At 34.6% G+C, this 144,179-nt stretch overlaps 2 protein-coding genes across 8 annotated transcripts; one reads left to right on the top strand and one right to left on the bottom strand.

Annotated features, from left to right (window-relative positions):
* Window positions 1-30,605: 30,605 nt before the first annotated feature.
* LOC145664198 (uncharacterized) lies at window positions 30,606-70,547 on the top strand. Of its 3 annotated transcripts, none has more exons than XM_081730638.1 (6): window positions 30,606-31,128; window positions 33,844-34,008; window positions 45,178-45,277; window positions 53,532-53,681; window positions 55,317-55,449; window positions 70,039-70,547. In XM_081730638.1, the coding sequence occupies exons 1-6, from the start codon at window positions 30,746-30,748 to the stop codon at window positions 70,098-70,100; spliced, it is 993 nt and encodes a 330-aa protein (XP_081586764.1). In that variant the 5' UTR covers window positions 30,606-30,745; the 3' UTR covers window positions 70,101-70,547. The 3 variants fall into 3 exon arrangements, with proteins under 3 accessions (XP_081586764.1, XP_081586763.1, XP_081586765.1); XM_081730637.1 differs by having other exon boundaries at window positions 30,608-31,128; window positions 55,314-55,449; XM_081730639.1 differs by having other exon boundaries at window positions 30,609-31,128; window positions 55,314-55,449; window positions 64,874-70,547.
* A 13,770-nt stretch (window positions 70,548-84,317) lies between these two features.
* On the bottom strand, window positions 84,318-127,235 carry Naa80 (N-alpha-acetyltransferase 80). Of its 5 annotated transcripts, none has more exons than XM_081730633.1 (6): window positions 127,110-127,235; window positions 116,328-116,444; window positions 111,066-111,208; window positions 105,361-105,436; window positions 103,618-103,738; window positions 84,318-94,472 (listed from the first exon to the last, which is right to left on the bottom strand). In XM_081730633.1, exons 1-6 carry the CDS (start codon window positions 127,127-127,129, stop codon window positions 94,155-94,157), a joined length of 795 nt encoding a protein of 264 aa, XP_081586759.1. In that variant the 5' UTR covers window positions 127,130-127,235; the 3' UTR covers window positions 84,318-94,154. The 5 variants fall into 5 exon arrangements, with proteins under 5 accessions (XP_081586759.1, XP_081586761.1, XP_081586760.1 ...); XM_081730635.1 differs by having other exon boundaries at window positions 127,123-127,216; XM_081730634.1 differs by having other exon boundaries at window positions 116,328-116,441; window positions 127,110-127,176.
* Between the last annotated feature and the right edge of the window lie 16,944 nt (window positions 127,236-144,179).

Here is a 144,179-nt window from a genome sequence, read left to right as displayed (position 1 = left end):
AGAATCTTACTTTTAAGTCTCTCCCACAATTGATATTACTTGGAATTGAAATCAATCAAGAATGAGAGGCAAATATACCCTAGCCCCGAAAAATTGAATTCTACAATAACTTGTAAAACAGAATTCCTAACTATTTGCTGATGAAGATTTGTAATTATCTCAGCTGCTCCGAGTTAAAACGAGATGATTGGAAACCTAGTCATTTGAGATTTTACCATTCATTCCCGCTTCACCCACTTACGGAGGGAGATCGGAAGGATAATTTTCTCACAATTAGATTTTCTCTTTAGCATTATGTCACTTACACTTTAATAATCTTTTTCTCCGTTGGATTATTCTCTAGGCGTGGAATGATAAATACCCTCTGTGATTTCCTATACGAGTTTTATCCTGTTCATTTATCTCCAACCGTTTTCATATTAGTGGTACTGGACGTTTTATCTGATACAGGCATCATGTCTCGGCTTTCCCCATGGCTTTCCTATTTCAGTTTTGGTTTGATTCATACCTTTTTCATATTGGTGGTACTGGACGTTTATCTGATACAGGTACCATATCTTGGCTGCCATTTTGAATACGGTGACCGATATGAAAAATCTTTTGCCACATCACTTTTTAGTTTTTAAAGATCTATCGAACGAAGTGTCACTCGGCCCATGTTTCCATTTAAAATTTTAAATTTGGACCACGGGCTCCCTTAAAGAGCGGCCCTGGGGGCACCCCGACATCATCATTCGATTTGTACCATGGTATTTTCTAATTAAGTTTTTGCTGAGTTCAATTATGTTTAACCGTTTTCGAAATATTTCTGTGGAAAGATTAAAATGGGCCACCCTTTATATATATATATATATATATATATCAGCGTTTTTTATATAATTTACATTTTTTCTTCCAAATTGTGTTGCAATCTGTGATTTGAATCGTATTTCCTGTTCTATAATGAGTAAATACAGATCCATAAAAGAAGTCAAATAAATCTGAAAGCACATGTGTTTTGAATTTCTTTTGTGAATTTATTATTATTATTATTATTATTATTATTATTATTATTATTATTATTATTATTATTATTATTATTATTATTATTATTATTTTCTCGACTACAAAGAATAAGAACTCCGTTCGTCAATACTAAACTAGTAGCGAACATGACTTCGAATTGGAAATACTAGATCTATGTACTTAATTTCGGGGAGAGGCTATAGGGGAACTTTAGAGTTTACTGCTTTCCTTTGCATTCTCATCTCATTGTTGGACATGTTTTATATTTTATTATACTATTTATCAAGTTTAGCGACATGAGAGTTTTACCACAGTTGCAAATTCAACAAATTGGCTGAGAAAAACAACGCATTGGCTGTTCTTTCTACATTCACACACACAAAGAGAGAGTGAGAATGAAAGTCCGTTTGGGATTTTTTTAAAGAGGTTTGTGGCGTCTTGCGAAGAGAAATCTTGCAAATACTTTTTGTTGGTTTTTACAAGGGGCGTAAATGGACATCCGATATATCCAGTCGGCATATCAATGCTTCAAATGAAAAGCGAAAATAACAGAGAGAGGAAAACGAGTGTATTTTTCTATATTGTTGGCGCTGAAACAAGCCCCATTCATCCTACACCATATATTGGATAGGTCCAATATAATTTTGTCTTCTCTACAGCTAATATGCATTTTCTTCAAGGGACATCTTTTTATTACACACTCAGAAACAAGGCTAGGATGATCCGAAACCCGAGAAGGTCTGGGAGATGACATACTATAAAAAAATTAAAAAAAAACGACAAAGGGAAGAAAAGACAGAGTGGAAAACTGTTTTCACCCCAAAGTCGAGGATTTTTTTTTTTTGGTAGCAACCGACCGCGACCCTTCAAAGAAAATGTTCTTTAAATAATACTGTAGTAATATATTTTCAGTTCGCTCCTTATTTTAACTTCTGTCATAAAATGAAAGATGGAAAGATACATCGGAATTTGAAATACATTTTTCAATTTGTATTGCATTTTCATGTTTTTGCATCGCAAACTGCAATGGGATACCGCCTTTAAAAAACGTTGATATATACGTATATACTATTCAATTTGGCAATAGTGAAAGTTATAAGAAAAGAACGTTCTACTATGATTTAATTAAGGTAAAAGCAAATAATACCACGATTTTCTGTTTCTTCGACATTAATTCACGTTGCATCATGTTTATTGTTCTTTATCAACAAAGATTATGCTATATCTATTTCAATGTATTATATAATATGATAAAACACATAACTTACAGAATTACAGTAACAGCTCATTAAAAATTCTAAGAAGGGAAATATTTAATTTAAAATTCCGCCATTGTTTCGTTTCGGCTAAAATAGACGGATCATTTAAGCAGGTGTATTATTTTCAGGGTTGATATGTTTAAAACAAAATGTTTAAAACAAGTGTTTAAAACATGTTTAAAACGAGGGCTGTTGTTTTATTCAGTTTGTTTTAAACGTTTTAAACAAAATGTTTTAAACGTGTGTTTTTTTTTCGATGGTGGTTGAACATGTTTAAAACAACTAAAATATCAGATTGAGTAAGTTAATTTGTTTCTTTCTTTTTTTCTCACTTCCTTTTGTCAAATTTCTGTGATAGATTTGTCCAATAAACAAATGGAATATTCTTGTTGAATGTAATAAGCAAGAGACTAATATAGCGAAGCCTACCTAAGTTAGTGATTAGTAATCAAAGAGTGATTGACTAATACAATATAATTAGTAAGATATGTTTAAAGTACAAGGATCATGACAACAAATTGACTACAATAATATAAAATCCATTCATAAAATAAGATTACAAAATATATTGAAAGATGTAAGTCAAAGCAAGAAAGGGTAAACGAACAATAGGATAGGCTTATATAACTAAATTGACAATTAAATTGAAGTTTAGCGCCCTGTTCAGCACTGCCCTTTCCTTTTCTTTATGTCAGTATGAGTGACGATGATATATACATAAACTCCTATTCTAGTTTTATATACGTTTACATAAATATTCATAAACATAGCCGCATGAAGGGGGGCAGGGAGGCCGGTGCCCCCTGCTTCACGAAAATTTGTATTATAGCAACAACTTAAATTTCTTAAGGGGCCGCGGTGGCTCAGTGGTTGAGCGTTCATCTCTGGTGTTTGGGGTCCCAGGTTCGATCCCAGCTCGCACCAAGTGAACTTTGTGGTGGACAAACACCGTGTGCGTGGGTTTCCTTGGGGTTCTCCCGTTTCCTCCTATTTTCATCATTTCACTCATTTCAAATCATCACCGTTTCCTTTAGCCTAACCGGCACTACCGTGGGACGTAGAACTCAAAGATTTCATTTTAAATTTCTTAATGTTTTCTAAAAAAAAAAAAAGTAATATAGCAACCAGGAAGATGTCCTCTAGAAAATTTTCTTCGGGCGCCGATGTTCTTAAGTACACAGTACATTTACAAATTTGGTAGAATTGCCAGAATTTTAGGTCTATTGGAGGCCGTACTCATGCCGAAAAGATGTCTAACTTCCTTCTTTCTTTCTTTTACAACAGCTTGCTTCATTAATTTTGAATAGTTATTTAAAAGAATGTTACACAAACAATGTTTCCTATCAATTTTTCACTGTCGTGGTGGCATGGATTTACAATAATATTATACAATCAAGTATGTTATTGTCTCTGCTTATCCCTAATACACTTAAGCGATGCAAGACTAATTTCTGATTATTATTTGAAATTAACTTGTTTTCATATTCTTTAGATATTAACACCTGCATAATTGCAAATAGATGTTTGCATACTCTTACAATAAAATCTGACGGTACCGACAATTTGCTTCGATTTACCTTAGTGGAACATTCATCTTTTGATTCCTCTTTATGCATCAAAATATCATTACACGCATCACAGTTAAGTTTGTAGGCTGTCTTAACACATATGTACAGCCACATACGTACAGAAATGCAGAATCATCTAATGTAACACTGTTCAAATAGTCTTTGTTTAGAATCTCAAGAAACAGACTATTAATATAATCTTTACTGTTTACAAATTCGTAATGATCATCCAATATTTCGCTTGAGAATGGAACGCTTTGGAAATCGGAAACTCTTTACATATTTTCCTCCTTAATTGTTTTAGTGTAATTAGGTTGATACCCAGGCATAATACATTTATCTGGCATTCTGTCCTCTAATTCCCATAAATGTGACATTTTACAGCATTTAAATACCAACGCCTTTTACTGACAGCGTGCGATTGTCACCATTTACCGAAAGGCAAATGTTCCAGCCGATAGGACGTTCGCGCTGCGTTGCCAAGTTTCTATGGCGGGGCCTTCCTAGAGATAGCTATGATACAATACAATATGTAGAATGTTTTAAGATTGTAGAGTCAATGGACGGAAGTCTGGTTGTCAATCATTAGGGCAAGAGTAGCCTCTAGGGGGCGCTTGCCTCCTTGCCCCTCTCTCGCTTCGCCACTCTCACTATCTACTAGCAACAATAATAAGAGAGAGAGAGACTATCCTGGCGATACAAATAGTTGATATTGGAATGATCCCAAAAAATTCCTTCATATTGGAAGTATTTCATGGAAGCTTATGTCAATGAAATACATAAAAAAATAACTCGTGGTGATCATTCTTTCAATATTTTTTCTTTCTCTTCTATTACTTTTTCTATCCTACCCTATTTTCTTGTTATTCTATTCTCTTTTTTTTGTGTGTGAGTCTTGAATAACCTCCCAAAAATTTTAGAGGAAGGAGATGCACCGTAGCAACCCCGAAATCAATGCCTCTGAATGTCACTCTTTTGTTAAGACTACTGAGTACTAGAACGCCAGGACGATAATAAATATTGACCATAATCTTTCTGAACGATAACCAATCGAGTATTTATAATTTTGTTATTACCATATGCACATTTCTCAATAGTCATCAGTGATCAATTTAAGCTTAGAACAAGAAAAATAGAACAAAATCTTTCCAAACAATAAAAATAAAAATAAATAAATGAAATAAAATAAAGAAACAACGTCATTTACTATTATTATATAACGATACGATAATAATGATGTTATCAATGATCAGAGGCGCAATATCATAATGATGTAATCAATCTGTACCTGTTTTATGAATATGATCAGAGGCGCAATAAGTGAGCAGGAATATTCACACTTTTTCAAACAGACACTCCCTTTTTTCTGGGTACATGAAACGTTTTGTATGGTTTGCAGTGTTTCTATCCTGCAGTAACGCTGTGTCTAAGAGTTGATAACCATCCCTTATAGAGAAATGTTGTACAAATCACATCCTCAAACCACTTATGCCAGTTGAATTGTGGTATGCCAGAATGATAGATAAAAATATACTATTACTTTCAAAATTACAAAAAAACATTTTGTATATGTGTGTTTTTTTAAGTATTGTATAAATTACACTTGAACAGAGCACCTCACCGTAAATTTATCTCGAACAATTTTATAACTAACGTTTATTTATAATATACATATATGCATGTAATTTTTTATGGATACAAAACATATACTAATTTCTTTGAGATTAGAGTAGCTAAGATAATAAATAAATAATTAAAGAATTGACAGCAATATAATAACTAAACGGCAAAGCACATTTTTTACTCTAGTCAGGAGGTACGAGTTTTTATAGAAACCATTACATCACAAATACCCTTCTTATTGAATGCAACAACCTCTTCATAATAATCAACTAACTATCTTCATGGCAACCTAATCAGCAAACTTTTTCTTTTTCAATATATATTCCTGCTCACTTATTGCGCCTCTGATCATATTCATAAAACAGGTACAGATTGATTACATCATTACGATATTGCCTATTATCATTGATAACATCATTATTATCGTATCGTTATAAGTATCATTTTTTAAAATTTTTTTATTATTATTATTATAATTTTAATAAAGCCAGTAAGGTAGTTTCGTGTGAATACATACATGAAAATGACGCTGAAATATTGGTGAACTCTTCAACCTCGACGACATATTCGTGGGTATAATATGTGTGTTTATCAAGTTTTTTCATGTAATTCTAATTCTTGCAGTTGAGATCAATCACATAGGCCTATTAGTCTATAACTCACTTAACCTGTCCCCATCGCCTTCCTCAAAAGATTAAAATATAAATTCCATGATAAATTTCCTTTAAAAAAAAAACATTGGTCGAATGTGGTATAACTTCATCTGATAATTTCAAATATCATAGTTTATTATACTAGAAATAGGACGACAATGAAGTAGTGCTTTCTTCCCAGTTTTAAATAACATATTTTTCTGAAATTAAGTGCTGTCCTTGCTTAGTCGGGAAAGATTTTACTGAGTTGATGGTTATTTTTTTTTTCCGGTCCGGTTTTATCCGCATTACAATAGACTAAAACACAATTCGTCTAACTAAATAGCTTTATGTCCTATTGAACCCGGTGTTTCAATGCAGCATTCACAAAAGCTCTCCATTGACTTGTCCTTAGCCAAATGGATCCTGTTTCTTATTTTTGCGATAGCCATCTTCAGATGTCCTCCTATCTACTCCTATGTCTTCCTAATGGTCGTTTTCCAATTGGTCTTCCAGTTAATACTTTGAAAGCGTTCCTACTTTCTTTCATCCAGGCAATATGATTTGACCACCTGAGCCTCCTATACTTGATAACCCTAACAACGTTTGGTAAACAATGTAAATTATGTACTTCCTTGTTATGAAGTTTCCGCCATTCCCATTTCTGTTCCTGTTGGGTAATGTGTTTCTTTTCAGGATTTTGTTTTGAAATACTTTTAGTCTGCGTTCTTCGTATCGTCTAAACTTTGCAAACATAATGTACTACAATTATTAGCATAAATTATAGAGAAACATATTTTTAAATGGAAACTAGTAATGCATAATCTGTTACTGTTCTAAAGGAAGATATATCTAAATAAAATGTAACAAAAGAGTTATTATGAATTTGCTTCTATTTCATTTTTTCATTTTAAATACGCCATGGAAAATCTATTGTATTTTGAAAAGGCAATGGATAATTGAAATATGAGAATCGAACAAGTGTCTACAGCTTTTGGTCCGAGATAGATGCCTCTCTGTCTATTTTAAGATGCAACAAATATGCAACTATAAGAGAAAAATTTTTAAAAAATCGTTTAATGTTTAAACAAAAACAGACTATCAATGTCTCATGAAGCCAATATGTTAGTTGGCGAAACTGTAACACGTATGTAGTTTTTTATGTGAATATATTGTTTTCCTCAGCAAATAGTGTGTTTTTGTTTAAGTATATACAAAGCAAAGCTTCTACTAATGGAAAATATTACGTTTAATGTTATGAGTTATTATAGTAGTTTCTTATTAATATACTGTACTTTCTAACTTGCGTCATTAATTACCTTTCAGATAATGTGTGTGATGTCTTATTTACATGGGAAGGTTACTTACTTCACGGTGTTCCTGGGAAACATTTTTTTGAGAGGTAGTTACATCAAATATATATAAATTGCTTTGGTACAGTAATTATATATCATCACTGTGTCTAACCAATATGTACAGAAAGAACAATAGAATCATAAAAACGTTTGCTGCTTGTATTTGGCACTATTTATTATTTGGTACTATTTATTATTTGTGTTACATATACCTTATGGTCTCCTAGCGGACTATTTTTGCAAAAGTAAAAAGAAATTAATTTTTCTTTATATTGGTTACTACTATTGCCTACCATACAAGACAAATTTAAGTACTCTCTTAAAGTTTTACAAAAACCACACTACGTTATGGTGTTCAGAAAGTGTCACTTTGGTAAGCACTATCTTCATTGCTATTATACAATTGTCCATTTCGTGTTGCCATTTTTAAATCCATATAGGGTTTAGGTTGACGATATCCACTATTTTTTAACATACTTGCTAAAAGTAGGAGGTTATCAATTCGACTTGTTGCATGACTTATAGATAACTGCAACAATTTTTCCCAATAATTTTTTATTTGAAATTAATATCCTTTCCTTGTGGTCCCACGTACTCTTCATAAAGGTCTAACAAGAGTCTTTGAAGCTAGAAAAGAAAAATCTTCAATGGCTGAGAGTTTTCATTCCATAATTGTTTCTATCATTGCGCATAAATTAGAGAAAGGTGCCGTAATTTTGATGAATCATTATGGTTTAAATTGTATTCTTTTTGTTTGCATTTAACAAGCACTTTCTATTTTCTTCGGTAGTTTTACACAACCTATATGTGTGGTAAGCAATACTTAAATGATGGTGGGACCGCTGTGGCTCAGTTGTAGAGCGTTCACATCTGGTGCATGGGGTTCCGGGTTAGATCCCTGCCCCCGCCAAGTGAATTTTGTGGTGGACAAACACCGTGTGCATGGTTTTTCTCGGGGTTCTCCCGTTTCCTCCCACTTTCTTCATTCCACCATTTCATTCATTACTCATCACCGTCTACTTTAGCCTAACCGGCATAATCGTGGCACGTAAAACTCAAACATTTCATTTAATTTAAATGATGGTTATTTATTTTCGATTTGGGCTGTGTAATTACGTGATACACATATATCAGATTAGTAATATTATTTTCACGAACCTATGTAGTTTCTAATATAAAACAATCAAATGTATGTACTAGAATTACATAATATAAACATAATGGTTATCAACATCAAACTTAGTTACTAAAAGTATACGATACCTTTGTAGTTAGTAGTTAATTATCGTGTTATCTTTCAGAAGTAAAGAACAAAGGGTACTCGCACAAACCTATTGTTTAATTATCACCTATCTATCACCAGACTAATAAAAAACCAATAAAAGCGGTAATGGTAATTACGTACATTATTATGTATACTTCTTTCTCTTACAGATTTTATGCTGATGGCCGAAGAGATGATATACATCTCAACAAAAAGGGAATACAAGTACTACTGAACATTGTTCTACCATAGAAAAGAATATTGCCTACTCGAATAAAGAATTCATTATAAATTTTACTGAACCAGGTTATATGTGATTTTAATATTTGGTGAACGTAGTTGTAGTAGTAACTCGGTTGAAAATATTCCAGCAGGGGTAACAACGGGAAGGGGATCATCGCCTTGCCTTGGAACAAAACCCGTTGCAAAGAAATTACCAACAGTAGTGAAATTTCTTCCCCAGCTGTAATGTAGACCGAGGGCGGTGAGGGCGTTGTGAAAACAAAAATAATACAAAAGCACTGATCGCCCGAAAAAATCCCATCAAGTGCTTTTCAATTAGGAGTGTACTCTTGATAAAAATAATTAATGATATTCGATTAAATGAATGTGTGAAATAATATGAATGCAATAAAGCCTGTTTCTGATTTTTTTTCTCGTTTTACATTAAAAAATGTTTCATATTCAAAGTAGCATAATGTGGATTAGATGATTTACATTTGACTGTTATATGTTTAACGCCTGATATAGGAAAATTATTACTCTCCCTTTTCATTTACAAATTTATAAATTATTTAAGTTTCTGGTAAGTATTTTTATAAGCCTACTCATTTGTCAAAATCATGGAGTGGGTATGTACATGGTAACTCACGTTACGTAATGACGTATATTTTGAAGAATACTAACCACAAATAAACTTAAAAGCTCTGCTTTTTCTTTTTTTAAAAAAGTGTCATATTTATACAGATAATTACCAAATATCGTAATTTTATATGATATAGCAAACCTAGGAGGAAAGAAAATACTACAGTAATTCACGTTACAAATGTTTTCCCAACATTCAGAACCTGTGATTTTTCAGTCCATTTTCTTTTGTCCTGGTATAGATATGTGCATGAAATAGCTATGTAAGATAGGAACACACACAATTTAATTATGACAAAAATATTAAATTTCTGTTTACATTTTATGACTACTTTTTTTGTGGAATATGCACAGAGTCGGGTAACTCATGTTACGGTAACTCACGTCACATTTGTCAACGGTCTTTTATTATTAAGTATAAGCAATATGCATTTATAATAACTTGAAATAAGCACAGTTTAATTAAGTTGAACATTGAACTTTACTTTCAGAAAAGGTTTCATCCGTAATATGAACTTCTACTTGGGATACCGACAGAAAAAAATCAGACCTATGTAATAATAAATAAAGCTTGTATAATACAATCAACATTAAAACTTAGTAGATCAAAGGTAACCTACGGAAAAAATAAGAAAATAGTGATTCTCTGAAAAAAAATTAATGATGCCAGCTATATACAACTATATTTCTATCAAAAGAACAACTTGACTAAAAATTATAACTATATTTCTTTCATAAATTTTTGTCCCTCTTTCCGTGGAAATGCCTGAGTAATTATAGTACTGATAATTTTACGAATATTCGTCTATTATGGATGTTGTATTTTATTACTAAAAAATCATATAGCATGTTAAGAAACGATATGGTTTTGACTGTTCATACATACATACATATGTTAAATCTAAAATGTTTAGCTTTGTTATTAATTGCCAATATCCAAGTAATTAGATGTTAAAAGTGCGTTTTTATATTATGTGATGTCCATATCTGTCTTCACTATGGAGTTAGGAATCCGGAGTTTCGATATTAATGTTGTCCAGGAGCTGACACCTTTCTCCCTTCTTCTTTTACTTTCGGACACTAATCGCTCTTATCCTGCCTCTAGCACTATCTCTTATCCTTTACTTTCATTTCCTGTCAACTTCATGACGCTTATTTACATTGCAATAGGACGTAATATTTAGGTAAAATTTCAGTAATAATAATAATAATAATAATAATAATAATAATAATAATAATAATAATAATAATAATAATAATAATAATAATAATAATAATAATAATAATGGTATTTTTTTTAAGTTGGCCAAAAATTAGGCAAAATTTACAAATAAGTCGGTATTTCGGGAGGTTGTCTGGACCTCCATAATACACCTCTGAAAACATCAAATTTTAAACCAAATCGTTCCACTCAAGTTTCATGTATAAAGAATTTTACTTTACGTTTTGAGGAAGCTAACTGTAATAAAAATAACTGAATATCGCTGAACAGTCAGGCATCTAATAAACTAACTTTGAGTATATGAAGAAATAATTATAACAGTTTTTCTAACCATAGTAAACAGACCATAATAAACTCAATGAGCTCCGAAATTCAAAGTAACAAAAAGCCTATAAGATTCAATCTACAAAGCAACTGTTACTTAAAGAATACACACACACTAAATCTTTAATGAAGATAAAAAGAGAAATGTTAACCACACTTTTCGTCTCGTCTCGATTTCCATCTTCAAAGCTAGACGATAATTTGAGTTTGTCTTGTCCCGTCTCAAATCTAAAATGTTAACTCTCGTCTCAATTTTGTTTGTTTTGTTTCAAAAATGAGTTGAGAAATTCCTCTGATCGTGAGCAACACTAATCAAATACGAAACATTGTTGCCAAATTTTACATTTCTAGTTGTAATGTTATGCACTGAGCGATAATACCTAAGCTCCTAACTTTTAATCTTCTATGAGATAATAATAATAATAATAATAATAATAATAATAATAATAATAATAATAATAATAATAATAATAATAATAATAATAATAATAACTTTATTATTATTATTATTATTATTATTATTATTATTATTATTATTATTATTATTATTATTATTATTATTATTATTATTATTATTATTATTATTATTATTATTATAATTATAATTCCTGAATATTTTATAGTTCAAGTATTGAAACATCCGAGTATTCAATATTAGAAGAAAATAAAGCGAGCGTCATCCCCGATCAATCGCCATCAAAAATTTCAAAAGTAATAAAAGATTACTGGTTTTTCGTGGATCCGATTTTATTCGACTACCTTCAGATTACTGGTGTAGCTCCTTGACGACTTAACAACGATTACTATGCAGCAGTTAATTTGTATTTAGTTTGTTTACGAGTATAATATACGCGCCGTATTTGATTCAAAATAAAGTTGTTTTGTATTTTGTTGCGAAAAAATATGTAATGTTGATAACTTAGTGAATACAGTGATATAATGCCCTCCGAGTGAATTACATATTCCTGTCTTTTTCAAATCAACCTGACATATTAACAAGCTACTGTTTTTAATGCAAAGAAACGGCTCTCTATTTAGGCGAGTCGGAAGAAGTAACGCTTTAGATGAGTGTTAAGAGTTGGTTTTCTAATCTGGCGGCCCGGGTTCGATTACCGCATTCGCCGTTTATCATTTTTAAAATGTTTCAATTACAAGGCATAGCTCCAGTTCGATGCTGCTAAAAGAAAGATAATCTCCCGTGGAGAAATTCAGTGATGATGTAATCCTTAAAATAAAGGAAGGAAATTTAATGGAGAAAACGAGCTACAGAGTTAATTCTGTTAATGGTTATATATTTGATATTAAACGTTCATTTCGTGCATTTTCAAAATTGTTCTTTATTGACACTATATTCTCCTCTTTTCTCTCTGTGTCTCAATGGGTAAAATATCACAAATTTTATACAAATCATGAGCCCTCTCTTACATTTGCAAGTTTACGGGAAATAGGCTTAATTTAATATGGATAAGTTCTCCAACTCGTTTTAGTGTTATCGAATTTTGCATTTTTAATATTTACAAATAAATTACCAATACAAAATAAATTATCATTTTCAAAAATGATTTAATGAAATCAACAATTTCTTCTTTCGAAGTAGTATTACGTATGAATCAGTATCGCCGAAACCTAGAAGCTCACGCACTGTTAGACCACCAAAATTTTAATTGGTGGTTGGGTTCTTCACCTGAATGATCAATCCATATTTTTAATTGATTTGCAGGTGGGACTATTGTTAATAGTTTCAAAACTCAGCGCTAAGCTTTGAGTTAGTTAAAAAAAAAATTAACATACCATATGTACCGCATAATCCATCCGTATATTATTTGATACGAGGATATGTATAATTACTTGAACTAAGTAAACTTGTTTATATAATCGTCATTTGTGTTAATTAGAAGATTAACTAAGTCCCTCGACTGTTATTTTTTCATCAGCGCCTCTGACAGTATTTGTGCAGGCCAAAACGTATATTGTGTAATGTGGGTTGCCTATCTTGCAGGCGACAGTTCAGCATTCCTACTATGGGTTCCCACATTTTACACCAACTTGCACTGATGGTATCAAACCATGCTCAAAATATATTAGAGGTTGATTCGGGCTGCTTCTATGGTGGAAAATAGAACTCTAACAAATAACAAAATTAATTTAAATTCGAATAATTTCGACACGCTTTTCCCTATAAATTTAAAGGGCGAAATACATTGTTTCGTGATTCCTATAAGGCCCTTTGAGCAAAGTATATTCATGTTTTGTTTCAATGTCGTAAACCAAGCGATTCCTAGATATGTTTTTTTTTATTTTCGAATTTTCAAGAAGAGCTTCAAAATTCGACGGAATTTGAACTTGATTTTCTGGACAAAGTTACTTATGGATATGGGTACCTTTTGCATAAATATCACAGCAATCGGTGTAAGAGCAGTTTTAAGACCCTTATCCGACTATACCTTTTTCTATTGTGAATCGCTCAAACACTGCTCTGTCAGATATAAAATTAAAAAGTGCTGGTCGTGGACCAAAATAACGATGAATTTCAAGTGTTATGGTTTAAGTGTTATGTTATTCCCTTCATTAACCTCTCGTTAAGCTGAAGGATTATGATAACTTATACATGAAATTAAGACTATTGAGTTTCGTTAAACAGGATTAAACTACTAAAGACTTTCAAATCAACCTAATACAATACTCAAAACTTCTAAATAGTAGGATACATTTACACCTACTGTTTGTAATCGAGGAATAAAATCAAATAAAGAGCCTGTGCCAGAGTCTGTACAAAAAAAAAAAAAAAAAAAACATTGATACACGGAGAAAAATGCATAATCCAGTCGGCATATAAATGCTGTTTTTACCACGTTACGCGCGTCACCACATTAAGTAATGTTGTTTCATCACTAGTACGATCTACACCACCGTCCAGCGAAAATTTTGTATTGTGGGACCACCATTTCGAATCTAGAATTAACGCCATACCCATTCCGACGGTGGTAACTTAGGTATATAATGTTGTTCCTACCTCCCTACGAGTGTCCAATCTTGGTTCTTTCTAAATCTGTGACTCCCTACCTTACGAGAGTAATAGTTTTTAACACGAAATCAATCATGTGAATAAAATTATCCAATCACAGCGAGTCTAGTTCGACGCCGAACTCCAGACTTGGCATGGTGTTCCCACCTGCTGTAATTTTATACATGAAATTACATTACTTAAGGAGCGCACCCGCGTAAATACGATGTATCCACACGGAAATCCTAGTCCTTTTTTTCTCAGTGTACCTGTTCCTTACTTTTTTCTGCTATGAGGATGAAGGTCCAAGTCGGTCTGAATAGAAGGTTTAGGGATGGTATAGAACCTATCCTTGGTATGCTGAATAGATTGCAAAAAAATTCTACATATTTTTTATAGTTCTCGCTCCATGAAAATAAATATTGACAGCAGAAATACTAGTAAATTAAACCATTTACGGTTTCGATAACCGATTACAGAAAAAAGTTTGTCGTTATCTATTATTAATATGGTTCAATAATGAGAAATATTCAAACTGGAAGTGGTTAATTTTAACCACTTCTGGTTTGAACATAAAGTTAATGGAGAATTTATAACCTGTTTCTGAGACGCTTAATCGATTGTGAAATACCTCATGGCGATATCTCTTACCTGCTTTGCTCTGAAACATAACGACAGACGAACGGACGGGCACAGTTGTTCTATAAGACTTCCTACCTGTACGCATAGCGTAGTTTGAAGGAATAAAAAATCAGGTTATAAATTTTGTCTCAATTTACAAAATGAAACGGGATGAGGACCTCTTTTTTATAATAGAATCGAGAGAAAGAACTTCAATAACCGAGACAAGGTGTGACTTTAAAATAAAACCAGGATAGGTAAGGAAACCTTATTTCTAGTCTTCATCAAAATTTTAAACGGCGTCTATTAAATACATTTCTCTTGTTTTGCTATGGTCAATAGTTACTATTAATATAGCGCTCATTATTCCATTGCTATAGTAATCAATCATTGTTCAGTGGAGCGGTAAATATGTTTACTACACCTGACTTACGCAAAATTCAATGAAAAATGTGTTCTAAAAATTATTCTAAAAAACTGACACAAAAAAGAAAAATAGTCACTGACCATCTGACAATTTGGAAAGATAGATGGCAACGACATACGAGAAATGACGTATGGGTTTTCACAGCGGGACAGTTGTCTGTTGATGTTATTTAGTTTTGTTTTCTGGTTTCGTGGAAGACAGGAACCGAGCCTGTGGGTTTCTGAAACTGTATAAGCAAACAAAGAGGCGTGTCTCCCGTTTGAGTGACCGCATGTTGCATGCAACCCAGCCAACTGGCACGTGTCAACTATTAAGGGCTGTGCTGGTGAAGTTGGTGAAAAAAAAAGGCGCGGAATAAAAAGAAGGAGGTTTCCAATTTTTGCCTCAATTCACATACCATAACGGACCTGTATTATTTGGCCTTTCTTTGATTTTTCATTCTTTTTTTCATCTTTTTCTTAAAGTAAAACCCGGTTACTGTGTCCCACGATTACGCTGGCTACGTTAAAGGAGACGGATATGAGAAATGTAGGACATGGAGGAATAAACAAATTGGGAGGAAGCGGGACAATTCAGAGAAAACGCACGCTCACATTATTTGTCCACCACAAAGTTCACTTGGCTTAGGCGGGTATCTAACCAAGGATCACATGCATTACGCTCTACCACTGAGCTGCTACTGCCTCTGTTATCATGTTTAAATTTAAATATTAATACATAATACTAATTAATACAAATATTAATTAGTAAACAATAATATTTAACAATAAGGCATGGCTAACTTACAATATAATATTGGTAGTTTGTTACGTAATCATTTTTTTCGGCACCATGATAATATTTTTAGATCAGTGACGGAAAGAGTTACTAACTTTTACTCATGTCCCCGAAGCTAGTGCTCATGTCCCCGAGTCGGGACGGGTCAGCTCGGGTCGGGTCAGGTCAACTCGGGTCGGGTCAGCTCGGGTCGGGTTGTCGGGTCGGGTCACTCGGGTCGGGTCGGGTCAGCTCGGTTCGGATTGTCGGGTCGGGTTATTCGGATCGGGTTGTCGGGTCGGGTCAGCTCGGGTCGGGTTATTCGGGTCGGGTTGTCGGGTCGGGTCAGTCGGGTCAGTTCACTTTGGTCAACTAAGTTTAGGTTGAGCTTAAACTCGGCTGGAGTCGAAAACTGCTGTTTTACATAGCTGCCTAATTAAAAATAGCAATTTTCAATTGATTTTATAGAAGCCATAAATGTATTTTGAACACTTGCAGCTAGTGTTTTTATGGTAAATGCTTATTTTTGTACTTGTGTGTACTTTTATTTTTAAATGTGGAAGATTGATTTTACCAATCGACTGTAATATTAATATCTACGCCAATATGGAGTCTGGATTTAAAACAAAACTAGAAGCTGTTTAAGCAAGGCCAAAAGAAAGATTGGATATGGACGACCAAGCCCAAGCAGGGCCGCGGTAGCTCAGTGGTAGAGAATTCATCTCTGGTGCATGGTGTCCATGGTTCGATCCCAGCTTGTGCTAAGTAGGCTTTGTGGTGGAGAAACGCCGTGTAATGGGTTTTCTCGGGGTTCTCCTGTTTCCTCCCACTTTCTTCATTCCACCATTTCATTCATTTCTCATGGTCACCATATCCCTTAGCCTCGAAGCAGAATCGAGAGACAAACTCAGGGATGTAGCCAAGGGGGGCCATCGGGTCCAGCCCCCCCCCAAATGGTCCCCCCCCAAATGACCAGCTTTAAAAACATCATAGTAAAATTATCTCGCTTCCTTCATTTAAAAGTAACAAAGTTATTGACAATTAATATTTTACGGTAAAATAGTATGGAGAAATATTGTTTTTCCATACCGATCGAAAAATAGGATACATTTTTGTGACAGCAGATTACACAATTTACTGCGATATATATTTGACAGTTTAAAAACAAACATTTTAACAAGGTATTATAAATACAGCCATAAAACAAAGGTACTAAACTGATTTGTAAGTACATTATATTTTTATATGCTTTAACAAGTATTTTAAAAGACATAGAGGATGGAAAATTTGGTGAGAAACAATGTTTTTATTCAGTTTGGATTTCATTCGCTCTCTCTTTTATTTCTACTCAGTGTAATAAAATAATTGTTTTTTTTAGTCACGAATAATAAATAAATATTTTTTTCAGGAAACTATAAAGAAATTAAGTGAAATTTCAAAGAAAATCAATCTTGTGTACATAGGTTCTGTATACAAGGTCTTAAATTTAAATATAAAGGTAACCAAGAAAAGTTTTGTTGCTTTTTCACCCACCACCTTCGAACATCGATACGTCACCTAACCTGGAAGATCAAAAATAGTCCCCATCAACATCGACGACCTTCTGAAAACGTTCTGGAAGGCACTGGAATCCATCGCGATAGAAGTTGGTGGGCCGTGAAACGAATAAGGTATCAGGTGCATTTGGGACTTTTACTGGGGATTTGAATTGGAGGCCTCTAAGGTGATTGTCCAAAGAATGGAACAGGTAATAATCGGACGGTGCAATACCCGGGGAATATAGTGGTTGCAATATTGTTTCCCATCCAAGGCGGAAAATGGTGTCCTGAGTCATCCTAGCCACGTGGGACTTAGCGTTGTCCCGTAAACGAGGACCCATTTGCAATTCAGAAGTGATGGCTCCAGAGTTTTGAGTTTTTGTTGAGCACAGCTCAACTGCTGACACTACACAGTTGCATTGATACTCTGACCAGCTGGTAGCAGTTCCCGATGCACGATGCACCAAACACACGTCGGACATTGGTATCAGTTATAAAAAGAAATAACCAAACCTCAAAAGTTGCATAGTAAAATGGCATATACAAATCCCCGCTTGATCTAGCTAGTGGTTAACATGTAAGACTTCGGTACACGTGGTCCGGGTTTAATTCCCAATGGGAGTGCATTTTGGTGTTCACCCAGTGTTGTGACCATAGTGCTCTCAAATGGATCGGGTCGGGTGAGGTCAACTCGGGTCGGGTTGTCGGGTCGGGTCAGCTCAGGTCGGGTTGTCGGGTCGGGTCAACTCGGGTCGGGTTGTCGGGTCTGGTTGTCAGGTAGGGTCAATCGGGTCAGCTCGGGTCGGGTTGTCGGGTAGGGTTATTCGGGTCGGGTTATCGGGTCGGGTCAGTCGGGTCAGGTCAATCAGGTCGGATCACGGTTCGGGTCAGTCGGGTCGGGTCAGTCAATTCGGGTCACGGGTCGGGTCGGGTCGGTCTTCAACCCGACCCGACCCGACCCGTTGAGAGCACTACCCGAAGCTTTCAAGCCAACAGATATACTCGGTGACAAACACGGTATGACTGAGTCTACGAAACATTGACACGCATATGCAAAGTATGTTTCAGGATTATTAATCCAAGGAGCATAATTTACAGTTATATTTTTCTCTCTTCTTACTATAATCATCTCTCTTGTTGTTATGGTTGTCAAAATATTACAATCTACTATAAATTGCAATGTATGTCAATCTATTAAGCGCTTGAGAATTTTTTTTTTTTTTTGGAAAAGGAAACTTTCCTTTTTTTCATGACGTAGAACTTTAATCGAACGTATGTATGCTAAAACTCAAGTCGAACAAGAGGGTTGACGTCAAATTTTCATAACTACGAATCAGAGATGAAAGAAAGAAAAACTACATGGCAAGATGCAATCTAGAATTTTATATAATTGCCGCTAGAGAGGGGTGTTCGTTTAGAGGTCATCCGCCCTTTACCCCGAATTTCAGGTTTTGGAGACATAGAAACCTTTGGCTGAGCAAAGTCCAACATAAAAAATTGGAAGTCCTTACACCGAATAAATACGGATTTTGATCAGTTATAATCCATTTCCATTGGCCGTAAGGAGCTATAGGCCTATATTGCTCTCTTGTATACTTTTTTGCCCAAGGATTAAAAAGGGCCTGCTTAACATTTGGTAATTGGGCTTGAACAACTTTACAGTTTTAATTATCTGTGTGGTCTCCGTATTTATTCGGTGTAAGGACCTCAAGCTTGTTTTGTTTAACTTTGCTTATCAAGAGAACAAGTTCATTGCTCTGCTTTCACGGAATATTTACACGTGTAACACTTTGCGTGCTGAAATTAATAATAATAATAATAATAATAATAATAATAATAATAATAATAATAATAATAATAATAATAATAATAATAATAATAATAATAATAATAATAGTAGTAGTAGTAGTGAATATCTACAATATATTATCATTATTCATACTTTATCTTATTTCTGACATAATACATAATTTTGTCCTCTTCAATCACAAGCCACTGTTGTGCTTATACGGTAAATTTGGTTTGTATATGCCCACACTCATGTCCAGTTCCATCTAAAGAAACTAGTATAAAACAATTTTGTTACCAAGCGTTATAGTAGTGTATGATTGAATTCCGGATATATGAAGGCCCATAAATATGCAAATGACATATGGGCCGTTAAAATTAGTAAAATATGCATTGGGCCGCGGAAAACTTTGCATTTGAATCAAATTTACTGGAATCCCAAGAGAACAGTTCGCAAATGTAGCATAGATTGTGTCTTAAGTTACTAATATACAGACCATGACAATAGTCTAAAAGACAAAGTTTGTGTTTGTCTCGTATCGAAAAAGTATCGTAAAAGTGGTGGTCTCTTAGGAAGTGTCGGAATAAAATAAACCGTAAAATAGACTACAAAAACAATTTGCAATCATAAGAATGACTAACTACTCACATTGTCGTTAATTTAAAGTTGTGAGTAATTCCCCGAAAGAATTCCTCAAAAGATCTTTTGTTTGTGTAATAATCAACACACAGGTTCCTCAATCTATGCTGCAGATCAACATAAACCTTTTTAGTTTTCTTGACGGGGTATTGTCCTCTTTCGCACTAGAAAATGGTAGAATGAACGGTGGAATTCTCTTTCTGTAGGCTTTGTATGAATTTCCATACCGTTGGGTGGTTATGTCCAACCAAATGGAAATACTTAAGATTCCACCCCTCACATAAGTTATTTGTGCGAGGATTGTTAGACAAAGTTGCCTCATCAGAAATCCAAACTTCCGGTGGAAATCTTGGTGGCAATCTCTTAATTCTTACATCAGAATTCTCAGAATTGAAATATTATTAGCAGTTCGAATTTTGAAACATAATGAATAAATCAAAAATTTATGCCGAAATCTTCATTTACCAAGTAAGAAACAAAATAGTTTAAAACCCGAGAGTTCAAATTATACTTTCTGCCTTTATGTCCTCCTGCCATTTCGTCCGCGTGCCATTTCGTTCTGCTACCATTAATTCCTGCCATTATGTACCCTGCCATTTTGCCCTTCTGCCATTCTGACCATTCCCCCTTGCTCTAGATCCATTGGATGTGCCTTGATATCGTCTCTTGGGAACTTCCTAGGAACTGCGTTTCTTGTTAAATTCAGCATGCAACATTTTTGAAAGCGTTAAGTCAACTTGATAATTATGTTGCATTTGTCTTCCGTACGGAAAGCTACGTTAATTAGTCAATGTCAAGTTTCTGTACAGTTGTGTGGCGGTGGGGTCTAAGTGGAAAATGGAAATGACTCTTTCGTGCCTAAAAATAACGCGTTACTTTGGAAGTTGGGTATGAGTTACTTTTTTGGGACAAGTAAAGCGTGACATTTTAAAGGAAAGTAAAGTAACTTGTAACGCATTACATTTTTTACAAGTAACTTACCCAAAACTGCCCAGAATCGATTGCAGAAAAATGTTTTTCGCTGTCTATTATAATTTTTGTTCTATAATGATAATTGATAAATAGTCAAACCAGTAATGCTGGGCTAACCTGTTTCTGTGAAGCTTAATCGATGGTGAAGTATCTCTTCCAGCGGCGTATCCAGGGGGGTGATCGGGGCGTCTTCTCCCACAGAAGAGGAAAGTTGCTTATTTTATATATAAATAAAACCCATCTCATAGTTTGGAGCTCTTAAAAGTAGCTATACAGTATTACAACACCCCCCAGAAGTCAGTCCTGGATCCAACCCTGACCTCCTTTCTATATCTCTTACCGGTGTTGCTCTGAAACATAACGGGAGACGAACGGACGGACAAAGTCGTTCTATAAAACTTCAGACCTTTATGCATAGGTCATAAATTGAGGTCATAAATTTTGTATGTCCACGGGTTGAGGACCTCCTTTCGATAATCGAAACCAGAGAAAAAAAAAACAACTTCAAAGTGAGACGAGGCGTGACTTGAAAAAAATACGAGGAGAGACAAGGAAACCTGATTTCTCCTGCATATCAAAATTTGAAATGGGGTCTATTACAGTACATTTCGCTATAGTCAATATTTACTGTACTATTAATATAGCGTTTATTATTCTATTCCTAAAGTATTCGATAAGCGTTCAGGGGAGACGATTATGAGTATTGTGTTACATTGCTCCTGTTTCGGGCAACGGGAAAGTCAATGAAAATTGTGTTGAAAAAAGGATTTTAAAAAGCTGACAGAAAGAAAGAAAAAGGAAAAGACTATCATATTCTTTCGTTCTTGATACAAGATTGACGGATGGGTTGTCACAGCGGGCGGGTTGTCGGTTGAGGTTATTTGAATGTTGTTTTGTGGTTTCAGGGAAGACAGCAACCGAGCCTGTGAATTTCTGAAAGTGTATAAAAGAGAGAGATATGGAGTGGCGTGTTTGGCGCGTGTCAATTATTACCTGTTGTGCAGCGGAAGTTGCTGTGAAACGAAAGGCGCAGAATGAAAAAGGAGGTTTGTAACTTTTGCCACTATTCACATACCATAATGGACCTGTTTTATTTGTCTTTTATTTTAAATTTTTCATTTTTTTTCATCTTTTTCTTACCGTGAAAAGCAATACAAGAGTATCATTGTGTTTTACTACGTATGTTTAAAAACAATGAGATAATATCTTTAGGTTTTTCCTCCAATGCTTCCCCTTACGCTTTGCGGCTGGTCTGTCGACCTCACTCATATATACTAGGGAGCGCCGTCGTATATTTCGCCCCGGGCGCTGATTTTCCATGGCACGACGCCATCCGGCGGTACAATCTCGTGTGATTCAGATCACATGTAGGTTAAAGTTTCATTTAACAGCACTGTTGAAGGTAAAGCTAAATTCAATTTATATGAACAAACGGGTGTCTCCTATTTAGAGTATTAGTCAGTGACTATGTGGTCTTTTGATTTATACAGGTTGAATCAAAACGACACCGAAAAATTTTGGGAGTTGATTCTTCACACCAAGAGAAGAAGAAAAGTATAGATCAACCTGGGTGCACAAATGCTTGTTTCGGAGTTATAAGCTGCCAGGGCTGCTATCGGGGCCATCGCTCGTCCCCACAAAAAGAAAGTGGTTTTCATATTTTATATATAAATAAAAACCATCCCAGAGTTTGGAGCTGTTTAAAAGTAACTCTAAGTAGCAGTATTACAACCTAACGCCCCTCTCTAGAAGTCCGTTCTGGATCTGCTCCTGGGCCTACTTCAGTCGGAACAAACCGTAACTTAAGAACATTGGAATATTTAAATTTTAAATTAAATAGAATAAATATGAATAAATGTTTTTTTCACTGCTTTTCCACTTGATTGATACTCCTTGATACCGAAAATGATTTTATATTTGAACTGAAGAGGAAAATTTGAGAGCCAGAGATAATTATGTGGTGTATGATTCTCCGGTCGTTTTTCATATTAACGAATGCGGACTGCTGAGTGTGGTTTCCTGTTTTGTTGCCTTCTGATAACTAAAGCAATGTGAAAAGCTGGATGCATGGCATGCGAGGTTAATAATGTCTGATATCGACCATATGTGAAGTCAACAAGAAAAGGAATAATAGAAAGACTGTAGTTTATGTTTTTGTAAGAGCATGATTAAAAATTGGAATATTTAAATTTTAAATTAAATTGAATAAATATGTGTAATAATAAATGTGTTTTTCTTTGTTTTTTTCGCTTGATTGATTCTTCTTGATACCGAAACTGATTTTATATTTGGAGTAAAGAGCAAAATTTGAGAGCCAGAGCTAATTATGTGGTGTATGATTTTCCGGTAGTTTTTCATTTTAACATATGCGAACTGCTGAAAGTGATTTGCTGTTTTGTTGCATTCTGATAACTAGAGCAAAGTAAAAAGCTGGATACTTGGCATGCGAGGTTAATAATGTCTGATATTGATTATATGTGAAGTCAACAAGAAATGGAATGATAGAAAGCCTGTAGTTTATGTTTTAATTAGAGGATGAGTAAAAATTGGAATATTTAAATTTAAAATTAAATTAAATAAATATGTGTAATAATAAATGTGTTTTTCTTTGCTTTCCCGTTTCATTGATTCTCCTTGATACCGAAAACGATTTTATATTTTGACTGAATAGCAAAATTTGAGAGCCAGAGTTAATTATGTGAGGTATGATTTTTCGGTCGTTTTTCATTTTAACGTATGCGGACTGCTTAGTGTGGTTTCCTGTTTTGTTGACTTCTGATAACTAAAGAAAATAAAAAGCTGGATACTTGGCATGCGAGGTTAATAATGTCTGATATTGACTATATGTGAAGTCAACAAGAAATGGATTAATAGAAAGATTGCAGTTATGTGTTTATTAGAGCATGATTAAAAATTGGAATATTTAAATTTTAAATTAAATTGAATAAATATGTGTAAAAATAAATGTGCTTTTCATTGCTTTTCCGTTTGATTGGTTCTCCTTGGTACCGAAAATGATATTATATTTTGACTGAAGAGCAAAATTTGAGAGCCAGAGCTAATTATGTGAGGTATGATTTTCCGGTCGTTTTCCATTTTAATGTATGCGGACTGCTGAGAATGGTTTCCTGTTTTGTTGCATTCTGATAACTAGAGCAAAGTAAAAAGCTGGATACTTGGCATGCGAGGTTAATAATGTCCGATATTGACTATATGTGAAGTCAACAAGAAATGGAATGATAGAAAGCCTGTAGTTTATGTTTAAATTAGAGTATGATCAAAAATTGGAATATTTAAATTATAAATAAAATTAAATAAACATGTGTATTAATAAATGTGTTTTTCTTTGCTTTTCCGCTTGATTCATTCTCCTTGATACCGAAAATGATATTATATTCTGACTGAAGAGCAAAATTTGAGAGCCAGAGCTAATTATGTGAGGTATGATTTTCCGGTCGTTTTCCATTTTAACGTATGCGAACTGCTGAGAGTGGTTTCCAGTTTTGTTTCCTTCTGATAACTAAAGCAATATGAAAAGCTGGATACTTGGCATGCGAGGTTAATAATGTCTGATATTGACTATATGTGAAGTCAACAAGAAATGGATTAATAGAAAGCCTGTAGTTATGTTTTCATTAGAGCATGATTAAAAATTGGATTATTTAAATTTGAAATTAAATTGAATAAATATGTGTAATAATAAATGTGTTTTTATTGCTTTTCCGCTTGATTGATTCTCCTTGATACCGAAAATGATATTATATTTTGACTGAAGAGCAAAATCTGAGAGCCAGAGCTAATTATGTGAGGTATGATTTTCCTTTCGTTTTCCATTTTAACGTATGCGGACTGCTGAGTGGGGTTGCCTGTTTTGTTGGCTTCTGGTAACAAAAGCAATGTGGAAAGCTGGATACTTAGCATACGAGGTTAATAATGTCTGATATTGACTATATGTGAAGTCAACAAGAAATTGATTAATAGAAAGCCTGTAGTTATGTTTTCATTAGAGCATGATTAAAAATAGGAATATTTAAATTTTAAATTAAATTGAATAAATGTGTGTAATAATAAATGTGTTTTTCTTTGCTTTTCCATTTGATTCATTCTCCTTGATACCGAAACTGATTTTATATTCGGACTGAAGAGAAAAATTTGATAGCCAGAGCTAATTATGTGAGGTATGATTTTTCGGTCGTTTTTCATTTTAACGTATGCTGAGAGTGGTATCCTGTTTTGTTGCATTCTGATAACTAGAGAAAAGTAAAAAGCTGGATACTTGGCATGCAAGGTTAATAATGTCCGATATTGACAATATGTGAAGTCAACAAGAAATGGAATGATAGAAAGCCTGTAGTTTATGTTTTAATTAGAGCATGATCAAAAATTAGAATATTTAAATTTTAAATTAAATTAAATAAATATGTGTAATAATAAATGTGTTTTTCATTGCTTTTCCGTTTGATTGATTCTCCTTGATACCGAAAATGATATTATATTTTGACTGAAGAGCAAAATCTGAGAGCCAGAGGTAATTATGTGAGGTATGATTTTCCGGTCGTTTTCCATTTTAACGTATGCGAACTGCTGAGTGTGGTTTTCTGTTTTGTTGGCTTCTGATAACAAAATCAATGTGAAAAGCTGGATACTTGGCATGCGAGGTTAATAATGTCTGATATTGACTATATGTGAAGTCAACATGAAATTGATTAATACAAAGCCTGTAGTTATGTGTTCATTAGAGCATGATTAAAAATAGGAATATTTAAATTTTAAATTAAATTGAATAAATGTGTGTAATAATAAATGTGTTTTTCTTTGCTTTTCCACTTGATTGATTCTCCTTCATACCGAAAGTGATTTTATATTTGGACTGAAGAGCAAAATTTGCGAGCCAGAGCTAATTATGTGAGGTATGATTTTTCGGTCGTTTTCCATTTTAACGTATGCGGACTGCTGAGTGTGGTTACCTGTTTTGTTGGCTTTTGATAACAAAAGCAATGTGAAAAGCTGGATACTTAGCGTGCGAGGTTAATAATGTCTGATATTGACTATATGTGAAGTCAACAAGAAATGGATTAATAGAAAGCCTGTAGTTATATTTTCATTACAGCGTGATTAAAAATTGGAATATTTAAATTTGAAATTAAATTGAATAAATATGTGTAATAGTAAATGTGTTTTTCATTGCTTTTCCGCTTGATTGATTCTCCTTGATACCGAAAATGATATTATATTTTGACTGAAGAGCAAAATTTGAGAGCCAGAGCTAATTATGTGAGGTATGATTTTCCGGTCGTTTTCCATTTTAACGTATGCGGACTGCTGAGTGGGGTTTCCTGTTTTGTTGGCTTCTGATAACAAAAGCAATGTGAAAAGCTGGATACTTGGCATGCGAGGTAAATAATGTCTGATATTGACTATATTTGAAGTCAACAAGAAATGGATTAATACAAAGCCTGTAGTTATGTTTTCATTAGAGCATGATTAAAAATTGGAATATTTAAATTTTAAATAAAATTGAATAAATATGTGTAATAATAAATTTGTTTTTCTTTGCTTTTCCGCTTGGTTTATTCTCCTTGATACCAAAACTGATTTTATATTTCGTCTGGAGAGGAAAATTTGAGAGCCAGAGCTAATTATGTGAGGTATGATTTTCCGTTCGTTTTTATTTTAACGTATGCGAACTGCTGAGAGTGGTTTCCTGTTTTGTTGCATTCTGATAACTAGAGCAAAATAAAAAACTGGATACTTGGCATGCGAGGTTAATAATGTCTGATATTGACTATATGTGAAGTCAACAAGAAATGGATTAATAGAAAGCCTGTAGTTATGTTTTCATTAGAGCATGATTAAAAATTGGATTATTTAAATTTGAAATTAAATTGAATAAATATGTGTAATAATAAATGTGTTTTTATTGCTTTTCCGCTTGATTGAATCTCCTTGATACCGAAAATGATATTATATTTTGACTGAAGAGCAAAATCTGAGAGCCAGAGCTAATTATGTGAGGTATGATTTTCCTTTCGTTTTCCATTTTAACGTATGCGGACTGCTGAGTGGGGTTGCCTGTTTTGTTGGCTTCTGGTAACAAAAGCAATGTGGAAAGCTGGATACTTAGCATACGAGGTTAATAATGTCTGATATTGACTATATGTGAAGTCAACAAGAAATTGATTAATAGAAAGCCTGTAGTTATGTTTTCATTAGAGCATGATTAAAAATAGGAATATTTAAATTTTAAATTAAATTGAATAAATGTGTGTAATAATAAATGTGTTTTTCTTTGCTTTTCCATTTGATTCATTCTCCTTGATACCGAAACTGATTTTATATTCGGACTGAAGAGAAAAATTTGATAGCCAGAGCTAATTATGTGAGGTATGATTTTTCGGTCGTTTTTCATTTTAACGTATGCTGAGAGTGGTATCCTGTTTTGTTGCATTCTGATAACTAGAGAAAAGTAAAAAGCTGGATACTTGGCATGCAAGGTTAATAATGTCCGATATTGACAATATGTGAAGTCAACAAGAAATGGAATGATAGAAAGCCTGTAGTTTATGTTTTAATTAGAGCATGATCAAAAATTAGAATATTTAAATTTTAAATTAAATTAAATAAATATGTGTAATAATAAATGTGTTTTTCATTGCTTTTCCGTTTGATTGATTCTCCTTGATACCGAAAATGATATTATATTTTGACTGAAGAGCAAAATCTGAGAGCCAGAGGTAATTATGTGAGGTATGATTTTCCGGTCGTTTTCCATTTTAACGTATGCGAACTGCTGAGTGTGGTTTTCTGTTTTGTTGGCTTCTGATAACAAAATCAATGTGAAAAGCTGGATACTTGGCATGCGAGGTTAATAATGTCTGATATTGACTATATGTGAAGTCAACATGAAATTGATTAATACAAAGCCTGTAGTTATGTGTTCATTAGAGCATGATTAAAAATAGGAATATTTAAATTTTAAATTAAATTGAATAAATGTGTGTAATAATAAATGTGTTTTTCTTTGCTTTTCCACTTGATTGATTCTCCTTCATACCGAAAGTGATTTTATATTTGGACTGAAGAGCAAAATTTGCGAGCCAGAGCTAATTATGTGAGGTATGATTTTTCGGTCGTTTTCCATTTTAACGTATGCGGACTGCTGAGTGTGGTTACCTGTTTTGTTGGCTTTTGATAACAAAAGCAATGTGAAAAGCTGGATACTTAGCATGCGAGGTTAATAATGTCTGATATTGACTATATGTGAAGTCAACAAGAAATGGATTAATAGAAAGCCTGTAGTTATATTTTCATTACAGCGTGATTAAAAATTGGAATATTTAAATTTGAAATTAAATTGAATAAATATGTGTAATAGTAAATGTGTTTTTCATTGCTTTTCCGCTTGATTGATTCTCCTTGATACCGAAAATGATATTATATTTTGACTGAAGAGCAAAATTTGAGAGCCAGAGCTAATTATGTGAGGTATGATTTTCCGGTCGTTTTCCATTTTAACGTATGCGGACTGCTGAGTGGGGTTTCCTGTTTTGTTGGCTTCTGATAACAAAAGCAATGTGAAAAGCTGGATACTTGGCATGCGAGGTAAATAATGTCTGATATTGACTATATTTGAAGTCAACAAGAAATGGATTAATACAAAGCCTGTAGTTATGTTTTCATTAGAGCATGATTAAAAATTGGAATATTTAAATTTGAAATTTAATTGAAGAAATATGTGTAATAATAAATGTGTTTTTCATTGCTTTTCCGCTTGATTGATTCTCCTTGATACCGAAAATGATATTATATTTTGACTGAAGAGCAAAATTTGAGAGCCAGAGCTAATTATGTGAGGTATGATTTTCCGGTCGTTTTCCTTTTTAACGTATGCGGACTGCTGAGTGGGGTTTCCTGTTTTGTTGGCTTCTGATAACAAAATCAATGTGAAAAGCTGGATAGTTGGCATGCGAGGTAAATGATGTCTGATATTGACTATATGTGAAGTCAACAAGAAATGGATTAATAGAAAGCCTGTAGTTATATTTTCATTACAGCATGATTAAAAATTGGAATATTTAAATTTGAAATAAAATTGAATAAATATGTGTAATAGTAAATGTGTTTTTCATTGCTTTTCCGCTTGATTGATTCTCCTTGATACCGAAAATGATATTATATTTTGACTGAAGAGCAAAATTTGAGAGCCAGAGCTAATTATGTGAGGTATGATTTTCCGGTCGTTTTCTATTTTAACGTATGCGGACTGCTGAGTGGGGTTTCCTGTTTTGTTGGTTTCTGATAACAAAATCAATGTGAAAAGCTGGATACTTGGCATGCGAGGTAAATGATGTCTGATATTGACTATATGTGAAGTCAACAAGAAATGGATTAATAGAAAGCCTGTAGTTATATTTTCATTACAGCATGATTAAAAATTGGAATATTTAAATTTGAAATTAAATTGAATAAATATGTGTAATAGTAAATGTGTTTTTCATTGCTTTTCCGCTTGATTGATTCTCCTTGATACCGAAAATGATATTATATTTTGACTGAAGAGCAAAATTTGAGAGCCAGAGCTAATTATGTGAGGTATGATTTTCCGGTCGTTTTCTATTTTAACGTATGCGGACTGCTGAGTGGGGTTTCCTGTTTTGTTGGTTTCTGATAACAAAATCAATGTGAAAAGCTGGATACTTGGCATGCGAGGTAAATGATGTCTGATATTGACTATATGTGAAGTCAACAAGAAATGGATTAATAGAAAGCCTGTAGTTATATTTTCATTACAGCATGATTAAAAATTGGAATATTTAAATTTGAAATTAAATTGAATAAATATGTGTAATAGTAAATGTGTTTTTCATTGCTTTTCCGCTTGATTGATTCTCCTTGATACCGAAACTGATTTTATATTTGGACTGAAGAGAAAAATTTGAGAGCCAGAGCTAATTATGTGAGGTATGATTTTCCGGTCGTTTTTCATTTTAACGTATGCTGAGAGTGGTATCCTGTTTTGTTGGCTTCCGATAACAAAGGCAATGTGAAAAGCTGGATACTTGGCATGCGAGGTAAATAATGTCTGATATTGACTATATTTGAAGTCAACAAGAAATGGATTAATACAAAGCCTGTAGTTATATTTTCATTACAGCATGATTAAAAATTGGATTATTTAAATTTGAAATTTAATTGAATAAATATGTGTAATAATAAATGTGTTTTTCATTGCTTTTCCGCTTGATTGATTCTCCTTGATCCCGAAACTGATTTTATATTTTGACTGAAGAGCAAAATTTGAGAGCCAGAGCTAATTATGTGAGGTATGATTTTCCGGTCGTTTTCCATTTTAACGTATGCGGACTGCTGAGTGGGGTTGCCTGTTTTGTTGGCTTCTGATAACAAAAGCAATGTGAAAAGCTGGATACTTAGTATGCGAGGTTAATAATGTCTGGTATTGACTATATTTGAAGTCAATAAGAAATGGCATAATAGAAAGATTAATAATTTGCATATATTAGACATATTTGTTGATGATATAAAAAAGGATTAAAATATAAATTAGTAATTTAGAATTGGTATTGAGTTCTAGAAATTGTTGGAGTATGTACTTTTTATTGTATGATGTGTTTGCTATCATCAGGATTGATAATAAGCTTATTAAAATAAGTATTAAACATTATTACGAAAGGGATGTTTGAGATTTGAGTATTTAGTTTTTGATCACTGCCACCCTGCTTTTGTTTTCAACAACATGTTTGTATCTTCCCTTCGGTTAAAATGTAAACAAAGCGTACGTGGGTTCTTCGTAGACACCCTAATCTGTGATAACTTTTGAGTGATTTATTGTGATGATCTTTCATTTGATTTAGTGCTCAAAAAGATGGATGATTTACATATAAAACCAAAACCAACTTTAGAATTAGTTGACAAAGACTCATCTCAAGTATCACCGACATGGAAGATCTTACATTTATTTTTCTATGGTATGATCATAATCAGTGGAGTTGGAACGGGAATAGAATTCGGATCAGTCTATGATACTTTCGGATACAATTGTTTTCTGTATAGTAGCGTGGTATTTAAACATGAAGCGAAAAAGAAAGACAATATTACACGCTTTTTCTATGAATTGGATTCGCTGTATTGGGGTAGTACAAGCACTTGCCAGTTCTGTGAATTTACTCCGGTTACTACAGCAATATTTGCCTGTTTCTTTGGAGCATTTTTCTTAATGTGTGCTAGAGGTGGAACTACGGTGCATGGGTGAGTAAATAATGTATAATAAATGTTTTAAAACTAAGATGTTTCATGTTAAGATTTACTGTTAACTATCGAGGGCAATGCATAGGAACGTAAAATTTCGAAAATAATCTACTCTGTAATAAAAGTTACGCTGTTAACTTTACAATACCCGCTCCAGCTGGTATACTCACTCAAAAACGAGAAATTGCGCTCTATTAATTTTATGACAATGGACCAAAACTTCCCTAAGGACAATTGCAGAAGTGGTCCAGCAATTTTTTCTAATATATATATATAAAGAATTTCGGCAGTTTCTGGTCATATTGGTTTAGTTTAGTTTGTTTAAGTTAGATTATGTGGCATTACTCGAGCAGACAGTTCTACGGGTACCAAATTATCACACATTTATTGCATTTTAAGGTTTCTTTTTGCAGAACTGCACTAAATGAGGAGCTAGTGGATAAACCACGAACAAACTTGTGCAAGATGGTCACTAAAAAACACGAATGCTCTCTAACCGAGTCAAGGCAGGAATGCAGCAGGCGGTCCCAAGCGGAGCGAGCTGGTGCGTCCGTAGGGAGCAGGCGCGTCAGTGACGGGGGTATAACAAACGAGGATAGGAGTAAAATACATATAATACTCGCAATAATTTTCACCTTCAAAAACACTTAAATAATCGTAATAACTCTTACCTTCAAAATGGCTTCACTGGTTTCCCGGGTACAAATGCTCCGCTGCGAGGAGAAATTCGTCTGTTTTGAATTTTTACTTGTTTTCCATACTTTGCATAGTTGATTTTAGGTTTCAACATACTATGACGCTGCAAAAACTTTATAATAATGACGCTCTTTATCACACAATTCTTCGTAATAAAATCGTATGTTTGCATTATATCCATCGCGAACGTCCATTGCTAACATGAGCAGAACATTCCCGCCGTTTATTTCCACCTTCTTCGCATTATTGTATTCTTCCACCTTCCGCTTCAGTAAATAGATAAAGTTAGAATATGTTCACTGTTATTCAAAATGTACTTGAATATAATATCTAATGACAAAAATAACGGAGTATGTTTAGTACAAGAGATCCAGAAGCATGTAAAAAACAAAATATACAGGAGAAATGAATGATGCAAGTACTTAGACGTAACATAACGTAACCAAATCTAACCTAACCTAATATTAGTAGAAATAAGCGAAATTCTATCATTTTTTGGAAAATTATGCGGAACCCCTACACTAATATAACATAAACTATCTTAACCTAAACTAACCGAATGTGAACAGAAATTACCAAAATTGTAACAGTCTGGTAAATGAGCTGGACCCCTTCTGCTAAACATAGGCCGAAATTACTTACATTCACACTCTACTTCTTTTACGAAAAGTGTTTCACATCGAATTTTACCTATAAATTTTGTTTCCGGTAGAAACGTCTGCTCGAGTGAACCCGTTAGTTTAATTAAGGTTAGGCTAGATCTGGTTAGGTTATGATAGGTGTAAGTACTTGCAGTTTCCATTTCTCCTGTAAATTTTGTATTTTTTACATACTTATGGATCCCGTTTGCTAAACAGTGACCCTTCCCCAACCTTAAGCTCAGCCGTTCCTACCCCTACCCTACTCTACTATGCCGCTTAAAGCGGTCCTACTTATCGATGCGCAACCGGAGCGTGTATTGTAAAGTTTAACCAAGTTACGCTTTCCCTTCAAAGAGTAAAATTGGTTTTGGAGTAATAATATGTACACTTGCACTTACTTGTATCAGTATTCGCCTTTTTTTTAGACGCTTATTACATCACACATTGTAGGCTTATGTCCGTGTTTGCTACTCAAGTGGATTCTTCCTTATTAGTACCTAGAAGTCAATTTTATGTACTTTTGTTATATGTAAAAGTGTTCATGGAAGAATTATAACCGATAATAACCGGTAATAAATATAACCGATTATAATCAGTGACGATTCTTCAGGCGAGTCTCATTGTCGCAATAAACTAAAGGAAGAAGTCTTACCAATTTGTGTATCCTAAGGCGGAAGGGAGATAAAAATTTACAGTGTCTGAGTAGTCTCTCAAGTTAGAAAATTTAACTTGGCATATAAACACTTCATTAAAAATAATTAGACATGTGTCCAAGCGCTTTCAAAAATTCTGTTTCTAACGTGGGGAGGAGCAGTTTCTATATTTTTCTTCCATATTCAAATCAACGTTATCTGTCTCATCATCACTGGAAAACAAGTGAACCGTTTGAAATGAATGTTAGAGCATAACACTTGAATCGAGACAATTTTTGTCATGTCACTTTTATTAAATTTCGTATCTTACAAGGGAGTGGAAGATGAGTTTAAAATGTATTTTGAAAATGGAGTGTTTCATAAATCTCTCAAATAGGAATTTTGCTCTCGCGTCCTAGACGGGATATTGGGGGAGGGGGGGGGGGAATTGAGGAATAAAGGAGCAGTTAATTTCTTCTGAGAGAAGTCTACCCGAAAATGTTATTAGAAAATCGATAACAAAATATTGCATATAAATGCAACGCGCTTAAAAGGTAACATTTTAATTATTAGTTAATTTTTGTTTAACAGGAAATATATTCAACGTATTATATATATACATTATTAAGCGAAATGTATTACATTGATTTTCTTAAGTTTCTGAAAAGTTTTTGTCTTTTTTTGTTTGTTGTTTTGTGTTAGTAAAATAACATAGAAAGTTTGATGGTTATTTTTCTATATTTTAGCTTGCCAGAACCTTGGAGAATTGTTTTTCCGTCGTTGATATTCAATGTTACGTCACTGTTCATGGTTCTTGCCGCTGCTTCTATCTTTACTTTAGGACTCAACCATCTGTGTTATCAGTTGAATAATCAGGCTACTCTTATTAATAACGTAACTAATGTTACAGGGTAAGTTCTTATTTCTGTAAAATTTTAAGCTCTTTTGTGTTTAATGGAATGTTCTTAAGTTTTTATTTTTTATTGCCAGTACGTCGAAAACATCGATTTTCATCTCTTCATGACTGTAGATTTGATTAGTGGAGAAAAAATGCTTCAAATTACGTACAGTGTACTGAAAAACATATTTTATAATATATAAATAGTTTAGCCTGTGGAACTCATTAATGTGATTAGACTTTATAAATGGTAGATCTGCGGATATCTAGTCTTTGTGAAATTACAGTAGAGTCCCTAAAACTCGGTACTCGGTAACCCGGCAGTCCGGATAACTTGGCCACACCGTGGCAGGGCGAGAAAAAGCCCTCGCGCAGACCCGTTCAAGGACATTACATTTTTTTTAAAGTAGCCAATTTTTGCAAAGTAGGCTAGTTAATTTTCATTCTTTGTGGTTGACAAACATCATGTGCGTGGGTTTTCTCGGGGTTCTCCCGTTTCCTCCCACTTTCTTCATTCCACCATTTTCATTCATCACTCATCATCACCGTCTCCTTTAGCCTAACCGGCATAATCGTGGGACGTAAAACTCAGAGATTTCATTTTTAATTTTCATTATAGACAGCTTTATGCCTTCATAAAGTATTCTTCTGAGGTCTGTCTTAGGTGAATTACTGTACAGTCTATATTCATTAATTTTCATTTTTATGTATAGTAAAGGCTTTATGCCTTTATAAAGTACACACTTTTTTCCGTTGTTTAATTATATATGGGCAGTTTATTCTCTGTTGTATTCTCAAGCAACCAATACATTCAAGTGCAGTACTGTATTTTCTGAGGAAACACTCGTTCTTATTCTTTTTTAACTTCATTCCCGATAACCTGGCATTTTCACAAACTCGGCTACTCCTCGGTCCACATTAGGCCGAGTTTTCAAGACTACTTGAGGTAAGCATCTGAAAGCTATAACTCTTGAGTTTCAATTCTGTTAAATAATAATATCAATAGTGACAACACACAACTTAATCGGACTTACCTTAGTAACCAATTAGTATCTATCGTGATTGGAGCTTAGATGCAGAACTTTGCATAATTCTCTGATACTCTTGATATAAGAATAAATACAGTAACGTTTTGGCTCGCACTCAGAAGCTTACGGAAGTAGTTTCTGTCTTTTTTCTTTGATGTATCTACTACCCCTGTGGGGTACGGTCCAAGATAGCCGCGGAGGGATGAAGACGTGCAGCCGATTCCAGATATAAAATTATTTTCTGGATTTACATTACATCACATATAAACCAGATACACAATGGTTGGTGGACAGTGGTGTATGGCCTTCAAGATATTATAGCTTTGATTGGCAGGTGGTGCTATGATGACTACTAATAAATCAGCCATTTTGAGACTCTAGACTAAAAAGAAAAAGTCTATTCTGGAACTAATGGTAGAACTTAATTGTTCTAGTCTTGGGGCTAAATCCGGTGAGTAGGGTGGGTGGGTTTAGCAGAAGTTTAATATCGTGGTCAATCAACAATGAAACCACATCATTAGCATGGTGTTCCAGTACATTGTCCATGCGGAGGAAAAAATTGCCATTTGTGCTATTTGTGGTCGTTTCTCAGTTTATTTTGGTTAAAATTCTATATCCAAAGGTGTATGAATATACTCGCCCGCAGTTGTATGACCTATTGAAACTGGGTGGGAGAATATCATCAGGAACTACCTGGGACCATTTGGGACTCCCTGGAAATCCCTGAAGATAGCATACAGCGTCTTATTGGATACTACCTGACGGAATTTTTTGAGTGGTGATGACTCGGTGTATTTCCACAGCATCCACTGTCCTTTTTTTTTTTTTTTTTTTTCTGGGTTGAATGATTGAATATGTGATTCATCCATTGTCATAACATTTTCCAAGAAATTCCGCCCCTCTCTTCTGAAGCGTGTCAAATTTGCAACACTTGATCGAATTCTTGCCTCTTTTTTTATCGTCATCGCGAGAAAAAACTCCTTAGACTCAGTTTGTTTGTAATTTTTCGTTCCAGTCTTCCCATTGTTAGCGCCAGTGTCGGCTATCTTCGATGATGAAATTTTCAACACGGGCAATGTTAGCATCAGTTAATGCTGTTTTTGGACATACAGACCTCTGCTCATTTTTCACACACGTTCGCTCTGCTTTGAAGTCACGCAATCACTTCCTAACAGTATTTTCTACAAGAGCGGTATCACTACATACACACACCCTACAGTTGGAATGAATATCGGCAACACAACGTCCAGCTGGAGTGAGGAATTTCAAATTACCCGTTGCTCTTTAAACGAAATTTCCATGCCCCCGAGCAATATCAGAAACTCGTCTAACTCGTTCAGGCGCTGTAACAACTGCTGTCATCTAGTAAACAAAGCCTGCACTGCTTAGAGATGAAAGATAGTTTCCGACGCCGCAGTTGCTTTCCTGAATGACAAAAATGTGTTCAGAATTTAGAACATAACTGCACATATTTACGGACTTCTGTTGTACATCTCAGTGTGTATATATATATAGATAGATAGTGCTATTTACCAATTTATTTATCTTCGTGACAGCGTCATATTAGCTTTGTACATGAATACAGTTAAAACACTTCATTAAAATAATGAAGATAAATAGGAGAAGTGAATATTCATGTTCTAATTTCAAGATAAAAATTACCTACTGCAGTCAAATATACAGTTGAAAGCATGTATGATTAAAATTATTTTAAATAGCATTTTAGCACCAATTCGATTGGCTGACTTGGATCCAGGTTGCGCGAATGCTGTGGCGAAAGGGAACCCTTTATGTAATGGGGGAAAAGCAGCTTATGGTAATATTCATATCTTTAGTCATTGATAGCTGAGGAAATGTTAAGAAAAGTAAAATGTAATAGTTTTAAAGCACTTAAATTTGCTTCTTACGTTGCATGTTGTCAATGTGGCCATGTTTGTTAAAAAAAGCAGGTATATTTTTTCCTGTTAAAGTTGGAGTGATGCATCATAAGCTAGTTAAAGTTTTCAATAGCAGTTTTTGTTTACCGTCATTTAGAAGTAACAAGGAACAGATAATATAAATGGCTAGACGTAATAATAGTAATAAAAGTAAAAAGATACATTACCACACTTATTTGATTATATTTTTTTTTTCTTAAACGTTTAAAGATGTTTTAAATAAAGGACCCAAAATATATTTGATATAGTGATGTTATATGGGTATTAAATAGAAGTTACGTAGACTAGAGAGAAAGCGAAGTATCGGTAGGTTCAAAGATAATTATTTTTACACTGAAAAGATTGTAGGACCAAAATTTATTTTGAGAGTTTAATTCCAACTCACCTTTTTGTTATTCTTTGTCCTTTTGTTCTTAAAAATTTCATCCACGTTTAGTTGCTGACTTCATTAAGATAATTTCTTCTCTATTCACAGAATTGTGATTACTTTGTTAGTGTTATTTTTGCATTTTTTATAAAATCATATGATATACCTAGAATTCATTTTCTGGCACCAAATTTCCAGGTAAAACTATATTGAATTGTACTATGCATGTAGTAGTTGTTAGAGCTAAAACGTTACATATTTTACTGTAAAGCTGTAAATAATGCACAGTGTGTATATATTATATATATATATATATATATATGTTCCATTCTTTTCTTAAAGTATAGTAATGTTTTAAAAGACGCCATCTATCGTACATTCTAAAGTTACATACTTTCCCAAAAGAAGTACAAATTTCAAGCAGTGATAATAGTCAATATAGCAAGAAAATGAAAAGCTTTATATTCATCGCGGTAATACCAGGAACTAAGTAATTTTTTCGAGTTACACTTCCTCATCATTAGCTTACTTAAGTCTGTAAAAGGTTAAAGTATGTTGGAAAGTGTAAAGAATGAAAGTAATTTGAAGTAGATACCGTACTTCATATAAAAAATACTATGGCACAGAACTAACGTAATATACTTTGCAGCTAATCATTGTTCATGTTGTTATGCCTCTTTTCTTTCTAACCGGTAGCAGTATGAAGTAAAAAGATCATTCCAAATAGAGTTAATTTGACAAAACTTAAAGAGTATTTTTGTAGATATATAATAATATAATTTATTTATCATGACGTACTTTGATGTGCAGAGCCACTTAGTGACTAATGCACATCCTGTGTGTACTCGTGGTCAGGGACTTGATCCTCCGTAAGGGCACAAAGCCTCGTATGCAGCACCGAATGGTGAAAATAAAATGAAATTTTAGTTTAACGTCCCACGGCTAAAGGAGACGGATAATTAATGGAAGTGAATAATTGTGAAATTATTATCATTATTTATTATTTATTAGCTGAACAAGTTATTCTCTAATGGGAGACAGTGCTTTTGTAAATACTTTGTAAATTGTAAGGACAAGACTTACAAATCTGTAATTGAATAGTTTCTGTGCACTTTATTATGGAATAATATAAGTATAGCACTTCTCGAGAGCTGTGTCTTGTCGAAGACATTTAGTGTAAAACCATGGTAATAACTTTTCTACTTCTTCACTAGCTTTCTTTAGTGGCAGTTCAAAGTGAATGGCACTGTGTGCGTGAGTTTTCTCGGGATTCCTTCGTTTTCTCCCATTTTGTTCATACGATCCTGCCATTCATTTCTCACCGTCACCGTCCCCTTTATCGTAGCCGGCATAAGCGTGAGACGTAAAACTAAAGATTTCATTTAATTTTTTGTTTCAAAATGAATGGCGCAAAAAGGAGGAAAGCATAACGATTGATATATATAAAAAAAGTTAATCATAACAGCTGGGATGAATTTAATGTGGAGGTAATTCAAAGTGAATAATACAAGTAAAGTTACCTGTGGCTGTTGGAATAAATTTGTTGTGGAAAGCAATTCAAAATAAATAATATAAAGCGGAGAAAAATCTGACTGCTGGAATTAATTTATTGTGGACATACCGATGTACCATGAAAGGTAAATTTTTCAACTTAGTTTTACAGACACTTACACACAGTCATAGATATTCATAGCTGTTGAATGTTGGCTTCTTTTGTAACGTTCCAGATGTCTAAACGATAGTTAACAGTAAGTATAAGTTCTCATACCCTAAAACAGCGGTTTCGAAGCACCTATCTGTTCTTTGGCGCAATTAATAATAATAATAATAATAATAATAATAATAATCCTTGGTAATCCTGTGGAATAGCAATGATGGGATGAGTTCGTATTTTGATAGTAAGACTTTCTCATCTTCCTAATTTATGGGTAATGAAAACTCTCAAGTAACAATTTTGAACTAACATTCAAGTAGGCTTATGAACTGTGAATTACTCAGCAAATTGAGGATATTGTAATACATTTTGACATATGTTTTTTAACTTGAAACATTTACAAATACACATGCACAGGAAGTATTTGCTGTGTAATAGAATTAGTGAATAGAAGCATGAACCAACTTGTGTCTGTTCTGTAGAACCCAACTATTTCGTAGTCTCTGTTCCAGAATCCAGTATTTCAAAAAGATTTTCAAATTGACTTTGCGGTGGCTCAGTAAGACCGTTCACCTCAGATGCGTAGGTTCCCTGATTTGATCTCAGCTGGTATCATGTGGACTTTGAAGTAGATGAACGCCTTGTGCATGGGTTTGCTCGAGGTTCTTCCATTTCCTCCCAGTTTCTTCATTGCACCGCACCAGTTCATTCATTCTCATCATCATCGTTTCCCTTTGCATCAGAACATAATCGTAGGACTTTAAACTAGAAAGTTCATTAAAAAAAAGTGTCTTTTTCGATACTTTAAGATGTCATAATTTTTACTGATAGTAGATAAGCATTTTATCAAATGAACAATAATAGTGATAGTCAAGTTCATGTCAACCCGCAATAGCATAGTACAAGTATCATCAGTGAATTGGATTTCGGGTTGCGTCGCGTATCTGCTTTTGCAACTGCGTTAGTCCTGTGGAAGTAGTACGAATACTTGTCTTTCACATATTCCCAAGAAAAAATCACCAGGAGATGTGTCAAGTGATCTCGAGGGCTTTAAGGAGCTTGTAAGTTTATCACTGCAGGAACACAAGATGTTACCGTGTGCCAGACAGTACAATTGGAATTGATTCCTGAAGATCTTTTGTATTATCATCTCATCTTGTAGGTCTTCAATATGCTGCATAACAGAGACAAAAGAATTTCCTGTTATTCAAAGGTAGAAACGTTTCTGTTTCTGCGTTTAACAAACTCAGTGAAATACAAAGTATTACATAAATAGTATGCGCGTAGAGAGTATGTGAGTCACGGTTAGGAAAATACAAACAACAGTCTACTAGTTAACAGTGTATTTTGGTTACATAAATGAATAACAATTTCTTCCAGCAAAATAAAAAGTGACAATTAGTGTTAGCAACGAATAATATACTTTTTAGCGTCACTAAAATTCATTTTCCTCAATTTTCTCGAAACCTACCTCATGAGAGTTTATCCAGAAGTATACCATTTTGATCAGTTTTATGTGCTTCATCGATTGATGTCAGGGTGGATTGATTTAAATCAGTCTGATTTAAATCAAATTCCGAAATAATTTACAGTGAAAATAAGTAAAGTCCCGTTTCTGTTCTGTTATTTCGATTATGAGAGATGATAATCATAACACAATGAGACTCAAATGTACAGTATGCACAGCATAGTATGAAAACAAGTGTCATGCAGAGAATGATAGGGAAAATCCCGTTTTGAACGGGTAACAGGGCAATCCTGTTTTCTTCTCTTCGTAACATAGGGTTTATATTGTAAATCGTTAACTATTCCAACGAGGAAATCACCATCGACATTTAAGACGAAGATTCTTTTGTGTGCACGTCTATATATTTGTTCCCAGATAATAGGGCGTATTTAGAAGTGTTCTATTTCCTCTCCGATTTTTTTTTTTTTTTTAAAGATTTCATAATTTAAGAGCCGGCGGGAGTCAAGTGACCTTGACAAATCGAAGATAGAGTTTCTCTTTGCAGTTCAAAGTGTTTCCTTATTTTGGCAACAGATGGGGTTGTCGCTGAAATGCCGTCAAAGCAAATGCACCTGTCCTTTTCCTTCGTTTTCCCCTGCATGTGGTCAAAGTTGGACAGCGTAGGAGGGGGATGGTTACGGCTGTAAATGGGACAGAAGAGTGAAATTCTTTTCTTTTGGCTAAAAGAGAAACAGAACTGAAGAAACAAATAAATAAGAGGGACCAACATGATATCAGCCGTCAGCTCCGTGTTTAAAATGTTTATTATTATCTTTTTTTTATTATTGTTAATGTTTCGTCCTTGGCATAGGGTGTTTATTTTGGTAAGGTACCGTATGGTACGTTTCTATACTACTAGGGTATATTAAAATTTAGTTTCCTATGCGTTACTACATACATTAAAAAGCATTTTTTTTTTAAAGAATTGCTACCGCTCCGCTAATAAGAGGGAGACAGATTGAGGATACCAAACACCCCTACCGTTGATTGAGAAATATTTAGGTGTCGACACTGATGAGCAACATCTACATATGAATTTGAATGTTTTATGGGCTTTAGACAATTGATTCAGACCGGGAAACATGGGGGACAGAATGTTGGAAGCAAGTAGTCCAGTCCCTAGTTTGAATGCCTGGAATGAGTAAGGATTCTTCCCCCCTTGGTAAAACCTGCCGGAATTGGAAGCAATATCAAAGAAACACTGCTTCGAAAAAATAGGGAGCAAACATGCATAAATAGTCAGAGTCGGATTTAGGTTTAGTGGGGCCCCAAGCTGTTGAAGGTAATGGGGTCCTTTATGTGTCCAGATGAACATAGGCACCCTACATACAGCAATGAAGAAACTAGAGATAATTTAGGAAGCAGACTGGTAGAAGGAGCCCTATTAATTACACGAACGTAGGCTACACAGCAGGAAGCACTGTTGCTACGTATATATAAATTTTATTTTATTTTTTTAAATTTTCTTATATTTTAGAAATCCAGTTTTTCTTTAGATTTTGGGGCCCCCAAGAGAGCGGGGCCCTAAGCTATAGCTTGTTTAGCTTACACGTAACTCCGGCACTGTAAATAGTATACATATACAGGCGCGGATCCAAGGGTGGCTATAGAGGCTATAGCCCCCCCCCCCCTTTGACGCTCAGGTATACACTGGATAAAATGGGCTTCAATCCTGTTTACTCTGGATAAAGAGGCAAGCTATGGTTTAGCTCCTCCCTTGATCATATCCTGGATCCGCCACTATATATATATATATATATATATATATATATATATATATATATATGTACATGTATGTATGTATATAAATGTGTGTGTCTAGTATGTTGTACGATGGAAGCTGATGAAAGAGCTTTATACCATATTATTCTTGATTTTTTGACAGGTAAACAAAGAATATTTCGGGAATTAATGTATCCTAAAGATTATAATAATGTATCTTATTTTTTCTCTTGCATGTATATTCTTAGTCCTGCAGGAAGTTTTCATTTCTTTCTTGGAATAGATAAACGAAGACTTTGGTTCGGCTTCTCCTTCACAAATTTTTGTCGAAAGGTTGACTTTATCGCTACAAACACAAATTACTTCTCACAGAAACCATCTACAAACACACTGTACTGCTGAAACAGAAACCATCAACCAAAGAGGTCATAAATTTTGCCATTCCTCGTGTTTGAAGTTCCCATTCTTCACAATGATTTCCTTCCTCCCGCCCCTGTTAAGAAGTTCAATGTAGATTTTCAAAAGGACTGGCTCCCGCTGAGAAGGAAAGTGGGATGAGGAATGACTATAGTGCCATCTAGCAGTTATACGGTCAAGTACGTGAACACGAAAAAATCTGATTTCTGATTTCTGTAGATTCAATTATGAAGGATATAATTTCTCATCGATTGTGAAATGGATGTCTTTGGAAACAGCGAAAAAATAGTACAGTAGCGCACAAATACAAAGATTGTACTCCATTCTCAAAAAAGTCCGGAGTTTTTAGCTCTTTTCCTTACTGTAAAAAAACAGAAGACTTTTCCGTCTGATTTTGATCATTTTCTTATGGGAATTTGGATTATAATTATCTGTATTTATAAGAAGAAAATATCACGCACAGCGTTCAAATTGCACCTTTAAAATGAGATGCATCATATTTAGTGCGCTACTGAGACATTTTTGCGAAAGAACGAAATGAAACCGTGATTTGCCTAAAAAATGGTTGAGATCCCATGTTAAATTGAACACCAATATTCCGGCCGCTGTGGCGCACTCCTTCTCCCTCTTAAGGCAAAATTTATGTATTTCGTGCCGCAAGCTAGTTACAATTTCCTTAAAAGTATGCCCCTGCCAAATATCAGTAACTTTTGTGGAAAAAAAGCGTCACTTTGATAAGCGTTGCTGCACTTTTTCCTTAACGCTTAACTTTTTAAATTACGGTATATCACCTATTTTTAGGTGATAGGATAAAATCTTCATTATTCGATTAAAGAAGTATCAATAAAGCTTTTTACTTCGGTTTTTCAGAACTGAAGGCATTGTAGAGCACGTTACATATGTTTTCACGCCTCTCTGCGTTGAGACATACGATGTGATGACGTCATAAATTTTAAAAAGATTTTTTTTGTTGTGCCTATTTTTATTATTTTTTGGCAGGTCTACATTTTGCATTCAGAAGACTGAAATTCTGCACACTCGTTCAGTTCGCTCTTAGTATTTTTCAGATGATTTCAGATCTCTGCTTGAAAACAGGGGGTCCAGAGGGGCAAAAATGTATTTTTAAAAAAAAGGATCTTTGTTTAACAAAAAATAGCTTTCTTCCCGATTTTCCAGCCTAAGATGGAGACATATGAATGGTACCATCTGAAGGGCTGTTCTGTTTTGAAGAGAATGTTGTACAAACCATGATCTTAGGATAAATAGGGATGTCTCAGGAAACTGTTACCTGAGATCCTGTTTATACGGGAATCTGGGGTATTTGGGGATATTATTTTTCTCGGGCTTACTATTGCATCTAGAAGTTTGAAATTTTGGACACTCATTCACTGCACCCCTTAGTATTTTTCAGATTTTTGCCTTTAAACAGAGGCGGTACAGAGGGGTAAAAAGTAAGAAAGGGGATATTTCTTAACAGAAAATCCCTTTTTTCCTGATTTTCCAGCTCCAGATAGCCTACACGATGGAAACATTTGAATAGTACCGTTTGAAACTCTGTTTGATTCTGAAGAGAATAATGTACAAATTATGATTCTAGGATAGATAGAGATGTCTGAGGAAATTTTTATATTACATCACTAATCATAAAACTCTGTTATTCTCCACAACACTTATGCTAGAGACCCTCATTTCCGTAACCTCCGGGTTATTGTGGGGATGTTTTTAGCTCATTGTTAAATATTTTTCCCACCCTTACTATTGAAGATAGAAGCTTGAAATTTTGTACACACATTTAGTACACCCTTAGTATTTTCCAGTTGAATTTGAGATCTGTACGTTAACCCAGGGGAGTCCAGAGGGGATCAAAATTTGAAAAAAAAAGAGAGAAAAAATGAGAAAAAATCCCGACTTCCCTCAAAATTTTCCCTATCAGGGACATGATAGGGAAAATGTGAATGTTACCGTTTTAAATGCTATTCTGTTGTGAAGAGAATGAGGTATGAACCATGATCCTAGGATAAATAGGGATGATGCTTGACTGAAAGTCTATAATTTACCAAAAAAAAAAAAATCCTCACCTTGGTTATTAAACTAACAAAGATTCACTCGACATTTTAATTGGCTGTTGTATAGGTCAGGGGTGGCGAACATGTCAGCCTCGATCTACCAGTCGATCGACAAGTCGTGAGAAGGAGCCCGCGGTGGTTTGTGCCATACTGTCTATTCAGCGGGCTAATGAATAGATAAGTAGATTGCCAGTGATTTCTGAAATGTAAAATAGCCCTCAGATCTAAAACGGTTGACCATCCCTATTATAGGTATTTTCGCAGTTCATTACTCGTAAGTATTGATGTTACTTTATATTATATACTTGATTGTCATTTTTATTAGATCTGTGTCTGTCTATATATAAAAGCACTATTTATCTTCTGTAAATACATAACACTATCACAATATTTTTTCTTCAGTTTTGTACATAACATTTTTCTGTAGTTTCTTGTACATAAGTAGTGTCTTTTTGATGAAGGCTTGTATTTTTAATTTCTGTAGTTGCAAGCAGCTTGTATTCTATGAATGGGAACATCCAGTGGGTAATACTGGTAAAATGGTGGATGGACAAAATGTATATCGGCATCTGGTCTTCTGTCAGGTAAATATAATTATTTTTTTCCTGAAGTTTTTAGATTTCCGCCACGCTTTTATGTTATTAATTAAGTGTTTCCCAGCCTACTTGGACGCGGTATATTTCACGCAGTCTTGTTGGGCTTCGTCAGTTGAGTAAATCAGGTGTTCAAAGAAAAAAATCTTCGGCTTACTGGGGCAATATATTATGTCAGTGACATAATTATTTAAGGATATAAATTGATCCATGTTTATATGAGGGTCACGCTATATATTTTGAGATACAAGAAAACTACAAGGCGTTTGATGCAAATGGGTTATTTTTGTTCAAAGTAATCCCCACCTACATCAATGCAATTTTGTAACCGAAGGTTCCACAATTGAAAGGCTTGAAGCAAGTCACCTTTGGGAATGCTCTCAAAAAAGTGATGAATTGCCTCATCGATCTACTTCTCCGTCATGAAACGTCGACCAAGTAATTTTTTTTTTAGATTAAAAAAAACAACCAGAAATCACACGTGGCCAAATCAGGTGAGTAGGGCGGATGTGGAATGACCTTCACCGTATTTTCACGTAAAAAGTCAACTGTTTGCTGTGCCGTGTGTGACGATACATTGTAGTGATGCAACATTAACCCGCGAATTGGGACTGACTCAAGCACTGCAGGTAAAGATTTTGTGGTGTACCAGGTGGCTGTAACTGTACATTGTTCTTCAAGCTTAATTGCTTTTACTAAGCCTGTACTCCGAAAGAAAACTGCGTACATAACTTTCTTGATAGACCTTTGCTTTTTCGTCATTGTTGGGGTTGGGTCATCTTCGTGAATCCACAGACGGCTCTACTTGCGGGTAGTAACATCAAAAAATGGAATGTATGTTTCATCACCTATTTCGAGTTTAGACAGAACACGATGATCTCAATTATTTAACATTTCTAACGTTTCCCGCGCGATTCTTACTGGCTCTACCTTTTGGAAATCGTTCAGCGTATAGAGCACCCAACAACTAACAATTTGTTTCATATGGAGATGATCATGTAAAATTGAATTAACTGTTGCGGATCCAACACCACGCATAGGTACATCTTGGATCTTCTTCCATCATACGTCACACTCGCTCAATGTTGTTTACAGTCACTGACGAACAGGGCCTACCAGCACGTGCCTCATCACCAAGCGATATCCGTCCTTTCGCTATACTACCGAAATATAGTTGCCCGTGATGGACTTTCCTCACCAAATGCGCGTTGCAACCGTTCAAGACTTTGTTGTTCATTTAAACCGACTTTGAAATCGGAGTAGATCATCGCGCGCACATGTTCCCTGGACAACTCCATGTTTCACTAAGAACTCGTCTGTACCACGTGCACTCTGTGACAGCAGCGACTCAACTGACGTCAGGCCATTTCTCCTGAAGGATGGTGGTTTTCAAAAATACAATGTTGCTAGCTCTCACTCCTCTAGTTTCCTGGCATCTCAAAATATATATAGCGTGCCCCACGTAATAATTTGTAAGCGTACTTTTTTATTTACTGTGCTTAACATTTAATGTAGCTACTATTGCCTGTACTGTTTCGATATTCACTTGCACTTTCCTCTGTAGGGTTGATTAAAGCAGATTTAACTCCAGTCACTTCTGAGAATTTTATCTTGCACTATTTTGTGTGCACGATAAACAATGATGGGGTCAAATAAAGTTTTTAGTATGATCATATAAGTTCCTTGCAGTGGAATCCTCTTCCTTTGAAAATCTAGTTTTTTTTTTTTTTTTTTTTTTTTTTTTTTTTTTTTTTTAACAAATTATCTGCAAGTTTGAAAAAGTCTATTAATCATCGAAATTTAACGTACCATTAACGTTTAGTCATAGATTTAATATTATATAACAGCAGCTTTACAAAGTGCCTATTGGAAGTTAGCAAGATTTCTACAAACTTACACTCAATTGTAAGTCTTCATAAAAATCTTCTGCAATATATATATATACATATATATATATATATAAATTTAACCGTATCATTGTTTACCATGCACACTAAATAGTCCAGTTAAAATTCTGAAAAGTGTGATGGTTTGCACTTGAATTACCGAGAACTACAGAGGAAGGTGTCAGGAAAGACCAAAACAGTAAATTAGACACAGTAAATAAAAAGTATGTTTAGAAATTATTGCAAAGTTTCATATCTAAGCATCTAATATTACCGATTTTTTCGTAACCAAAATATAACTAATAATTTAAAATTCCCCGTATTTGCACTTTGGGATCTTCCACGTCCCTGTTCGTATTGCTAATTATAATGCATTTTTTACAGTCTTTAAATCAAATTATGTTTCCGTATTAATGTCTCTCAATGACAACACATCTCATGTATAAATAAATATCGTTCACAAATTATCAAACGAATGGAGCCACATGAAGTATAAACCAACTTTAGTGATAGTGACTCTTCTACCTCGTGTGCGGGTAATGTGAATGTTATTTTCCAAAAAGTGATAAAAATAACTATTCTAATGGCAGTGAGGATACCATAGAATCTGACATTGCAGAAGATAATAGACCAAAATCGGAGGAGATTAATAGTACGTTCTGGAATTATTCTCATCCATGACAACATCTGCCTACACGCAGCTGTTTGTACTGTTGAGACAGTTCAAAGATTTCGATGGAAATTATTCAGTCATTCCCGTTAGAGCCTTGGTCTCAGCAATTTTCTTTTTCTTCACCACAAAAAGTGGCTTACATTGAAGCGTTTCCATGATAATGAAGCACCCATGACATCGGTTCTGGACTAGGTGCATATTCGAGTGGCAGATTTTTACTCAGAGGGTATACGGAAGCTTCTACCACGCTAGCAGAAATGTCTTGGAGGTTCATGTTGACTCCTCGAAAATTAGCCAAGGTGTGTACTTATTTATCAATCATATATATATATTTAATATGTCCTTTATTTTGACGTACGAACGCTTTTTCTACATCTCACTTCAGCTAGTGAAGCTTGGTAATAATCCATCATCAATTACAGATTTATTTGTTCAATAAATTGCTTAATTATGAAGCGGTAGGGAACGAATTCTAGAGGAAACTCGTGAAGATGATGCGGTTTGGTATTAAACTCTTTACTTTGCTGCTTCATAGCACATCATAAAATAAAGCATGTTTACTGCATAGATTAAGAAAAATACTTTTTAACTTCATGACAATATGCTCTGACAATAAGCAACACATAACAGGGTAATTATTTGAGCAATATCCTATTTATTGTAGGAGACAATAGATATTTCGAGCAGTGAGTTAAGAATTGAATGAACTTTCTAGTTTTACATATCACGATTAAGCTGAAGGACACAGATGATTAATAAAAGTGAATGATCATGAAGTAATTAATGAAATGAGAATGTGCGAGAAAACTGTAGAACTTCGAGAAAACGCGATGTTTTTCATCACAAACTTGGAATCGTACGAGGGATTCCTCACTCCAGAAGTGAGCGCTCTACCACTAAGCCATCATGCCTCATGTTTCAAGTAGTGCTCAGCCATTCAAGTAACAGTTAAATTTCTGTTTTTTTTTTTTTATTTGTTTGTTTGTTTGTTAGAAAATTGTTTTGGTGGGATGTGATTCTGTAAGTACGGCTGCTCTCGGGTAATATTTTTTCAAGTAGTTCATCTGGAAGACAATAATAAAATATAATTCAAGATACTTGATTACGACAAACGCAGCCAACAGCTTTCTCATATGGTGAATTATACCTTTGGTTTCATTTGAAGTTAAATCTTCTCTGTAGAAGTGGTTTTCTCAAAACTTCTCTCCTCTTGCCTAGCCCTACTCACCACTAGCCATTCCTGGTTGCATTCTTGAATCATATTGTGACCTGAGTCACACGTCTGAAGACTAAATAAGTTGTTAATCCAAAAAATTGCCATCCCGCAAATTTAAGTACAGTATACGTTGTGGAGGCTCTTGTATTCCCCTGTTGCATTCAAGAATGTCCAACTAAAGAAAAGCTATTCTTAGTGGCTAGCGCACCTGTTTGGTGCATGGGGTATCAGGTTCTGGTGAAAAAGCATTGAACCTATTATGGTGGTTGGGATTCCACCTTAATCTGTAGATCGACGTCAAATATAACCCCAGTGCTGAAAATGAACGCTAAAGTTCAACAAACAAATAAGTCCGTCAGTTATATTCGAATGTTCACTTAGAATAGGTGACAAACCTTACTACAGTAGCAGTTCCTTATTTCGTCTATATCTATCATGCATGGTATTTAATTCAGGACAATTTTAGAAATAAGTGCTTTATAAAATGTACAACAACCGAAAAAAGAAGTTTCATGATTATAAAGTTTAATGTGACACTATGAATCAATTCGGTTACGTATTATGATATCATGGAAAATTAGATTATACTGATGGCGTAGTAGTTGAATGTATGTGGTTACCTTCTTACATAAAATTAGTTTATTTACAAACACTTTTTGTAAAAAAAAAAAAAAAAAAAAAAAAAAAAAAAAAAAATAATAATAATAATAATAATCACATTACTAATTTTTACTGGCAAGAATTAGATTGGTAACACTAAAAGCCAACATCTTGACTTCCTTCGATGAATAAAGCAAGTAGGGAAAGTAGGAGGAGGAGGAGGAGAATATTGTATTGGCCAAAACATAGTACGGTGCTTTTAGTATAAAAACAGTTCCGTAAAAACCATATTCGTATTGTAGCCGCGACTTACCCCAGTACACTTGAGAAAAAATATACCACTCATAACTGTACGATCTGTATCACTCTCCTGCCACCGTGCGATGCCTCGTGGCTTGTTAAAGTCAGACATATATGGGAAACAGGTAATTATAATGCGTCATGTTATGGTTTGATTTAATTGACATCTAATATTTGCTATTAATGTATTTTCAAGATGTATTCAGATCGATCTGAGTATACTTTCCATGACCACCAGAAGAAGAGGGTGAAATTAAGACTGCGATTTAAATCTTAAAAAGACTTTAAATTTTTTATTATACAGTGTCCGACAGAGAAATCTGAGGATTTCAAGTTTAAATTGCGACTAGGTTGATTATTTCACAAATGATATTTTATTTCCGAATTGAACTATAACTCAAAGCGTTCTGCTTGTAATAATTAGTTATGAAACATACCACTCCTACTCTCTAAAAATTATATTTTTCAAATGACTTAAGCTGTTCCAATACATTCACCCCTATTATCGAATAGTACTAGGTTTTGCTGAAGGTATGTTCTTTACGGCGCAAACTATTTCCAAAAAGTTTCTATCACACAACAGATATGTGTTGCAGCTTAGAACACCTTAAATCTGAATGGTAATGAATATTGGATTACCGACGAAATACACGCTGAGTAACAATCACTGACTTGTTTAAGTCTCCAAGTTGAATGCTCAATGTTTTGCTGACCAACGTTCCATGGCGACTGAAATTATTTGAGCTGGCTATAATGTTACGATAAACTTGAACAATTACGTCTGCGCAGAATTGAGATAAAGAAAGAAAAGGAGAAGCAAAGATTTTAGTTACGACAATCATGAATACGGTTATCAGAAATGGAAAAAAAAAAAAAAAAAAACATTGAAGAAATATAAAAATATAATTTTTAAAAATAGTGAGGCATATGTTTCATAACTAATTGTTGTAAGCAAGACGCTTCAAGTTATAGTTCATTTCGGAAATAAAAGGCCATGTGTGAAATAATCAATCTGGTCACCAGCTTTCTGTGCCGGACTCTATTTAATATCGGGTCTAAAAAGTAATGAGTCTTTTATTCACGAGATAGCGTTAGTTCCTCAAATCTCAGCGTATATGAGTCACAGCGGGTCAAGCTTAACGTTATTTGATAGATGACAGTTGAAGCTAGTGGATGTGTAAAAATTGTTAAAATTCGTGTAATCAAACGTAAGGTATTACACCGTGAAGATGAGTGAACTTTCTGCGAAAGTGCGCTACATTCTACAATTTTATTTCGATAAAGCGCAGATGCTGCGCAGGCTTGTAAGAAATTTCTGTTGTTTTGGGGCAAGATACGTTATCAAAAGCAACAGTCAAAAATGGTTCAGTCGTTTTCATTTTGAAAATTTCTATGCTGAAGATTCTCCTCGTAGTGAATGACCAATCACAGCAATCAGAAGTGGAGGGTAAGTAGTCATGACTTCGCCAATGACCTGAAAACACCCATCACCAGACAGTATTAAACCATGTGGAGAAAACTGACTAGAAAAAGAAGCACATTTGGGTGCCACTTAATTTTACTAAAAAACATTTAGCTGATGGAAATTCTATCTTCGAATCTACTGAAACTAACGAAGCCATTTCTGAAGCGGCTGCTCACGAGTGATTCAAACATACAACAACAGTGTGCGGGAAAGATCGTAAACAAAGCGAGAACAAGCTCCACAATCTGTGGCAAAGCCCACACTGATGTCAAGGAACGTATGGTGGAATTGGAAAGGCATCGTGCATCACAAGCTGCTGCCAACGAGCTAAACGATAGACTCAGACCTGTACTGTTTACAATTTAGCACGAGTTCACCTAGCAATTCGAAAGAAGTCACCGAAACTGGTCAACAGAAAGAGAGTCGTATACCACGCTGACAATGCCGGATCTCATACATATTTAACAACCCGTCAGAAATTGAGAGACCTTGATTGGAAGGTTTCAATGCATCCACCATACAGCCCGGACCTGGCACTGTCAGACTATTATCTGTTTCTGTCTCTGCAGAACTCCCTGAATTGTGTTAAGTTCGTTTCAGAAGAGGCCTGTGAAAACCATGTGTCAAAATATCTTTATCAGAAACCACAGAAGCTCTATAGTGACTGAATTATGGTGTCGGAAAGATGGCAGAAAGTCATCTAACAGAATGGTACATATCGTCGTATGAGAACCAGAGGAACGTAACTCCATTTTCATAGGTTTACAGGCGAGATGACAAAAGTATTATTTTCTTAGAAAGATGTGTTTGAACAAGATGGTAATTGAGCCTACATTTCAACAGATGATCAACAAGGAAAACAGATGACGTCACGTTCCATTTACACCAACAGGAGCTTTCAAAATTATGTCCAAGCATAAAGAAAACGAAAACCGCAATTTTGGAGTTACGTTCCTCTGGTTCTCATATGACGATATGTGGTTACATTGTTATTTTCAAATCGCAATCAGAGTATTGTCAATTTTGGCCTCTAAGGGCTCTTTCTTTTTTTTCTTTTTCTTTTTCTTTCTTTCTTTCTTTTTTTTTGACAATCTGATGTTTCAAAGTGTGCTGGGTATTTTTATTTTTTGTATTAAGATCATCTCAAAAACTTGCGGTCGTATTATATTCAATGTCGTACTGTATTTGAATTAATACTGTAATACACGGTGGAGAGTTCTATATGTAACCGTGTTCTATCAGTTTAAAAGGCAATAAACTATAGCGAACAGCTCCAGTAATTTTCGAAGTGTCAGTTTAGCAGTACAAGCAAACATAATAAATGATCTTGTTATCTTTACATCAAAATCTATAACATTGGAGCGCTAAGTGTGAGTAGGTCTTATAATATATATATATATATTTCGTATTATGAAACTTTTTGTACATGTCACTGAAGTTTCCATATGAGATAGGAGAAATTTATACAAACCAATACTTTTCCTAGACCTACCGATGAACTATATATTATGCTATTCAGTATCTGTTCATCGACCATACCAATGTGCTAAACAATACACTATCTAGTGTTCGTACCGAGACCATACCAATGCGCTAAATACTATGCTATTCAATTTGTTCCTAGACATATCGATGCGGTAAAAACTACGGTATCCATTTCGTTTCTAGATTTACCGCATTGGTAGATTTAGGAATGGACTGGATACCGTAGTGTTTAGCCTGTCGGTACGGTCTAGGAGCAGGCTGGATAGCATAGTCTTTAGTGCATCGGAATGATTAGGAGTGGATTAGATATCATAATATTTAGTGCAGCGGTAAGCCAGAGAACCGGGTTTGATTCCTGGTTAGTATTTCATTATTTTTAGTACTTCAGACAAATTAAATACAAAATTAATACCCATTCAATGAGTTGAGAAGAATGATAATCAAGTAAGGTTGGTAGTGAGGCAGCATTATGTATCATAAGAGGTAGTGTTTTTTCTAGAACAAATAAGTCTCTGATGATAAAATAAAATATAGTAGCGGTGAACTCTGCTACTGATCTTTGAATATGAACTATTTCAAACTTGCTTATTAAGAATGGAAATGTGCTTTTAATTTTTCAGATTCTTATCTGGGGTTGTGCATTCAGTTGGATATGTGCATCATTTTTGTCTCTGACACGTTGCTTCTGTGGAGTAGACTTCTTACTAGTGAAGAATGAATATCATCGCAAAGGGGATACAGAACCTTTAGTTTCACCTAGTACAGCTAAGGTAAGCTCCAAATTTGAAAGTTGGTTTCTTTTTTACTGTTATTGTCATACTTTTCGTCCATAGACCTAGTTTTGGTTACTTACTTTTTAAAAATGAATTAGAATTGAAACCGAAAGTTTCAGAAACTTGATGCTGCTGCTTCTAGATTTTCTAGAAAGGCAAGGACGGAGATAGCCTATTCTCCCGACACTGAACCCATATCAGAAACAAGCTTCTCATTATTTTTGTTTATAACGATCAGTGTTATAATTGAAAATCTCATATTTCTACCATTTTCAGTTTGAGTAAACTGATAGAGGTAAAGATAAAATCTAAAGCCTATTCCTATGACCTGAATTCAATTTCTAGAAGGCCGCTTCTCGCTATGTCTATCATTGTTTTTGTTTTAAAGTGGTCAACGTTGAAACCAAAACCTTTTGATTTCTACCACTTCCAGTTTGAAATAGAGAGTTAACCTATTCTTGTGATTCTGAATTCATATGGAAAAACCGCTTCTCGCATCTATTACCGTTTTTACACTATAACGATCAACGTTACTATTTCCGTTATGAATAGAGGAGTGAAGATAATAATATCTATTCTTAGATAGCTGAATCCATATCACAAAGTGCTATCTCTTTTTTGGACAAACCACATATTTATGACAGCGAAACAGTATTTCAAGGTTGTAGCTGCGTGTTGATCTTCAAAAAACCTGGCACGATCGATACTGTATGTATGGGTGGGGATGAAAATTGGACACATTTATGCATCTCAGCCCTCTATTCATGTTACTATAAATCGCAAGGTTTTGACGTGCTTCAAATGTGCTTTTCTCACGGCGGTAAATGTTGAGTGAGCCGTTGCATGCTTCAGGGGCATCTTCACGAACAGACTACTTAACTTGTATATGGACAACGTGAAGAAAATGCTTATATTATCGTGAAATTAGAAGTGAAGTATGTGTTGTATGGCATGACCGCTTTATCAAGTACCAGAGTAGGGTTTACCTAATACGAACTGAATTATTACTATTATTATTTGTCGTAGTTTTCGATTTACAGTATTCATTGGGATACTTCCTCTACAGTTTTATGTTTATGGTTCTAATATTTCTACGATATGGAGTTATTTTTCTTCCTTTTGGTGTGTTCTTGTTATCCATACCTTTCAAAGCCATACTTACTAATTAGTTCTATGTATAGTTCTTAATAGGTTAACAGATTTAATGTAGATTATTGGTAAATTATGTAATGACAAAAAAGTACAATGAATATATTATTATTTTACAACATAAACTGCTATTGTTAAACTTCATTTGGGTGCTATTTTCGTGTTTTATTTATATTTATTTTGCTTAGTCTTATTTTACATGCTGAAGTTAACACTAGCCATTCCTTGTCTCTACTTAACAATGCAATGCTCAGTATACAATATTACAATTACAAATATAAAAAGGTAAACAAAATAACACACATTTACAGCTACACATACAAAATTGTATTTTATGTGTATTTGATTACATACAAATTGTTATGCATAGCGCTGATTAATGCCAGAAAAAACATATATAATAGTTACAATCACAAACACACATCACATACATATACCCAATAAAAATCTCCGTACAGTTAATATTATATTTATTTTTAGCAGACACCTTTTGAGGAAGAAGATGAAGCGACGAAGCCATTAACAGGAGAGACCTCGCCGTCACAGAAAGACACTGTAAAAGAAGACGAGCCACCTCAGCCGTCGCCTTCAGAGCCACCAAAGATGGAATCCGTAGGTCTGTTACATAAGCTTATTCGCATTATTAGTTTCAGGAAAAGTTAGGCGACTTTACGATTAGCTTAATGCCAACTCTATGATAGAACGATGTGATAAATAAATAAAACTGAAGCTTGAACCATCTAGTATTTACAAGTTGTCACACTTTCAGAATATCGCAAAATCAGAGAAAAAATAATACAATTTCAGTGCGCATCATTGCATAGTTTACAGTACTGCTAGCTTGCCCCATAAAACAGAAGAGCATTCAGGTTCACAAAATTCCCAAATTACTTTACGTGTAAACAAAATTATAATTTGCGTTTATGAGATTAACTTAGAAAACTCGGGATATTTTAATTTTTACTTTCTTTTCCTTTAAGAAAATACATTTACAGGCCTTCAAAAATATTGTACACTTTGGTTTATCTCAGTAATTCAACCATTTGGACAACTCTTCCATCATCTTCAGAGTCACTTCATTATTGATACGGCTGATTACACGAGTCACCTCCTCAGAAATATTTTGATTAATAATGAATCTTTTTATTCACATAATGACTTCTTCAATTCTAGGAGCTAGTAAAAAAGTTTAGTGAGCTGATGCCAGGTTTGTATGGCTGGTGAAGAAGCACTTTTCATTCTATATTTTACCAGATTCTCATTGTACGGAAAACATACTTAACAGAAGGTGAAGTTGGACTCTGCATGCGTAATGCGGAGAAGTTTAAAATTATTGCTATATTAGATATTGAGTAAAGGAAAAGTAGTAACGTATGTAGTCTGCAACAAAAGTTTGTTCGTTCTTGATGCAGTAACTTATAAAAGCAGCTTCAATAAGGGTTAATAATATGCAATAAGTTAGTATATGAAGAACTATAACTTGATTTATACTTTGAAACGTATTGAATTAAAAAGTTCTGTTACTCTCCGTTATATGACCTTATTTCAGTATTTTCTTGATATTTCGGGCTGTATCGTGGCCGTACTTCGAAGAGAACAAGAAAGGTTTAAAATTGAGATCAATAGATGAAAACTGGTCTTTTTTCTTCTTTTTTTCTTCTTCTTCAAGTAAGTGCCGCAACCCGGTCCGAAGTATCAAAAGAATATTGAAATAAGATCATATAGCGATGAGTACAATATTTTGGGGTTGTTAATAAGTAGATTCGGCGTAACTGCAATATAAGAATATAAAAGTGTTTCTCATAGGTAGAAAAGTTTTCTTTTTTCTTTCTTTTTTTTTTTTTTTCCTGATCGTAAATGCAAGGAAAGGGCAGCAAGTTCGTAACCTCCCCATAATATAAATGAATAAGAAATCTCTAATTTGGCCCACAGACGCATCCTTTTCTACATGTTCACCTTATTACCTTACATTTCTCACATCTATGGATCAGTCTGTTAATACTATATGCAAAAAAGTCTGCGGAATTGGAGGCAAACCAGGTTTCCACCGCATTAATGAGCTCTTCATTATTCGCAAAACGCCTACCCCACAAATGTTCCTTTATAATTGGAAAGAAGAAGTAATTGGATGGAGCTGTATCGAGTAAATGTGGTGGATGGGGCAAAAGCTCATAGCTATATTGACGCACAAGAGTGAGTGTTTCTGCTGCTTGGTGCGCCGATGCATAGTACGCTAGCAGCAATAGGTCTTTTGAGGAAAAAAAAAAACTTTTCTGCTTTGATAGCATCCTGTGTCTTTTGTAGCAGGTTCTTCTAATACGTTTCTGTGGTTGTAGCTTTTTTAAGTAATCAGGCAAAATTACGCCTTTGCAGTCCCAAATCACGGGCAACATGACCTTGCTGAATGAGTGCAACATTTTAGCCATTTTGGAGGTGGGGAACGAAGTATGTTTTCATGTTTTACTTATTTCTTTGGTTTCAGAGTCAAATACATATACCCAACATTCATCTATTGTCATTAGTCTGTTTATATAAACGTTCTTGTTCTTGTGATACAGGTTTAAATTCTTTTGTGCACATTACACACATTGCTGTTTTTGTAAAGATGTCAACAATCGGGGAACCCATATTGCTGCCAATTTGCTCATATGCAGAATGTCGTGTAGTACGTTGTGAACGGACTCCCCACTAAGGTTCACGTTCTTAGGTAAACAATTAATAGTCACACGTCTATCGTCAAGCACTAGCTGCTCAACTGTTATCACCACGCTGGGTCTGTAGCCATTCAAGGACGACCTTTTCTTTGGGTCATCCCGTAAACTTGTGTAGCCACATCTGAATTCTATCTTACAGCATTTTATTGTGTCCCAAAACGGACGTTCCTTACCATACGCAACTGCCATCTCTGTGTGTTTCGTTTGTGACGATTTTCTTTGAAATAGAGGAACCTAATCACAGCTCGGTATTCGATTTTGTCCAACATTCTGCCTCCGCCTAGTTTTGTAGCTGTAACGTCAATTCAGCAAACAGGAATGCTTTATGCCACAAGTTAACTCTCCACCACTGAGAACTAAGTTTCCCAAAGAGCATACAACAAGAAACTAATGTTTCAGAGCATATTTTACTGCTTGGTGTGACGTGATCGTTTGATTTAACAGGAAGGGTATATCAACAAATCATGGAACCCATTTCATGATTTTTTCTGTCAACAGTTTCCAAAAGAAAACAACGTCCTAGAAGTTTTGCTTTACGTATCTTAAAGGACTATTGATGTGCGTAAGGCAGAAGAGTATCGAACATAAAGCACAGACAACATTAGAGAATACTAAGTGGTAAAATTGTAATATTTTTTCTTTGATTTTGCGTTATTTTAAAGTGAGATGATGGGTTTAGAATGGCTCTAAGTCACGTATTCCTCTGGAAATCTCAACTAGATAGCTTTTTTTTTCTTTCTTCAATTATTCAGTCTTTCATTCTTTCTTCGAAATTTCAACTTGGGGAGTAAGAGTAGCATTTTGAAGATATATTCATAGATATTAGAAAAACTAAAAAAGAAGGGTTTACCGCTCGAATGTATAAATATGCGTGGTCGAAGATTTTTTTTTTTTTTTAAGTAAACAGATGTGTCAATAAAAGAGAGACAGTACTACTAGAAGATTACTTTATTATTGTTCATATTTATTTATTTATGCATTTTGGTAGTCTGTTACCTTACACTTTTGATTATTTCTGGAAGTTTCTCCAAGTGTAGAAAGGGTGGAAAACTTACTATTATACGAAGATAATCAAATGAAATATTCCACTACTTTACTGGAGGGAGAATGTTTGCTTGTACATTATTTTTCTACAATCCCCTCATAGTTCAGTGCACGTACGCCATTGGATGGGAAATGCTTCGATACCATGTAAGAAAAACTATTCCTCCGTCACAACTCGATGAGGCTGACCCGAACAGGGAACATCAATCAACAAAGACGTACCTTCTGTGAATTTCTTGCACTACTCGTAGACTTGTGTCGCTGTGACAAAGAGACGTCCCATACATCATTCTCCGATGAATATCAATCGGTTGTACACCTTCACTCCATAAAAATCGAATAACTCCAGGCTGTACCTTGTTGGTGCAAATGTATAGTGGTGCCACCATATTAAATCAGCTGTTACTCAGCTCCAAACTCATCTGCCGGCACTGCTTCGTACTACCAGCTCGGAAAGACGCCATGAACTGTGTCTACAAATTTCCAAGCGCCTGGGGAAAAAAAATCAATGGCACTTTTGCAGATTTCATTTGATTCTCCCCCATACTATTTTGACATTTCGTTACTTCTACAGTTTTGTGTCTGCCATTAGCTGTTGTAGAGTAAATAAGATTCAATCCTCTCCAATAATGCAACGTGGGACCACGTACATTTTTCTGTTTATCCTTATTAGCAGATTAAGAAGTTTATTACAAGTCTTTTCTTTTTCTTTCTTTGTTTTGTTTTCTTTTTTTTTCTTTCTTTGTTTTGTTTTCTTTTTTTCTTTCTTTTTTTAAGGGATCGACATAATCTGAATTCGTATCCTAAAATACGCCACCATACGTTATTTTTAGCCATCTAAGCAGGTAAAATACCGGTATAATACTTTTAACAAAACCTGATGTTAAAATCTTTCTCCCTACTCATTTCTCGTACTTTGCAAACGATGGGATTCTGCGTCATGCATTAAAAAAGTGAACGTTATAATAGTGAGGGATGTGTTTGTTTTTAAGAATATTTTTGAAAATAATTACTATAGTTATTATAATTACTATACTTACGCATATTATATTGTGTTGAATAGTGAGATCCAAGTATAAGTTGTTATTTTTTAGTTCAATCTTCCAAGTGAAAAGAAAAAAGTGATCATTATAGTTGAATTGTGAACACAATATCAGCATTTCTCGAACTTCTATTAGTCTATGTTCTGTAGACCACCCTCTTGTTCCCTTCAGAAGCAAATTTATCATTTTTTAAAAATAGTTTGGGTATATGTTAATAGTAGTACACTTCATTTTTAAAATAGTATGAAAATTCCCTTGATTTTATTTTAAAATCCTTCGAATCCTATTTTAAAATCCTTTTTTTTTTTTTTTTAATTTTTTTTAATAAGTAAAGACTACCAAAGTATTTTGTAATAATGCATCTACATAAGCTATTATAATTTATGTAATTTTTACCTTATTCAGTTGTACAGTGCATGTCTGTTAAGAGATTCTCAACAATAGTGTGTGACACACAGTTCACTTAATTTCTTTTTATTTTATATATTTATTTTTTTATTATTTTTGAACAACATTTAGTCTGAAAGGACCACAAATACATACTTCAAGGAACACATTGAGAAACGCTGCAGTAGTGGCATATCATGTTCTTAGATAGGAGTGAAAAATAGCTTATTATCTTCTGTGGAAGGCTACCATTTGCCTTTTAACAGTGAATCACAAAATTAAAATATTCGAATATATTGTCCAACGCATGGAACTAGTGTGATATTAACTGCAAAGTAACAATTGTTGTTAACCAGTCTTTTTACAATATAGACTGCGAAATCTCTGCATTTTGGAGAAATAGATTATTCCATCGTGTAATAAGTGGGTTTCACGCAAGCAAGCAAGCAAGAAGAAGAAAGGAAAAAAAAAAAAAAACCTTCATTCGTTGTTTTAGTAAAACTTTATTATCGTTTAAGTATACAATGCAAAAATAAATAAATAAATAAATAAAAAAAAAAAACATAGCAATGTTTAGACTTCTCACTGTTGGATAGTCTCTGCATCTTGGGAATGTTCTACCATTATGTTAAGTCTGAAGAAGGTTTTGTAAATTTTATTTTTTAAAATCCTATTTTTATTTATTTATTTATTATTTCTTCCTCCCTTTTCTTCAAACAATTGGCTACGCCGAAACTCGAACTTTAATAGCTTGTAATTTGGGAACCAAATTCTTAAATGCGTACTAAGCAGATCAAAGTCTGCAACTATGCTAATCAGGAATGCTTCCCAGCTATAAAGTGGGTTTCGTATATTCTGAACACAGATTTAAATAGCCCATCTGAAGATGTAACATATACGAAAGTTGTAGCTGCTAATGAACATCAGTAATTAAGTTTTGGTACAAGTGAACCTGCACAATAGTAAAATTTTAAGATAAATTTAAATAACTTCAAATATGTTTAAGCAATTGATAAGAGCTTGCAATAACGTTTTGAGTACCAAAGGGATTAGCCAAAATTATGAATATCAGTGCTGCAATACAGTGTTGCCAACTTCGTATGCATTTTTTAACTTTTCAAATGGCAATACGTCATATTATTAGGTAGATGAGATGATTATATACAGTGGCGATAGAGCTTTGATCCATAAATTGCAAAATAAACGAAAGTAAGTGATGTTTTTTGACGAAAGTAATTCCAAAGAGCACTATTCTAATCTCAAGTACAAAAATATATACACTGACTCAGCACTGTTGTCAGAATTAAAACTATATTTTTAAATACTTTTGTAAAATATATTCTGAACGGAATAGTTTCCAAACTAATATAACATATTTCTCATGTCAAAATATTTCAAGCATAAAAGCCGTAGGTTATAATAGTGAATACAGCAAAATAATCATTAACGAATTAGCCAGAGAGAGTGTGTGACGTCAAAAATCAGTAAAATAACCATCGTTCATCAGTTGTCACAGTGGTCTGCTGATTAGCATACCAAATTTCCACGCGGCAGACTAGATTTCAAATCTTATCCACTCCTTTTTCTTTTTTACAGTTTTTTTTTTTTTTTTTTTTTTTTTTAAATCTGGGAAGTAGAACAGTAGAAAACTTTCTACACGTTTGAGGCAACGTCAAGTACTGAAATCAAACAAATACTGTCAAAGTAATGGTTTTGCTGCCTTGTTATAATGGTAACGATTTTGTTGGAGACTTATTGCTATAAATATGATCCATTTCTAAAGAGAACTATATTAAAGAGTGAAAATATGCCGGTTGACAAAACAGTGCTATAAGAGTATAAATTACTTTTCAGTAACTTTACAGAATTCAGATCTGGTCCATTCCAATCAATGATCAAGGCTGGATCACTTTGTCTTCAAATTACTGTTAAAGTTTGCAACACTGTTAGGTATTGCACACCTATTCGTATTCAGTTATGTTGCCACCATTCTTGTGTATCTAAAGAATTCAACTGGAATATTCGGACACACAATAACAAAGGAAATGAAGTAACTAGAGCCTCAATTTCAGATCATAAGTATCTCCTTCTTGATGCATGATATGTACAGTGGAATGAAGATGTTTGAGAACCTCCCCATACAGCTGCTAGATGTAGCTTTTAATGCGATATCAAATGTAGCTTGAAACGCATTACCAACTACGTTGCTTTAAATAAATTCCATATAAAATGTATCAGCTTAAAGGGAAGTTGTTACTTTCGTTTACAACTTATCTTATTCTGCTTCTTTATGCATCCAAACTTCACACCTATGAATTACGTCATTGTTTGACATCTGTGAATGTACTACGTAACATTTCAGAGTAGTTGTCACTTTGTCATTTGAACACCCTAATTGTGTTGTTCTTACTGGAAGAAGATACTTTGTATTGTACCTTCTTCAAAACCTTCACATACTTTACTTATACAACTTTTACTTATATAACAACGTAGCAAAGTTATTACATCAATTTAACATTGCTTGTTTAATGGTACTATGTGACGATATCTTCCATAAGTAGGAAGTTTTCTACTGTTCTACAGTGTTTCTGTCGAATGAATTGAGTAGAAAACCAAACGAAAAATAAAAAAGGTTGGAGTTGGTAAGATTTGAACCCTAATCTCGTGCATGGGAATCTAGTATGCTAAGCACCAGACCATAGCGAAAACTGGTAAATAGTGATTTTGACGTCTCTCTCTCTCTCTCTCTCTCTCTCTCCTTCTATAGAAATGTGTTATATTAATTTGGGAAGTTTTTGGTTCGGAACATTCTTTACAAAACTATTGAAAAATAATGTTTTACTCTGACAGCATGTTCAGCCATTGTATATATTTTTGTACTTGAGGTTAGTATAGTCCTCTTTGAAACAACTTTCGTCAAAAAACATGACCTGTTTTCGCGTATTTTGCAATCTATCTTCTCAAATAACAAGTTTGCAACACTACTACATATTAGACATATATTTTTGTTCCCATTGTGTAGTCATTTTATGTACTTCATAATATGAAGTAGTGCAATTTGAAAATAATAAAAAAGCGCATATCAAGTTGACAGCACTACATTACTTACACTATTGATGGTGTCTTTCGATAACCTCTATAGCGTGTACAATTTTAGTAAGATTTCTTATAGATTGCTTAATATGTTTGAAGCTGTTTGAATTTATCTTGAAATTTGATCGTTGTGTGGGTTCATTTTTCCCCAATCTTTATTGTGCCATCATCACTTATGCTCATTAGTAACTAAAACTTTGGAATAAATTTCATCTTTCGAGGGGCTATCTAAATTTTTCAGAATATCCAAAACTCGTTTTACAGTTGAGAAGCATTCCTGGTAAGTTCAATAAAGATTGGATAAGTTTACCTGAGGATGTACAATATTTACTGCCCTTTTGGTATTGACTTTTTTTTCCTTTCATTAAGAACACTATCGTACGAATTCAACCGAACTCATCCGATTGAGATGAAACTTGGCATAATGGTAGACCTTGAACTGCTATATAAGCGTGTGAAATATTATATAGTGGGCTTCGGATTTCCGAGTTATGGGCGGTCAAATGTTTGGTCACATTTTCGGAAAAGAATCAAGCTTGGCATAATGATAGGGCTTGACTTGCTGTACAAACTTGTGAAATATTGTAGTGTGCACAAAGCTCTAAACCAGGCATGTATAAGTTGGAACAAGGAGTGGGCCAACCACAGAGGACTTATGACGTTGAGGGCCATACGAAACAACGTACAGCATTTTCACAAGAATTGAATAGCCATATTAAATTTATAAAGTCGTTCGTCGTACACTAATATCACAGGAACATAAAAAACTGTTATAACGGGAACTAAAGTATTTACTTACTGAAGAAAAGCAGAAACTTCTTATTTGTTTACCATTTTATTGAAACACTTGACCAGTTTGCCAATGTTAGGCGATACACTCTACACTGGATGTTCCAACGCGGAGGACATTTTCAAGGCAATCACATATCGAAGAAAGACTTCCAGGTCAGTTTAAGAGATTACGTAAGAAATTCATTTTCCCATAACGAGTCAGACGGAAAGGATTAAAGAGCTTAGTGGGCCGAGGGTTGGCTGTTGCATATAGCTGCTCTAAATCAATACACTGGACATAATAATTATTGTTAAAGTAGCAATTACAGGATAGACACACACACACACACACACAAAAAAAAAAAGCAAATGAAGGACGATATTTTTTTACGATAATGTGTATTCCAGTTGTACAGTAAAGTCAAATGAACGACGGAAGGAGAAACTATATAATTTGAAATAATAATACTTTAAGTTTTTCAGTGTAATACTAATTGAGGACTTTCTCCTGGTTGAAAAGCATTATGTAGAAAATTTCAGTACAGGAGAGAATAAGTACAAAGAAAGAAACGAAATAAAAAAGATAGCTAGATAGAAAAGTATGTATATATTACAATTTCATCAATATTTCTTACATTATAGTGTCCAGCATCTGAAATTTCCGATTTACTATAGAAATAAACTAATTATCCGCAACAAATCAGGAAAGAAGAAATGATCGAATCCAGAAAGAGATTATCTCCGCCCTTTCCTTCGCCCCAATTCGTTGATGTATCGTTAGTTACATTGTAGTTAGTAATACACGAGTTATATGTGTGGATGATTTCTTTCAGTTACTTGAATTATGTATGACACTCCGATACATATTCTATTACTGGCCTATTGACTTTATTGCTTTAATTGATATCAAGTGTTTCTTTTTTTTTTTCTGTGTATGCCTTGTATATGTATAAATTAAGAGTGGTATTTAATATATTTATTATTGTAGGTAATTAATCTGGTTACAAGAGTTGCAAGTGCTTTATCAAGCAGTTAACATGACACATACATACATCCATGATCTTCATGGAATTGTTACATGGACCAACATACTGAAGAATTTCATGGCATTGTCATCATTCAACATCACCATTTTATCAACATCTGCAACACACTACAATGAAGCCTCTCATCGTTCATTTACTGCTATTCATTTCATTTTTGTATATTTTCTTAAGAGCAAAAGGCTTACTTTTCTGACCATATTGTAGTAGTAAAGCAAGAAGGTTGATTGAAATTAACTAGGGACGGTGAAGTTTGTGTTGTCAAATTTGGGTGCAATTTGCTATTATCTTCATTATTTGTAATGTTCCTCTGTTAAGTGTGAATGAAGTCATTTGACATCGAACAATTGTGGTGTATAAAACTGACATATGATATGTTAATGATTCTTCTCAGTGTAGATCATGCCTTCAACCTTGATATTGTATGGACTGTCTCGAAAAGTGTTAACCATGTAATGGAGTGACTTCAGACAGTAGGGAGGGGGAGGGATGATCTGCTGTAAATTATTTTGACATTTTTGAATATCCCAGCTAGTAGTGGGAGAGATTGTTTTCGTATTCAAATAAAGAGCTTACAATTACGTAAAAAAAACTTAACACAGCAAAAAATGAGGTGTTAAAACAACATAAAATGACTACCAATTTAGCGGGTTACTTCTGTGTTAATATAACACTAAACACATCGCCTTCCGAACATATCAGAAGTAACTAGTTAGTAATTATCAGTGAGAATTTGAATTGGATTTTATTGCTTGCAGTAAGGAAAGTTTTTCGCGGTATATTTAACATTTATGCCAAGTAACGAATAATGTAATATGTTTTGCTGTAATAGGTCACGAAAATAGTTTTGTAAGCCTATGAATTGTCTGACGACAGTTACATGAGTAGCAGTGCAGCCATCTGTTGTTCTTATATCCTAGCACATAAGAAAAACGTAAGAACAACAAATGGCAGAACTGCTACTTATAGCCTGTCTCAGACGGGACTGAAGTAAGGCTGCGATTCACGATCTAAAATTTACGACCTTACTTAACGATCGTGTGAGAAGTAACTTTCCCTTAGTTCAGGTTGAAATTTTCTGCTGTCTTTTTTTGGATCCTGACTTGCAAGAAATAGAAGCAGTTTCTATTTTCTTCTGGACTTCCATACAACTACCAATCAGAAAAGAGTAGCGCCTGACGACATTCAACTTTATTCCTCGCTGTAATTTCCAAACAATGCTGTCTGCACAAGAGTAGCATTAATTATATTAATAGAGTCGTATGAAAAATATGATTTTTTTTGTATAACGTGAGGCACAATTTATATTATTTTAAAAACCTGCAAGAATAAAGACCTTAGAGAAGGTATGCAGTGAAGTAAGTAGTGTCTGCCCGAACACTACAGATGTGAACAAATGTAATTATACCTTTTAAAAGAATAAAAATAGGTGATTTAAGTATATTGTGCAATTTGTATACCAAAATATGTAACATGTTTAAAAAAGTGTGCAGGTTTACTTTTGGCGCACCACTCGAAATAATTGTTCAAAAAATAGAATTCCTTAACTAATTTCCTTCTTATTGTTTTCTAAGTGATTTGTGCTGGGCGACATGAAAATATCCACATGGCATAGTTAAAATTCAAGGGGGTATCATAAGCAATTGTTAAAAAGTTATAATTTTTTTACTATTTGCGTATAAATACAGCGTCCGGGTCCATGCATAAAAACTACAGCCCAAAACACAAAACAACCTGCGCTAGGTCGCCACTAGAAAGCACGAATGCTATCTAACTGAAGCTGGAGGGCCCGAGTGTTAGCGAGGAGGTGCGTCAGCGAAGGTGGGTATCCGCATAAACGCGGGTTGTGAAAACGAATGGGTTTTGGCAATGATACGAGTTTCAGTAGCATTTGTCATGGTTTCATACTAGTAGCGTTCCACTTGTAAACAAAATACAACTTCTGTACACTTGTGCAGAAATTCATCGCCCGTGGAAAATAGTTTGTATACAAGCATCTTTCATATGAACTCGCTTATTTTATCCGTCGTAAGGTACTTGTAATAATCCTACACTTATAAACAAAATTCAAATGTGGTGCGCCAAAAGTAAACCAGAAACAGTATCAATAAGAGTTAATTGTCATCGGTGTTGTGTGGCCTTCGTGCAATTTTAGGGAACAGCTTTACAATGCTGGCACAATACAAAAAGTCTGGGTGTAGTGCATGAGAGGAGCGCCCGGCGCGGTATAAGTTTACTGTATGGGCTATGTGGGCATTTTTTGTGGGTAGTAAGCTGAGCGGATACACTCAGTACCTATACTAGAAAATCGCTCTTTCTTCTTTATTTTAGCTTTCCGCGCCTGATAACTTCCCTCATTTACATATTTGGACAAGTCATTTGATTTTCAGTTCTACAATCTGGTGGATACAAGGATCTACAGATCTATTTCAGCTGATACAGACTCCCTCATGTTCGTATCTCACTGCCGAATTTTCGGAGTTACTAATTTCAATAGCGTATGGAATTCTGAATAGTCCATTCCGTGAATTTTTTTTTTTTTTTTGGTAGGAACGAGGATCTTCTGCAAGTAGTTCATTATTCACCACTGAAAATACAGTCCTTTCCTGTGCATTATTGCGGCGAAAAATTAACTTCCTGGTCCAGAATTTCCTCCTCTCTCTCTCGTTTTTTTGCGGGAGGGGAGGGCGGATTTTGTGTCAACAACAGAGCAGATATCGCTGCTACGGCTATTTCATCCTCTTCGGATGAACTCATATTGTGAAATAGAAAAACAATAATATTTACAATTACGACAGTTGATTGCCCTGTGCGTAACACATTCTTCAAGTTTTTTTTTTTTTTTTTTTTTTTTTTTTTTTTTTTTTTTTGTCTGTCTGTTTAATACAGCGATCACGAGAGGCTTTGCTGATAAAACCTACCTAGTTTTAAGGATCGTCTGAGACTCCTACATCATCTCAGGATAAAAGAAATTGCATAGAAGTTTGAGTTAAGCAACACTGTCAAGTTGTAACCTGTATTGAGGCCTTAGTTCAGATCCGTGTGCGACGGGCTTTATGTAACTATTGTCATACAATACGTAGGTTTACAAAACTATTTTCCTGGCCGATTACACAAAACATAGTACATCATACAAAGCAGAAATGCTATTTTTTTCTTTCTTTTTGATTTTTTCAGTGAAGAATTGATTCAGTTTAACTGTACATTATTATAATCAACATACACATTGTTGTCTAACAGTGTTAGTTATTCATTCACTTTTGCGATTTACTCACTACAAATACTATATTTCAATTTTTGGATGTTGAAATTGTGTATTTCTTCTGGGGTTCACTTGATTGAAACACTGAACCCAAGTGGAGTAAACCAATTATATATGCAGTTGAGAAGTAAATCGTTCACAGAAGTTTAGAAGCTCTGTGGGAAAACAGCAGAGGAAAAGATTGGATTGCAATTCCTTGATAGTATTGTATTAAGCAAGATCGCTCTATAGAAGTAGGCAGGGAAGACTTTAGTCAATTAACAGGGAATAAAGAAAACCCTCTCGAAATAGTCTTCTATCACATTGTTACATTATGCCTGTAGCTGTATTACACTGCATTTGTTATGGATATTTCCACCGTAACACTTGCAGAGGAAACAATTTACTTGTTAGTCATATGTTAATGAACATGAGGACAATGTTATACCTCTACGCACTGAAATACGAAAACAATTTGATCCAAATTCTAGCGTATTGACATAGTCTTGTCTCCCAATTTACATATGTGACAACCCAAGGTACAATATAACCCCGATTTTTACATTCCATTTAACGAAAGATTAATGTGGTCCCGGGAAATGACGCTGTATATATAATGCATTTAAATCCATATTTAAGGAAAACTACATTAGTAAATTTCCCGGATTCAACGAAAGTAAATGTGGAAGAAACATCATTATTAAATATAAAATACAGTTAATATACATCACTCACGGGACGCCATATTTAGTAGAATCTATAATAAGATATTTGTATATTGATATTTCGATAACTATCAACCAAAACTAGTATCAATATTACAATATTGTGAATAAGAGACAATAGTGTTAGCAGGTTTGTTAGCTTTTTACTTTGATGTTGTTTGATCATTTTAACATTGGATTTCAGTGCAGTATTTTTTAGTCTTGGGAAGGTGAAAACACTGATAATGTTTGTGTTTTTTAAAAAGCAATAGGTTAGATATAATGGTGAATCATTCAGTAACCTGTTTCCAGCAAGAAGTTTTCTATATTTATTCAAAAATATTAATTTTGTAATGATTTTAAAAGAACAGTTCTTAAAAATGCAAATCAAAATCATTCAAATATACTGCTTTAGAAACACAAGAAATGTGTTAAAATATTAGAATTCGTTATACATCTTAGTGAAACTTTTTTTTAAGGATGTAGACTAGCTTGATATCAAACCCTAAATAAGTGGAAAATCCCATCCAATTAGAAAAAGTCGTTAAATAGGGATTATACTGTAATTGAGTAAAATAAATATACTTTATTTATTGTTAGAGTAAAGAAACAACAATCACTTGAGTCTCCAGGTAAATATATATCACGTGAGGCTTTACTTACTTTCGTTGAGAGAATCCGAGAATATCGTTTTAGAGGCCATCTATTCAAGTTACCAAAGTTAATTTGCTCTAAGACCATTATTATCATTTGTGCAAAGCTATTCAAAGTGTGGAAGTATTAGACTTCGAAATAATTATGATTATAATGACAAATGATGGTACTCGGGTTGTTTAGGGATTCTAAGAAAAATCGTTGTCAGCAGAACCTTACAAACAAATTAATTGTATTAGAAGATACTATGGTTGCTAAAACTTATTTTTATTTACTAATAAATATAATACAAGTAAGCAATAATAAATAAAATAAAGAATTTGAAACTGTGTAATCTACCATAAAAAATGAAAAGAAAAAGGAAGGACAATTCGTTGAATGTCATCGAGCCTTCACAAAAATATAGTCATATTTTAGGCAACTGTAGCTGATAGAAACAATATGTAGTTTCATTGCTTTTCTCAGTGTTCTAAATTCTGTTATATTTCTTTATTTATTTTCTATAATTCAGCTAAACGTAAAATTATGGTGAGGAGACAGATCCCTAAGGAGGATTACGTCACGGAGATATAAGCCATCGGCTGGTTCACAAGGTAGTGAAAAAAAAAAAAAAAAATGTTTCTAACTAACTTCAGATAATAAAGTCTGTGGCCTACCGTTGTTGTAGATTTTCTTATCAAGATGATAACTTTCATTATATGACCAAAACCAAGATGAGAAACTGAATAAATAAGTAAATAAAATTATGCATTGTAAAGGCCTCTCCAGCTTAATATACGTCCTCTGGCGTAAGAATTACTATTAAAGTGCCAGCTGTGTGACAATGTCAGAGAAATATTTTGGCTCGTGTTCTTCCAAATGTTGAGTACAGAAGTGTAATGTATTTGTTTTTTGTATGTGAGTTACAAAATTTTAGACAAACCAGAAATTAAATGTTTGTTACAGATGGAAGTTTCATCTCATGTGGTTTTTAAATCATTTGTATTGGCTTGGATGTTATATTACATGTCCTCATTTTTCTTTAGTAGTTTCATTCCTTTCAAAGAAATATGTTTCATGACTTCTAGTTTGTATTATCCTGAGCACATATATATATATATCTGTATTTCTAATATGAAGTGAGTGTGTATATATATATATAAAATTTTATGCCTATGTTTTGTATTAATTCATCCGTACATAACTCGTATTTGATACAATTATTAAAAATGCAAATGGCTATCAAATTATCCTTCCGAGTTTCGTATTTTGGAAAATAAATTATAAATCGGGACAGACAGACACTTGTATATTAACTTACACAATACTATCGTAAAGGAGATATCTTCAAAAACAATAACGATTTTTATCATAGGACTTAAGGTGTTGACAAAGAAGAAATAAATATTACGTTTAAATTTTCTCCGAGCGATCTACGTAGAAGTCTATAAATATTTTAGCAGTGGGTATGGAGTGTATGTCAGTCTTTAGTTCCTGATTTATCATTGACGTTTCTGGAAGACATCGTGATTCTCTATCTGTGCTTCGATACCGACCCTCTTGCCGCCTCTGTTTTACATTCACAGGTACGTTAATGGAATCTAGGCTCGAAATAAGCACTATGTTCTTTCATCTGACTGTGAAAGACCGAGTGTTAGATCCCTGAGGAAGTAGTTTAACATATATTTTGGGCAAATGAGGGACGTACAATTCGAACCATATGTGAAGAACATGTAATTACATACGTTACTATTTGTCTAAAAATTTACATTAGCTGAACATATGTTTGAAAATTATCATAGAATTATATTGTAAGATACGTCTGTTTAGCAGCAGATCAATTCTTGGATGTAAGGAATAAGAGACAACTGAGAAAAAGCTGCGTGCCAACAACGTTAATAAGATCTTTGATTTGAATGACATTTTTTTTCGTGGCACCTCTATTAACGAGGTTTCTGATTGGCACGGATCGCAATCCATGTTGCCAATATAATCTTAAATTAACACTGATTACTACTTCTTAGTACTATTATTGTAACAACCCAGCTGTTACAGCTCTGGATCATACTCACTACTTAATATTTCCCCTTCGAAAGTATGTTTTTCTTTACCGTTCCAAGGGATATTTATTTGCAGTAACTTTAACCCAAGATTATTTATGTCCGTTGCTTTTTTACGTGCAAATTTTATTTAAATGTTAACTAGTTTGCAGTGTTGATATGAATAATATTATGTGTTGCGAGAAGTCCTAGTCTTAAGAAGACGGGGACTTATCCAATTGTATAATGTATCTCGTTAACCATTATGCTCTATGATCTGATACATAGTTAGAAAAGGCAAAATACATATTATCATAAATCAGTTTTGCGTATAGAATTGTTTTTTATTGTTTCTAGTAAAGGCTATTGTGCTTCTTACTGATTTATGGTCAGTTATTTTGATTACATCTTAATTTGCAAGGGGTATTCTAATTTTCTCTTTCTTTGTAAAGAGGAGTTAATATAGATTATGATCAGTTCTCCTGCAAAGAGTTAATAAGGGTAAGCATGTAGAGAATAAATAAAATTGTTATCCTATTTTACACATATAGAAATATCTATACGCTAATATAAGAAAATACTTACCATAAAAATAAAATATTTCAAGTGTTGTTTCTTTGAACTAACGCTTAAACAATGCCCTAATTGTTAATCTATTTTAAAATTATAATCTCGTAACTATAGTGCTACATTGTTTACTTTAGTTGAGGGTTGCATTCAAAACGTCAGGCATTAAATAAATCATGACTTGGAAAACCAAAAATCTTAGATCGTACAGCTGTGTTTACAATCATTCATTTGATAATTGGTCTCCAACTAAAGGAAGCAAGTGTAAATGATTGGTAGAAAACTGAAACCAGAAACTTCTGTCACAATGAGTTTCTCAAGCATTCAGGAAGAAAAACAAAAGCAAGGTTCATATAATTAGTTTTCATTCATTTTGCGCTATGAACCAAGATTAGAGAGTACAGTAGACGTTAAAGAATGCAAGTACTACTTTACTCCAGCGTGCATGTGTGTGTGTGTGTGTAATTTAATTTGAAGGAATTCATAACACAATATTTATTTGTTTGTTGTATAGTTTTTTATAAATGGAAGTGGGATATATTCACATTTTATTCGATGGAACTTGATTACAATGAAACAACGAACTGGTTTTACCTAGTTTAGGAGGCAGCGGAATCATTCACCTCTGATTGGCCCATCTCTTATTCTGTGTCTGAAGTCACTCATTTTACATAGGAGTATGTAATTCTCTTCTGAGAAAAAAAAAAAGAAGAAGAAAAGAAAAGCTAAGCAGAATTCGAAATTATAATACAGAAAATGTATTGAACTTTGTGAACTTCGTAAAAAGTTCAAAAGGATTTTGGCATGAGGCATCTTTTATGGGCTCTTGATAGATTGTGCATTTTTATTTTTAATTTCTGTGTTCAGTTTGAAAAGGAGTCTGTTTGACTGAAATATGAAGTTTTTTTAATTTATGTATTATTTTTTATATATATAGGGGTCTACTTTTATTCTTGTGCTTATTATTTAAAATAAATTCTAATTGCAAGGTCGAGAATTTTCAAAGAATTAAGAGTAAGATAATGGAGTTAAACAGATGGAGAGGAGCTCTTTTTTAAGCGATTTTTTAAAAAAAATATTCGCTACAGAGTAAACAGAGCGTTATATATCAATTTACATTATATATCAATTACTGTCATTAATAGGACAACTATACAATTAATGCATTCTATATAGTAGCTTCTCTTAAGATTGGTTTGTCGGGTTTTAATATTAAAAATAAGAGAGACATTTTTTGGAAATTACTGGCCTAACCACCCAAAGTTCACGTAATCGATAATGACATTATAATTTTAATATGTGTGAATATATACGAAATAATTGCACCCAAATATATTTTAGTGTAATACTCAAAGTAGTATTACTCAACTAGTAAAAAGGAAACTTAGTACTTTGGGCATTTAGTAAACAAGGGCATTTATACTTTGATTTCATTTAATACTTACAAATATTTGAAAACGTCTAACATGCAGGTTTAATTATTTTGCAAGAATCTGTAGTTGAAGTAATGAAGATCTTAGTTGTAATGAAACAGAGTTTAGACATTAATGTGTCTTAAACACACACACACACACACACACACACATATATATATATATATATATATATATATATATATATATATATATATATATATATATATATATATATATAAAGAGATTGTGAATAAAATGAATAAGAAAGCTCGTAAAACAGCACATACCATATCATGTCGTCTAAATAGAGAGGCGTAAAGAACTTTCAATTATCACTCTATCGTAGCACAGAACTTACATTTTTATTTTATACCTGCTTTAAAGCTTTTATTTTATGTACTTGAATATCCCAAAATTCATGTAGTCAATCATCCTCTCATTCTGAAATTCGCTTATTTTGGTTGACACAATTAGGCGTTCGCAAAACATTAGAAAATATATGCATTTTTTCCTTATTTCTTTCAAAATGTTTCTTTCTTTCGCTCTCTCTCTCTCTCGAAGTGAATTAAGCTTAAGGAGGCCACATAATATATACATAACCACTCTCATAACTGAATAACCAGGCTGTAAAAGAATCACTTTTCCTTACTCAAGGAAACTCCTTTCGTAATAGTATTTTTATTGTATTGGTTTGCCATACTTTGTTATTCCAAATTGTTGAGAACGTAATGAAAAAATAACTATTTTGCAACATATCTTGAAATATTTAATAAAATTTGTGGTGTTTTCTGGATGCTCTTCACTATTAAGCAAGCTTCGCTAAATTATCTATAACGATGTAATAAACTTGCAAGTAATTTTTAAACAATGAGTAATATCTTGAAAATAATTTTAAGAGAAATATTAATAAGGTGATAACTTACTTCCTTTGTCAAAGATCTGAGAAAACAATTTTAAATTGGTTCTTTCTTACTGTTACTTCACCTTTCTTTCCTTTCGATATTATTTGTATGTTTTTGTTGCTATTGGTTATGAATACATTAAAGTAATGAATCAGTTCATAAATTGATCCATTATAGTACGAGTTAGCATTTCCGTTTTTTCTTGTAAGGGCACTAATACTGAAGTGGTATAAGCGCAGAGGTACATAAAATTTGTTGTTTATTGCTAAAAAGAAGGCGTAAGAAGAAATGAATGTGATGATTTGTCTGAAATACTAATGGTTTTAGAATTTATTGACAAAATTGTTTCAATAATAGGGAATAATACAGTTTCCGGGGACGGGGTATTTCCAGCGATTGCGTAGATGCAACATATGTATCAGTCAGCTTGTCGTGACAAACGAAAGCGATTGGTACTGAAATTCATACGCGCTACCCAGTATACATTCCGGGGATTAGGTGTTTGTAGCAATTGCACACATGCAACATATATATCAATCAACTTGTCTTGACGAGAGAAAACGATTGATCACTTCCGGTACACAGTAGTACCTAATACAGTTTCCGGGGGTAGGATATTTTCAGCGATTACACACACAATACACATTGCCTGTTTAGTTCAAGAGAAGCGTTTGAAAGTTTTGAAACGCGGTAAGACGACTTGGCGGAAGAACGACACAAAGTGCTCTCTAGCTCCCAGTTTGGAAGCATATCTGTGAAATTTTTACCAGTGATTGACATCAAGATTAGCTTTCATTTTGTGCCCATAAGTCAGTAAGGGCGATTTTTGAGTTATGTCACTTGAAATAAACAGGCGATATGTATTAATGTGTGCAGTCGTTGGAAACATTCCACTCTCGGATACTGTACCGGAGAAGTAACCAATTCCGGTACTGATCGCTTTCAACGCAAATTGATTGATGTATATGTTGCATTTATGCAAACGCTGGACCTCCCCCCCCCCCGAAACTGTATTGGGTACCATGTACTGGAAGCGATCAACTCCGATACCAATCTCTCTCTTTTTTTTCCCCCGTCAAAATAAGTTGGTATATATGTCACTTTGCGTTTTAAATGCCATCACAATTAAAATTTAAATATCGTGTTATGTCCATATAAACAAGTCTTTGCAGCAATTACCGTTTTTTGGTCCCATTGCGATCGCAAAACATGTAAGTTGCTATAACCACTTCGTACATCCAATGGCATAAGCGTAGTTCGTATATTTATAATGTTTAAATCAATTAGTGTGGAAATTTTGTGTCCTATGGATTGAAATAGTGTGATTGTCGCATCCTTCTAGTTGCCATTGTAACGACCATTTTCTTCTCTAAACAACACGGAATAAAAACTTAAATGCAAAGCGAAAATAGTGTGCTATATTGTGTATAATTGCTTATCCTTACGGTGGATTACATGGAAATAGCGCGTACATTAATTATGCCATTTCTACTTTATTATGGCACCTGTAAACACAAGTTCTTTAATTGTGACTCTTTCTTTTGAATTACTGGATTTTACTCGTAAATTATCCGAACAGTGGTCCTCATATTCTTAATCTGTACATTTTTGCACTAGCTTCACTTCGTCTTCAGAACGTTCTATAATTGTAAATAATTTTATGGGCATTGGTCGTGTTTATACAATAAATGCCTCTTTAGGTTGCATAGAAAAAAAAAAAAAAAAAGGTAACGGAGAGGAAATGACAGCATCACTATTTCAGTCTATTCTCATTGTGCTTTCTTGCAGTTCAGTACGTCATATCGTAAAGTTCGCACTACGCGTCCGTTCGTGAAACATCGTGATGTATACTCGATCAGAGGTTAAAAATGTTGCCAATAAATTTTGACAAGGTTCTACTTCATAAACGGAGCGTATTTTGACGTATATTAATCATAACTTTTTCTTTCTTTCATTTGGTATAGCAAATAATCTACCCAAATTTAGCAATGTAAGATATGGAATTAATAGTTCTGAGATATGAAATAATTGAAGCATAAACTGGCCGTCCCATAGTGTGCCAAAGTATTTAATAATCACATTAGAAGCGTGTAGCTATAGATAATTTTCACTGAAAATTTTCCAGCAAATTTGTATTTAGTCTTATAAATAGTCTAATTGAAGTTTATTTGTAATAGTTCACCTTATAATTCAGTTATGCGTCTCTCTAGTACAAAATTTGTTATTGTGTAATTTGTAACCGTGTATCTACTATGACCAAAGTGAATACCATTATTCTTCGCAAAAGTTTTGAAGTAAACGGAAAGGTGGTGACTGTGAGTAAGATTATCGATTTTTAGCCATTCAGAATAAAGAATAAAAGCGATGTAAATACACTAAGTACGTAGTTAAAATTGGTAGGTGTTAAAAATGAGGAAATGATTGAAATTGACAGAAGTGTTACTAATAAAAAGTTTTATCCATGAATGCACTGCTTTATAAATATTTAAAATGTTGAATCTACAAGTAAGTCAAGAGAATTATTGATCTTTCGTGAATTTTAAGTATTTAAAATAGACCATAGTTGTAGTTTATGATATTGTTTTTAATTTTTCGTCCAAGTTTTAAGGAATATACTTACGTATGGACAGATATTGTGGCATCCTATTCTAACAAAGGTGTTTCTTGTTAAATTTACGATGTTTATTTTTTTATTGTTGTATATAATATTAACAAGGGAACTAAAGGTTTCAATTAATATTCATTAAAGATTTTAGTTACGTACTTTTTATTTAACGTTCTCTTTGAACCCTAGACTTTTGTACTGTACATTTCGGAGTATTGGCCCGTGTTTGTTTAAGAAATGCACAGGGTAGATAAAAGGTATGGCCAACGTAAGAGTTACAATTTGATGAGTTCTAAACATTGTTTTATAATCTAAATATTGAGTATAATTTAGTTTACAATTAGCACATGTAAGTAGTTGCTAAACTAAAATATGTACATTTTTTAACTATATAGGCAACAATAGAGGGTAACAGTGGTACATATATTTCGTACTAATAAGAATCTTAAATTATGAACAATTTGGTATTGCTAAAAGTTTCTATAACAAAAGTACTAGAAAGCTGATTTATAAATGGATATGTCTTTGTTATCTTTATTATTGTTATATTATTTCCAATTTTAAATCTAATTCTTGGACGCCACTGACTCGAATCTTCGGTGCTCCTAGTATTTCATTAAGCTATCCTTCCAAGACCATGTAAATGGTGGAATTAGAACCAATGTTTTAAAATAAAATTTTAGAATATTTCTACTTTTTACTCTGACAATATGTTCTTAGGGACCATTTAATACATTGATTTTTTTAACTTGCATTTAAGGGGTTTAATGTAGCAAAGACTGCAGCGTTTTAACATGGAGGCTGAATTTCATTTGAAAATTAAATTTATAAGAGCTTATCCAACTTGTTGTCAAGTAACTAGATTGGGTCACTGCGAGTGAAACTCTCTGTAAATTGTATTGAGAATGGACTCGGAAATGTAAATGTAATTAGTACTTGGTAACATGCTCCTCTAAGCTTTTGATCAGTGGCTTTCCACCCCCCCCCCCAAAAAAAAAAAAATTGTAGAGTAACAAGGTATGACTGCAAAGGATGTTTCCAGCTGAATTAAAGAGTCTTGGGGATGCAAAATCGGGGAATTCGATATCAAGTTACGTAAACATTTGAAGAAAATAAAATCCAATCCAAGTCAAAATGGACCCAATTTCAAAAATTTATTCTATGAAATCCAATAAACATATGTTATTGTGAGACATGTCTTAAGAAAAGTAAACTATCAAAAGTTTTGTTCAAAAATATCACAAGTGTTCTATGTGAGTACCCCGCGTTACACAGCACACATCAAGTCAATAGCCTTATCTCCTGCCAAAGCTGTAATAGCAAGTTGCAATCAATATTAGTAATGGCTGCTGTGATGCCGGCATGCAGGTTATTCAACGTTGTTGGATGTGGTGGTACATAAGCATAATCCTTGACAGAGCTCCACGTGACGAAATCACATGGAGTTAAGTCGGGGAACGAGGTGGCCGTGATCTTCCGGTTCAGCGCAATTTTGCTTAACTGTTCGCTGCTGACTTTTAGCGGTAGAAAGTGGAAACTAAACTTTGAAAGTTTAATCTTTCGCAGCGCATGTCTCACAATGATTAGATTTCACAGACTAAATTTCTGAAATCGAGTCCATCATTTTGACTTCCCCTGTATAGTGATGGATTTAGTTGAAAACACAATAATAAACTAAGATAGTTAATGAAAAATCTTTATTGAAAGTTAAATTTTCGCGGAGAGTTATTGGTTATGCTGAAATATTATAGTACAACTTTTCCAACGCGTTTATACAGAACTTTATCCAAATTGTAGTTGTTTTTCATTTATTAATATCCCTGAAAAGCCACCGGTGTCAGACGAAAGCTTGGGGGGAAAATTTCAAGTAAGTTCTTGAATTTAACATAAATACAAGGTATATAGTAGTAGTACCTTTATTTGTTGTTTTCAGGCAGTTGTCAATTTAACATAATTTACAAATATTCTTGTGTATGTGTTAAGATGCTTCATGTGTTTCTAATAATTTAATGAGGGCTTCATTTAATTTTATCAAATAAGTTTGCAATTAATTAGTTGCCATAAATAATGATATGTTATGAGGTAAACGTTATTTACTAAATTAGGTAGCTTATATCTAGTCTTGCTAGTCGAATAGTGTGCTTCTAATCATGTCTTAAAGACAATAAATAAACAACTTTATTTAAAAACGATTGTTCCAAATAAGCGTTTGAGATGTGTATATTTGCAATTAATTATAGATGGGAATTTATTAAGAAACAAGACCAGTGTGTATTGGAGAATTTAGGATTATTGGTAAATAATTTTTTGTACTTAATTATTTTGTTCTTTGAATTTAATAGTTTTCCTTTTTGTGTGTTACATTTATTTTGTCGTTCATGAATTAATGTGTATTTATAGACGCACAATGTAATTATAAATTTCATAATATATAAACCTATAAAATTATTGTTTTACTTCATTTTGGGAGAAGAGGGGTTATGCTTGTCTGCTAATGGACTGTTTCGCATGTCGTGTACGTTTTTCCCCGCCTGTGGTGTAAGGATTGTAGCGTTAAGAAACGGTCCTTTTTATAATTTTCTACTTTGAATAACAGTACTCATTAACGCAATGGTTCCCAAACGGTGTGTTGCGATATTTTAGAATTCAAAAATCGTGAAGCACTTAATAATTACCTAAAATCAATTTTGAGACAGAGCTCCTTCGTGGTAAGTGGTTAGCGTACACGCCTTTGGCGTAGAACACCTGGGTTCGATTCCCGGCGGGAGCTCGTGGTTCGGATTCCATGTTAATCAGTTAAGTCCACGTCTCATATAGCCTTGCTGCTGAAAGAGAAGCTGAACTCAAAATCAACTCAACTTAATTTTGAGACAGAGTGTCTCAGTCAACGCGTCCAGTGGCAGCAACAATGCTCTGTACTACCTAGAGGCATTACTTTATAGAAACTTATAATCTTACCCCATTATAAATTTATATTATTAATAAAAAGAATCAAACAAGTGTGTTGTGGGCGTTCAGGAAATTGTGTCGTTAGTTAAAAAAGGTTGGGAACCATTGTATTAACAAGTTATAGATTACTTACATTCTGTAACGTTCAATGGCTAGAACTTAATGAGTGTTGTTTTGCGAAATCGTATAGCTTACGTGATTTTTGGAATCCTGAGAAATACTTTTCTTATAAGGGAAAAGTCTTACATGGTAACTGAACACCGGAAAACACATCCGAAACGAGAGAAAAGTAAACGAAGCTCTTGATTTAACGGACATAATTTGACTAATCTAACAAGTAGCTAGGAGAAAGAAATTTGAGGCAAAAACTTCGACCAGATTTATGACATGGCGGAAGTTTATACCACTGGTTATTAAGAAACAAATTCAATGGGAAAACTACGTGGCCCTGTGGGGCTTTAAAATGTCTCGACTTTTCATGTTTATTGATGAATTTGGTGATTACTACTATTATTATTGGAACTTAGTTTCCAAATTGTTATACAAAGTCTTCAAAATAAGAGTAAAACTCACAATAGCAGCAGGAAGGCAAGTAACAATGTGCCCGGCAACAGTCTGTACATAGTCTATATACTATTTAAATTGGCCATATTTTTTTCGTATCATACAACCTGTATGATTTGTCTCACTTTATTGTATCAATTAGATGAATGATTCCCTCTTCACTGAAAGAAATGTATATTATTTTATTACGGGTAAAGGGACCCTGGTACATTTCTCTCTCCCGCCCCTATCCATTAGCTGCATGAAGTGGTCTTTACATTTTGCTTTGGAAACGTGACAACCCTAATTGAAAAGGGTACTATGCATTAAATAGAAGTAAAGTTTGGTCGTTAAGCTGAATTACCTTACTTCTGGGATATTCGACCACCGCCAATAAGAATTAAAAGACCAATTAACAAAAGTGGGCAGCTACCAATGACAAGTCATTAAGTGTGAAAACAGTGCGATCATCTTGTTTACGTTTCAACTCACCTTGCGCAATTGATAGCGTATAACACGTAATCAAGCACCTCGCCAGGATCTTCACGTTTTACTAGGTTCAAATACATTTTATTTTTCACCAGTCCCTTGCCACTGCGAAGCTGTGATTGGCTCATTGATTATCTGCTGTTCCTTTAGTGTAATAGTCTTGAAGTCACCACTCTAATATATGAGTTACAAGAATCGCCACACCAGATCTGTACAAAAAAGCTCGGAAAAGCAGTGGAAGAATTTAAAAGTGTCAGATAGGTATTTTATTTATTTGTTGGAGTACTTAAATCCTAGCTATATTCATTACAGATGCTTTTCTCAGAATCTACATATATGTACTGGACTACTACAAACCGTCTTCCTGATTTTGTTCATATCTTATGTTAAAAGTAGCATAAGTATTGAAATATACAGTATGAAAAAAACTAACAAGTTTCGTTTCAGATATCGTGAGACGTCTTAGTATACCAGTAGATGCGCGTGAGAGAAACTTATGTGCGAAGCCCCAGCAAATCAACTGCAATGCATGCAGAAAGCTTGGTATACCATATCAATGTGGAAAGTGGTGTGAAAATCGCCCTTGGCAACTAATCTTGACAATCTGAAGAATTGGATCAGAGCGCTGTGAGTCGGATATACCAGGATATGCTCCAACATGTGCTTTGTGACTAAAGGGGAGCACATCGAGCACTTGTAACGATTGTAGCTAAAACTTGATGGTCCTATGCACTTCCGTATTTAGAAACACGTTCGTGAAGTTAACAACGATTTATAACGAAAAAGGACAGCCACGACTTTTCAGAGCGAATAGGTTTCCTTTACTTCAATTACTCCTAATATGTTTAGACAAAGTTTCGTGGCTAGTCAAACTCTTGATACAATGCTAATAACGACTCTGTATAAGGCACGTGAGTTTTTCTTTTCATGCTGTATGTTTTAATGCTCTACGCTTTATACGTTTAACACAATATGCGAACGAAATCAGGATGAGTGGCCCTGCATATAAAAACGAATGTGAGGTCGCGTGTTACTTCATCACGCAATAACTGCTAAACCACTTAAAATTATACTTGGCATGATTATTACCTTTAGACTTCCCAAGGATCTTATTGTATTGCATTGACAATTTTCGTCATGTGGAGTGGGAAGACGTTACAAGTAAAAATAATCGAAAACGACCGTTATTAGTGTCCAATCCATGGTTTTCGAAGTCACTGAAATGAATAATGACACACCCGATGCCATTTAAATCAGGGTTTATCCCCCATCGGCATGAAGTGGTGGAAAGGAGTGACGTAAAATTAACCAAAAACTACTGATATTAGGCCCAATCCGCATAATTCAGAGTCGCTGATATAAATAGCGACACTCCCGATGCTACTTAAGCCAAAATTCAACTCCATCGACATGAGGATGGCGGTGGAAAGGAGTGACATGTAAAAATGATGGAAAACTACCGATATTAGTATCCAATCCGTAATTTTCGGGGTCGCTGAGATAAATAGTGGCACTTCGATATCGTTTAGGTTCAACCCCGATAGGCATGGGGGTTGGGAAGGAGGTGACACTACTGATCTTTGTTATTACCGTCTCGTTGAAAAGGGTATCTTAAGGGGTTAAAATACTTTCCGTAAAGCTATTGTTCCCGCGATACATAAAATAGCCACTGCATGTGAAAAGTATCCGATGGTATTGTCACATAGTTCTGAAATCTATCAGGAAATATTCTCAACTATGGAAACAAATTATGATATTCTCCAAGGAGCTTTCATTTCTTTTTAATTGGGTAAGCACTGTCTGTGGTTTTCTCGTTTGTTGTCTTCTGTAATGATCACCATATAATAGGATTAGAATCACCATCTGTAATGGGAGACCCGAGTTCGATTCGCGGCGGAAGCTCAAGTGGTTCGGATCTCACGTTAAGCTCTTAAGTCCACATTTCCTATAGTCGTGGTGCTGAACAAGACGCTAAATTCAAATCCATTCCACTATTTGTAATTTCTTCAAAATAACAAGAACACCAGTGTCAAATATGCAGTGAAGTGTTTAAAAGCTGCTTGGCATAGTGAAAAATGAAGTGTGGTCGATTGGAACGGCGAGATGAAGTTCTGCAACATGTTCTTACCCTAAGTCGCTGCTATTGAACTTAAAATTGATCCTTCATTCGCCAAACATCCAACTAGTGTATCTTTTTTCGTTAATCTGTAATGTCATAAAGGTGGCATTGTCTAATAGTCAAACTTATGGTTAATCAGATACCTCTCCAGGATCTGGAGCTTCTTCAAGTTGGCTTACTGAGTCATCCAACGTGATTAACATCAACAAATAAATTTTGCCTTACATAGGAACATGGCTATAAATGAATCATGGTATAACAACTCAAGACATGGTGGAATACATCGTTGCGTCATGTTATGCAGATTCAATATCAAAACACTGCTGGTATAGAAAATGAAAAATGAACACCCAAAGAAGTGACAAAGAAGCACCATATATCCGTGGATTATTGGTAAAGGATTATACATGCGATGATCAACAACAACGCTACGTCGCTGATGCAGTACGATGCGAATATTGGCCATAGAAACTCTCAAATTCATAGTAGGCCTAGCTTTTAGTGACATGCCAAGGAGTGATGGAGTTTTTCCGTACTATGCTTCGCGTCAAATTGGTTCTGAACGTTGTTCAGGATATGCCAAGACGACACAGATCAACTCAGTGAGTTTGAGCGTTTGTTATATTGTGGCCTATGGAAGGCTGTTCTACAGAATCGTGCAACATGTTGCACAGCAAATGTTCGCTATGTATCAATGTTGCAAAATGATGCACACGCACGCCACTCCTGTTCTGGATGACGGCGAACGGATGCACTCACACAAGCTGTTATTGCGAATCACATCCGAAATGTCAATAGGACCATCTACAATCATTTGTTGGATACAAGATTACAATTATGATGAAAGAAAATCGGATAAGACTTCACTGTCGCTGCTGTTTTCAAAACTTATACTAGACAACAGTTTTTATAACAGAATTTATTAAAAATTCAAAAAATATTATTACAATACAAGAACACTCATATAAAAATTTGTTAATAACAGTAACAAACCATTTACAATGAATATATATTATGAGCTATGGATGGAAATACAAAATTGTTGTGAAAGAGCTCAAATTTTCATTTTAGCACCATGTTTGTTCGTTGAGGTCAGGATAGTCACTTAGCGGACAACTGCTAAAAATGGAAAATTTTCTACCACTCATTTGAAAATAGTTCACTTAATTTATTTAAAAAAAAAAAAAAAAAAAGCAATAAACACAAAGTGAAACGACAGAGAGAGAGACAGAATATAGTAACTAATACCACAGTTTAGCTCAAGTATGAGTCGTGAATGATCATAGTAACTACTTGCAAAACCTGAAAAGCACCACAAATCAGTAAAGGAGAGAAAATTATTTCAAGAATATTATTAGTATAACCATTAGAACATGTTTATTCAATGACATTACGTTTTAATTCAGTTTTGTGTACGTTTATAGCAAAACGATAATGAGATAAAATATTTCGATGATACTAACTTTTAATTTTTAAAAAGTTGGTTGAAAAAAAAAAACAGTGAAATGAAGTTAAATTATGTATATATAATATCTTATCCTTTTCGTTATCTATTTTAACTGTTTAATCAAGGGGTTTTGTTTATCTACCGAAGACGACAGGAAATTTACTTCAAACTGTATTTTACAGATAAACTATTAGAATAAATAAAAGTAGAATAGCCTCTCTTTCTTTGCTACGATGTTAGAAGTGGAGGAAAGCACTTGCACAAGCCACTAGAATTACTTCACTTTTTGGTAACAAGTATTTTAAAGACATTTGTAAATATTGTATTAAAACTTGATAGAAAATTACTTAAGGTAGGAAACTGAATTATTCAAATGGAAGTACAAAATAAAGAACATTATTTAGTTAAATACTATATAACATATTATAGTTTATGTATTATACACACTAGTTTCAGAATATTTAAATGTAGAATCTTTTCTTATTTTTATGTTAAACAGCAACGCTTTATCTATTACGATTAGTTGAATTGGTCTTTCTATTGTTAAAGAGTGTGCGTCATTTAAACATAAACATATTTCCTTTGAACAATGACCGACCTTTAGTAAGAATTTGTCATCCATCCGTTATTGAGTGCCAAGTTGTCCTACCCGGTAGCAAATTGCCTCTGAACACGTAGGTCTTGCAAACAGAAAATAGTCCATTTTATGCAATTTGGTGGCAGACTGACCTAATCTTTATTAGTTAATTCAAGATACAAACATCAACTTCTTTATCACGATTTCAGTTACATATAGTTGTATACAAATCAGTTACAGACTAGCATCGAAGGGACGTTACGCTATTAGAAATACTCGTTTATCATTTTCACAGCCTTAAAATGTCTTCAACAGTCTTAACACACAAAAGCACGCTTACAAATGATAACACATGAAATAATAATAAAACTGTTCAGACAAACGATCAATAAATCTGATGTAGGAGAGGTAGATCATATCTCGTTACCGTATTATTTTCAATCATTAAAATGGTTGAATTTAATTCATCACTTTTGTGAAGCTGCACTACAGAAGAACTACAAAAACACGTAAAGGTTAATAAACACTTTTACTTTTGTATAAGACTTCCGGATGTCTCGGATTTATGTATGTGACCCCAAGAATTGTTCGGGACTCTATATGTCCTAGTTTCCCTCCAAAACACAAGTTAATATCATTTGTGCGATTTTTTTTTTAATCCAGGTTTCATTAGTCATCAATACTCAGATGATAGAAATAATACAATCAATGGATTTTGGAAGGTCTTCACTTATTATTTAATTAATTCTGAGATTTCAGCAAAAACCAAGTACACAACTAATATACTGTAAATGTTTATAGGGTGTTCTAGTTTTTAGTCTAGAAATATGGGAACCCTACCTTTGTAGCGTTTAAACTGGGTTGAAACTATGTTCCAGAAAATCAGTTTTATTTCAGAACTATTATTAGGAAAATTATATGTATTAATGTAAGATGAACTCATGTTTTCTCCCCTCCTCCCCCCAAAATGGTCTCAGTCCCCTGTCATAGTGTTCTAGCTATTGACCTGTACCACACCCGTCCTCAACGGAACAAATCGATTATGTATTTATATACCATAATCATGTCTAAAGGGTTACAGGACAGGACATGAAAACACCAATAGGCTGGTCAGGTCAAGTCACGACATTATAATTAAGCTGTGCTCCGATAGACTCGTTTCTGACATACTTGTAAAGCGTAACAACATGCGTTATGTATATTTAGTGAAATTTCTTTCGTTTGGAAGGATTAAGAAAATTGGATTTACCTTACAAATACTTTTTATGAACACTAACTACCCGCTTCGGGATGCCTTTGTCTTTGTTGATATGCGTTATTATATTGGTCATTCCATACCAATTTATTATACACTGCGTTCGAAAAGTAACTTTAAACCTGTCATGCACTAGTACAGCAATACCTAACATCGAATTATTGGTTATGACTACATTGCATAGTGGCTGCTATGATTTGTAGTTTTCTTAATCGAGAACTGATAATCTACATTTCCGCTCATAGTTCTTCACGATTCAGTCTTTGTATATTTCTCGGTTAATGCGTTTACACAATCTTAATTAGGAACCGATGTGCCTAGAAACCTGACGGAAAACTTGTCTGTTATCCTCACGGAAAATGTATTTAACGGAGAACATTTGCTGTTCTGAAATTAATACCATTTTGAGCGCACAAGGAAATACACTGTTTAAAGGCAGTGAACGAAGAATCAGACATATTTTCGTCTCAAGATCACCAGCCTGACCAATTCGCGATGCAAACTGTACACAACGCAGGATAACCGACTTTTGCAGAAAACATTACAACACACAGAACCAATCAGTTAATATATAATCGTCCTTACATAGATGCATAGTTACTATTGAACGCACTGTAATTTTGCATTAATTCCTTTGTGTTGATGATTCAGTTTAGTGTAAAAATTCGATTTTAACATGAATACGTTACGTTCTAGCATGAAACGTGAATACACGGTGATTCGGTAGTAGAATGCTCACCGCAGCATAATCAATGGTTCGAATTTTAGATCATGTAAGTTTGTGGGGGAACAGATCTACTGTAGATGTAAATAGTTCTTTCACTTCTAGCTAGTCGTATGACGTCATGAGACCAAGTAAACTGTTTGCTTAATCACAGAACCAAGTTTCGCAAGGTGTGCTAAGAAACATCATTTAGTGGCTAATTTGTTCTATTGTTGTAAAAATACGACTAGTTTCACTTTTACTACTTTTAGTATCACTGCCAGATACAGGTATCACTGACATTCCTACGAACAATTTATTAACTTATGTAAGTAACAAACTAGAGTCACTTACCATTGAGGAAATCACTCAATCTGAAGTAGAAATGGCAATCAAAAAATTAAAGCCCAGAACTGCTGCTGGCCCTGATGAAATACCTCCATATATCATAAAGGGTTGTATAGATGCATTTACATATCCGCTAAGGATTGCATTCAATCTCGCTTTAAAAACATGCGTTTTTCCGGATAAATGGAAATCATCTATAGTTTGCCCAATACCAAAAACCAGTGATAAACACGAAATAAATAACTACCGGATTATATCAATTTTATCTACTTTTGCAAAGATATTTGAACAAATCCTATACCGACGGAAAATTGACTACATCCAACCCGTAATCTCACCATATCAACATGGCTTTATCCCACACAAATCAACAACAACAAACCTTGCACTTATCACAGACTTTATAGCAAATTCGTTAGATGTAGGATGTCAGGTTGATGTAATATATATAGATTTTGAAAAGGCATTTGACAGAGTCAATCACAAGGTACTATTACATAAGCTAGGCGAATATAATTTCTCTTCTCCCTTGATCAAGTTCTTTTCATCATATTTAAATAATTGAAAACAAACTGTTATCTACAAAGAATATAAACCATCTGATTATATTGCATATTCTGGAATTCCCCAGGCCTCTAATCTAGGTCCGTTATTGTTCCTTGTATTCATTAACGATCTCCCTGATCATATATTATTAAGTAACAAATTGCTTTTTGCTGATGACCTCAAAATATATGGTAGGATAAAGACCATCCATGACTGTCTCGATTTACAACGTGACATGGAAAATATTGCTAATTGGTGTTCTCTTAACAAACTTAATGTAAACATAAACAAATGTAACATTTTATCGTTTACCAGAAACAAAAGTCAAATAGAGTTTGATTACTCAATGAATCAGATCTTACTAAATAGATTAAATTCAGTCAAAGATCTTGGAGTTATATTTGATACGAAATTGACATTTAATAACCATATAGAGAACATAGTTAACGAATCTCTTAAGATGTTAGGGTTCATAATTAGAATTGGAAAGGAATTTAACAATAGTACTACACTAACAAAAATGTATTATGCCTATGTCCGATCAAAACTGGAATATGCTGCTGTGATTTGGAACACATCACAACAGCAATACAGACACCAACTGGAAAAGGTCCAATCTAAATTTATCAAATACACTCTCCATTCCAAAAGAAACCGAACGTTTTAAAAAAAACAAAAAAGCAATGTACATTTTGGAACAAATCATTTTTATTAATCAATGTATTCCCCTTCTGCATCGATACTCATATTTGCACGCTCCAACAAGTTGTCAAACGACTTCTCCATGTCCTTTATTGGAATGGTCTTTAGGACGGCGGTCGTCGCCTTTTCAATGGCATCAATCGATACGTGCCACTTTCCTTTCATCGCCAAATGCAGTTTCGGGAACAGATAGAAATCGCACGGAGCAAGATCTGGTGAATAGGGCGGATGATGCAACCGAATAATGTGATTTTTGACCAAAAATTCAGTTACAAGTCGCGAACGATGTGATGGTGCATTATCGTCCAAAAGAGTCCAACTGCCGATTTCGCGATATTCGGGCCGAATACGACGAATTCTTGCCAGCAAACGCTTCATGACGCCCAAGTAAAACTCTCCAGTGACTGTTTGGCCGGGCTGAACAAATTCTTTGTGGATAATTCCTTTTGAATCGTAAAAACAAATCAGCATCACCTTAACTTTTGACTTCACCAAGCGACTTTTTTTTGGGTGTTCCTTCATCCGGCGCTCTCCATTCAGCACTTTGCCGCTTTGTTGCGGGCTCATATTCAAAACACCACGTCTCGTCACCAGTTACAATCGATTTCAAGAAGTTTCGATCCTGCCGAGCACTTTTAACGATGTCTTTGCAATGCGCAATTCGATCAACTTTTTGGTCTTCGGTGAGTTTGTGTGGTACAAACCGCGAATTAACCTTCTTAAGGCCCAAAACTTCGGTCAAAATGCGGTATGCGGTTGTTTGAAGAATGCCTAATTCCATTTCAATAACTTTCACCGACGATTTTTTGTTATGTTTGATGAATTCACGCACTTTTTCGATGTTTTCTTCCGATAATCCGGTTCTGGGACGGCCGGATCTTTCGTCATCATCCAGCGTCTCTCTACCCGATTTGAATCGCCTGAACCACTCGTACACTTGCGTACGGGATAGACACTCATCACCATATGCATTTTGTAGCATTTGGTGCGTTTCACTAAAAGTTTTACCCAGTTTAACACAAAACTCAATTGCAGCTCGTTGTTTGAAACTCATTTTCCGACCGATGTACACAACACCCTGACAGTTGAAACGCAATAACTTTGTTGCCGTGCATCCAAATGTCATGACATTTATACCAGTTGTCAATGAGGGACTACGCCATCTACCGGTAAAATATTACAACATATGGCACTACTGGTACTATTTGTTTTCAAAAGTTCGGTTTCTTTTGGAATGGAGGGTGTACTTGACGTACAAGACAACTGGAATCTATCCATATTATGAAAATTATCTAACATTAATAGACAACTTCTGTATCCCTACACTTGAACAAAGGCGAAATGTGACAGATATGATTTTTCTCCATAAAATAGTACAAAACGAATTTAATTGTACGGATCTTATATCAACATTAAATTTTCATGTCCCGACACTTAAAACTCGTGCTAATGACTCTGGTCTGTTTTATTGCAAAAAAGCAAGGACCAACGTATTATTGAAATCACCAACTTGGAGAATGTGTTCTACTTATAACAAAATATGTATCAAACATAAAGAAATTGACATCTGCAATATGGACTCTATTTTTAAGAAAACTATTGTAAATGTATTATGTAATACATTAACACTATAATTGGGCTTATGCCTGTTGTGTTGATGGCAAATAAATAAATAAATAAAGACTGATCGTTTCATAAACCTCTCCGCACGATCAACAGGCATTACTCGTCGTACGAACTATCATCTAAATGAAATGAAATCTTTTAGTTTAACGTCTCACGATTATGCCGTTTAGGCCAAGGGACGTGATGATTAAAGCAAGTGAATGATGACAGAACAATTGGCGGAATGAGAACGAGGGAGGAAACGAGAGTATCCTGAGAAAACTCACGGACACGATGTTGTCCACCACAAACTTACTCGGACAAGGATCGAACCAGAGACTCCACGCACCAGAGATAAGCGCTCTAACACTGAGCCACCGTGCCTCATATATGATTTAAGTAAGAAAAACATAAATAAGTACATTATATTTGTAAATCTACAGATGAAGGTCAAAAATTTTTGTCTGATATATTTAAGCAAGGTAACGGGTATTAAAGACAGGGGTTTCCATTTCTAGAATGAACAACGCACCAAGAAAAGCTGAGTGACAAAGAACAAATATTCAGACAACTTTCCAAGTTTGTATGAGGCTTATATGTAACATTCATTGCAAAGTCATCGGGAAGGAAATACCACACTAATGTGATTGGATCACATTCTTCAGTTGATCGATTAAAAGTAGGAAAAGCGAAGAATGAAGGACAGAAGAGAAACAAAATTGAGGAAGAAAAAGGTTTCTCAGAAACAGAGATTGTCGTTGAAATTATGGCAAAAAGAACATAACTAGGAGGCAGATAGAATAAAACTTGTTGAAGGAAGTATAAAAAATGAAGACTGCTTACTGTCCCTTCTGTCATAGTGCAACCTTTTTCCACATAGTCATCGGGTGGAAACACCACACTAATATGATTGCATCATATTCTTTATTTGATCGACTAAAAGTAGGAAAAGCGGACAAAAGAGAAACAAAACCGAGGGAGAGGAAGGTTTCTCAGAAACAAAGATTGTGGTTGAAATTATGGCAAAAAGAACATAGCTAGGAAGCAGAGAGAATAAGTATGTTGAAGGAAGTATAAAAGATAACGACCGCTTATTGTCCCTTCCGCTATAGTGCAATCTTCTTCCACATGGTGTACCATTATATTTTGGACGTAGACGCAAACGTAACACCGGTTTCGATTCCCGGCGGGAACTCATGTGCTTCGGATTCCATGTTAATCAGTAGGTCCCGTCTCATATAGCCTCGTTGCTGAAAGGGATGTTAAACTCAAGATCAAGTCAAGTCAAAGCAAACGTAAAAATGCCATGCATATTATCCTAACTTATATAACAGTTGTGTCTCTACTGTTCCTGGTCTTCTTACTCCACGAAATCAACATTTGGTAATGAATCAATTCTGTTACTCATCATGACGTTTTCCATGAAATTGAATTAAGAAAAATTGGAGAATATGAAATTCATGATGAAATGGGAAAGAAGAGAAGGAAATTGAAGACGAGGAAGGCTTCTCAAGAGGAGAGAGTGGCGTTGAATTCAAGGGAAACAGAACATAACACGATGCCAGAGAAGTAAAGTACTAAGGAGATATATTTTATATTTTCATCAGTGAACTATGGAAAAGGGGTTGAGGCACCGGTGTTGCTTTAATAAATAATAACGAATCTGAGTCATTGAATTCCAGCATCATGGGTTGAGTCGTTTGATTTATTGATTCTTTGTAGTCAGTTCTGCAGCAAATTTCTTTCTGACCCCAGTGCAGTAGTATATTTAAGGGATGCTATTCAGCGAAATATTTTGAGGCTGGAACAGTCGAATGATTCTCGTGGAAGTGACACCCATTATCATCAACACAGCCAGTTGAATTGATTTATATATGTAGTCTATATTGTTGATCGGTTTCTGTGTTATTTCAGTACCACTTTTCCTGTTCTACATTGGCTGAAATAGTTGTTCTTCGCACGGGAAGAATAGGTTTATGGAAAAAGTGTGAATCCCCTTCCCGCTTAGAATATAATTTCAAATTAATTTTAATGATACACTATTTTGGCATTATTACGAATCACCCTACCCCTAGATTATTCCTTTTAATCAAAGTAACATGATAAAATTTAAGATGGCGTCCAAGAGTAGCGGTGGAAATTTTCAGACTGTTGATAGAAATAAGATAAACTGTGATGAAACCTGTGGCGAATGTCGGAGAATTGTTAATAATGGCATTTTGTGTCTTTCATGTGTCAAATGGTTACATTCCAAGTGTTGAAATATCAATAATAGTGACAAAATTCAGAAAATGAAGACGAACTCAAGTGGTTTTGCCCAACATGTATCGAACATGGTGAACCAGTAAACACTGGTAATTAATTCTACTTGCGATACAGATAGAAATCTACTTGCGATGTTAGAAATTATACATGTTTTTGCAGTCTGTTTTGCATGTTTTTTAAGACTTAAAGATATTAAAAGCAAATGAAACTACATCAAAGAATAAAAGCAGTTGAACTAAACTTAAAAAAAATTCCATCGAAGTTTGAGTGGACAAAAGTAGGTAGTAGAAGAAAGGAGTCTGTCTATATTTCATATAGAAATGACGCCATTCAATTGCCAATGCTGGATCATCACTGAAAATTCCACGCCCCTACCGGAAATCGAATACATACAATGAAGTCATGTGTGCTAATAGCAGGCTACATAGGAGCGGTACTTATACGAGGCTTGTCGGGAAAGTAAAGATATAGATACATTTGCACGTTGGGAAGAAAAATGTGTACCAGAGTTGGCAACACTAGCTATAAACTTGATTCATAGGATGAGGATTGGGAGTGACTCGTCAGTGCTACGCTAAATCTTGTGAAAGCAGCACGTATTGGAAATGGAAGCGGCAATAACAAATCCCACCAGGTGTAAAGGAATTGCTTGTGCATTTTTAATGAGAGGTCCGTGAACATCCACCATATAACACCGATGGACTACTATCTGTTTATATACCTAAAGAAACTTGTTGGTGAAAAATACTTTGACGACGACGGTAAGGTCAGGGAAGAAGTCACAACGTAGTGCCAGATGCAGGCGGCAGATATTTACGATTCTAGGATACAAAAACTTGTTCCGCGTTTGAACGGATATTTTGACAGTGGTAACACTTATATGGAGAAATAGCTTCTGTATTAGTGTAGCTTTCTTTGTGTTCAATGCACTTTTCTATGCCTTATTTTTTGTTTGTATCCAGACAAGAATCGTAGATAACCAAAAACATGTGATGTGAAATGAAATCTTAGTTTTACGGCCTACATTTATACCCTGTAGGACAAATGAGACACATGATTAATGAAGGTGAATGATTTATGAAAGAATTGATGAGATGAGATGAGACTGTGAGTATAAATGGAAAAACTTCAAGAAAACCCACGGACACAATGTTGTCCACCACAGTTTACATCGACTAAAATTAAACCAGGGACCACTTGTACCAGAGGGAAACACTCTACAATTGAGGCATCGTCCCCTGTGAGACATTGATACCAAACACTGTATTGGATTGGTACGGAATGACCTACCACAATATATGCATATCATTTAGAGACAACAAATGTTTGCTGCTTCTATAACAAAGTATGTCTTAACCAGCATATACACAAGTTAATGGTATGTGTTATTTTGATCAAATGGTTATGAGCAGAGGCGGGTTTAGAACGTAAAAACTGGGGGACTACCAGAACCCGGACTATGATAGGTATATCATGAGTTTACTATAATAGCTTCATTTTTTTTTTTTTTTTTACTCAGAAATCTGGAAGGGGGGCTGGGTCGCCCCGGCCCCTGCCTAGATCTACCTCTGGTCATGAGCCAATCTCTTTCTTCATAAACATTTTTCTCAAACCTTTGTTAGCTCCAACTTGGTTCGTATGAATCTCAATAGAAACTATCTCTTCAGAGGTTTCGACTGGCTGAGGTGGTAATGGTGGAGGGGGAGGTGGAGGAGGGGCAGGTATCCTTGTTATAACTCGAGGCTCTGTGTTTATAGATAATTCTAAGGCCTTGACTTGTTTTCCGATTTCTTCTTCTTGTAATGATAAATCTCTAGATGTATTCTTTGCTTCTGCGTTGTTATTGTTGTTAGCTTTATTTGATTCACGCTGATCCTTTTCTATATCTTGCTACAATAAAAAAATAAAACGTAATGAATTAAGAAAGTTTGTAGACAACTTCTATGACAGCAATGGCGGCTCTTGAGGGAAGTCACATCGTTAAAATTTTAAATTTCATTTCAACAACCTAAGGGAGAAGCTTAGTTAATGCACAATTTCTTGTATAATGCAGAATCCTTCCCTAAGATTGTAGCGATAAAATTTTAAATTTTTACACAGATAACTTCCCTTAAGAACCGTCACTGTATGACAGCATGGAACACCATAACAGTGTCGTACAAAGGTTTAAAAAACAGAAACAGTATTAACTATGAAGTTTCTGAGAAAATGGAAACTTTCTTTGTAATAAAAAAAGCTGCAACCTTAATATCTGGATCATCATAATTCTGTAAAATGTTATTCATTTTTATAATTTTACAAACTATGACATCTGTGAAGTGTGGAAGCCTTATATAACAACTCTTCCGTCTGTTCTCTCTCGACAGATACCAAAGCAAAAAAATGTAACAAACAGCAAGTCGGCGCCCCAAGAATAGATTCTATCTCTGACCCTCTCCCTCTATTGAAATTACAAGTTAAAAAAAAAAAACAAAAAAAAAACGATAATGTTAAATCTTCAAATATGAGACAATTGCAATTATTGTTTTTAATCTTCTTAACGCATTTAATATTTGTATGCATAGAATAATAATAAAATAACACAAAAATATCAGGACACTGAACAGATAGGAAGAAGAGTTGAGAACCCCGATCACCCACTAATCAAGAGTTACTCTGTAAATTGTGCCATTAGCGGCACATCCAGTTTTTCCATGTTTTGGTGTATTATTTTTACTACTTCTGCTGATTAAAACACGCTAAAAAGTCGTGTCTCTGTCTGGTAACTCAACTGACAAAGCAATCTTCCAGCAACAAGGTACTAAAGCTTTGTGTCCTCGGCAGTGCAACGTAAAGTTTTTCTGTTATTTCAACGGTGCTATCTACGGTGTATTTACCTTTGTACGACACTGTAGATTGACCACTGATAAGTACCACTGAAAACTGCCAACTTAAAACAATAATAGTAACAACACCATAAAATAAAATATAAAACATTAGTGGCCACAGAATTTTACATTTATAAAAAAGAAGGTTTAATAATTATAAAAGTATCTTACAAATATCCAATTACTTTTACGATACAGATTCATCAACAGATAAAACGAGAAAAAAATATAAAACACTAAATTTACAATAATAATAATAATAATAATAATAATAATAATAATAATAATAATAAAATAAATTTATATGTCTCGTCTAACATATAATAAATTGTTCTTCATGAAACATATTCATCATTAGCGAAAATATTCTAATTTTATGCTCGACGTAATCATGGAATACATAGCAATAAAAGCTCCTAATTGTTTGACGTACACCAAAAACCTCTGTAAAGAAAAGCATTGGCTTGTAATTGCATTTCTTACAGAAGAGCTATGGATGTAATAACCTTACTGAAGTAACACTAATAGACAGCATGTTTCTAATAATCTATTACTGGTGATGCATCAAAGCAGTTATACACCATTATTCTCTTGCATTTTTCGACAAATTCTTTTCCATTATCATGTTTTGCTCCTATTTGAACAGCAGTTCAAAGCGCGTTAGAGGAAAGTTCTTATATTCCATTGTAAGATTTCCAGAAGCTAGAAAATATATAATGGACAATACGTAATTTTCCGTGGTCAAAATACAGAAATTCATTTAACATTGGTATAAAATTGCCTGAAATGAAGGTAGAAAGGTGCCAAAGCTAGAAGGTAGAAAGGTGGTCGGGAGAGCACAACGATTTTATTTTAACTATCATTCACTTTCATTAATTATCCGTATCTATTATTCTAAGAATATAACCATGGAGCGTTAAAATAATAATAATAATAATAATAATAACAATAATAATAATAATAATAATAATAATAATAATAATAATAATAATAATAATAATTTCATTTCATTTGATCAATGCATCTTTGACGTAAGTTTAATTAATACAATATTAAATACAAGCTACTGAGTACGAATAAATGTAAGTCTTCCTCTACATTTTATCCCAACTTTATGACAGCTTAATTAAGTCTAAACCTATTTATTTCAACAATGTCTACCGAAGTTAAACGAACAGTTTCAGAGGATATCAACGTAAGATCATACTACTATTACTTTATTTCTTGTTTTAACTGCGACCATTGATCATCAATATATTGAAAAATACGAATAGTATGTAAATATGCATATATAGTATATATAGTATATATAGTACATATATATATATATATATATATTAGGGATGGCCAATTCCGGAATTTTTACTTTCCGGAATCCGGAAAGTAAAATCGGAAAATTCCGGATTTCGGAAAAATTCCGGAATTCGGAAAAATTCCGGATTTCGGAAAAATTCCGGAATTCGGAAAAAATCCGTATTTCGGAAAAATTCCGGAATTCGGAAAAATTCCGGAATTCGGAAAAAATCCGGATTTCGGAAAAATTCCGGAATTCGGAAAAAATCCGTATTTCGGAAAAATTCCGGAATTCGGAAAAATTCCGGATTTCGGAAAAAATCCGGAATTCGGAAAAATTCCGGATTTCGGAAAAAATCCGGATTTCGGAAAAATTCCGGAATTCGGAAAAATTATTTTTTCTTTTTGTAATCCTAAGAATTTTGTTCAAATGCAAACGAACAAATTTCCTTTTTGTAATCCTAAGAATGTATGATGCAAGTTAAGCTGAAACTTATATCTTAAAGTATACACTACTCAATCTTCCCATGGTTAATGAGATGTAGTCCAAAAGTACGATGTACTCCTAATATTTAATTTTTGTTTTACTGTGATATTGTCCAGAGGTAAGACATATATTACACTGAGATAAACAACTTGACATAATGAAGATGTTATCATACGTAGTTTTCCAGAAAATCGTGAGAAACGATTTTTTATGAAGTTAAAATATGCGTCGCTTGTTGCCAGTGTAATGCAATTGATAACTTTTATGCTGGAATAGTCTTCTTCTTCTTCTTCTTCTTCTTCTTCTTCTTCTTATTATTATTATTATTATTATTATTATTATTATTATTATTAATCGTTTATGTACTGTAAAAGAAAAATATGAACCGTTAAGTAGTATATTTTATCTTGTTTTTTGATATCTTCTAACAGTAATAACAAATTGCTTGTAAATACGCAATGATTATCAAGGACAATGGCATATTAATGTAAGGACTACTCTGCAGACTAGCAATAAACAATAAACAATAACATAAACAATAGTCCCAAAAAAAAAAGTAACTAACTCGGGCACGTCAGAATATTCGCGAGAATATAGGGACGCATTGAGACTAGCAAAAAACGTGGTGTTATTATTACTCAAAGGGCCGTACGATGGAGGCTTTAACGTTAATGTTAATGGCACCAATGAGCACTTACTTGCTCTAATGGTTAACCTCACTTTTGAGATGATTCTTAGAAGTGGGCGTGTTGGCATGCAGTTGGAGTACTAACGATTTGCGTCACTATCGAACACTAACGTAGCACTAGCGACGTTTAAAGTCGAAATTGGAGTCTGACATAAGTGGCTTGTCAACTTCACGGACATTATATTTTCCTTGAATGCGAGAATTTTGCGCCCTACCACAAAAATAGGAAAAAATGCACTCGCAATATATTTGCACTGGAATGTTTGCGCCCTACCCCAAAAAGAGGGGAAAATGCGCCGGCTATATATTTGCACTGGGATGTTAGCGCCCTACAATTCAACTTATTATTGTATTGTGTAAAGTAACTTCCACTCGCACTTGAACTAGGCTTGCCTCTCATCGTCTCAGTGAGTTACTCCATCCGTTATAATATTCCGAACAAATGAAAAAAAAATACAATTTTAGTTCACTAAAGGGCAATCCATACAAATACAATTTTTCATTATACTACAAAATTTACAATAAACGTATAAATGACTGATATATAATTATTTATTAATATAATCAAAGAGTATAATTTAATCTACAAAAGGCTGTTTGGCTCTACCCAGATATCTCTGTTCACAATCCTTGAGAGTTGTTTGGCTTTTCAGGACACAAAATATAGAAAAGAAAATGTAAAGTGAATGTAAAATCAGTTCAGTAATATTATCAAGAAAACTATGTACAGTGTGTTTACTTGCTGGAATTACACTTCAAACACACAATTGCGTTCAGTCGTTCTTTCAGGAAAAATGTTCCGGGGGGCACATTTAGTATTCCGGAGGGGGGTCACTGCTGGTACTATTCTATTTATTATTATATTATAGACGTATTATTTTGGTCTCCTCCGAGGGGGCACTCTGAGAGCTCTGGGGAGGCCAGTGTTCCCCCAAAATCATCTCTGGAAGAAGCAGTGATTGCGTTGATCCGTTGTGTTCTTTTGGCTTATATTGAAGTTTATTCTCCCCTTATATAGCCACAATGAAAATAAATCACAAATGGCATGGTTGTGGGGGGAGGATTGTTTATGCTGTAATGTCAGCCCCTCCGAGGAAATGCGTAAGCTCCAATAGGTTCTTTTATTTCGCAGGTCTCAAACTTCCCGGTGGAGGTACATCGCAGGCGCAATTTTCCCTGTTCTTGAGGTAGGGCGCAAATTTCCCAGACGCAAAATTCTCGACACCGTTCGAATGACCTCGGAAGACTATATCTTTTTCAATACTTTTTTATAATTTTTTACTCGAGATTTCTTCATATCTTCTTATTAAAATACTTACTAATATATCCTCATTTTATTGTCCTAACCAATCAATATGGGTATGTTGTCAGTAAAATATTTAGATTGATCGAGCCTCTGGTGTGTAACCACAGTATCATGCCTCCATTAGAAATCTTGGCTAAACGAATCAATATATGTTGCCAATAAAATAGTTTAGAATGATTGAGCCCCTGGTAAATAACCATAGTATTTCGTGACAGACCCCCCCCCCTTCCTATTACCATATTCTAGCTACGTGCCTGACTCAGCTAAATCTCTACATTCTTTACCAAGCACACATTTTCTAAAGCGGAAAATGCTCTCTAAATACCTAAGCTCATTATTTTCAGCAGATGCACAAACTGGGTAACATGCTATCTACATGAATGTTATATATGTCGATTACTGGAAACCGCTTCTCGCTATCTATTACCATATTTACTATATAATGATTAACGTTAAAACCGGAAATGGTTGATTTGTATCGCTTCCGGTTTGAATATTACATTCATCAGGGAACTCGATTCTTAACTATTGACTCTGTACATCATGGCCAAAATTGATTGGTAATCCATCAGATAGTTCTTGAGACTGTTTGTTTCACTGACGGACAGAATGAATATATGGCTATAGAGTTTTGATAAACTAAATTCGTTAATGAGTGATGATGGAACAAATATAAGAAAGGGAACCAAGAGTACCACCCGGAAAATTTTCGAACACAAAATTAGCCATCGAAAACCCACATCCTGGGTTAGAATACCATAGATGAAAACTCTACCACTGAGTCATCAATCACCCGCTTATTAGTTTTGTTAACTATTATATTAATATAAATTAATGAATGCCTGCTTATGTTAATTATTGAACAATTACATTGTATACTTCGTAAAGTCAATTTGTATTTACTGTACATACAGTGAGCGCAGAAAGTGTTCGTACACCTATGCTATTGAAACGAAAATGCCTGCGAAAAAGAAACAGAAAATTTAAGAAGTGTAATAACACACACAATATGAATAATGAAAACTAAGCTTTATGAATATATCAATAAAGAACCACAAAGACAAGTTTAATGGTCAGAAAGTAAATAAATTCCGTAGAAAATATATAGAGTAGACGCAAAAAGTGATCGTACACCTGACGTACGAATACGAAACAAAGATACCACAACTGGGGTTCACTAGTATTCACCTGAGTATACACCTCTGTATAGCATGACGAGTAACAGAATGAGTTTAGTTGTGAATAGGAGTGAAAAAACTGCACGGTGGGCTGTCGAAATGGGAAGCAACCGAACAGAAACAAATGAGGAGACAAGAAAAGTAATTATTAAAGTGCATAAGAAGGGTAAGTCTTTGAGAAAGATAGCAAACCTCAGGGGCAGATCCAGAGGGGGGCGATCGGGGCCATCGCCCCCCCCCCCCACATGAGGAAACTTTCTTATTTTATATATAAATAAACCCATCCATAACAAGTTTGGAGCTCTTAAAAGTAGCAGTATTACTGCCGACCGCCCCTTCCCCAGAAGTCCGTCCTGGATCCGCCCCTGTATAGAGTAGCCACAATCGAGTATTTTCCGCTGTATGTTTGGAGTCGTTGTCTTGCTGAACAATAAATTGTTTTCAAGAACCATCTTCTGCCCACTAGTATGGAGATATTCCTTTAATATGTTAATATACACTTTGTAGATCATCACTCCATCGATAAGGTGGAGACGACCCACTCCTGAGGCACTCATACAACCCCAGACGAGCACGGACCCTCCTCCGTGTCTTACTTTAGAGACGAGATTTTGAGGATTCATCTCTGTATTCACCTTGCGCCATACCATACGCCTCCCATTGGACTCGATAAAATTAAATTTATTTTCGTCCGAAAATATGACCCTATTCCAGAAAGAAGCCTGATCCCTTATCTTTATACTCTTTTTCAAACTTTAGTCTCTTTATACGATTTGTCTTGTTCACCCAGAACATTTTCCTGGCTATCCGACCATGATACCCTGCAAATATTCCGCACTGTACTGGCTGATACTTTAACACCGCGTGTTTCCAGATCCGTTGCCAATTGCACAGCACTACTTTTTGGAACCTTTTTTCTTTCCCTAATAATGTAACGTTTAACTTGTTCACTCAACACTCTTGGTCTTCGAGTTCTTTTTTTATTATTTTTTTTATGGTTTCGCACAGTGATAGAAACATTATACATCGCAATTATTGTTTGTACTGTTGAACAAGGCCTGTCTGCAAGGTTTGCCAGGGGCGGATCCAGGACGGACTTCTGGGGGGGGGCGGTCGGCGGTAATACTGCTACTTTTAAGAGCTCCAAACTTGTTATGGATGGGTTTATTTATGTATAAAATAAGAGTTTCCTCTTGTGGGGGGGGGGGCGATTGCCCCCTCTGGACCCGCCCCTGACTCTATAATACCTTGAAACAGCTTCGCACACCTCCCCAATCCCCAGACATGAACCCCATAGAACATCTATGATCTGTTCTGGAGACAAGAATCAGAAGGCACAGCTTGTCTACTAAAGAAGGCCTAAGAAAAGCTATTCAAGAAGAATGGGACATAATCAGTCCCGAAGCTACAGAACTACGAACTACTACAGGTGAAATCAATGCCACGAAGATTACAGACAATCATTAACGCACAGGGTAATCCCACAAAATATTAAATAACGTAATATACTTTATAAGCATTAATTCAAGCATAAGTGTACGGTGACTTTTTGCGTTTACAAAAAAGGAATTCTCTCTTTTCTTCTGAACAAAACAGTGATTGTGTTTGTTTGGCCTTTCTCTTGTATATAGAAATAAAATGTATGAATGTGTAGTCTTAATTCTGGTTATATATATATTTTTCCACCTCCCGTTCTCATGCTAGCTGTTTTCAATATAAACTATGCACGGTGTACGAACACTTTCTGCGCTCACTGTAGGTATGTTGACAATAAGCGAATGTTATTAGAATATTTGTTGAGATTTATTTTCCTTCACTGCCTTTCGCCTGATTAAAAAGTAGTTTGCAGTGCTTTGGAGCAGCTGCAGGTGGGAACGCGATAATGTTTGAGACATACCGGCGACTTTTTTGTGTGTGAAAATAAGATCTTTCTCATAAAGTAGTAAATAACTGCAGTAGCAATTGTCTACGTAAATGATAAAGACATATCCAACTACAAGAAATTAATACAGTATATATAGCCTATTCATTATTGTGTTTCTCTTTTAACAACTACTAGCTAAGGATGGCCAATTCCAGAATTTTTACTTTCCGGAATCCGGAAAGTAAAATCGGAAAAATTCCGGATCTCGGAAAAATTCCGGATTTTTTCTGAATTCCGGAATTTTTCCGAATTCCGGATTTTTTCCGAATGTCGGAATTTTTCCGAAATCCGGAATTTTTCCGAATGTCGGAATTTTTCCGAAATCCGGAATTTTTCCGAATTCCGGAATTTTTCCGAAATCCGGAATTTTTCTGAATTCCGGAATTTTTCCGAATTCCGGAATTTTTCTAAATTCCGGATTTTTTCCGAATGTCGGAATTTTTCCGAAATCCGGAATTTTTCCGAAATCCGGAATTTTTCCGAAATCCGGAATTTTTCCGAATTCCGGAATTTTTCCGAATTCCGGAATTTTTCTGAATTCCGGAATTTTTCCGAATTCCGGAATTTTTCCGAATTCCGGAAAGTAAATTTTCCGATTCCGGAAAACAAAATTTCCGGAATCCGGATTCCGGAAAATTTTGGCCATCCCTAATATATATATATATATATATATATATATGAATATTTTATAGTAAGACTATTCATGGCTTTGGATTAATTGTTTTAACAAAAGAGACACTGACCAAAGCTTAAAACTTTACTTTATTTTAAATTATAATTTGTAGAAGGATATGCTAGATATCCGAAACAGTTACAAATTATAATTTAAAATAAAGTAAAGTTTTAAGCTTTGGTCAGTGTCTCTTTTGTTAAAAGAATATTTTATATATATATAGTGGCGGATCCAAGGGGGGGCTATAGCTCCCCCCTTGACGCTCAGGTTTACACTGGATAAAATGGGCTTCAATCCTGCTTTACACTGGATAAAACGGCAAACTATGGTTTAGCCCCTCCCTTGATCATATCCTGGATCCCCACTGTATATATATATATATATATATATATATATATATATATATAATGTAAATGTATATTTCAGCATTATAATTTCAACTCGAAATAGTTTAGTTTTGGAAAGCTTAGAAAAAATAATTAAGCATTCTTGAAAAGGAGTAAAACAGAATTCAATATCTACAAATTTCAGAATTATTTTTTCAAATTAAAATGTAGCAACATTCAATCCTGAGGTTATTTAAACTAATTACTCGTATCAAATTATCATTAACACTTACATTTTGTACTATGAAAGAAGCACATCCATATATGGATACAGGTTTACAGAAGTCATAACCAAGTTTTTTATAAAACTCTTGCTGATCGTGGGTTGACAAGTACACAGTTTTGATTCCACTGCTGCAAAACACAAAGGTTTCCATGTGAAAATCAGCGAAAAAACACATAAAAGAATTTTTTTAATGTAAAAAGTGATATACGACATTATCAAACAAAAAATAAAAATATTTCCCTAGAAGAAATACCGAAGAAAGAAAGAAAAAAAATCAGACTATGGAACTCATGAAATGTCTCCTCAAGTGTTGAAACCGCAGTGAGTGTAACAAATAGGTTGATATCGTTAAAATTAACATCAAAACTTGAATCAAAGAAACAAATTCAGACTTCTGAAAATATCTGAATGAAAATAAACAACAGATTTAACATCTCAAATTGCTTCTCATATCTGAATTACAATACAAAGATTAATCTTTTAAGAGTTGTTTATTCAATGAAATGTAATGGCGTGGGAGATCCGGCTTCGATTTCTGGCGGGTGTTCATGTGGTTTGGATTCCACGTTAATCACTAGGTTCACGTCTCATATAGCCTCGCTGCTGAAAGGGACGCTAAACTAAAATCAATTCAACTCAATTCAATGAAATGTAACTCTGATTTCAGAACATTCCGCAGTTTTCCTTAAACGCTAAAAAAAATGAAATAATAAAGTCAACGAAGGAACTGAAGGAACGAAAATATTGGATCAAGACGGAAGAACCTCGAGACAACCCAAAGACATCAAAACCATCGAAAACTCGCGTTGTTTGGGATGTGATCACGGATCCTTTACACCACGCTCTACCACTGAGCCATATTTGTTAAAAGAGCAACACATTTCACATGAAGTTACATAAAACTTGACACTATTGGTTACGAAGTCAGTGCTATACATGCATAGTTCTATTTATTACTTGTATTTGATTATTTTATAATTTTGACCTGGCAAACCTATTGCTAATTTGTAATGTATGTGTAATAATAATAATAATAATAATAATAATAATAATAATAATAATAATAATAATAATAATAATAATAATAATAAAAACACGTTAGAACAAAATCGGTGCTATTCTAAATCATGTTGTGCAAGGTATTTCTATATTTATAATTTCTCTATCGTTCGGTTCATTACGACATTATAGTTTGAGCTTTCTAAACGTTCACAAATAATCACTTTAATGCTTTCCACGTTCACTTACAATTGAGTTAACTCTCCAAAAACAAACTTGACAATTGCACTTAATTATATACTAGTCATTTCCAACTAGTTGCTCGTGCCGGCTGTCACAGTTTGCTGCTTGGATTCTCAGTAAACCCCACACCAGAGCAAGATGACGATACCAAATCTAGCGACAGGCAAACAAAGCGTAGTTGTTGGATTTGCAGACACGGTAATCCTGAATTCATAATCACTGAACACTGTCGAATACTTTTTCCTATTCCATTCTACCTACCTCGTTCCCTCCCCTCAGCCTATTCTCTTTCTCCTAACTCTTCATCTTGAATGCCCGCTCCCGCCCGTATGACTGATTTATACGAATCGATATCAGATGATCCAGCATAACGTGTGACATCTTTTCTGTACTCTTTGAAATCACGAAAAAGATATTTTACCATTTCGGATTTTCATTACCTACGAACTGAGGAATTTAAAAAAGATTAACAAAAACCCACCCAAATATTAATGTTATCTTGTCTTACCTTTTAACGTATTTTTCAGTTTCCTCCATTAGGAATCGGCCAAGTCCTCGTCCTCGCCACGCTGGATGTATCACAACTGTAAATGGAACAACAGTAAGTTCAGTATCGGTTATATAACAGTAAAGAACAACTTCATTATCAAATAAAAGTGAAAGAATTGCAGAAGTCTTGTGAGCAATGATTTGAAATACTTTTTAAATGCTGTACTAGAAAGCTACAAAATTAGGTATAAGTTGTGTACAAAAGTTATTGCGCACAATTTAATGTGTACGTATAAATCAATCATAGAAGTCAATGCAAACATGTATTTCTTAAAAACCTTGTCTAATTAACATTAAAAGTTGTCTCGTCCTATTTTTACGAACATTCTACGTTCCTTCTCTAAGAGCACTTACGCAGAAACTCAACGCATGGTTGAGTAGTTGAGTATTATTTACTTTCTATTTTACACACAAAGCATTTAAAAACTGGGACAAAAACACTACTAGAATTCCTGGTCAGGTTGAAATGTTACACAGTTTAAAATAAAAAGTAAGAATATTTCCTGAAAAAATGTCTGATTAAAGAAAATCTTTAAGTTTTACGTACCACGATTATGCCGGTTAGGCTAAAGCAGACGGCGATGATGAGAAATAAATGAAATGGTGGAATCAAAAAAGTGGGAGAAAACGGGAGAACCCCGTACGGTATAATATCTGATTAAAGAATAGGATGAATCAAATGTTTTATTGACACGTTATTGGATTAAAACACCTACTGTTTTCAAATACAAGGGTCACTTCAAAAGTTGCGCAATGCGAACAACGTGTAAGTCTCTTCTCCCTAAAGCAACAAAAACTAGAGAACTGAAACCGGGACATTCGTTTATTTTTATTTACAGTGCTACTGAAGTTCAAAACGGATAATCAGAAAAATTGTGCAACTAAATACGAATGTCTATTAGAAGCGGCGAGGCGAGACAATTAGATATGGAGAAAAGCGATTTCGATCCGAATGCAGAATCGATTTTCTTACTGTCGAATCAAGTACGGAGTCGATTCTCAAAAATGCCTGATTCTGCCCATCCACGGTGATAAAAGTAGCTCATTAAATATAACCTTTAAATAACTTAGTTATTAGATATTTACTAACAATGAGCACATGCAAAAGAATATATTTCTTAAAATCACGACGGCATCTAACGGTCCCAAACGAATCGGTCGGGGCACATGGACAGTCAACTCTATTCCGGTAACGATACCGAAAAACTGGAACGTATGGCAATCCTAGTTTGTCAATTTCTTTTATAAATGTTAAAAGTAATTGCCATCAGCAAATCTCTCTTTCCGCAGGTAAAAACTCGGTATTGCTATTAGCGGGAAATGTTATTGAAAAATTGCATTATTGCGATTCCAATTTCGTTCTCTGAATGAAACAACTGTCCTTTCAAATGTTTTTAAGGTTTACAATACAATTACAAATCGCGCGTGCCAAATTAGGTTCTGGATGGTCAATCATTCTGCTAAGATCAGCCTATAATATAAAAACTATGCTCTTTGATTTGTGGTGTGAAACTAAAAAAACAGACTAGAGTTTTCAGGGATGCAAGAACTTTTCATAAACTTACTTTTCAATCTTATAGGCTAATAGCTGCGAATAGACCAATGCTAGAGAACATAGAGTACATGACTCTTTTCACTGTTCTCTGTTTTTTTCAGTCATTGGTGTTCGGTCACTTTTATGGATACATACACTGCTTTCTTGACAAGTTGGACAATCATAAAATGGTATGTAGGTCTCATCTCAGTAACAATCTTCGAACAAATCTGATGACCACTTCGGTTCAAGATGCCTACAAGCTTCACATACAATTATCAATTATGTCTCACTGATTTTTGAAAATCTGATAGTTGATGGGGTATCTCGGCTGCATTAGTCGCGAAACTATCGTAAAATTGATACACTAACAAGAATCCAATACCTAAGGACTTCTATTATCGCATAAGTCTTCGATCTCTAGAAACCAAGTATTGCACAGCAGTCATTGCCAAGCGTTATTTTTCTTCACTCAGCTTTATATTCAAAAAACTGACGGCCCGCAATGAAATTCATTGTACTAGTGTCGTACACGCTGGGGGCGTGGAGCGCATGGCTTCGATTCAGCACAAACTTCTGGCCTAAGGGGTACTTAGTTCGATTCTAGGCATTGAGTTTCTGATACACAACATAGTGTATGTGGATTTTGTCGGGGTTCTCTCGTTCCCTCCAAGTTTCTCAGTTCATGATCATTTCATAATCATTCACTTTCTTTATCGTTAGGACATAACCGTCTACGTACAATTAAAACAAAGGGAAACAAAGAAAGAAAAAAAAAAAGGAGGAATGACATCCCCGAAAGCTATCTCAATCTCTCACGACAGGTTTTTTGTCGCTTTCGAACCAAAAAATATAAAATGGAAGACGACTGTTTAAATGTTTCTCCTGGCAATTCCATTCCAACACTGAAAAGTACTAACAGTTGGATAACAAATAATGTATGGCAATAATGGTGACCAAAGAATGCTGATTCAAGTGACGTGATTTACTTGATCTGATGAAGTAAATTATTTTAAAGTTTAAAAGTCTAAAGAAAATTAATTTCTTTCTTAAAGAAGTTAAGCCGTACATAAAAGGGAAAGCATTCCGGGATTTAATACCATTTTTTGAATGTCTAGTATATAAATTTCGTCAAGGAATCATCGTTAAGTTTTACAAGTGTTCAAACAAATCTCGTCGTATAATTATCGTTAAATTTTACACTTATTTAGTAGTAATATACGCTGTATCCCTACGATATTAAGCATAAATGATATGATCATTATAAAAGCCATCTACCAGTTAATTTAGTAGTACAAAGTTTTCCTTGGGTCCAGGATCGCAGATTTAATCTCAGCTCATATGAGCTTCCTGCTTGACGAATACAATGTATTGGGTTTCCCATTTTACTACTGTTTTGTAATTATTTCGTCATCATTTAGTTGTTTTCATCGTCTCCCTTAACCTTAAAACACACAGTATAAGTGTAAATTGTAACAACAAATTGGTGCGTATTATTAAATTAAATTTGATCCTTAATGGGTAAAAATAAGCAATCGTAAAAGAATTTATAAAAATAATACCTCTGTAAAAAGTACGAAAAGGAGGAAATTTATTTCATTTTATTTACTTATTTTGGTGGCGTAAAATGAAGAAATGAAAATAAGACTAAAAAGCATTTAGCGCTTCTCTTAACGTTAAGGGCAGATTTTTTTTCTGAATATCAAGGACTGGTTCGCTCTAATCCATTATAATTAGTTGTGCCCAATTCATGTAATCTTATTTCCATTTTAACCCACCAATATATAAAGGGTGTAACTTAATTAATGGGACAAACATCGGGACGTGATTTCTGACACAAAGACAAGAAAAAAAGGTCTATAAACATACAGCATATTGGATATATTGGTAGAGTTAACGAGGGCCGAAGGCGTGGGAACACACGAAGTTCGAAGCTGTAGATATCGAAAACCAATAAGCATACAGATGGCGGTCTTGAAAGTCTAGAGATGGTGCTGATGTTCAAGACGTTACAGTCCAGGAGTGCGGTCACTCTGCTACAAGTGTTGAATACGGCAAGTGACAGTGCTCGGCTAAAACATGGTGCGTTATTCAAACCGCGAATAGGGCGACATGCTATTCACGTACAGTCGTACAGATGGCAATGGGCATGAAGCAGCACGACTCTGTCAAGAATGTTTTCCTAACAGACGCCAACCATCATACAAGATGTTTGCAGCAATTTATCGGTGCGTGTGTGAAACATGGACCATACAACCTGCTCATGTGGATGCTGCTCGATCAAGTCTTGTACGAATAAATGTTATGGACGAACGTGTGTTAGAAGCTGTGCACAATCAGCCAAGTATGAGTACGTGGGAACTTAGCCATGAAATGCATATTAGTCACTAACTTTGTGGCGTGCATTACATGAAAATCCCTTGTACCCGTACCACTTGCAAACTACAAGGACTGACAGAAGCGGATTTCCAACCAAGTGAAGCATTCTGCCAGTAGTTTATTCAACAGACCACTACTATCCTTACGTTTCAGGCATTAGTATTGTTCACTGACATGGCCAAGTTTGGACGGGATAGTATCGTCAACATACATACTATCATCATGCTACCCCGAGGACTGAATAGAGCACAATATTTAACCTTCCTATAGGATACGCTGTCCGAATTACTGTAAAATGTTCTCTTAGCGATTCGCCCTAACATGTGGTACTGCATCAAGAGGCTTCCGCGCACTTCAGTGTGAATGTCCGCCGGTGGCTGAAAAGCACCTTCCCAGGACGGATCGGGCATGCTGGTTCAGTGCATTAACTTGCCGTCTTTGGACCTGAATCTTTTTTGTAATCTATGGGGACATATTAACAATGTGGTGTATGCTACTCCTGTTAACGACTTGGAACGGCGTATCCATAACGTCTGTGCAACTGTTCGCCATGATCCAGAGATCTTCGAACAAGTTCGTCAATCCATGATCCAGCGTTGTCATGCATGCATTGCTATCCATGGCGGACACTTTGAACATATCTTGTGATGTGTTTGAAGAACATACGTTTGTCTCTCGGCACGTCGACATCTATTACTTTGAACTTACTGTTTCCACGCTCTCGGTCCTCGCTACATCTGCCAATATGCTATATGTTCATAAGACTTTTTCTGCTTATCCCGGTGTCAGGATACATTAAGTTCGTTACACTCAGTGTATACTCTCATTTACAGTGGATTTTATACACGCAATCTTGAAAAAAATTAAGTTTTTTCATTATTATTATTACTATAATAATAATAATTATTATTATTATTATAAGATGCTTCCAGATTCGGGCTGTTCTTGACTGAATCTTAGGAGGAGATATTGCAGTACGTGCCCTACTGTATAGTTATATTGATTAACAAACCTTGGTTATGCGCTTTATAATCTTCATGACTGACGAAAGAATAATTTCTTTAGCTACACTGTAAGAGGCAATAGTTCCTAATATTTTTCGTTAGAAACGCTACATAAAATCTCGAATCAGCACTGCACCATTCAACCATGTATTGAAGTAATGCTTCATTAACAGACGTTGCCTACGGACGTATGCAATCTATACATTGGTAAATAAAATGAACATCAAACACGACGATGCCCTTCAGGCTAAGGAAGACGGATGATTAAGGCAAGTGACGGATGATGGAATAATTGGTGGAATGAGAAAGTGGGAGAAAACGGGAGTATCCAGAGAAAACCCACGGATACAATGCTGTCCACCACAAACTTACTTGGCCGGGGATCGAACCAGTGACCCCACGCACCAGATATAAGCGCTCTATCACTGAACTACCGTGCTTCCTACATTCATTTTTAATAATAAATAACTTATAATGTTACAGTAACACAATAATATACTAAGAAAATTATGTAAAAATATTCTACTGTCATCGGTTTACGTGTCTGTACAAAATTCAGAGCTCTAGTTAGTATGGAAGCACGTGAAATATAAGCTACATGATTTGACTCTAGCAAATAAAGAAACAGAAAAGTAATCAAATAAAACCTTGCAAAAAAACACTTAACATAAAAAATATCTTGTACTGATAAGACATTATACTTTGATCACTGTTGCTATCACAAAACTTAAATTGTGTATTCATTACCTGATTCCACGAAGCATCCTGTTGGAATGCGTGGTATTCTGGAAACTTTACTGTGTCCGAGAACTAAAGGACTGCCTCCATTTGCATGTACCAGCACAAGGGAAGTAGGAAAATCATCACAAGAAACTTCCAAATTTCTCATTCTGAGAACGAAAGAAAGGAAATATATGAAGAGCATCCATAGGAAATGTCCAGTGCACGACAATGATCGCTGATTGCACGTTTGTTTTCATATTCTTATAATCTTGCAATAATACTGCAAATTACACTAAGTCAGGATTCATTTTATAGGTTTATTATATCACTTTTTTTTAGTTAAAAGAAACTGCTTAGAATTCTTTTAAAAAGTCACTGCAAAAATAAAAGAAATGAAAGAACAAAAACAATGTGGTTTTACAATTACTAATTAATACGATGGTCTGCATACCAACTTGCAGTACAAGAAACTTCTCGTATCTTTCAACATCCAAAAGAGACAAAATCTGTGTACCGTTTCGAGGCACTCCTCATCTCTTCCTCAGTGCATATGAAGAAAACTTGCTGCTACATGAAAGACATAATGTAGGAAACTACTAGTTTGTCGATCCTATAGATTAAATGTGATAAGAAAATATTTCTATGAAATTCTGAATTATTCTATCTTCCTATTTTGTATGTAACGAGAACTCCTTGGTATGTATGAGGTGAGGCCGAAAAGTTTTTACCCTTATCATGATAAACATGAGCTAAGTATCTGCAATTTGGTCCACGGACCCGGGTTTCTCTACTTATTTACTTCATACTGCCTTAATTCTGTGAAGTTGGAGGCAAACCAGTTTCCACCGTATTAATAACTTTCTCAACATCCACAAAACGCCTTCCCCCAAAATCTCTCTTCAAAGCTGGGAAGAGGAAGTAATCGGCTAAAGGATACTAATACGGTTAATACGGTGGGCGGGACAAAGGTTGTTATTGCCGCACAAAAGTGAGTCTGCTAATCTACTTCCGGTACATTGCCCGCTAATAGCAATAAGCCTGGGGCCGCGGTGGCTCAGTGGTAGAGCGTTCACCTCTGGTGCTAGGGGTCTCGGGTTCAAACCCTGCTCCCGCCAAGTGAACTTTGTGGTGGACAAACGCCGTGTGTGTGGGTTTTCTCGGGGTTCTCCCGTTTCCTCCCACTTTCTTCATTCCACCATTTCATTCATTACTCATTATCACCGTCTCCTTTAGCCTAACCGGCATAACCGTGGGACGTAAAACTCAAAATTTCATTTCATTTTTCGGCAATAAGCCTTTCGAGAGCAAACTCTGTCTCTTTCCTTCTCACACATTGTCTGTATAGCATCTCATAACTGTGCAGCAGAAACTGTAATAAATCCCTGTGTTCACAGTTCCTTTTTGTAATTAATCAGTCAAAATCACACCTTTATGGTCCTAAATCATGGACATGACCTTGCCGGATGAATGCTGCACTTTAACCTTTGGGGAGTGAGTGACGAGGTACGTTTCCCAGTTTTATTCACTTCTTTGGTTTTAGAGTATAATAGGTACAGCTAGCATTCATCTAAAACATTAAAATATTTACAAAAGCATCCGTATCCTTGTGATACAGGTTCAAAATGCTTTGTGCCATTGCACAAGTTGCTGTTTTGCAAGGAAAGTGTCAAAAATCGAGGGACCCGCCTTGCTACAACTTTGCTCATATGCAGAATGTCTTGTAATATTGTGTGAACGAATTCCATACTAGTGTTCACCTTCCTAACTAAACAATTAGTAGCCACATATATGTATCTTCAAGCACTAGTTGGTCAACTTTTGTCATCGCGTTTGGATCTGTAGCAGTTGAGGGACGACCTTCTCTTGGGTCAATCATGTAGACTTGTGCGACTATAGCTGCATTCTCTCTTCCAGTGTTTCAGAGTTGCATTCCTCACCATACACAGATGCCATCTCTTATCGTATCGTTTTTGTTGATTTGCCTTCAAGATGGAGAAACATAATCACAGTTCGGTATTCAATTATTTCAACATGTTGCCGCCGTCCAGTTCCCATGCTGTAACATCAACAGAATTTACAAAAACACACACATTAGTGAGATGTGGAAATTTCTATATTTACCATCACATCTTTATATCATGGTGAGAGTAAAAACTTTCTGGCTTCCCCTCGTTTTCTATGTAAGATCACAAGAAGCAAAAATTAAGTTCTTGCGCTATCAATCACTCAGTAAATTGATGTTATTGTAATTACGTCAAGCATGTAAAGTCAAATTACTTAACCATTTAAACAGCGAAGAAGTACTTGCTAAATAGAAACAAAGAACCAACTTGTTACTGTCATGTAGAATTCAACTTTTTCGTATTCTCTTCCAGAACCAGATATTTCACAACAACAGGCAGTTGAAGTAACACATTGCAATGGGTTACATCAAAACGAAATTCTCCTGCAAGAAAACGGAATGCATTGATCAAACTGACTTCAGCCTAGTTTTGGTGATTTTTAAGCTGTAATGAAAGCAACCAAAACTGAGATAAATGACGAAGGCTGTACTAACAATGCTTTGTAAACATGTTGCTTTTGTGACAATACTATCCTATTTTTTGTCCAAGTTTCCTCTGTCCAGATTAACGTGTTTTCATTACACACAAAATCGAAACGGAAGAAAATCTTAATACCAAATTTTAAACTCATCCCATCATTTTAATCTAAAGGACAAACTAAAAAATTTCATACATTATGTATTTTGTGTAGCAGTAAGTATTCTTCAGATACGCCGAGGAAGAGGAGAGTGCTTTTAAACTGTACACAGATTTTGTCTTTTGGATGTTTTAAGACCTGTATTTACTGCTAATACGTCTACTGTTTTAGTGAATAAAGAAGAAGAACGAATTACGTAAGCCTGTGGAACTCCCTCGTGGCTTATGGTGATTACTCTATTAGGCCATAAGGTTCTGGACACGATGACAGAACTTTGTCTTTTTGCGATGAGCTTTAGTACGTCAAAAATTTTCTGCAGAAGAAACTTGTAATTGTTAACAATACGCTTTACGCGGCGTAAAAAACAGTTCAAACTATATTTATGTGAGTCGTCCGTGCATTTAAGACATCTACACATAGGAGGTATGTTTTACTTTTTTTCTGTTGGCTATATTTTTTTTTTCTCTAACAATTTTTCTGCACAGGCGAGGCAAATTTTCTGCGATTACATCGCAGATCGCGGCATGTTCTGCTATGGGGGTTCTGGATAGAGCCAACACCGTAATTACGTAGCTGTTGCTTGCACGTTCGTCCAAGTGTTGGCGATGGAACAAATTATTACCTTCGAACTAGCTTCTTCCACCGACAACTACATCTAAGCGGCACTCAAGTAGCACCTTTGTTGACAGATAGTTGTAAATAATGTCAGAATCATTGGTGGACTTCAAGATTATACAGCAATTCACTAATCCATGTAAAACTGCGCATTCCAAAATGTCCTAAACCATGTGCTCTGAACAAAGAACTACGACGAGGTAGTTCCTAGAAATCACAATTACACAGCTGAAATATAAAGAAAGAATATAACGCTACCCTCTGGTAAGGAACTGGAGGAGATCTTTTGTTTGTAGTCTCGGCGAAGGTTTGAGGATGCTGTTGTGAGGCTTATCACAATAACGTGTATTAGTGAATAATTATATTTTAATAATCTGTAAAATGGAAATTGTGCACTGTTCAAGGAATGTAATATTTTGTAGTTTTGCCAGCGGACTTAATGCAAAGTGGGATCTTATTGTTGTCTAATTTCTAATTTTAATTAACTTTAAATGTTACAAATTTGAATGAGGCTGTCGGTTTTAACAATATTCCATTGTTAAATTTTAATGTAAATAATTAGGCAAAAATTGCTTTGTTGTTACAATACATATATATAATTTGATAGTGTTGATTAAGATAATATTTACAAACTTAATTTCAAATCTTCCTCTTTGTTTAATGTGCTACCACGTAATTTTATTTCCATTTCTTCTCTTAATAACGTTTTATATCCATGAGTAGACCTGCATATAACCGATGCATTTTCAAACATAATTTTATGCCGTTCTTCCAGTGCATGTTGAACTAATGCTGACTTTTTTGGTTGATTTAATCGTTTACATCTTGTGTGCTCATTACATCTGTTTTTATTGTACGTCCTGTTTTGTTCAATGCATGTTAAGCCATATTCACATGGAATTGAATAAATAAATAAAGATAGGTAAAAAGAAAGAATTATATCATCATATGTAGAATACTTACACTCTCTTTCACAATAGATAGCCAAAATAAGGAGTTTAATATTATATTAAATTTTACATGTTAAAGTATAAATATGATTGAAGAATGTCCTAACTACACTTCCCTTGATAAGAAGTCTCTTTTCATTTTTGCAGTTGACTTTCTTAGGGCGAGAATGAATGAGTCGCACAAACATCACTTCTCTCTACTCTACCACTTGGCACTCTGCCTGCGATAATCTTCCGCCAATGTGACGTAACTACAGACGGAAACCCGTCAATTGCTCGTGGTTGCTGCTACGGTGACCTTGGTTGTTAGGCAACAGTGACGAAGTAGAAAGAGCAACCGCATACGGAGGAAGCAAGCGAGCAACGCTATAAGATGCTATTAAAAAAAAAATCGTCGAGTTTTACATCCCACGATTTTGCTGGTTAGTCTAAAGGAGGCGGTGATGATGAGAAATGAATGAAATGGTGGAATGAAGAAAGTGGGAGGAAACGGGAGAACCCCGAGAAAACCCACGAGCACGGTGTTTGTCCACCACAAAGTCCACACGGTGCGAGCTGGGATCGAACCAGGGACCCCAAGCACCGGAGGTGAACGCTCTACCACTAAGCCACCGCGCCCCCATAAGATGCTAAAAGAAACCGTTTGTAATCTTCATAAGGAAATAACAGCCTTTTAAAACAATAATGACTGAACTCCCTGAAAACACAATATATGTAAAAATAATGTGAAAAAAGTTTATCACAGGCTACATAATTAGCGCACGAACCTTCGGCATGAAAGACCTCAGTTCGATTCCCAGTGGAAGGTTACATGTTTCGGATCCCACGTTAAGTTGTACATCCACGTCTCATAGCCTCGGTGCTGGAAGGAACGTTAAACTGCAAACGAACCAACATGCATAAGCCTGCAGTTCAGGTAATTCGCACAGTTCCAACATTTTTATATGCCAGTGAGTGAGTCCTTGTAATCACAAAACGTTTTTGTATGGGAAATTTTTACAGCAAAAAGAACGAACATTACCTTGCTGTTTTACTTCTTTTCCATTCCATGTTTAACAACTCACAACAAGCATCCAAATACTGTGGGTTCTTGTGAAGAGGAACTACTTGAATCTCCATGCCACGTTTCTTAGAGCTGCTGAAAAAGAAAACATAGAAATATCCATTACAGAAAGAATATTACAATCTTAGAAAAGAACTGACAATCGAAAGAAATTTCAACATCTGATGACTCAGTAGTAATCTAGCCTCGTGCGAGGGGTCCCTGGTTTGATTCCATGCTATGTGAGTTTGTGATGGATATCATCCCCGTAGATTCTCTCGTTTCCTCCCGAATTCTCATTTTACCAATTCTTTCAATCACTAAATGATTTGATAGGATTGTTTTAAACACTAAATTAGTTGTACTTACTAGAAACACCCAGATCTACAATTCTACCCGTAGACGTTTTGAAACATTAATACTGGAAGTAGATAAGTCACTGTACATGGCAGATTTGTAAAAAGCCCAACCCACCTATGCCCATGTTTTTTCCGGGGGTTTAATTGCTTTTTTTATTCTGGAAATATTTCAAGACTGTCATTGTTACAGCTTGCAAAAATTTTCAGTTCACTGCTGTTTTGAAAAAAATGAGCGCTATTTTGAGATTTTACACTGGATTACCGAGAAAATTTATACAGCAAATTTACGGTGTCTTGTGCTTCTACCCTAAAAATTTCAACTTAAAAGTCCGAAAATTTCACTCTGCAGTGGGGTTACCCGCTATTTTGAAAAATGGCCACCACATTGAAATTTTAAGTTGGATCACTGCCAAAATATATATGTCTCGTGCTTCTCTGAAAACTTCAACTTAAAATTTCAAAATGGTGCTCTGTAGCGTGGATAGCGTTTTGAAATTTTACGTTGGTATGCCGCCACCAAAATCTATACAGGAAATTTAATGTTTCGTGCTAGTACCCTGAAAATTTAAACTTAAAAGACAGAAAGTTGTACCCTATAGTGTGTGTAGTATAGGCAGACAAATGAACAAAGATAGATCGAGTCAACCCAGGAGCCTTAGTGACCTTCGTCAAATATGAATACCAAATATATTAATTTAAAACAACGATATAATTCATGATTTATAAAATAAATGTTTCAAAATGACTTACATGAAATAAATATTTTCCAGCGTAAAATAAATAGCCTTATTGTTAAAGTTCACTTCCGATGCTTTCTGCGTTCAATTGCAAGAATTTCCCGAAAATGTAGCTTTCTTTACTGTACATCGAAACTTCCACTAGTACGAAGTTTGAATTCAGCACTTGAAATAGTAAGGGTTACGTAGTCTTCGGAACTCTGAGCATTAAGATTCTTAAATTTTACAAGAATTTTTACGCTATTGCTAGTGTTGATTCTACAGAGTGCTTACTTGAAGAGTAGCAAAACGGGAAGCATTTACGGGAAGTATTTTCTAAAATATAAAATTCATAGTTTACTTCAAATAGGCTATAAGCATAGTCCATATTAATTTGTACTATAATTATCTCAAGTTAAGTTTTTTTTATTCATTCAGTGCATTCAGAACTTTATAAAGGTCTTATGTTGAATTTGTTGTATACCTTAACCTGAAAGCATCTAATTTGTCCTAGGAAAGTCCAAAATCAAATAAAAATCACTTTCAATGTGATCACTTTAGTTGTACAAATAATATACTAACAGAAAGCTCAAAAACCAGGTGGGTTTTTTAAGTGGGTCCAGCCCGAAAAAACCCGGCGGTTTTTTTTTAATCGATAGTGAAGTTGTCTGTCTAGCAATGTTACTTTTGTGAAAGGATCCGTGCTGAGAATGCCAATAGCGTCTTGTCAAGACGTTCACAGTTAGAATTGTAACTCAGTGCTTTAGTAAATACAACTTTAATTGGTCTTTCAGAATAATTTATTTTCATTAATCATTAATCTCATTTACCTTAAAGGACATACAAATGGGACATAATATCAGATTTTTAAATTTATTTCAACAGTTGATAGTACAGTTTGTTTTGCCATATACCTGACAATTCCAATAGACACATTTCGAATTAAATCACTACCCTTCCAATTACTATCATTGCACTTTCATATAATTCAATTATCTGTAGTTTTCTTTTGTTTCGTCTTTTCTTTCTTTTAAACATCTTAAGAGGTTTCACATTTAAATTGCTGCTTGTGCAAATTTTAAAACATCAAGGACTCATGGCAATAGGTTTACAGAATTTCTACGGCAGAGTATGGCGTGTGAACAATTACGATTGCAGCAGGATGGTGTAGCAGTGGCCTCGTTTCGTTGCTGGGAATAGTATTCCGCACGCAGCACTCAAGCAGCGAAGCGTAAACGGTGCAATGAGTGGGCCCACTCAGTACTGTTAGATCCTCAGTACAGGACTTGGCAGGCGTTAAGTATCAACAATAAATTTTTAAATGAATCCACTGACAGTCTATTTCTCTCTGATGTTCATTGTGTTCTTTTTAAGCTAAAAATCCTTCTGGCATTGGTACTGCGTGCAGGTACAGCATAAAAAGGCTTACATATCTTGAGAAATTCAGAGCAAATTGACACCTCACCAAGACTGAAACAGCACAACTACTTTTACAAGACAATCCTTCACTGAACTGCTTTTTCAGCCTTCTCTTGTATTAAGCGACCAACAAATATTTTCTTTCTGTGGAGACGTAGATAGTTTTTTCCTTGAGGTGAGAGTGGTGGTCTAGTTTTGGTGCACCATAATTTGGGGAATTTACAGGTACAATTCAATACTCTGTATATATATATATATATATATATATATATATATATATATATATATAAGGAACAAATTTGTACAGGAGACAGGATTAAATACAAAGTAATACAGCTGTATTTTAGGTTTACAAGTGCTTTACGACGGATAAAGTGAGTGAGTGCGTATAAAAGATGACTGTATTAGACACTATTTTCCACCGGTGGTGTATTTATGTACAGTGCACAGAAGATGTATTTTATGTTCACAAGTGGAGCTGTACTAGCATGAAACCATGACAAGTGCTATTGAAACTCGTACGCACCCCCGCGAGAGTCAAACAGCTTCACCCTGCCCTGACTTGGTTAGATAGTATTCGTGCTCGTCAGTGGTCACGTACCACAGGTGGTTGGTTTGTATTTCTTGCACTGTAGTTTCTATCCCCCGATCATGATGATAATAAAGTAGAAGTAATGTATGATCAGATCAGTGACATATTGCATCAGAAAGGAAGAGGTAAGGTCAACACCATAGTAATGGGAGACTTCAACAGCGTAGTAGAAGGAACTTCGAATAAGGTAGTGGGACCATTTGGACTAGGTAGAAGAAACGAACGAGGTCAAATGCTTATCGATTTCTGTAGGCAACATGATCTGGAGGTGATGAATACGTGGTTTAAGAAAAGAAAAACCAAGTTGTACACCTGGAAAAGTCCAGGAGATAAGAAACGCTACGAAATCGACTACATTGTTGTGAAGCAACATTTCAGGAATAGTGTACAAGACGTGAAGACACTGCCAAGAGTGGACGCTGATTCGTATCACAATCTCCTGGTGGCGGAAGTGCAAACCTGGTTAAAGTCAATCAAGAAAAATGGAAGGAGAAATCGAAAATGAAACTTGGAGCTACTAAGAAACATCGACGATGATGTGAAAGAAGAGATTGAAGAAAAATTCAGTGCAATGGACGACGTGGTTCACAATACAGAGAATAGCTGGAAAAAAGTTAAACAGATTCTACTTGACACACTCCACGATAACATTGGTAGGATGGAAAGAGCACCGAGAAAACCATGGATAACTGAAGCAATGCTTAAGATGGAAGAACGCAGAAGGGCAAAAAACACGGACATCAATGAATACAGAAAGCTGAATAATGAATTGAGAAGAGAAACAGACAAAGCCAAAGAAATGTACATGGAGCAGATATGTCATGGAACTTCAACGGCGCGGCAGATATGATCTCATGTACCAGAAAGCACAAGAGTTAGGAGGGAAAGCTCACAAAATTATAAGAACGTTCGGCATCTAAGATCAACAAGGCAATGTAACCACTGACCATCAAAGAATCCTTAGAATTTGGGAGGAATACATAAAAAGAGATCTGTATGATCAGAAGAACCGCCCCAAAAATATTGCGATTGAAGCAGGGGAAGAGGTTGATAATGATGAAAAATGATCAAGTATATTGAAAAGTAAAGTAGTACAAGCAATCGAAGACATGCGAAGGAGAAAGGCCACTGAAGACGACGACATACCAGTAGATTTGCTCAAGGGATTAGAAGACAACGCAATAAAAGTACTGACTTCACTTATTAACAAGAACTACCTGAGTGGAGAACGGTTAAAGGATTTTCTTGATGTTAGAATGATTGCATTGCCGAGAAAAAGAAGCAAAGAAGTGCAGCGATCATAGAACCATTAGCCTATTTCCCACACTGGAAAGATCATTACACGCATTCTGAACAGGCGTCTGGAAAGTAATATAGATAAAAGGTTAGAAGAAGATCAATTTGGATTTCGGAAAGGAAAAGGCACCAGAGATGCTACTGGATTGATGAGAATTATATCAGAAAGAATTCTTGATGTAAAGGAAGAGTTGTATTTGTGCTTCATCGACTGGCAAAAAGCTTTCGACCGAGTCAATTGGACGAAACTTCTGAAAATACTTAAAGAAATCGGAGTCAACTGGACAGATCGACGACTCATTCAAAAGCTGTATATATGACAACGAGTGAAGTTGCGCTTGAATGAAGGAGAAACCAATAGTGCGGAGACTGGAAGAGGAGTCAGACAAGGATGTAGTTTGTCGCCCCAATTATTCAACATCTACAGTGAATGTTTAATGAAGGAAGCATTCCTCATAGCAGAACACCCCGCGATCTGCGATGTGATCGCAGAAAACTTGCCGCTCCTGTGCAGAAAAATTGCCGCTCCTGTGCAGAAAAATTGCCAGAGGAAAAAAATAACAGCCAACAGAAAAGTATAAAAACTTGCCTATGTGTAGATGTCTTTAATGCACGGACGACTCGCATAAATATAGTTTCAGTGGTTACTAATGTGATGGAGAAAGGGCCAGCAGCAAAGGATGGGCTTAGTAGTGATATTGGAACAATAGACCAGCTTACATACATTATGGACAAGAATGGACCCGCATCAGGATATATAAAAAACAAGAAAATTCCTTAAAGCTGCTCCCAATACAAAATACGATGTATCGTATCATAAATATTTTAAATCTGCTTCTGTTAGCAAAACTCTTTAAAAACATGTGACTTCATAGGTTGTAACTCGAACTAGGGATACCGCTGAAAACTGTTTAGTATGCTTCATGTAAAGCTGTAATAAAAACATGACAGTATCATCTTGATTTTTTATTTTGGAATTCCTGCAGAAAATTTTTGACTTACAGTGTCTAGTCGTAGAAAGACAAAGAAAGTTCTGCCACCGGGGAAGCATTAATGGGAATTGGAGATTTCAAGATTGGAGGGCAGATCATTAGCAAGACCAGGCATGCAGACGATACGGTTATAATAGCTAAAACCGAAGGAGGACTACAGGAGATGATTGACAAAATAGTTGACACTGGAAAACAGTATGGAATGGAAATTAACATCGAAAAGTCGAAAGTCATCAGAATATCTTGTGGAAATACGCCCTTACTGATCAGAGTAGAATAAAGAGAACTTGAAGACGTCGAGTATCAAGTATCTGGGAAGTATTTTGACGACAGACGCTTACTGCAGCGAAGAGATCAGGTCAAGAATTGCCATAGCTAAGGAAGCATTCAACAAGAAAAGGTCACTCTTAACTAGCAGGCTCAATATTGGACTTAAGAAGAAGTTGGTCAGGTGCTGTATATGGAGCATTGGACTGTATGGTTCAGGGACTTGGACATTACGGAAGTTAGAGAAAAAATATTCAGTGAGATTCGAAATGTGGTGTTGGAGGAAGAGAAGAAGATGAAATGGACAGAGTGAGGAACAAACGAAGATGTTTTAAAACGGATAGGAGAGAAGAGGACACTTCTATCCACCATCCTTCGCAGAAAGGCCAATTAGATTGAACACATCTTGCGAAGAAATTGTCTTCTTGACACCGCCATAGAAGGAAAGTGAGGAATAGGAAGAAGAAGAACACAGCTGATCGATGATTTGAAAGATAGGAGAAAATATTGGGAGTTACAAGAGGAAGTTGAAGATCGACAAAAGTGCAAGAAATATTTCCAGGCCCAGATCTAAAATTGAAAAAAAATCTTCATTAGTCCCAGGACCTGCCGAAAGGCAGAATGCTTAATAATAAAAATAATAATAGTTTCTATCCCATAAATCTGGACACCATATTTATATGCAAACCGCAAAAGAAATGTAATTATTCAAAATGACTTCTGGTGGCCCCCTTAAATTTAGTCTATGCTAAATGAGGTAATATCATGTCACCCAGCGCAAATCTTTTGGAGAAAAATAAGAAGGAAATCAGTGGAAGAATAACTTTTCAACAACTATTTAGAATGGTGTGCCAAAACTTGACCTGCACAGAGTCGAGTTTCAACTGACACTAAGTTTCTATCATTAGGAAGACAGGGGTGCCCGTATATTAAAAATGTTTGTTCAATCGATTCTGTTTTTTCGTTGGACTCAACATAGTGTAAAGTGTGAAAGCAAACTTTTTGGTGTATGTGTCACAATATATAACAATGTTCCTGACTGTAGGTGGTAAAACGTTACTGAAGTGTACCAACAACTCCGATACGATTTCTTCGGATCCTCGGTGGCCATAGTCTCATTCCACGTGTAAAAATTCACTAATTTTTGTTAACATTGTAAATGCCAAAATTGTATACATATAAATGTCATTTGTAATAGGCATCCTCACTGTTAAAATACAAAACAGAAGAACTTTCTGAAGATGCATTGATATGGATCACTCATGCTTTAGGTGTTAAGTTGTATTCGTATTTAAGCTCAACTTTTTCGTCATTAGTTAAGTCATTATTTATTTTTTAACACAGTAAGAACTGCATGCTTTACGTGTGTCTTTCCGTAACTGTCTAAAGTATAAGTGAAACTATGTATTGAAGATGAGCCTATAAATGCTCCCTTTCATAACAGTTTTTCTCCTTTGTCTGATTCCTCGCGGTATGGTTCGTACATTTCCTAATGTTGAGTAAGAAACTCAGTTATTTTCTGTTGCTGTTTTAATTCTTTGGACAGTACAATTTGCTGACCGGGAAACTTTGTGTTGCTTGACGAAATCTACTTTACTTGGAATCATCGTTATTAGTTGGTTGTTTTTCCTTTAAATCAATCCCAGGAGTTTTACCCCTCGCAGCATTCTTTCAATGCCCACCCATCAGCTATAGAAAATGTTTCCATGAAATATGATTTAGATACCCCAATAACACGGGATGAAAACCTCACGTGATACGGGTTATGTTTAGCAGAAAGGGTCAAGGAGCACGTAAAAAATACAAAATTGACAGAAGAAATGGATGATGCAAGTACTTAGAAATAACAGAATGTAACCAAATCTAATCTAACCTAACCTAACCTAATCTGAACTAATCTAATATTAGTAGAAATAAGTGAAATTCTATCATTTTTTGGAAAATTATGTCGCACTCTTATACTAACCTAACCTAATCTGATTAGAAATCACCGAAATTGTAACGTTAAAAAAAAAAAACCTGGACCTATTGTGCTAAACATAAGCCCAAGACAAGAGTTCGAGAAGAATTTGTTTAATCTTAGGAACGGCACCGCGAAACATCAACAGCTTCGATGGGTTCACAGAAGTACGCATTTTGCTTGCCGAAATAATCCATTTCCCAGAAAATCTTCTGCAATTGTTCCCTTTCTTCGGCAGTAACTTTAGAAAAGAACTTCTTGACACATGCAATTCACATTACGTAAAAGTTTAGGGAGAACTGTTTTACCTGCACGATTTACATACGACTGTCGTCACTCCTCGCAACATTACGGGAACCATTTAACTCGTGGCGAACTCTTTTTCTCTTAGTTCTCGAAGAACCTTCATCTGCAACTGCAATATACTTCATGATAATATACACCAAAAAATAAGAGATAAACCTCGATTTCTGAGACACCACATGGTGAAGCTAAGTGAACTTCGAATGCTATCTTGAGCTATTTCATAGCAGCGGTCAGCGTACGCGCTTTAGGCGTGAGAGACCGGGTTCGATTCCCGGCGGGAGCTCATGTGGTTCGGATTCCATGTTAATCAGTAGGTCCCATCTCATATAGCCTCGCTGCTGAAAGGGACGTTAAACTCAAAATCAACTCAACTCGAATGCCATCTTCACCGTCATTTTCAACTTAGCACTTACACCACTTGGGAAAGAAACAGGCACTCATATCCATATGTAGAAGTGAATGACGGGATTTGTCCTTCTAATTTTTTTACAAATATATTTTTGGGTTCACTCGAGCTCTACCGAAAACAAAATTTATAGGTAAAATACGATGTGAAACACTTTTCGTAAAAGAAGCAGAGTGTGAATATAAGTAATTTCTGTCATTAGATATCATATTGAAATACATTTTGAATAGTAGTGAACGTATTCTACCAGTAACTATTTACTGAAGCGGAAGGCGGAATTATACAAGAATGAGAAGGTGGAAATAAATGGCGGGAATGTTCTGTTCGTGTTAGCAATGGACGTTTGCGATTGTATTAATGCAAACACACGATTTTATTACAAAGAATAGTGTGATAAAGAGCGTCATATTATAAAGTTTTTGCAGCGTCATGGTATGTTGAAATCTAAAATCAACTGTGCGAAGTGTGGAAAAGAAGTAAAAATTCAAAACACGAATTTGTCATCACAGCGGGCAACTTGTACCTGGGAAACCAGTGAAGTCATTTTTAAGGTAAGAATTATTACAATGATTTAAGTGCTTTTGAAGATGAAAATTATTGCGGATATTTTATGTATTTTTCCACTATCCTCGTTTATGTGTATGTCCCCCGTCACTGACGCGCCTGCTCCCTAAGGACGCAACCTCTCGCTCCGCTCGGGCCCCCTCCAGCGCTCCTGCCCTGACTCGGTTAGATAGCATTCGTACTTTTTAGTGGCCACCTAGCACAAGTTAGGGCAAATTTTTACTTTGAGCCAAACAGTGACTACAACCGATTCATCTGATCCGGTTCCCGGAGCAGTTTAGGAATCATCCCTAAACTGCTCCCGGAACCGGATCAGATGAATCGCTTACAGTTACTAACAAAGTGAAAGTAATGTACGATGTTAAGAATTATATTATAAGTACAAGGGCCAAAATGTTACTATACGATGTTAAGAATTATACTATAAGTACAAGGGCCAAAATGTTACTATACGATGTTAAGAATTATACTGTAAGTACAAGGGCCAAAATGTTACTATACGATGTTAAGAATTATACTATAAATACAAGGGCCAAAATGTTACTATACGATGTTAAGAATTATACTATAAGTACAAGGGCCAAAATGTTACTAAACATCAATTTAGGTGAAGCGATGACTACCAATTTTAAGATCTAAATGGGAGGGCTACCGCCCCCGAAACCCCCCGCTCAAGTACCATAAAAACATCCAAAACAACAATAAATAATCAAACCACTACTATAAACCTAATTTACAAGCGGGAAACAAATCAAGAATAAAAATACTATAAATTAAAAAAATGAAAACACTCACCGCTAATGATAGACATATCCAGCATGCCGTAAAAATTGAAAATATCGCTCTCCAAGTGACAATGAAAAATGTTCCTTTCCACACAGACGTCGATTTATTAAACCGAGCACATTTGCTATTATTACAAACAAGGAAAACCAATAAACGCCCACTTCTCCCATACTTCGGAAGTAACTTCAGCCTTCGACCACAACCATCACATGTTTTCTCTAACTCAATTAAACCACATAGTGACGCAAAGCGATATGAGTTAATATCCGAATCAAATACAAACTTATTTAAAAACGACAAGTTCAAATTCTTTATGTTAAATTCATGAAACGGTTTCCCAATTAAATTTGCTAACTCGATTGTCGCCATGAAACGAAAATTCAATTACGCGCTTCCCACATGTAACCAGCAATAGCACACACATACAAGCACACAGAACATGTGACATCACACTTACAAACTATCATATGACTGTACACAGACACCTAGTGGGAAAAATATGAACTAAGGCGTCACACCAAAGGCACGAACAGTTCCAACAAGTGACTCACGCAGAAACAGTTCTAGGAAGTGACTGAACCTATAAGAACCGATTAAAGTCACAGTTTGAGTTAAAGTAAAGACTTACCCAAGTGAGTTCCTAGTTTATGCACTAAATCCTCATTTAGTGCATGTTCTGCAAAAAGAAACCTTATCATTTCTAAAAAGTATTTAGAAGTGAAACTGTCATTTCGAAAAAGTATTTATATATGGAAAGGGTAATTTGTAAAAGAGATTGCCACTACACGATACAGGTTAAATTATGATCAATGATCCGTGCACTTTTACTATATGGATCCATAGTATAAGTAGTAGTAGTAATAGGAACGGTTTTTTCTGTACATTTTACAATCTATGGATCCGTATAGTAAAACTTCACCCATTGATCACAATTTGGTACCAAATCATATCGGGGCAAAGCATGATGTTAGCAACCCCATTCGAATTAAAAAAAAAAAGCAACTGCTTCTTCTCCCTCGGGTTACACGCCCCTGTATGTAAAAATATTAAGGTGGATGGCTTAATTAATAATTATAACAAAACATCAAATATACCCACTCTGTACACTTACGCTCCATACTGTTAGTTTGTTATTACACCGTTGCCAGCTCCTATAACAAATAATTCGCAGTGCTGCCAGTGTCAATAACTTTGACACAAATATCGCTACATGAGAGATGAAATTACTCCAATCTTGAGTGAAAAGTCGCTAAAAATTGATCGTGAATCCCTTGTTGGTATGCACTAACGTCTAGACGTAAGTTATATAACGGCTTATTGTTTTAATTAGATCATACTTTTTTTTTCAGTTAGCTATTCATGTATTCCTCTACCGAGTAAAAGCAGTGTTGTAATATTTCTGAAACTCTTTTTTAAATTTAGCAACAGAGTCCTGAGTCTTTATATATTTTTGGGAAGTTTATTGTACAGCATGATACCCGCATATTCACACCCTGTTTTATATAATACATATAATACAGTTCTGTGTTCTACAATGTAAAGGATTTATTTCCTGTATTATAATTATGTTGTTCTTCTACTCGCGTAAGGATACCCTCCAGGTATTTCATTACAAATATCAGTAAATTTAAGATATACAAAAAGGGTACTGAAATTATACGAAGTTTTTTTTTTTTAATATTCGTTTCCAGTGATTTTTTGGTTTATCAGTTACCATCATTCTTATTATTCGTTTCTGTATTGTAAAAATTTCTTTGGTGTTCGACTCGAATAATCCAAAGTATTTTTTTATGCAGAATTTTTAACACATTTTTAAGTAGGTCTACTTTATTTGCGAAAAAAAAATATTTAATTTCTTACTAAGCTTTGTTATATGCACATCTCAGGAAGGATTTTGATATATCCAGATTCCCAAGAACTTCGTTGAATTCATGTAGTCTATTTCATTATTTTCAATTAAAATATTTCCATTCTGTGTTGCGCAATGATGAAAATTGATTGAGTGCGTCTTTTCAATGTTATTTTCTAGAATCCAGTGAGATAGTTTACAGAGGATTTCGTTTGCACTACCTTAACTTCCTCGTTTGTTTTCCCTTTTACTATTAACCATACTTATTAACTTAATGTATGTAATTTACATTATTATTATTATTTCTTTTTACTTTTGTGTTTATATATAAATGACGTGTCCACTTCACATGCATTGTAACACAGTGCTAAATGTATAAAAAAAAAAGGACGAAAATAAATACAATACAATACAATACAGTACTACTACTAAATATGGAGTCTTGAGAGCACTAATGTCATATGTCCAATTTTTCTCAATATTATCTTTGTCAGCTATTTCGATAGTTTGATACTTCTATGTCAGGTGCACAAATATCAAATATCCACTTCAAGTAGCTCCTTAGTATTTCACAGTGAAACGCGGTCGCAAATGCTTTGCTAAGGCACACTTATCGCTCCAAAACAGCTTCCTGAAAAATTTAGGAAACTGGACATATGACATTTGTGCTCTTAAGACTCGATATCAGTGACGACGCAGCTTGGGCTTAAATGTCATCGGGGTTTTCAACCAACAGCTACGCGCCACCAAACCACAGAAATCGACAATGATCTTCGATGCACTCGACCGTAATCTCGAGTATCTTTGACGCCTTTCGCATTTTCGTCCAATACATGGCTCAAGTAGAACTCTTATTGGCCAAACTCGATGACGTCACGAAGTTTCAAGTTCAACTTGCTAGAGCCTTTCTATTCGATCTGTGCCCCTTCTGGCGCTGCAGTCGATGTGTGCTTTCCCGTACCTCCCACAAAAGAGGAGGGAGAAGTTGTTGCGGCCGAGATCTGTCTATTGTTAGATGCGGACGCGTTGCCAAAATGAATTATTTCACGGACTTCGCTGTCCTTTATCTTGTTAGCCATTCTAAATAGCCTACGATCTTCACTCAAGACCAAACGATTGAATGACAAATTGGCAACACAGCTGAGGTCATTCACTTCTTTTCCGTAAGCAAACCCAGACAGCAATTTAAACTTGCTGCAAGTTGCCACAAACTTGCTGTTGCAAGGTAAATTAGCTTGCCGCAAGCTATACTATGCAAGCCAATTAGCTTGCTTTAAGCTTGTGGCAAGCTAGTTAGTTACATCTGGGCAAGGCTTGGGGCAAGCTTGTCTTCACAAGTTAAACACAAGTCAAATTATCTCAAACGCAAGCGTATTCTCATCAATGGCAAGCTTTATTAAGCTTATTGCAAGCGAAACACACGCCAAAGAAGTTATATGGAATCTTGCACTAAGCGAATTTACATAAAACAGTATGAAATCAGTGTAATTTAACCGTCTGACTAAATCTATGCTACAATATATTGTCCCCTCACCTCCCCAATTATTGAAGCACATGCACAACCATGAAAACACCCAAGTCTCCCATCCGCTTCTGCAAAACATCAAAATAAGCATAATTGTTACGGTTTAGTTGTAACACGCAACGCGCCGTTGCTTCTTGCAAATATCTAACATGTTGCTATATTAGCCGCGAGTACTTGAAATTTCTACCTTTTTATATAAAAACGCAGAAAAATGTTTATACTTTAAACACAGCGTTCAGATAAAGTTTATAGTAAACTTTAAGTTAAACTTGAAGTTTATATTAAAATATATACAACAGTTCTGTATTCTTTCGCGAAATAAGTAGGCTCAAATCTGCTGCCATCTATGTTCACATTTATGCTTTATACATAAATACTACAATTCGTTATGCCTCATAGTTACCGAAATATGAGGAAATAAAGAGCGATATTATAGGTACGTGGGACTAGAGTACTAGACGGAACAATTAAAAAAATAATTAAGTTTGTCCTTTATTCAAGCTGAATGCTAACAAGACACTAACAACGCGAACACTACCTTATCGCCGAAAGTAAGGAGGTCAGCGTCACGTGGATTTTGAGAACAACTGAAAATCGAACGCGCGCTAGCTTTTTACTTCAATCTAAAGAAAAGCGTCTCGCAAGCGAAGCGTGGGTTGCCCGCACTACGGCTTGCGCTAAGCAGAAATAAGCTTTTGTGTATAAGCCAAAGCGAAATAAAATCAAATAAAAGCGATAGGCAAGCTTGCGGCAAGCAAACATGCTGTCTGGGAAGGTTGGAGCCGCGGTGGCTCAGTGGTAGAGCGTTCACCTCTGGTGCTTGCGGTCCCGGATTCGATCGTCATCTCCGCCAAGTGAACCGTATGTGTGGGTTTCCTCGGGGTTCTCCCGTTTCCTCCCACTTTATTCATTCCACCATTTCATTCATTACTCATCATCACCGTCTCCTTTAGCCTAACCGGCATAACTGTGGGACGTAAAACTCAAAGATTTCATTTCATTTTTTCCGTAAGATTTCCATATATATGTAGTGTGTGTGTGTGTGACAAATGTGTAAGAAAGAGAGAGAGAGATGGAATTATAAATACTTTTAATTGCTAAATACGTTGTATTATACTTATTCATTTACGTTCACTTTCTATGTGATACAAATATATTATACTCAAATAATCTTTGAACAATAGGAATTTTCAAATAAAAACAGGCCACTTGATTTTTTTACTATTTTACTGTTTAAAAAAATAAAAATAATAAATAAAGTTGATATTGTGTTTTTGTATGATGTTCCCTTTCCTTGAGATTACAGGCTATGTCGAATGTATCACTGACTAGTGACACCGAACCTACTGGGCCCGTATGGGCTCGTCATCAACAGTCACTGACACACTCACCAAGCCAATCATCTACGGAAAATAGAACTCAAATCTGGCCCGAAAATATAAAGATTCCAAACTCTCTTCCATCTCGACTCACAGTCCGGTATCCAGGCCTGCAGTTCAACATCCACATCCCATCCGAAAATAGGTTGTGAACCACGACTACAGACACAGGACATCGACCTACGAGTGGAGCTGGCAATGAGCACAATGAAGATCTTAATGTTGTCTGTAAAAGCCCTATCTGAATTTAAAAAAAAAACTCTTGAAACAGAATTTTGCAACAAAAAAAAATCCAAACTGAGATTTTGATTGAAACTGATAAAATGAGAAAATTTCTACAGATTCGGTTGTTTTCAACCCCGGTCACACTAAGGAACGTCTCTTCCCTTGATTCACAGCTATTTCATTTCCCCAGTAAACTTATTACGTACGTACTGCTCTTTGCTTTGAACATGCTTCGCATACATACCAAAACATAAACTACATATTTCTACTACTTCTTAAAACTACAAGATAATTATATTCTGTATTCGAAAAGAAAGATGTTTTCACGGCTAGTAAAGTTTATTCGAAAATATTCATGAAAGTAGTGTTGGACAAAATATTTGATAACAGAAAAATCTTTACACTTGAATGACATACCCATCTAAGAAAACTAATATGATCGATTTCTATAACTTTCAGAGCCTAAACATTATTTACTTTTGTTTAGCACAGATATTCCTAAAATATTCATATTCATTTAATATTCTTCCTGTAATATTCTTGACTTTCAAAAACATTCACATTGAATCGACACACAAAACAAATGAAAAGACACAATATAAATACATTACACTATTGAAAATAATACATCACTGCACAAGGTTGTGGTTAGCTACTTTCACTTTTCTTTATCTATTCATTGGTGCTTAGGATCCGCTGTGCATTAAGATTTTGGCCGGCATAGAGGATTTACGCTCTTCGCTACCTCTCTTACAGCTCGGACCCACTGGACAATCTAGCACAGGTAAACACTCACATCACATATTGCCATAACTTAAACCTAAATCCCTATTCTAACTACACTAACTTAACCTAAACAAAATGAAAAAAAAAATCACACATATATTTCATGAAGCACCATCCTTATTATATTTATATTTGTTTCGCTACCACATTCAGACCAAAGACGCAGTGGTTACTTGCGTTAGTGTCGCTCTGAAATTCTAAGCTTCTTAATAAAGAAGGAAAAAAAGTATCTACTGATGATTATTTTAAAAAAACTGAAATTTCTAAAACTTGATGGGTATCAGAATAGAATATTACGAAGGTTTAGCCTATTGCCGAAAGTTTTCTGTTACCGGTACGCAAAATTCATGTACCCTTGCACTTAACTGTAGCCGTGAATCTGACACTTACTTCCAAAAATCAACGTTTAGAATTATTTTGTTTAAAACCAAAGAAAACATACCAAAATAAAATAAGATTTAATTTCGAGCAGTGTTACCGGAAATGAATAATTTCAAGATTTCAGGGAATCTAAACATCTTTTCTTCACTGGGGGAAAATGTGTGTGTGGTACACACATTTTCTTGTGGTTACGACAATCGCTCTGTGCTGAGATAATCTAGCTTTCTTTTTCCCCCCATTGAACGAAAACACGATGTCACATTGACCGAATCTGCATGTGTGTGGCGTTGAGGGAAACTTTATGCACTTAACACATCATGTTATGAATTTCACACATGCACCAGAAAATATAATCACACATATTTGCTCTATCGAGACAAGGAATTTTGAAGATGCCAATACCGGGATTGAATTTCACTTCCACTGGTTCCTACTTACGTGAGTCCATTCCTTTGACAGCGACTAAGCGGATATATTAAAAAAAAAAAGTTGTCTGATGAATTATGCCACTAGAATCTCCTTGGAGATTCTTAACTTGTGGTTCCAAAAAAGTTTTCAGATACTAACAACTGTAGCACCGATCTAAAAGCCATTGAGCGTCACTCAACTTCTTCTTCTCCGATGCTTGCACACCGACTCAATATTTACTCTCTGTCACCGTCTCCTCCAGCTTCTCCTACGTTCTCCCGCTGACCGAGAACGTAAACTTTGCCAATGAGCTCATTCCGTAACAATAAGCACATTCCATACTAGTATCCCTTATACAAGACGAAAATCACTTCACAGTTTAGAATATTACTTGATTAATAATTTTGTTAAAACACCAAACACAGCACGTTTATCTCCGCTGACAACTTCTGATACTAGCCAAAACGAAGAATTTATCACAGTTTTAAAATAAAGACGAATTATTCCACAATTTCTACAGACGACGAACACTATACGCCTGTCTCCTGAAATGGTTGACGATGTAAGACCAAGAATTACATGAAGATGATCTCTAATTGGAAGATAATCGTGACGTAACTATCGGATGATAGGCTTCTGTGCGAAGATCAAAGAAAACCGAAATCTCAGCCGCAGCTGTGATTGTGGATTATCCAATCAAATAATTTACTTCGAAAACAAAGAGATGCACCAAGAAGAAATTATGGCTGACTTTCTTAATTTGGAATTTTGAAGAAAATTTACGAAATTAAAATTTTAGCTTTCTTGTGAAGATTCCCTATGCCGAAATATGTATAAAAATAAACTGAAAATCATTGAAAAAGCTGGAATATACACTTATTTTCTAAAATAACATTATATTTTTGGATAAATACGTAAAATATACAAAATATAATTACTAATCACGTAATCTTCATGTAATATTCGTTGAAACGATTTACTTTACTGAAATTACACAAAATTTGCGACCTACGGTTTTCCTACTATAAAATAAAACAGTTTTCCTAACATTCTAAATAATATTAAAATTTCCCTTCCAATATACAAGGTGCTCAAAAGCACCGGGCCATGTTACGTTATGCCGAGCATAAGGTAACAACTATCTACAATATAACGTTTTTGTTAAATTATATGTCACTCACTGGCGCAAATCCCGGCGTATGAGGGTGATATGTTCCCTCCAATCTTGGAACTGGGGGAATATCCCCCCAATAATCCGATTTGAAATGTGTGTTTTCCTTGGGACGGGAGAAATGTGATGATTTGTATCCGATTGCCACAAAGGAAAGTGAGATGAAATCGATATCCCCCCAGAATAAGCCTCAAATCTGCCCACCTCTCAATGTTGAAGAAAACTCTGTTCCCCTGGTCCTTCACAGTATTGTTTTTCAACTTCATAAATATTTTGAACATCACTTAAAAACATTATGGGAACAGTTTTACCTCCTCCCCGCCAATGCTGAAGACAGATTTGCGCCGCTGATGTTATTTGATGGTGCGTACATATTAATACACTATGCTTTTACAATTATTGTGTGCTTTGTAATGCAACATCGAAGTCTTGGCCTTACTACATTTACCATAGGTATAAAATATGTATTTTAAATGTTTTCCGGATTAACTTTACAGTTCGTCTTTATGTGCATCCGGAAGTAGATCTGATTTAAAAGTATTTTGCGACAAATAACATTGTTGTATGCTTATAGATAAACCATGTTCGGCACAATTGCGAGAGAAACGTCCACCAATTTGTGCTATATTGTCATTATTAGCTAGCATTAGTAGAATAGTGTCCTTTTCTCACGAATATTGGAGAAAAGTGCAAATTTCTCACGAGAATTGGTATAATTTCGCCTTATTTTTTACGAAAATTGATACAAATTTCCTTTATTTTCACGAGAATTGGAGAAAAGTGCAAAATTCTCACGAAAACTGGTACAAATTTCCTTCATTCTCACAACAATTGGTCAACAGTGCAAATTTCTCACGAAAATGGGTGTAAATTTCCTCTGATTTATTTTATCATATATTTTAATACAATTTATGTTGATTTATACAATTTATGCTGATTACTTACCGTTTTTCCTTAATCCTTTAAGAAACTTGTTTCCTCCTTTTTTATTTCTCCCTCAAGTGGTGAAGAATAGCTGAAGGAACTTCACATCATGTCCACACAGGTCTTTTTTGTTAATCTTGAACGCAGTTGGTCTTGGTATTCAAGAAACTAATTCTAAAGAAAGAAGGCACATATAATAAAAGAATGGGATGTCGTAAGTTGACGTAAGTAAAGGAGAAAAGCAGAAAACAAAGGAAAATCGAGTAGTTGTTATCGAAGTTTGTGCTCAAAAGTAGGAGAGGTATTAGAACAATGGATTGCCGACAATTAGCTTTTGTAAACGTGAGAGAAGCTCTTTTGGAGGTGTCTCGTAATTCCATCATTGTGTCAATTAAGGAAGTAAGAAAATTGTCAATTTAATGTGACATATGGATGTTGCACAATACTTGAACCCTAGGAGGTGAGAAAGACACGTCAAATAAGTTAGTTTCATGTATTTAGAAACATGGGAAACTCTGGATAAAGCATAGCTATATGTTAGGTAAGAATGGTGTAGGAGGGAGGGAGCCCTTTGATGGGTGAAGAGTAACGAACGTAACATAGACACCTGCTTGTATGTGTGTGTTCCAGGGTTTTTGGAGGTGGAGGGAGCGAACTGTGCTCTGGACATTGCTTAATTGGGGGGACTGTGATTTCTACTACATGGAAACTGAAAAATATGTGAAAAAAGAAAGAAATAGGAATCATTATTCTAACGACAGAGAATTTAAGAATGAGATAGGTACGTGTCACTTTTTAAAAGTTAATGTATTGCCCCACATTGAGGAAACCGCACATAAGATGGAGGGGTGAAGTGTGTTTTTTGTTTTGTGAGCAAAGGATCACTTTAAACGGGCGTTTGACTTGTTACGCATTTTGTTAAGACCTTGCCACATACGTAGAGGGGGGAAAAAAAAGAGTGAGCGTTTCTACCTGAGTTTCAAAGAGGAAAAAAAAGAGTGAATGAATGTGTACGCAAGACAACTTTCCCTTTTGTGCTTTTGGAAGAAGTTTTGAAGGAAAATTTCTGTAGGTATTTCCGCATAAATGATTTTATCCTTTTAAAAACTAGAGTAATGAATTAATTATTTATGAATATTAATGAGATGATAATGAATATTAATGAGATGCTAAAGAAAAGGATTACAAAGAATGGATTTTACTGTTTTTCGTATATTTAGAGGCATTTTGCGGATATATGTAATATACAGCACTGCGTATTGTACATAAATGTATGAGATAATGTGGAAGGAAATGCGCGCAACTCTAAGAAACATATTTTATGTAATGATATTGTATTTTCAGTAGCTGATATGTGATTTTAGCATAGAATATCATCTTTTGGATACTGTATTGATCTAATGGGGTACGAAGCTTAGATGAATGACAAATTGCATGTATATATGAATAGTTTGTAAGGGGGGTACATCTATGTGTAGGTGATATGGGATTTTATCATAGAATATCATCTTTTGGATACTGCATGGGTCTAATGGAGTACGAAGCTTAGACGAATAAGAAATTGCATGTATATATGATTAGTTTGTAAGTGGGGGTACATGTATGTAGCTGATATGTGATTTTAGCATAGAATATCATATTTTGGATATTGTATAGGTCTAATGGTGTACGAAGCTTAGACGAATGACAAATTGCATGTATTTGTGATTAGTTTGTAATCGGGGTACAGGTATGTGTAGGTGATATTGGATTTTAGCATAGAATATCATCTTTTGAATACTGTATGGATCTAATGATGTAGGAAGCTTAGACGAAGGATAAATTGCATGTATATATGATTAGTTTGTAAGCGGGGGTACATGTATGTGTAGGTGATATGGAATTTTATCATAGAATATCATCTTTTGGATACTGTAAGGGTCTAATGGTGTACGAAGCTTAAACAAATGACAAATTGCATGTATATATGATTAGTTTGTAAGTGGGTAGATGTATGTATGTATGTATGTATATTGGTTTGATATCGGACAGGAATATATGTATCATATTGTAGACATATTATCTTTCGTTTACATGTAAGTGTTTTAAGCATGTGTTGTTGGTTGCGTAGTTTTAGGGGCTATACTAGGATGGATGCAAACACCTAAAGTGTTTCTATTCTATTAATATTGGATTGTAGCCTTATTTATTGTATTGTAGAGCTGTATATGTTGTTGTGGTGATACGCTATGTGAATGCAAACACATGAACTGATTGTATTATATTAATATTGGATTATATTGTAGGTTTATATTGTGATTGCATATGTATATAGATTACCTTGAATACCATGTTAGAATGTATATATTGTGATTTTTACATACGTAGATGCTTGCGAAAGATGTTCTAGGGGGTATTTGAAGCACAAAGGATATCACTGTGTTATAACCCATTTACATATAGATATCTTTTCACTACAGTATTCTAATGTCTTATATTGATACCTTTACTGACTTCTAAGATGCTTGTTCATCGTATAGTAGACATTATGACAACAATATGGTTTCGAACTTACGATCATTTATTGTAAGAACATAAAATACGTATAAATAACCTTATATGAAGCATAGGTATTGTTCCTTTATTTTATATAGAATAAAAATACTTCGTATTATATCAATATTTGTTTGGAGAAATAAAACATATTATTGTAAATTGTAACGCTTTATTGTATTTATATAGTCTACAATATTCTATTTTCCAATATTGGCGTATTGATATACATATATAGATATATTTAAATAAGATATTTACATTATATATACGTACAAGTACCAACAGATAGGAAAACTTATGGACATATTTGATGATATTATGACATCATGCTGTCTTTAGACAGATTACTATTTACATATACACAGAATACCAATCATTTCACGCACTTACTACTTTGATAACCATACGGCAATGTTCTATAGTCAGTAATACTGTTATGATTTAATCGTCGTCTTTTATTTTGAACTTTTTGATGTGTTTCAGTTTCAGACTTGGATACAATGACAAACCCAGGCTTACGAACAATTCTTCCTGGATTGTGTAACTGTTTTTTGTCAGCTTTATCTTGAACTAGTTGATAAAAATGATCAAAGTTAATTTCTTGTCGTGTACGATGATTTAAAGTAATTCCTCTAATTTTAAATACATATTCTACTTTCCCTGTTTGAACTTCTTTCATCCTATAGGCATAATTTTTTGGCCCTAAGCCTATAAAGGCATCAATTTCCCACCCATCAGGAACTTCATTAGTTAACTCACCTAAATAGGAACCCAAAGAAAGTGGAGGCTTTTCATTACGTTGTTGCACAAACATAATACTATCAGTGTCGCAGTACAATACACGCTCAGGATCTATAACTGTTAGTAACTCATAAAGTTTTAGACGTGCCCAAGAGGTGATGAAGGCTGCAAGGACAACATTGGAAAATTTCCATGGCTTGTTTTTGTTTTCAATGTTTTTATATGATACAATGAGATGCCGCTCTCCAATAGGCAATACAGTTTGTACCTCATATTGTGGTGCCCATAGATAACTTAAAAATTTTTCTGGAGTATCTACAATTACAGATTGAGATAAATCTGTTCTTTGTCCCCATTTCCCATACAAGGAATTGAGAAATATTTTGGAAATATATCTTAGACCAGGATTTGATTCAATGTTATTTTCCGTTAACTGAATGCATTCATGTTCATAATAGTCTGCAATATATTTTTCTTGATCTTGTTTAGTTTTGCACCAGCTAGGAAATCCTGAAGACTCCTGCTTCATTTTTAAGAAGGAATTGACATAATCTTTAAACAGATTATTTTCTGATCCAGATAATTTGAATTCCCAAATTTCAATAATTTGTAGAATTTTGTATCCGAAATCTAAAGCCACATGAAGTTCAGGAGTACAGTATGTACCAGTAAGGACACGCTCGGCATCATTATGGATGCAATTGTTGTCACTTTGTTCCATACACGTACGGCATAACCCAAACAAAAGGCGATCATTACATGTATATGGTAAAATTGGAAAATATAAGTCTTTGGGAGGCAAGATACTACATTTCACTAATCCATGAATACTTTGCACTTGTGGAAAGTCAGGCCCCTTGTATATTATAGGTTTTCCTATAGGCAATGGCTTACGTGCCATTACCCAGGGGTAAAGACTGGTAACATCATAATATGACACAAACTCTTCGCTGGTACATTCGTACAAGGCATTAAAACATTCTGTACGCCCACCATGAAAACTATCTTTAGGTACCAGATGATCAACAAGATCATGACACTGTGTTTGAATAAACTGTTGTAATTTCTTATCATTTTTTACCATGTGGTCCCATTCACATTCCCACATTTGAATGACATTAAGATTTAATTTTTTAAGAAATGCTATTTTTGTGGTGGTGTTTTCATACCGATCTTGTAGCGATGTACCTTGTTTAGAGGATGAATCTAGGGACACGTGTCGTAGTGTAGGATAGCAGTTTAAACACCCATGATAGTAACATCCATGAAATTCGTAAACTGTATTTGTTTTACTTTCAAATCCATCAACCTTATACCTTCCAAATCGTTTTTCTAAACCATTTCCAGAATGAAGAATTTTATTACCAGTAGTACGTTCTAAGTATCGTAGCCAGTACATTGCCTTCAGACTTTGACGATCACGATGGTCAAACCCATAAGGTGGAATAATTGGAATAATTTCTTTGGGTAAATATAAGGTACGATATGTTAGTATTGCCAAACTAGCAATAGTTGACGCGACGATAAAACATTGAATACCATTTGTTTTGTCTTCAATTAAGTTTGAAAATTTAATGACAGCCTCTGCTAAAATTTTAACATCATTCCGACAATATTCAATCATTTCCTTTTGGAGATTATACTCCTCATTACTTGCAACACGTTCTTTGTGCCATATGATAAGTTGCTCTCGATCTTCACTGTTTCTTGAATCAGGATCAAAATATTTTAGATCAGGAATTTTGCCTATATAATTTTGGTTTTCTAATGTATTAAACAAGTACGGGAAATCTCCCTTTCGTAAATTTGCAGAAAGACCTAACGTCTTAGGTAATTTAGATAATTTAACTCCCATATACAGATATGTGTCACGGAAGTAAATCTTTTGTCCTAAACGCATTTCAATAATTTTTTGCCCTGACATTATTACTTCAGGTGTAAAATGATGGTTTATGATCAAAGTTTTAGCACAGAATTGCATATCATAATTACTGCCATTATGGGAAAGCACAATGATTTTTTTAAACATTGGTCGAGTTATTAATACATGATTAACAAATTCTTCAATGTTGTTGAAATCAAACGAACGGAACCCATTTTTATCACCGCATACAAAACATGTATCATCAAGGTTCATGTCCTTACACTTGTAACAAGCATGAATACAATTTACAAAATTTACATGATGTTCTTGTTCTCCCTGTTCATTTTTAGGAAGTAACATTGTTTCTACATCAAAGATAATGTACAAAAAGGTATCTACATGTTGCATCATAGCCGTTTGAACAAAACAAATATGGTCATCGCTTACATATGTGTAACATGTTTTACAATAACGTTCACCACATTCATGTTCAGACTTGCGTGAACGCATGTCAATTATAGTACCACAAAGGACACAAATTTTCTTTGTTTCGCATAAACTTTTTCCGCAAACATTTATCGCTTTATGATTAGCAAAACATTCTTCTGAAGAAAACAGTCTATGACAATCAAAGCATTCAACTTTAATATTATTATCATTATTAGAAACATTATGATACTTTTCGCACATTGGACATTTGAAGTTACACTTATGATTTTGTGTATGATGATAACCTTTCAAACAATACTGACAATATTTCCGTTTGTTTAATAGTGTTGTAATGTTGGTAATTAATTCGTAGTGTCCTTCACTGTACAAAATCAAAATTTTCTTTGATGCATGTATTCCAGGATAAATTATATTATAGTTTCGAGTTAATCCGTTCTTTTCGTAAACAACAATTTGATAATGAGGCGCTAGCTTATTTTGAAACTTTTTTACATCATTAATAGTACATCCATCATGGATTTCAATGTCAACTTTAGCACTGACACACAAATCCTTTGCTTGTTTCATCAATCGTTCAGAATGATTTTTCAATTCATATACGTAGTTATAACGATGATCAGCCCTACCCATTCCAAGAATAATACTCTTGGGAAGACAATACACATCCTTTTCTACAGGAATAGTACATTGTTCCAGGTGTGTTACAAGATCAACAAATTTTGATGAACCCCTTGTTCGTCCCCTACCTTTACGTGAATCAACAATATGAATTTTGAAATTTACTTTATCACCTAATAAATAATTTTCATTACTATTTAAAACATTTTCAATTTTACGAAATAGAATGTCAGAGCTTAAATCCGACTTTTGACGCCACGAAATGTATATTGGTTTATTAATGGTAGAAGCAGAACTTTCTATTGTTATACCAACATACATATCATCATCGGCATCATTTAAAACGTGATCCTTTACAAATTTAAATAACAACTGAATATATTTTTCAGGATCATCTATTCCGCTAGTTTGCATACGTTCAATTGTAACTTCCTTTCCTGTAAGTCCAAAATAACTATATTGTTTGATTCTACTATTAACAATACGAAAATATTCATTTGTTTTACCACTCCCATACATGGTAGGCTGTGATACAGTATTAGTATTAGAACTTGGAAAGTTTATAAAATTTTCCATGAAAACGCTAAAATCATTTGTAGTTAAACTATTAGCTTTTCCTTCAGACACAAGTTCCATAAACTTTTCACGTGCTAAATTCTTTATATTATCTTGACGAAAGAAGCCTACATGATATAAATCAATAATATCTTTTGCAGACTTACATTTTTTCAAAACAACATGAGGATCACAACCAAAATGCATAAACAACGCCTGCAATAACTTGGAATAAGCTTCATTGCTTACCCTTGCACCCGTAGCATGACATTGTGTTATCACTTCCCATGTAAATAAAACTTCGTTTAGATTTTCATATCCACGTGCTTGTTGTGCTGACAACATGGTACAGATGACAGACTGTCCTTCCATTGTATGATTAACACACTAAATATGTAATTGCAATTTGAATTATTTTGTCTTATACAGTAAATATTTTATACAATGATGTACACAGAACTTTGATATTTGTTTTCACAGTTTTAAATGTCAAGGTTCGTAAGTAGCCTTTTATGATATGATTTACAATATGTTGACCAAAGATACACTTTTTAAGAATTTTTACACTTACCAGTAAATATAATAATAAAACTTTCCCGAACTTGTTTCAGTTCACAACAAATTTAGTTGTAAGTTTACCGACACTACACTTGAAAGCTTGTCGGGAATTGCACTAACACTTGCCGGTAACTACAATCATAAAACTTCCCGTAATTTTTTTAGTTTAGTATCGATGCACTACCACTTGTCACTCACTAACTATATTTTTAGTTCACCGAAGATATATTTTTAAGTTTATCGGTTAATCCTTTAGCACTTTCCGATAATTGTAATTTACAAAGCGCCGTAATAAAATTGATTTAGACTAATTACAGCACTCAAAGTACAAACAGGAAGTGTGTTTACTTTTTATTGATTGCTTATTATCAACACTAATAAATGGAAATTCCAAGAACTCCACACGAAGATTTCCGAAGATTGCCGAAGGTTCCCGAAGTTTCCCGAAGTTTTCCGAATATTGCCGAACCTAACCGAAGATGAACATAAGAGTTTATCCACAATTTCTGTACATGTTGGTTAATGTACCACACGAATGGTTCCGAAAATTGCCGAACTTAACCGAAGATGTACACGTTTAGTAAATGTAAATTGCAAAAGACTTGTAACTTTAAGATATATTTCAAAGTTTATTATTAGATGTAACTTTATAACAAAATTGGTATTTAAAATAAATGATTTAACAACAAAGAGTATACCAATGATTGGCTTTACTTTAACAGTAGTAATTCTATAGTGTGCGGCGCGGCTTGCTGCGCTGGATTTATACTTTCAAAATTTAATCTCGTACCCAAACGCATTTTGTTTTGTAATCTCGTACCCAAAGGCATTTGGTTTGTAATCTCGTACGCAGGTGCTTTAACATATTTTAAATTAGTAATACAGATATTACACAATATGATGTAATTTGTAAATGCACTATTAAAGTTTGCAACACTTGAAATAATTATAACTACTTGTTTGTATGCTTTTCCATTGTGTTATCGGTCTAAAAAATTCCTTTGTTAGTAATGCTAGGAATTTCTTTTGTTTGCTTTGCTACAGGTGTTTAAACTGGTTTAAACTAGTTTATTGTTTTTTGTTATACAATTATTGAGTTCTGCAGGAACTTTGTTGTTAATTTTTTTTTATTTGTTTGCTTCATTAGAAGCTCAGAGGAATTACATTTCGAAAATATTAAAATTATCAAAACATAAACTTGAACATAAGAAAGTTATTTTTAACACATCACAAGACGATTAAACTTAAAATTTATTACATGAAACTTTTTGATTGTTAAATGGACAAGTAAAATTTAAGTCAGTGTTGCAATTGAATACACAAACTAAAAGTAAAAGAACAAGTTACCAAAAGTAAAGTGTAGAAACATAACTTAAAACACAATGTTGCAATCTAAATTGCAAAAGAAAATTAAAAATACAACTTACAAACAAAATGTACAAACCGAAAATAAAAAGTGCAGAAACAAAATTTTAAAAAACAATGTTGCAATCTAACATACAAAACGGAAAATAAAAAAATATAAAAGCAAAACTTAAAACACAATGTTGCAATTAAAAATGCAAAGCTAAAAAATACAGAACCAAAACTTAAAACAGTGTTGCAATCAAAAATACAAGAGCAAAAGTTTAAAATACAATGTTGCAATCCAAATTGCAAAGAAAAAATTAAAAGTACAAGTTTAAAAATTGAAACATCCAAAGCTAAAAATACAGAATCAAAATACAATGTTGCAATCCAAATTGCAAAAGAATATTAAAAGTACAACTTTAAAACACAATGATACATTTTCAAATTCAAAACAAAATAAAAATTACAAGTGAAGAATTAAAAAATGCAAACTGAAAACTAAAAATGCAGAATCAAAATACAATGTTACAATCTAAAATACAAAAGGAAATTAAAAGTACAACATTAAAACACAATGTTACATTACAAATTCAAAACAAAATAAAAATTACAAGTTAAGAAATAAAAATGCAAACTGAAAACTAAAAATGCAAAAGCAAAAAATTTTAAAGAACACAATGTTGCAATCTAAAATACAAAAGGAAATTAAAAGTACATTAAAACACAATGTTACATTACAAAATCCAAAACAACATTAAATTTACAAGTTAAGAAATAGAATTAGAAACTAAAATAAAAAATACCAAAAGAAAATTCAAAACAATGTTGCAATCCAAATTGCAAAGAAAA

This window comes from Thermobia domestica, chromosome 11 (genome assembly GCF_964235325.1).
Source record: "Thermobia domestica chromosome 11, izTheDome1.hap1.1, whole genome shotgun sequence".
Lineage (NCBI taxonomy): Eukaryota > Metazoa > Arthropoda > Insecta > Zygentoma > Lepismatidae > Thermobia > Thermobia domestica.
This window is presented reverse-complemented; position numbering and strand designations above follow the sequence as displayed.

Bases quoted from the DNA above. Each gene is read 5' to 3' on its own strand.
- LOC145664198 (XM_081730637.1), top strand. From the start codon at position 30,746: ATGGATGATTTACATATAAAACCAAAACCAACTTTAGAATTAGTTGAC. The intron at 45,278-53,531 runs GTAAATATAATT...TTAATTTTTCAG, and splicing joins GGCATCTGGTCTTCTGTCAG to ATTCTTATCTGGGGTTGTGC. The intron at 53,682-55,313 runs GTAAGCTCCAAA...ATTTATTTTTAG, and splicing joins TTTCACCTAGTACAGCTAAG to CAGACACCTTTTGAGGAAGA.
- Naa80 (XM_081730631.1), bottom strand. From the start codon at position 124,310: ATGGTTCCCGTAATGTTGCGAGGAGTGACGACAGTCGTATGTAAATCG. The intron at 111,209-116,327 runs GTAATGTTCGTT...TTTCGTTCTCAG, and splicing joins AAAAGAAGTAAAACAGCAAG to AATGAGAAATTTGGAAGTTT. The intron at 103,739-105,360 runs GTAAGACAAGAT...TGTGTTTTGCAG, and splicing joins ACTGAAAAATACGTTAAAAG to CAGTGGAATCAAAACTGTGT.